Source organism: Oncorhynchus kisutch, linkage group LG18 (genome assembly GCF_002021735.2).
Source record: "Oncorhynchus kisutch isolate 150728-3 linkage group LG18, Okis_V2, whole genome shotgun sequence".
NCBI lineage: Eukaryota > Metazoa > Chordata > Actinopteri > Salmoniformes > Salmonidae > Oncorhynchus > Oncorhynchus kisutch.
In genome coordinates, this window is record NC_034191.2 from 76,183,836 (window position 1) to 76,295,580 (window position 111,745).

At 43.5% G+C, this 111,745-nt stretch overlaps 1 protein-coding gene across 1 annotated transcript; it reads right to left on the reverse strand.

The window, feature by feature from the left end:
* Positions 1–6,423: 6,423 nt before the first annotated feature.
* LOC109909619 (microtubule-associated protein 4-like) lies at positions 6,424–66,145 on the reverse strand. The gene is made up of 13 exons (XM_031795311.1): positions 65,020–66,145; positions 52,032–52,669; positions 51,222–51,494; positions 48,311–48,553; positions 44,370–44,523; positions 43,997–44,059; positions 28,784–29,058; positions 26,367–26,429; positions 18,280–18,372; positions 17,045–17,126; positions 16,662–16,774; positions 11,573–11,750; positions 6,424–10,566 (listed from the first exon to the last, which is right to left on the reverse strand). Exons 1-13 carry the CDS (start codon positions 66,143–66,145, stop codon positions 10,562–10,564), a joined length of 3,306 nt encoding a protein of 1,101 aa, XP_031651171.1. The 3' UTR covers positions 6,424–10,561.
* Positions 66,146–111,745: the final 45,600 nt, after the last annotated feature.

Genomic DNA, 111,745 nt, shown 5'->3' on the forward strand with positions numbered 1-111,745 from the left:
ATACTTGGGCTACTCTGCACATTATTACATCGTTCACGTTCTGCCTGTGGACATCTGTTCTACAATGTGCCAGCAGGGCATGATACCCTTTGTTTGCATAATTGATCTCTTTCAGGCAGAGAGTACACCTGGCATACCCCTTTTTATCCACTGTATTGAAAAAGTGAGAAGGAAGGAAAGTGTGTGGTGTTCCTGTAATGCTCCAGGTGTCGTGGGTGTGGAGTCAAATGCAGGAGACAGAGAGTTCAATGCTGTGTGTCTTTTAATAGCACCAACGCACCACAGGGTGCTCACAAAAGTTACGTTCCCAAACACAGGGAATCAAAATGTACAATGGAACAAATCACGACCAGGCACAAACACGTACCTCTACAACAGAGCCGAAGGTTACATAGAAATAATCCCGCACAACAACCAGGCGGGCCGGCTGTCTAATAAAGACAAACTAATTAACCATACACAGGTGCTACCACTAAACATACAAGGAGGGGGAGGAAAAACAATCAGTGGCAGCTGAAAATTAACCACATACTGTAGAGGGAAAACATTAGTTCACCGATAGTACTCTAGTTAGTTTGTTAACTTGTTAACATTTCACACAGATCAAGTAAGCAACTAACGCGTCATAACTTGAGGAACGGCAAGGAGTCGTATACCAGTTAATACTATAGAGAATGGTTAGGTTACTAACGTTAGCTCATCTGTTGTAACGTTAGCTGTTTGCTCATTTTCACACCATAAACTCAATTATTCGATCAGTTAAATTGGCTAATGTTGCTCAACATTTCTCTGGCTAGCTAACAGATAATTCGACCCAGCTACTGTAGCAAGATCCTTAACAATGCTAACAATACTTGTTCCACCACACTTTCTCCCTCACCTCAAACTTTCCAAATGCCATTTGTTTTTCGGTTACAGCTCATGAAGTACGCTTCCTCACTCCTGTCTCCGTGGTCAGGCTTCTCACCTACCTCTTCGTTATTGTTCAGAGGACGCGCTGCTGTAGGTGGTCAACTGCCATGCCACTCCACTCGCCGCCCTTTCAACACGCGCTGATGCTGTCTTGTTCGCATACGATCCGAAGCCCCCCCCCCCCCCCCCCCCCCCCCCCCCCAGCCCCCCAGCCTAAACTTTTCTCATCGGAGCTACACGAATCACGTAGGTCACCTATTTTGGAATCAAAACGGTGAATTTCGCTGAAAGGTGACTAGTTTCCATCCCTGATGATTACATGACCCATCAAGTTAGCCTGGTGTGTCTGGGAGTGATTAAGGCCATCTATTCTTTTTCATGATCATGTGTACATGTCTAGACAAAAGTGACCATTTCCTTCACATGACCCATACATTTACCCATACAAGTGTGTCTGGGTAAGAATCATCTAATAAAATATTTTTATCTGGACACTTTCTGTTTTTGATTCTGAATGGGTGTAGACACACAAATGCTCTCCAGTAGCTCTTCTGTGGGGTTACAAGTTAATAAACTTTTAAACCATAATTACTTTCCCATTGTTCCTCAACTGCAGTGTATGATATACCATTTTCTAGTTCTGGGTCTCTACTTTTATCGAATGTAAAAAACACTATTTCAAATTTTGCTACATAAAACCGAATGGAGGCATCTGGTCACATATGCATTCACCTGTACTGTTAATTGGGTTAGGCTACATCTTGATTTACCCAGTTTATCAATAGAGATATACCATTCATTATGTTGTTATGGCGTTAGATTGGTAAAAATTGATTGTATGATTGTACAATTGCTTCATTAACGTATACAGTGCTTTCTGAAAGTACTCAGTCCCCTTGACTATTTCCACAGTTTGTTACCTTACAGCCTCATTCTAAAATTGAATTTTTTTAAAACAAATAATCCTCATCAATCTACACACAATACCCCATAATGACAAAGCGAAAACATGTTTTTAAATGTGTCTTCCGCATTTAACCCAACCCCTCTGAATCAGAGGGGCAGAAAGACAGATTTTTACCTTGTCAACTCGTGGATTTGATTTAGCAATCTTTCGGTTAACGTTACTGGCCCAACGCTCCTATCCACCTGGGCACTATAGTCGTGCCAGTATGTTATGTAACGTTAACTAACTAACTAACCAATAACATTTAACATGAACTAGCTAGCTTTGACAATTACATTGTATTTATTATCATATTAACTAAACACATACACACATACATTTCCAGAACAATTATTCTTACCTTGGTCAGTAAGTGGCAGTTGGTGGCAACTGGCAAGCTAAAGCTAACGTTAGCTGTTTTAACTAACATTAACGTTACCAGCTCGATGAAAACTCTTGCTTGCAAACAGTTCCGAATAAAAAAAATGTCTTCCTCTGTCAACCCAGGTGGAAATATATTTTAAATCAATGTTATACATATGTAATTAAATAAAATGCAATTTTCCATGAGAAAGCTTTTGGTAATGACTGGTCTTCTCCTTCGTCAGATGTAGTTTTTTTTTTAAATAGTAACGGTCGCACTGTCAGTTAATGGGGATCCTCAATGGAGGGAGATAGCTGCCAAAAGGTTGAATGTACTTATCGTTAGGATCGTAATAAAATCCATATGTAAATTGTTAGGATCATAAGAGAAGCCATGTGAAACGTGACATGTGAATTAGATCTGTAAATGTACTATATTACGACTACGAATGAACATTTACAAGTACCATTTTTTGTAATTTAAATTTTGGGGTATATATATATATATATATATAGAGAGAGAGAGATTTTTTTCTTACTTTACCCTTTACTCGGTTATAGATATTTTTTATACCTACAAACTTTTGTAGGTAATGTGGCGTCTGCAGTGGACATGAACCAAATGTAGCTAGTTGGAGTTAGCTAGTCAATCAAGCAACTCTAGCCCATATATTAGAGTCATTTTTGCAGCTTCTGGTTTAATTTCCAAAATAAAAGTCTAGAGCTTATTTTAGAATGTTACACCAGTAGATGGCTTAGTATAGGCTTGGGTCTTCAGCAAATGACTTGTGTGAGAATGATAAAGACACAGAAGAGCCTTGTCTAGAATAGCCACCTGAGCTGCAAAATAGAAAGTAAATATGATTTAGGCTAGGCCTATTCCGCCATCTACAAATGCCATGCTGTTGTGTGTTATTTAATGGCCATATAATTGCATAATTTGATTGTTGTCTATCAACAATGACAAGCCCCCGGGGTCTGACAATCTGGATGGAAAATTACTGAGGATAATTGCAGATGACAAGTCCAGAACAGACTATGGGAAGCACACAGTACTATATAGAGCCATGACTACATGAAACTCTATTCCACATGAAGAAACCGATGCCATCAGTAAAATTAGATAAACACCCTAGGGAACAGAGGGGACAGAGGGGACAGAAGCTGCCTTTTCAGCAGCTAATGGGGATCCATAATAAATACAAATACAACTATTTTGTTTAACATTTATTTAGAGAAGATATTTAGAGGACTGTGAGCTAGGGTCTCTTTTTAAGGGGAGCCCTATAATAAAAACAGTTATAAAACACAATTACATTTAATTTGAAATTATTCCTCAAGACACCAGTCCCCAAAATGATGGTCTAAATTGCAATGCCTACAAGTTGAAGGCCTAAAGATTAAAAATGTGGATAGGCCTAAATTAAACACAGAATTATTCAAGTGATAGGCTAAAGAACTTTGGAGAGTTTAGATAATTTTGAATACACACATGGATTTAAATAAACAAATAGATAAGACTGTTCTATTGTCTTTTATTTAGTTCCTATTGCAACTCAGACAAATGACTGAATGGATGACAAACTGACTGACTGAACTGAATGAATAATGAATTAAATGTTCAAATATGTTGGAATGACGAGTTGCACGCGTCATGCATGCCCTGCACTTTATTTGACTAGTCAGCAAATAGGCCTTACATTAGGGTATAAAGACTCTATATGGCTGCATGCCTCCAGAAGGGCATCTTCTGAGGGCTGCTTTTCCGAAGATGCGCGGTGCTGCATGGAGATCACAAGCTCTTCAACTGGGCAGCAGTATCGTGATGGAGGGAAGAGCCTACACGGAGACTACCTAAGACCACTGCAACAGAGTTATTGTAAAGAGTGGGAATGAGTTTATGCCAGATTTAGCCTACGTTTAACCTCTCCCTTGTTCATTTCAAAGTCCATATGTTCATGACCCGATTCATAAAAATAATGTAAAATCCTTTTTAATTCATATTAACCTACAGGATATGCATTGGCCAGATTTTGAGGATTGAAATATCTAAATATTCTATACAAAAGTGGTCATAATTAATAGATTCACAAAACATCTATTATTATTATTCTGTTTCATTATTCCTGATAGATACTGATTATGATTCATTATTTTTTTTAAATAGGCAAGTCAGTTAAGAACAAATTCTTATTTTCAATTACGGCCTAGGAACAGTGGGTTAATGGCCTTGTTCAGGGGCAGAAGGACAGATTTTTACCTTGACAGCTCGGGGGTTTGATATTGCAACCTTTCGGTTACTAGTCCAACGCCCTACCCACTAGGCTACCTGGTAGATAATACTGGTTATGATTCATTATCAAAGGTAGATACTACTGGTTATGATTAATTATTCCTGGAAGATACTAAAAATCAAATCAAAGTGTATTTGTCACGTGCGCTGAATATAACAGGTGTAGACCTTACAGTGAAATGCTTACTTACAGGCTCTAACCAATAGCACAAAAAAGGTACTAGGTGAACAATAGGTAGGTGCTCGGCCCTCCTTTTCCTGTAGTCCACAATAATCTCCTTAGTCTTGGTTACGTTTAGGGATAGGTTGTTATTCTGGCACCACCCGGCCAGGTCTCTGACTTCCTCCCTATAGGCTGTCTCGTCATTGTCGGTGATCAGGCCTACCACTGTTGTAACATGGTGTTAGTATGTTCACAAATTTCACGTTTACGTGAAATTTGTCTTGCTCCATAGGGCTTGGGAAAATTTTAAATTGTGATTGACAGCTCACTGAAAAATATAATTACAGATATGTTATAGATTCACATGTCTCTTTCATCTCATTATGTTTAATAAGTAGCAGATATAACTCAAGGAATATGATAATAGGCTAGCTACGTAATTAACTTTCTGATCCAACTTTTGCATGCAACGCCCACTTTGTGAACCTAATGCCAAAGGTCAATAGCATTACCATCAGGTTAGAGAAGGTTATAAGATGTGACTGTGTATTTTACACACATATTTTAATGTTAATTTCTTTATGTATTTGATAAATACATTACCAAATATATTTACGTATGTTTCAATTGTATCTAAATATATTCCAATATTTTTTCCGTATGGGTTAGGCTTATACCGAAGCGAAAAACTACAAAGGACTTATTATATGTACACCAGACAGATATTTATAAAAGGAAATAGAGAGTAGACTTTTCTCATGTGAGGCCAAGTCCCATCATCCTCGTTGCCATCCAGGTTGCTCGGTGGAGGAGTGAATTAATCATTTATTGTCTCATAGGGAGATTTGCTTGTCAAAAATACAAGAGTAGGCTATATGAGACTATAGCTGAGATTTATTGGCGGATTATAGGCCAACAGTTTCCCCCCAAAGCCAATAATGTTTCTTTGCGGACACACAAAAATAAGATTGATCAGCTCCAGTCAACTCCAAATATTTCTGTCATGCACTAGCATACACTCAATGGGGATTATAAAATGCCTGTCCAATTTCTTTTTAAATAAGCAGATTTCCCCATGTCCACCCTGAATGGACAATGCTTTGACTTCTGAACAAACTATTTGACCTAATAATCATTTTGGTGGGTGAAAACATTTGTCCTATTTCACACTTGTACAAGTGTGTATTATACACATTTGAATTGGAAATGTATTTTGTTGTATATCCCAACTCCCCCTGAGACCCTCAGAGAGTGAGGTCATAGCCAGGGTCAGTAAATATCAGGAAGTGGACCAGGACGTGATGAAATGTGTGTAGCTTGTTTAAATCTACAGTTCACTGTCACTACGTGACTTGAATTGATTCCTCTTATGCATAGCCGCGGGAAGTTGCGGTGCTGAGGGCGCAGCATCCTGATTTAAAAAAAAAAAGTAATAGTGATTTGTGAACTAGGCCTTTATTAGTCCTGTATTAACATGGAAAATACTCCTCAGCACCAAGCCCCCAAATAGTTAATGTGAGATTGTCTTCCGACAGATAGGACTCACTTCTACAATACCATTTCGCTGCTCTTCACTAATTAATTGCAGTCATAATCAACAATGTTATCATGCCTCACTAAGTAATTCTCCAAAGGGAATGTGTCAAAATGTTTCCTGCTTTCTATTTGCAATGTAAATCTACATCCTGTACGTATGGCTCATCTGTGGCAGAGAGGATTACGTAATTCATCAAAAGGCAAGCACAATATCTTAAACATTTGTATTTTATTACATTTTTAATCATCACATCACTAATGAACAATTAACCACAACAAACACTTCTTTCAAAACCCAAAAAATAAATTCTAAATGAATGAAAAAACAAAAATAAAATAAAATAAATTGACATAAGTCATCCTAACACATCCCAATTGTTTCTGCTCTTGAGTAGGTGTTTTCTATCAGTACACTTTGTGTGTGCTAACAGCTAGAAGCAGATCTATGGAGCTCATTGTTGCATCACTGGAGAACTCTAAGTATAACACAAGCCAAACCTGACAGCTGCTGTTAGTCTTACACAAAGGTGTGTTAGGACGTGGAGCTTTCCATGATACTCCAGGGCAGAACTATGTTACTAAATGACCCGATACAAACTCTGATTTCTAATCCCTCTTCCACGCATTTTGTATGTTATACAGTGCAATTCATACATATTAGTTTCAATCCCTTTCATGTTACATGTATCTTGTTTCCAAATCAACGCGAGGTCGTCCACTGTATCCTACAATGTCAAAATCACATCTAAAAAGACCTTCCTGTAAATAACAGTATTTAAATTTCTTAAGACTGGGGTTGTGGGGATGGACAAAGGTTATGTGAAAGTTAACAAATTTCTTACAATTTGTGAAAGAAAGGCTGTTCAATAGACAGCAATGCACAAACTGGACCAGACCCTACTATGCCTTCCACAAGCCCTCTAACACTCCCCCACTGACACAACCACACACCAATGGGAACACAAGATAAATACACAAGATAAATACACATAGAAAAAGTGTTGTTTCTTTAGTACACTAAACCTCCAGAACATTCTTTCACTTCAGCAGCCCTTTTCTTGGAAAAAAGGTAGACTTGCTCAATAATAATAATAATTAATATTACTCATTACCATTAAATCTGTTAAAGGTAGATGAACATAAAAGCTATACTTAACATCCTTATTACACCCCCCCCCCCCCCCCCCACACACACACAATTGTTGTTTTCATATTGTTGTTGTTGCTGTGGCGAAATAGTGTGTAAACAGTCAAAATCTATATTAAAATAAAAAAAACGTGTGAGATCTCAAAGAGAACATGAAGACCAGGGGTGAAAGTGATAGTAAAAGTGGTTGTGGACAGGCACAAGGAGGACATGTCCCCATCAGAAGAGGAACGTGGCACCAGAGGCCATACTACGATCCACCTCAGCAGGCGCTCCTCTGATGCACGACAAACCTCTCAAATATCAATATCTACAAACCAAGATATTGGTTTGGTTTAAAATATTGTTGATAACAATAACATCTATTTTCTTAAAACATTTGGCTCTGGGGATTATTCCACACATCTCAAAAGATTGTTACCCTCAAACAATATTTCATGGTGGTCCTAGGTGCAAAATGGGAGGCCATCAATATGAAACACAGTTCTATGCTGTACAGGAGTGTGCTAAGCTCCTTAACAGTGTTGGTTAAGTGGCCCCTACGCATTGCAGACATATCCAGGGATAGCTTCAATCAAATACACATTTCCATCATGGTGAACCCTCTTTGATATATTCAAGCCTTTAAGGTGCTTTTAATAGTTTCCATACCTCTGATTTAAGAGGATATAAAAAATGTCAGTTGTATTATTCTTGCACATTTTGGAGTGTTGGTGCTACTTTTAGGAGGTCTACATTTTGACTTGAATTAGCGGGGCGTGGGGGGGGGGGGGGGGAACAGATCATTACTCAAAAACATTACTTGATGTACTGTCCTCATTTTGAGTCCAACACAAATAAACCCGATGAACATATAGCTGATTTATATACCAAACTGCAATAGAATTTTCAGGCAAAATGACAGCCTCTGACTCTCTTCCTGCCCACTGTCTAAAGCAAAGAACGCAATAATAAGGAAAGATAAACCACTGACTATGATTTGCCCCCCAAGGACAAATATACTGAACCACAACACTGCAAGTCTTAATGCACATAGGCTTTCTGCTCTGGGCATGATATTACCTGGCCATGCACTAAAATAAAGCAATTGGAGGCAATCGTTGGATACATTACTACATGTACAATAAGCCACATCGAATGTTCCACTGCCAATAGCCTGACAAAAGAAGTCCTTCAGCTAGTCCACTTATAACTGTCAAAACACATCTGACCAGAACCCTCAGAAAAGAGCTGAAATGGAACAACAACAAGGATTAGTTACAAAATAGAATTATTGTAAATCCTAATCAGACTGCAGAGCCACCAGGCGGCATGACGGGTCTGTTACTCTCCAGGGACAAGGGCCCATCAGCTTGAGCTTCCAGCCCGAGTTCCATCCCAGGTTCAGGTAAACAGGACAGGAGGCACGTACAAGACACACAGCTCCACCAATTTCCAAGACCCTTCCCTTCAAATAACTCATCTTCACACAAGTCCCTTGTACTGTATTCAAAATAAAAGCTTCCAAACTTTCTTCACCTTTCCCAGACTACTATTCTGACAGTGGAACATTCAAGGTTCAGAACAGTTTGTACATATTATATACGCAAACTGTTTTGAACATCGAATGTTCCACTGTCATCACATTGTTATTTTAACACACTGAAGTGGACACGTCTTTTCACTACGCCTCAGTGTTCGTTGTCTCTCTGTTCTTATCCGTCTTTATCTCCCTCCTCACATTCCCAACATGCTTCCTCGGTCTCAAAGCCCTAAACAGAGTTGCGTCTTCATGACTGTGTGCCTTTGTTTAAAAAAAAAAAAAGTCCTAACAGTAAATAGACCATCCAGCGTATTGCTTGTACGAGAAAGAAAAACGAATAAAGAAGGAAACGATGAGAAAAACCTTTACCAAAACAGATGAGGAAAATAAACCAAAGTCGAGAGAGAGAGATAGAGAGAGAGATAGAGACAGAGAGAGAGAGAGATAGAGAGAGAGAGAGAGATAGAGACAGAGAGAGAGAGAGAGAGAGAGAGAGAGAGACAGAGAGAGAGAGAGAGATAGAGAGAGAGAGAGATAGAGAGACAGAGAGAGAGAGATAGAGAGACAGAGAGAGAGAGAGAGAGAGAGAGAGAGAGAGAGAGAGAGAGAGAGAGAGAGAGAGTAAACGGAACAGAACACCACAGCTCATTGTTACAGCAGAATTCACTCAAACACACCATCACAAACACGTAGATTAAAGAGAGTTAAATAGCCTACTGTTCAAACAGTCTACTAGTTTCAAATGCTCTGATGATGGACAGTGAAGAGAGGAGGGAGGTGAACCAGTGAGTGAGTCGATGGTTAGTGAATACTGAGTGCATAATCAATGGTTATTGGGAACACACGGCAGCCCTACATGGGTGCTACACACATATTACTCTCCGTACGTAACCCACAGGTGAGTCTAGGAGGGTTTCCCATTGGGTAGTGTCTATGGGGGTGTCTGTACGAAGCAAACAGGTTTGTTCAAGGCCGCTGTTGCCTGGTAGATTACGCTCTCACTAAAACGGCACTAGTACGTACTGTAATACTGGACATGACTGGCGTCTGCTACTGTGACTGCCATGTTCTGCTCTTGTAGAGATCAGGAAACATGATCTAAAATTAGCGCTGTTGTCAGAAAGCCAGGAAGGAAAAGGTTCATATACAACACAGCCCATCGCCCCTCCCATCACCTGATCAGAGGGACCAACGGAAAACCATGATCCTAGGAAAGTCCTCCGAGCACATTAATACAAGATTAGCACAACCAGACAAATCAGAGAGAACATGGCAAGCCTCCGTTACCCTCCCATTGATATCCCACCCTGCCTGAAGCTTGGTCTACTGTATGTACAATGTCAGCTCAGCCAATGGGAACAGGACAGCGGTAGGTAGGTAGCGCAGGGTAGGCATAATAACATGATACATGAATTAGATCATAGGAAAGGTGAGGTGTTTGGAACTGGGGTGTGGGGTTGAAGGTCATGATCCGAGTCCTGCTAGTGTGCCGTTGCCCCATGCCCTGGCGGGGGGAAGAGGGAGGGGGCTGGGGGTAGCCGGCAGAGGCCAGGAAGTCATTGAGAGAGACACTGGGTTGCAGGTGTGAGGGGCTGTTGTCTGGGGCTGGCCAGGTTATGATGTCGGCGCCTTGATCCGTGCGAGAGCAGGCGTTCTAGCAGAAGTTGAGCTTGAAAGACTCAATCTGTAGCAGGAAGAAAAGGAAAGAGGAGAGAAGTTGAGAGAAGGATAGAGGAGAGAAGGAGAGAGGAGAGAAGGAGGGAAATGGAGAGGAGAGAAGGATAGAGAGGAGAAGAAGAGAGGAGAGAAGAAGAGAGGAGAGAAGAAGAGAGGAGAGGGAGAAGAGAAGGGGAGAGAAGGATAGAGAGGAGTAGAAGAGGGGAGAGAAGGAGAGAGAGGAGAGAGAGAAGGAGAGAGAGGAGAGAGAGGGGAGAAAGTGAGAAAGGAGAGAAGGAGAGAGGAGTGAGAGAAGAGAGAGAGGAGAGAAGGAGAGAGGAGAGGAGAAGAAGAGAGGAGAGAAGGAGAGAGAGAAGAGAGAGGAGAGAAGGAGAGTAGAAGAAGAGAGGAGAGAAGGAGAAGAGAGGAGAGAAGGAGAGAGAGAAGAGAGAGAGGAGGTGAGAGAGGAGAGAAGGAGAGAGGAGTGAGAGAAGAGAGAGAGGAGAGAGAGAGAGGAGAGAAGGTGAGAGAGGAGAGAAGGAGAGAGGAGAGGAGAAGAAGAGAGGAGAGAAGGTGAGAGAGGAGAGAAGATGAGAGGCGAGAAGGAGAGAGGAGAGGAGAAGAAGAGAGGAGAGAAGGAGAGAGAGAAGAGAGAGAGGAGAGAAGATGAGAGAGGAGAGAAGGAGAGAGGAGAAGAAGAGAGGAGAGAAGGAGAGAGAGGAGAGAAGGAGAGAAGGTGAGAGAGGAGAGAAGGAGAGGAGTGAGAGAAGAGAGAGAGGAGAGAAGATGAGAGGAGAGGAGAAGAAGAGAGGAGAGAAGGAGAGAGAGAAGAGAGAGAGGAGAGAAGGTGAGAGAGGAGAGAAGGAGAGAGGAGTGTGGGACAGGAGATGTTGAGATGAAGAGGGTAGAGGGATAACACAAATAATAATTAGAAGCCTGTAGAATAAGAAGTCAAAGGTAATGTGGAGGTCAGGGACTTTGTATCCCAACGTCAAAAGGCCCCTCTCCAGACCAGACATCCCCTCTCTACTTACTTGTCTCAGGGATGCTTGAGTCCAGGCCCTGGGGGTCATGGAGGCCCTGGCAGGGGGCATCCTCCTTTACCCCATTCTCCCGGGAGGGTCTGCTTGCCTGTCCTGGCACCGTGGCTGGAACTGGGGTATCACTGGGGGGAACCTCATTCCCCTCTGCTATCTCCTGGGCCCCCTCAGCCTAGAAACAAACACAGTGGCCAGGTGTCAGTTGGGGCAATGGAACTGGGGTATCACTGGGGGGAACCTCATTCCCCTCTGCTATCTCCTGGGTCCCCTCAGCCTAGAAATAAACACAGTGGCCGGGTGTCAGTTGGGGCAATGGAACAGGGGTTTCACTGGGGGGAACCTCATTCCCCTCTGCTATCTCCTGGGCCCCCTCAGCCTAGAAATAAACACAGTGGCCGGGTGTCAGTTGGGGCAATGGAACAGGGGTTTCAGTGTGTGTACAGTAGGACAAGTGGGACAATAACAAAAAGAGTACTCAAAGAAAACAGGCGCTGACGTTGTCTTCAAATGGTAAGAAACTCATTAAAGCTATTGCAGTACCAGGGTGAGTGGTTTAACGGTATCAAATCAAGTGGAAAATAAAGAGCTTATATTAAATCAAAAATGTTAGATGAGGAATATAACCTTCAGCTATATTTAACAATCAGAATAATCATAATCGGAATCTTTAGACTGGGGTTTAGGAGTACGGTATGTCAGGGTCCATAAATCATGTGTCTCTATTTCACAAAAAGACTACAATTGAAGAGATCAATGACAAAATCCAGGGGAATTTAGATCGTTTGGTAAATGTGTTTGTATTTCAATATATTTCAAACCCATTAAACCCTTGTTTTCATTCAAAGGAAATGTTCCTGCCAAAACCACAGAGAGTACCAGAACAACTGATGTAAACATGGACTGGTCAAGTGTTGTGTAAGATGATAGGTATGTGTAGGCATACTACAACATCTCTGAAACAGACCTATAGCACCTTACTGTCATTATATTCTCAACTGTATACAAGTATTGTTGAGATGAAATCCTAAAGAATGTGATGGAGGACCAACTGAGAACATGTCTCGTCGTGTGTGTTTATGATTAACTATGTACTCTCTATGCATTGTAGAAAGATCAAGTTCATTCCCAGTGCCAGAGGAGATGAATGGTGCAGCCATTGAGATGGTGGTCATGTGACTGATATTATGGACTGTGATAGGCTGAGGGGACAGGCGACATCACACTAGATAGGACTGGCTGATGCACAGACATCCCCTACCCACCTAGATGGTTGTAAAAAGATGGAGGGTCCCTAGGAGAGGAGCCATAGTAGTTCCTTCCTGTATTACCAGCCTCTCCTCTTGGTCATCCTCACTCCCCTCACACATGTCCTCTTATGGGGGAATCAGTCTGTGTCTGACCCTCATTCCCCCCTCATCTCCCCACTGTAAGGGTGCACATTCCCCTCCTCTTCTCTCTCTCTCTCCTCCACCCCAACTCCCTCCTTCCATCACCCGGTCTTTCTCTGTTGCTCAGACTAGAACTGCTATGCCTGAAGGTCCAGTCTTCCCACATCTCCAAGGAGGAGAAACTGGGGAGGAGGGAGGCAGATTCTTCAGGTGCCACATGAAGAGAGAACCATGCTGTCAACAGTCATTAGTAAAACACCTCCCAGCGTCTTCAAGTGTTGTTATGAACACAGTGAGGAAAGAGTACAGAGAAACTAAACACAATGCTTTCCCCCCCCCCCCATTGCTTATTTTTATTTCTCTCTCTCCCAATTCAATTCAATTCAATTCAAGGGGCTTTATTGGCATGGGAAACATGTGTTAACATTGCCAAAGCAATGTCTCTCTCGGTCTCTCTCTGTCTCTCTCACTTTATCTCTCTCTCTCCCTCTGTCTCTCTCTCTCTGTCTCTCTCACTTTATCTCTCTCTCTCCCTCTGTCTCTCTCTCTCTGTCTCTCTCACTTTATCTCTCTCTCTCCCTCTGTCTCTCTCTCTCTGTCTCTCTCACTTTATCTCTCTCTCTCCCTCTGTCTCTCTCTGTCTCTCTGACTTTATCTCTCTCTCTCTCTCTCTCTCTCTCTCTCTCTCTCTCTCTCTCTCTCTCTCACTTTATCTCTCTCTCTCCCTCTGTCTCTCTCTCTCTGTCTCTCTCACTTTATCTCTCTCTCTCCCTCTGTCTCTCTCTCACTTTATCTCTCTCTCTCCCTCTGTCTCTCTCTCTCTGTCTCTCTGACTTTATCTCTCTCTCTCTCTGTCTCTCTCACTTGATCTCTCTCTCTCCCTCTGTGTCTCTGTCTCTCTCTCTGTCTCTCTGACTTTATCTCTCTCTCTGTCTCTCTCACTTTATCTCTCTCTCTCCCTCTGTCTCTCTCTGTCTCTCTCTCTGTCTCTCTGACTTTATCTCTCTCTCTCTGTCTCTCTGACTTTATCTCTCTCTCTCTCTCTCTCTCTGTTTCTCTCTCTCTCCCACTTTCTCTCTCTCTGTCTCTCTTTCTCTGTTTCTCTCTCTCTCACTTTATCTCTCTCTCACTTTATCTCTCTCACTGTTTTTCTCTCTCTCCCTCTGTCTCTCTCTCTCTGTCTCTCTCACTTTATCTCTCTCTCTCCCTCTGTCTCTCTCTCACTTTATCTCTCTCTCTCTCTCTCTCTCTGTCTCTCTCACTTTATCTCTCTCTCTCCCTCTGTCTCTCTCTGTCTCTCTCTCTGTCTCTCTGACTTTATTCTCTCTCTCTCTCTCTCTCTCTCTCTCTCTCTCTCTCTCTCACTTTATCTCTCTCTCTCCCTCTGTCTCTCTCTCTCTGTCTCTCTCACTTTACTCTCTCTCTCCCTCTGTCTCTCTCTCACTTTATCTCTCTCTCTCCCTCTGTCTCTCTCTCTCTGTCTCTCTGACTTTATCTCTCTCTCTCTCTGTCTCTCTCACTTTATCTCTCTCTCTCCCTCTGTCTCTCTCTGTCTCTGTCTCTGTCTCTCTGACTTTATCTCTCTCTCTCTCTCTCTCTCTCTCTCTCTCTCTCTCTCTCTCTCTCTCTCTCTCTCTCTCTCTCTCTCTTTATCTCTCTCTCTGTTTCTCTCTCTCTCTCTCTCTCTGTCTCTCTTTGTCTCTCTCACTTTATCTCTCTCTCTCCCTCTGTCTCTCTTTGTCTCTCTCACTTTATCTCTCTCTCTCTCTCTCTCTCTCTCTCTCTCTCTCTCTCTCACTTTATCTCTCTCTCTGTTTCTCTCTCTCTCTCACTTTCTCTCTCTCTGTCTCTCTTTGTCTCTCTCTCTCTGTTTCTCTCACGTTCTCTCTCTTTCTGTCTCTCTCTCTTTGTCTCTCTGTCCCTCTCTATCACACACACACACACACACACACACACACACACACACACAAACAAGCAAAATAGTGGGGAGCGACACATTCCACAGCCGATATTGTCCACAGTGTAATAACGTGACTTGATTATCGATCAGTAAACAGGGCCAGATAGTACTTACCGTACCTGGGCCATTGGCTATCTTGACTATCTTCCCTTAAATGTTTTTCAGAATGCTATCATTGTGTTGTTATCTCGACTATGGCATTTGATACAGGCTGAACATCTGACATGCAGTAAACCTACGAGACTAAACCAGGCTGAACATATCAGACGTACGAGACTAAACCAGGCTGAACATATCAGACGTACGAGACTAAACCAGGCTGAACATATCAGACGTACGAGACTAAACCAGGCTGAACATATCAGACGTACGAGACTAAACCAGGCTGAACATATCAGACGTACGAGACTAAACCAGGCTGAACATATCAGACGTACGAGACTAAACCAGGCTGAACATATCAGACGTACGAGCCTAAACCAGGCTGAACATATCAGACGTACGAGACTAAACCAGGCTGAACATATCAGACGTACGAGACTAAACCAGGCTGAACATATCAGACGTACGAGACTAAACCAGGCTGAACATATCAGACGTACGAGACTAAACCAGGCTGAACATATCAGACGTACGAGACTAAACCAGGCTGAACATATCAGACGTACGAGACTAAACCAGGCTGAACATATCAGACGTACGAGACTAAACCAGGCTGAACATATCAGACGTACGAGACTAAACCAGGTTGAACATATCAGACGTACGAGACTAAACCAGGCTGAACATACCAGACGTACGAGACTAAACCAGGCTGAACATATCAGACGTACGAGACTAAACCAGGCTGAACATATCAGACGTACGAGACTAAACCAGGCTGAACATATCAGACGTACGAGACTAAACCAGGCTGAACATATCAGACGTACGAGACTAAACCAGGCTGAACATATCAGACGTACGAGACTAAACCAGGCTGAACATATCAGACGTACGAGACTAAACCAGGCTGAACATATCAGACGTACGAGACTAAACCAGGCTGAACATACCAGACGTACGAGACTAAACCAGGCTGAACATATCAGACGTACGAGACTAAACCAGGCTGAACATATCAGACGTACGAGACTAAACCAGGCTGAACATATCAGACGTACGAGACTAAACCAGGCTGAACATATCAGACGTACGAGACTAAACCAGGCTGAACATATCAGACGTACGAGACTAAACCAGGCTGAACATATCAGACGTACGAGACTAAACCAGGCTGAACATATCAGACGTACGAGACTAAACCAGGCTGAACATATCAGACGTACGAGACTAAACCAGGCTGAACATACCAGACGTACGAGACTAAACCAGGCTGAACATATCAGACGTACGAGACTAAACCAGGCTGAACATACCAGACGTACGAGACTAAACCAGGCTGAACATATCAGACGTACGAGACTAAACTAGGCTGAACATCTGACATGCAGCAGACTAAACCAGGCTGAACATACCAGACGTACGAGACTAAACCAGGCTGAACATATCAGACGTACGAGACTAAACTAGGCTGAACATCTGACATGCAGCAGACTAAACCAGGCTGAACATACCAGACGTACGAGACTAAACTAGGCTGAACATCTGACATGCAGCAGACTAAACTGTAATGTGTATGTAAGTAGGAGTACAAAGTTACTCAGTATGAGGCTCCTTTGTCTGGTGACCTCACCTCGATGTTGCCACCGCCAGGCCCGTGACACAGGTTGTCCATTGAACCCACTTTGGATTTAGCCTTATCCTTGAAGTTCACTTTCTGGGACTCGATCTTCACATCGCCGCCTCCTGCAGGACACACACAGTCACTGCATAGGTCTGAGGAATATATCAGTTGGTGATTATGGATTTTATGGTTTTGTTTAATCTTTATAATCATCTTTGGTAGTCATGTTTGAATGTTCCTTGATTACTTTTGGATTTCATCTATCAATACTTGTATAGAGTTGAGAATATAATGACAGTAAGGTGCTGTGGTCAATCAAACCCATAGAGATACATGAATTACTGTGTACATACAGGATGACAACTCAACAGGTCTATCCAAGAAAACCTTACCAGGCTTGTGTTTGATGTTGGCCTTGGAGCCACACTTTGATGTCACTTTGCTTAAGTCCACCTTTTTGTTGAGTATCTGAACCTGCAAACCGTACAACAGACCCAGTTACACACACCGAAGAGGTCCTTCATGAAAATCAGTCAAAGAGCCATGGCAGCCATCTTCTTCGCCGTGCAGTTGAATCTATTTACCTTTATCATCAGCCATCTGTTCTGTACGGCCCCTTCTACCAATGTGTCCATACAGTAGCAATAAGAGCACAACCAATCAAAGGAGGAAGTATGCATGGAGAGCCAATCAGAGTTGAGTGTCTGTGCAGGTCAGAGGTCAGACAGGGAAGGGTGGTGTTTGGTGTTGAGTGAGTTAGAGAGACAGAGACAGGGGAAGTCTAAGCCAAGGGCAGTAGCAGGCACTACGGAGGAGGGTTATCTAGAGCTACCATGCTGGCTGAAAAAATATATCACACAACAGCCTCTTGTCGCCAAGGTCCAAAAACAACAGAAAGAAAAAAACTGTGATTGAGTGACGTGTCTCTGGGCCTCTCGCTTGGACCAGCAGTCTAGGGTGTTACTACAGACCCGGGTGCATTCCGGGGCTGTGCCACAACCGGCCGTGGCCGGGAGTCCCGTAGGACGGAGCACAATTGGCCCAGCGTTGTTCGGGTTAGGGGAGGGTCGCCAGTTGAACGGTGTTTCCTCCGACACATTGGTGCGGCCGGCTTCTAGGTTGAGCTGGCAGATGTTAAGGGGCGTGGTTAGGCGGGTCATGTTTTGGAGGACGCATGACTCCACCTTCGCCTCTCCCGAGCCCGTTGGGGAGTTGCAGCGATGAGAAAAGATTGAAAATTGGGGCCACCAAAATATATATTAATTTAATTTTAAAAATAAATATATAATTGCGTTCAGGCAATGACGTGCCAGTGCCAAAAGGGGGGCAGCACTGTAGCATTTCCTAGACTGGAACAGAATCCTGAAAATAATTGTCATTTGCAGGACAGTGACTCAGATCATTTGAGTCAGGTTCTTGAAAAAGGTCTCCAATCGAAAAGTCTACAATAAACGGGCGGGAGTAATTCTTTTTTGTATCAGTCTAGTTCAGCCTGTCTCAAACCTGTTCCAGCGGAGGCTTCAGTAGACTAATGAATATAACCCTCCGTGGTATTTATTGGTCATGACGTGCGGTCGGTCGTATGGGGTTGGGGGCCATTGAAGCTAAGCTGCAATCCGGTACTAACCTTCCCTCCACCAGGAACATGCTTGATATTGTCCTTGGAACCCAAGCGTGAGGTGACGTGGCTGAAGTCCAGCTTTTTGGAGACTATCTGAACCTACAAACACAGCATAGCAGGCAGAGAGGAAGAGTAGGGTCACCGTGGGGGTTAGAGGGAAGGTCGGGATAGTGCTGTGACGAGGAAGGATGAGAAGTGTGCAGAAACATCGAGAGGCCACAGACAGAGAGGTGTATTAAGTCACACATGCGGGTCCCACATCCACACCTGCCCTTTGAGGACGCTCAATTGCTGCCGTATTGAAACAGGCCCCTCTTTAAATGGGATTGTATTATGATAGTGATGCTTCCTCCTGTTGTGTATTGTATGTTGTTGCTAATATACTTGTGTTGTTACGAGTGCTAATTACAAGAACTGTGGTGATATTTCTATGTATATTGCTATGTATATTGTTATGTATATTACTATGTATATTGCTATGTATATTGGTATGTACAGTATATTGCTATGCATATTGGTATGTATATTGTATATTGCTATGTATATTGCTATGTATATTACTATGTATATTGCTATGTATATTGGTATGTACAGTATATTGCTATGCATATTGGTATGTATATTGTATATTGCTATGTATATTGCTATGTATATTGCTATGTATATTACTATGTATATTACTATGTATATTACTATGTATATTGCTATGTATATTGCTATGTATATTGGTATGTACAGTATATTGCTATGCATATTGGTATGTATATTGTATATTGCTATGTATATTACTATGTATATTGCTATGTATATTGCTATGTATATTGCTATGTATATTGCTATGTATATTGGTATGTACAGTATATTGCTATGCATATTGGTATGTATATTGTATATTGCTATGTATATTACTATGTATATTGCTATGTATATTACTATGTATATTGCTATGTATATTTCTATGTATATTGCTATGTATATTGCTATGTATATTACTATGTATATTGCTATGTATATTGCTATGTATATTGCTATGTATATTGCTATGTATATTGCTATGTACAGTATATTGCTATGCATATTGGTATGTATATTGTATATTGCTATGTATATTACTATGTATATTGCTATGTATATTGCTATGTATATTGCTATGTATATTGTATATTGCTATGTATATTACTATGTATATTGCTATGTATATTGCTATGTATATTGCTATGTATATTGCTATGTATATTGCTATGTATATTGCTATGTATATTGCTATGTATATTGCTATGTATATAGGTATGTATATTGGTATGTACAGTATATTGCTATGCATATTGGTATGTATATTGCTATGTATATTGCTATGTATATTGCTATGTATATTGGTATGTATATTGGTATGTACAGTATATTGCTATGCATATTGGTATGTATATTGGTATGTATATTGCTATGTATATTGCTATGTATATTACTATGTATATTGCATATTGCTATGTATATTGCTATGTATATTGCTATGTATATTGGTATGTACAGTATATTGCTATGCATATTGGTATGTATATTGGTATGTATATTGCTATGTATATTGCTATGTATATTGCATATTGCTATGTATATTGCATATTGCTATGTATATTGCTATGTATATTGCATATTCCTATGTATATTACTATGTATATTGCTATGTATATTGCTATGTATATTACTATGTATATTGCATATTCCTATGTACATTGCTATGTATATTACTATGTATATTCCTATGTATATTACTATGTATATTACTATGCATATTGCTATGTATATTGCTATGTATATTACTATGTATATTGCTATGCATATTGGTATGTATATTGCTATGTATATTGCTATGTATATTGCTATGTATATTGCATATTGCTATGTATATTGCATATTGCTATGTATATTGCTATGTATATTGCATATTCCTATGTATATTACTATGTATATTGCTATGTATATTGCTATGTATATTACTATGTATATTGCATATTCCTATGTACATTGCTATGTATATTACTATGTATATTCCTATGTATATTACTATGTATATTACTATGCATATTGCTATGTATATTGCTATGTATATTACTATGTATATTGCTATGCATATTGCTATGTATATTGCTATGCATATTGCTATGTATATTGCTATGTATATTGCTATGTATATTGCTATGTATATTGCTATGTATATTACTATGTATATTGCTATGTATATTGGTATGTACAGTATATTGCTATGCATATTGGTATGTATATTGCTATGTATATTGCTATGTATATTGCTATGTATATTACTATGTATATTGCTATGTATATTGCTATGTATATTGCTATGTATATTGTATATTGCTATGTATATTACTATGTATATTACTATGTATATTGCTATGTATATTGCTATGTATATTGCTATGTATATTGATATGTATATTACTATGTATATTGCTATGTATATTGCTATGTATATTGCTATGTATATTGGTATGTATATAGGTATGTATATTGGTATGTACAGTATATTGCTATGCATATTGGTATGTATATTGCTATGTATATTGCTATGTATATTGCTATGTATATTGGTATGTATATTGGTATGTACAGTATATTGCTATGCATATTGGTATGTATATTGGTATGTATATTGCTATGTATATTGCTATGTATATTGCTATGTATATTACTATGTATATTGCATATTGCTATGTATATTGCTATGTATATTGCTATGTATATTGCTATGTATATTACTATGTATATTGCATATTGCTATGTATATTGCTATGTATATTGGTATGTACAGTATATTGCTATGCATATTGGTATGTATATTGGTATGTATATTGCTATGTATATTGCATATTGCTATGTATATTGCATATTGCTATGTATATTGCTATGTATATTGCATATTCCTATGTATATTACTATGTATATTGCTATGTATATTGCTATGTATATTGCTATGTATATTGCATATTGCTATGTATATTGCATATTGCTATGTATATTGCTATGTATATTGCATATTCCTATGTATATTACTATGTATATTGCTATGTATATTGCTATGTATATTACTATGTATATTGCATATTCCTATGTATATTGCTATGTATATTACTATGTATATTCCTATGTATATTACTATGCATATTGCTATGTATATTGCTATGCATATTGCTATGTATATTGCTATGCATATTGCTATGTATATTGCTATGTATATTGCTATGTATATTGCTATGTATATTGCTATGTATATTACTATGTATATTGCTATGTATATTGCTATGTACAGTATATTGCTATGCATATTGGTATGTATATTGCTATGTATATTGCTATGTATATTGCTATGTATATTACTATGTATATTGCTATGTATATTGGTATGTACAGTATATTGCTATGTATATTGCTATGTATATTGCTATGTACAGTATATTGCTATGCATATTGGTATGTATATTGTATATTGCTATGTATATTGCTATGTATATTACTATGTATATTGCTATGTATATTTCTATGTATATTGCATATTGCTATGTATATTGCTATGTGTATTGCTATGTATATTGCTATGTATATTGCTATGTATATTACTATGTATATTTCTATGTAAATTGTATATTGCTATGTATATTTCTATGTAAATTGTATATTGCTATGTATATTTCTATGTAAATTGTATATTGCTATGTATATTTCTATGTAAATTGTATATTGCTATGTATATTGCTATGTATATTTCTATGTAAATTGTATATTGCTATGTATATTGCTATGTATATTTCTATGTAAATTGTATATTGCTATGTATATTGCTATGTATATTGCATATTGCTATGTATATTGCTATGTATATTGCTATGTATATTTCTATGTATATTGTATATTGCTATGTATATTTCTATGTAAATTGTATATTGCTATGCATATTGCTATATATATTGCTATGTATATTTCTATGTATATTGCTATGTATATTGTATATTGCTATGTATATTGCTATGTATATTGCTATGTATATTGCTATGTATATTGCTATGTATATTGCTATGCACCGCATTGTTGGTTAAGGACTTGTACGTATGCGTTTCACAGTAAGGTCAAGTCATATTTTATTGGTCACATACACGTGATTGGCAGATGTTATTGCAGGTGTAGTGAAATGCTTGTCTACACCTGTTGTATTCGGCGTATGTGACAAATACAATTCCATTTGATTTGATATGCTTTTTTAATGGTCTTAAGTGGATGGCATAAGTCACTGTTAGTTTAATAGTCACTCTGATGATATCCAGCCATATTGAGACATTCGTACTTGTTAGCACATAGACCGATAATCACATTGTGACAATATGAAATTAGTGCTACGAACCCACAAACCCACTACTTGGATTTAGACAGGAACGTAACAAAACGTCATACTGTTCACTAGACATTTTTGTTAGAAATCACTGCAACCACCCTTGTGCTGACAGTTAAGTAAAGGAAACACACACACACACACCACACACACACACACACACACACACACACACACACACACACACACACACACACACACACACACACACACACACACACACACACACACACACACACACACACACACACACACACACACACACACACACACAGCTATCCTTGTGGGAACCAAATAATTGATTCCCATCCAAAATCCTATTTTCCCTAACCCTAAATCTAACCCGAACCTTAATTGTAAGCCTAAGCCTAAAATTGCTTTTTTTTTTGCCTCGTGGGGACCGTATGCATATTGCTATGTATATTGCTATGCATATTGCTATGTATATTGCTATGCATATTGCTATGTATATTGCTATGTATATTGCTATGTATATTGCTATGTATATTACTATGTATATTGCTATGTATATTGGTATGTACAGTATATTGCTATGCATATTGGTATGTATATTGCTATGTATATTGGTATGTACAGTATATTGCTATGTATATTGGTATGTACAGTATATTGCTATGTATATTGCTATGTATATTGGTATGTACAGTATATTGCTATGCATATTGGTATGTATATTGTATATTGCTATGTATATTGCTATGTATATTACTATGTATATTGCTATGTATATTTCTATGTATATTGCATATTGCTATGTATATTGCTATGTGTATTGCTATGTATATTGCTATGTATATTGCTATGTATATTACTATGTATATTTCTATGTAAATTGTATATTGCTATGTATATTTCTATGTAAATTGTATATTGCTATGTATATTTCTATGTAAATTGTATATTGCTATGTATATTGCTATGTATATTTCTATGTAAATTGTATATTGCTATGTATATTGCTATGTATATTTCTATGTAAATTGTATATTGCTATGTATATTGCTATGTATATTTCTATGTAAATTGTATATTGCTATGTATATTGCTATGTATATTGCATATTGCTATGTATATTGCTATGTATATTGCTATGTATATTTCTATGTATATTGTATATTGCTATGTATATTTCTATGTAAATTGTATATTGCTATGCATATTGCTATATATATTGCTATGTATATTTCTATGTATATTGCTATGTATATTGTATATTGCTATGTATATTGCTATGTATATTGCTATGTATATTGCTATGTATATTGCTATGTATATTGCTATGTATATTGCTATGTATATTGCTATGTATATTGCTATGCACCGCATTGTTGGTTAAGGACTTGTACGTATGCGTTTCACAGTAAGGTCAAGTCATATTTTATTGGTCACATACACGTGATTGGCAGATGTTATTGCAGGTGTAGTGAAATGCTTGTCTACACCTGTTGTATTCGGCGTATGTGACAAATACAATTCCATTTGATTTGATATGCTTTTTTAATGGTCTTAAGTGGATGGCATAAGTCACTGTTAGTTTAATAGTCACTCTGATGATATCCAGCCATATTGAGACATTCGTACTTGTTAGCACATAGACCGATAATCACATTGTGACAATATGAAATTAGTGCTACGAACCCACAAACCCACTACTTGGATTTAGACAGGAACGTAACAAAACGTCATACTGTTCACTAGACATTTTTGTTAGAAATCACTGCAACCACCCTTGTGCTGACAGTTAAGTAAAGGAAACACACACACACACACACCACACACACACACACACACACACACACACACACACACACACACACACACACACACACACACACACACACACACACACACACACACACACACACACACACACACACACACACACACACACACACACAGCTATCCTTGTGGGAACCAAATAATTGATTCCCATCCAAAATCCTATTTTCCCTAACCCTAAATCTAACCCGAACCTTAATTGTAAGCCTAAGCCTAAAATTGCTTTTTTTTTTGCCTCGTGGGGACCGTAAAAATGTCCCCACTTGTCCAAATGTTTCTTGTTTTACTATTCTAGTGAGGAATTCTGGTCCGTAACAAAGGTAGTTAAACAAAAACACACACTAAGCAGTAGGAGGTTTAAGCTCAGATCCTTGACAGCCATTTAGTAGAGTGTGACTGAGCAGAACTCAGAAACACATAATGACTGAGAACAGCCCTCAGCAATGACTCTGTCTCAGGGCATTTAACACTATGCAGTAAGGCAGGCAGGCCCATGTTAAAACCATTTTATTTTACCTTTATTTAACTAGGCAAATCAGTTAAGAACAAATTCTTATTTTCAATGACGGCCCAGGAACAGTGGGTTAACTGCCTGTTCAGGGGCAGAACGACAGATTTGTACCTTGTCAGCTCGGGGATTTGAACTTGCAACCTTCCGGTTACTAGTCCAACGCTGCCACGAAATCTCACATTGATGATAAACTCCAGAGAGATGAGAGCTGTCTGATTGTAAACACACTGGTGTGTCGTCCACTGTGAGGGCTGTCTGGCTGTAAACACACTGGTGTACAGTCCACTGTGAGAGCTGTCTGACTGTAAACACACTGGTGTACAGTCCACTGTGAGAGCTGTCTGGCTGTAAACACACTGGTGTACAGTCCACTGTGAGAGCTGTCTGACTGTAAACACACTGGTGTACAGTCCACTGTGAGGTCACACCAGTGAATCATGACTCTCTTTTCAGGCTTCATTCTCACAATGGAAAAGTCAGGAACAGTGTCAGTCGGTCGGTCAGTCACTTGTTCATCTACTTTTAGACAGCAGTCCGTCAGTCCATGCAGTGAATGAGGGACAATCAGAGAATGAGTGAGTGCATGTGTTTCCGTGTGTAAAGAATGAAATGTGGCACAAAATTAAACTGTAAAACCGCAATGTTTTCATTAACAAACAGAAGGCGGAGATATAAACAGTTTGGGGAAGAATGGAGGAGATATAAACAGCTTGGGGAAGAATGGAGGAGATATAAACAGTTTGGGGAAGAATGGAGGAGATATAAACAGTTTGGGTAAGAATGGAGGAGATATAAACAGTTTGGGTAAGAATGGAGGAGATATAAACAGCTTGGGGAAGAATGGAGGAGATATAAAGAGACACTTTAGAAGACAATGACAAGAGGATAGAGACAAATAAAGAGAGAGAGTAGTAAACAGAGGGTAGTAAACAGAGAGTAGTAAACAGAGGGTAGTAAACAGAGGGTAGTAAACAGAGGGTAGTAAACAGAGGATAAGAGAAAGAGTAGTAAACAGAGAGGAGTAAACAGAGGATAAGAGAGAGAGTAGTAAACAGAGAGTAGTAAACAGAGGGTAGTAAACAGAGGGTAAGAGAGAGAGAGTAGTAAACAGAGAGTAGTCGTAAACAGAGAGTCGTAGTAAACAGAGAGTAGTCGTAAACAGAGAGTCGTAGTAAACAGAGAGGCGTAGTAAACAGAGAGTAGTAAATAGAAAGTAAGAGAGAGTAGTAAACAGAGAGTAGTAAATAGAGAGTAAGAGAGAGAGTAGTAAAAAGAAAGTAGTAAATAGAGAGTAAGAGAGAGAGTAGTAAACAGAGAGTAGTAAATAGAGAGTCATAAACAGAGGGTAAGAGAGATGGGGGTGAGAGATGGGGGTGAACTCACTTTGGCCTGTCTGGTCTCTTTGGAGGAGGAGCCTTGGCCCAGTGCGTCGCTCCTGCCAGAGACCTGGGGAGACAAGGCCCACCTTGGGTCAATACTACACACAGGAAAACCAACGGAGGGGTGGAGAGAGGAAGGGAGGGAGGGAGGAGAGGGGGCTGCAGGACTACCTCCTCTAATTTGAGGATGTATCCAAAACAGCAGGGCTATGTTTATTTCAGAGAACGTGCATGCCTGTGTTACTGGGCACATGCAGTTTGGGGTCCATAGCTCAACATGTGGAACCATATTTCTATCAACGTTGGTTATTGGTTAGTCCAACATTGGACCTGGTCATTCCATCATGTGACACTTGACAGTAGAAGTGTAAGGTATAGTATAAGGGGACAGACAGGAAAAAGAAAGTGAGAGGTGAAGTTGTACAGAGGTTAGATTCAGAGAATGGGGTGAGATGTCAGGATGGATGCAAGATGGTCAATGGAATCAAATGGAGATTTATGGCGGAAGTCACAGAGTTAACTGAGGTTAACTGGGAAACATTTTGAATTAAAATAGAAGACAAGCTTGAACCAGTTACTAGCTGGAACCAGTTACTAGATGGGACCAGTTACTAGATGGGACCAGTTACTAGATGGGACCAGTTACTAGATGGGACCAGTTACTAGATGGGACCAGTTACTAGATGGGACCAGTTACTAGATGGGACCAGTTACTAGATGGGACCAGTTACTAGATGGGACCAGTTCCTAGATGGGACCAGTTACTAGATGGGACCAGATACTAGATGGGACCAGTTACTAGCTGGGACCAGTTCCTAGATGGGACCAGTTACTAGATGGGACCAGTTACTAGATGGGACCAGTTACTAGATGGGACCAGTTACTAGCTGGGACCAGTTACTAGATGGGACCAGTTCCTAGATGGGACCAGTTGCTAGCTGGGACCAGTTACTAGATGGGACCAGTTACTAGATGGGACCAGTTACTAGCTGGGACCAGTTACTAGATGGGACCAGTTCCTAGATGGGACCAGTTACTAGCTGGGACCAGTTACTAGATGGGACCAGTTACTAGATGGGACCAGTTACTAGCTGGGACCAGTTACTAGATGGGACCAGTTACTAGATGGGACCAGTTACTAGATGGGACCAGTTACTAGATGGGACCAGTTACTAGATGGGACCAGTTACTAGCTGGGACCAGTTACTAGATGGGACCAGTTACTAGATGGGACCAGTTACTAAATGGGACCAGATACTAGATGGGACCAGTTACTAGATGGGACCAGTTACTAGATGGGACCAGTTCCTAGATGGGACCAGTTACTAGATGGGACCAGTTACTAGATGGGACCAGTTACTAAATGGGACCAGTTACTAGATGGGACCAGTTACTAAATGGGACCAGTTACTAGATGGGACCAGTTACTAAGTGGGACCAGATACTAGATGGGACCAGTTACTAAATGGGACCAGTTACTAAGTGGGACCAGTTACTAGATGGGACCAGTTACTAGATGGGACCAGTTACTAGCTGGGACCAGTTACTAGATGGGACCAGTTACTAGCTGGAACCAGTTACTAGATGGGACCAGTTACTAGATGGGACCAGTTACTAGCTGGGACCAGTTACTAGATGGGACCAGTTACTAAGTGGGACCAGTTACTAGCTGGGACCAGTTACTAGATGGGACCAGTTACTAAGTGGGACCAGTTACTAGCTGGGACCAGTTACTAGATGGGACCAGTTACTAAATGGGACCAGTTACTAGATGGGACCAGTTACTAAGTGGGACCAGATACTAGATGGGACCAGTTACTAAATGGGACCAGTTACTAAGTGGGACCAGTTACTAGATGGGACCAGTTACTAGATGGGACCAGTTACTAGCTGGGACCAGTTACTAGATGGGACCAGTTACTAAGTGGGACCAGATACTAGATGGGACCAGTTACTAGGTGGGACCAGTTACTAGATGGGACCAGTTACTAGATGGGACCAGTTACTAGATGGGACCAGTTACTAGGTGGGACCAGTTACTAGGTGAGACCAGTTACTAGGTGGGACCAGTTACTAGGTGGGACCGACCAGTTACTAGCTGGGAGAAGAAACCAGCAGGAGGTGGTTGTTAACTGGGAAAGCTCTGATGTGGGACGTGGCGTTAGGAGCAGTGTACTATGTGAAAATAGCGTGTTAACTGGGGCATCATCTACTGAACATAACCTGTCTGTAGGAGGTAAAGCCATTACATGGTCAACACTGAGACTCAACATGGAGAACCCTACAGAATATTAGAACAACAGTGTCTGTAAAGCAAGGCCATCTGTGAAACAGAATACCTAATGTATAAAACCCAACCTGGCTCATCAACATGGTATCCCCCCCCATCACCCCCTCCATCACTGATGCACCACTCCCTACCTTCCCCCCTCCGGGCTGGTACTTCATGTTGTCCGTGGAGCCGATCTTGGAGCGCACGTTGCGGATGTCAGGTGCGGGGGTTGTGCTTGGGTGGGAGGTGGTCCCCGAGGCGCTGACATTGCCCCAGGTGGTGTTAGAGGTGGGACGGGGGACACGGGGCCCAGGGGGCTTCTTCTCTGGTACTGTGGAGGAGGGGGCGGGGGCTGGTTTGGTGGTGGTGGGGCGGACACGGGGGGTGGCATTGGTGGTGCTGGTCCGGGGCCGGGTGGAGTCAGCTAGAGGATGAGGAAGAGGAGGAGGAGGAAGAGGAGGGAGGAGGAGGAGAGAGAGGAGGAATAGGAGGAGGAGGAGCAGGAGGAGGAAGAGGAGGAGCAGGAGGAGGAGAGAAAGGAGGAAGAGGAGGGAGGAGGAGGAGAGAGAGGAGGAAGAGGAGGGAGGAGGAGGAGAGAGAGGAGGAATAGGAGGAGGAGGAGCAGGAGGAGGAAGAGGAGGAGCAGGAGGAGGAGAGAAAGGAGGAAGAGGAGGGAGGAGGAGGAGAGAGAGGAGGAAGAGGAGGGAGGAGGAGGAGGAGGAGCAGGAGGAGGAGAGAAAGGAGGAAGAGGAGGGAGGAGGGGAGAGAGAGGAGGAAGAGGAGGGAGGAGGAGAAGAGAGAGGAGGAGGAAGAGGAGGGAGAGGAGGTGAGAGAGGAAGAGGAGGAGGGAGAGGAGGAGGAAGAGGGGAAAGTAAACAGATAAATGATATACAGTGCCCTCCGTAATCATTGGAACAGCGACACGTTTGCTGTTTTGGCTCTGTACTTCAGCACTTTTTACAGTTTTTACAGACACACAAATATCATACCCCCAAGACATGCTAACCTCTCGCCATTACAATAACTGGGGAGGTTAGAATTTTATATCATACCCCCAAGACATGCTAACCTCTCACCATTACAATAACTGGGGAGGTTAGCATTTTATATCATACCCCCAAGACATGCTAACCTCTCACCATTACAATAACTGGGGAGGTTAGCATTTTATATCATACCCCCAAGACATGCTAACCTCTCACCATTACAATAACAGGGGAGGTTAGCATTTTATATCATACCCCCAAGACATGCTAACCTCTCACCATTACAATAACAGGGGAGGTTAGCATTTTATATCGTACCCCCAAGACATGCTAACCTCTCACCATTACAATAACTGGGGAGGTTAGCATTTTATATCATACCCCCAAGACATGCCAACCTCTCACCATTACAATAACAGGGGAGGTTAGCATTTTATATCATACCCCCAAGACATGCTAACCTCTCACCATTACAATAACTGGGGAGGTTAGCATTTTATATCATACCCCCAAGACATGCTAACCTCTCACCATTACAATACCTGGGAGGTTAGCATTACTGGGGGGTCTGATATTGGTGCGTCTGTAACTTTCTCACTCATAATTATTCCCTATTCATCCAGGACTATACGTAATCATGGTAGAATCCACATTAATGTGTTTAGAAACATATTATATTCTTATTTACAATAACAGTGACTGCAAAATGACACAATACATTATTTACCATTCATTTCTATTGGGCACAAAATAATCTGAAACACAACCCAAAACAAACTGCAAATGAATCCAACAAGTTTGTAGTCACAAGCTTGATGTAATCATTGCGTGCTAGGAATATGGGACCAATTACTAAACTTTTGACTACTTTAATACACATAAGTGAATTTGACCCAAAACTTCTTCGCGTAAAATGGGTGTACAATGTACAAAAAAATAAGTTGAATTTCTAAACGGCTCACCTGACATGGATGAAAATACAAATGAAAGCTGACCGTCTGCACTTTAACCTCATAGTCATTGTATCATTTGAAAACCAGAAAACATGTGTCACTGTCAGCCCAATAATTACAGAGGGCACTGTAGGTCAGCTCAGAGTATAAACCAGACAGGACCACCATAAACTCCAGTATAAATCAGACAGGACCACCATAAACTCCAGTATAAATCAGGAAGGACCACCATAAACTCCAGTATAAACCAGACAGGACCACCATAAACTCCAGTATAAATCAGGAAGGACCACCATAAACTCCAGTATAAATCAGACAGGACCACTGTAAACCCCAGTATAAATCAGGCAGGACCACCATAAATTCCAGTATAAATCTGGCAGGACCACCATAAACTCCAGTATAAATCAGACAGGACCACCATAAACGCCAGTATAAATCAGACAGGACCACCATACACCCCAGTATAAATCAGACAGGACCACTGTAAACCCCAGTATAAATCAGGCAGGACCACCATAAACTCCAGTATAAATCAGACAGGACCACTGTAAACCCCAGTATAAATCAGGCAGGACCACCTTAAACCCCAGTATAAATCAGACAGGACCACTGTAAACCCCAGTATAAATCAGGCAGGACCACCTTAAACCCCAGTATAAATCAGACAGGACTACTGTAAACACCAGTATAAATCAGGTAGGACCACCTTAAACCCCAGTATAAATCAGACAGGACCACTGTAAACCCCAGTATAAATCAGGCAGGACCACCTTAAACCCCAGTATAAATCAGACAGGACCACTGTAAACCCCAGTATAAATCAGGCAAGACCACCTTAAACCCCAGTATAAATCAGACAGGACCACTGTAAACCCCAGTATAAATCAGGCAAGACCACCTTAAACCCCAGTATAAATCAGACAGGACCACTGTAAACCCCAGTATAAATCAGGCAGGACCACTGTAAAACCCAGTATAAATCAGGCAGGACCACCGTAAACCCCAGTATAAATCAGACAGGACCACCTTAAACCCCAGTATAAATCAGGCAGGACCACTGTAAACCCCAGTATAAATCTGTCAGGACCACCTTAAACCCCAGTATAAATCGAGCAGGACCACCGTAAACCCCAGTATAAATCAGGCAGGACCACCTTAAACCCCAGTATAAATCAGACAGGACCACTGTAAACCCCAGTATAAATCAGGCAGGACCACTGTAAACCCCAGTATAAATCAGGCAGGACCACCGTAAACCCCAGTATAAATCAGACAGGACCACCTTAAACCCCAGTATAAATCAGGCAGGACCACTGTAAACCCCAGTATAAATCTGTCAGGACCACCTTAAACCCCAGTATAAATCGGGCAGGACCACTGTAAACCCCAGTATGAACTGCTACATGTATTATCCCACTTCATATCTAACTGTTATCGCATGATGAACTACATGTGCCCTACCTGCCGAGACTTAAACCTTACATCCTCCCTGAAAGAGTCTTTTTTCTGAGCAGAAAAACATGCTCGGTTAATAAAAATCATCACTCTTTACGCGTATGGAAACGGCTTCTGCCTACGTTGCTGGTTATGCAACGTTGAGATGTAGTGTCAGTGTCAGCAGGGGAAAGTAATCCCTAGAGTGTTGAGATGTAGTGTCAGCAGGGGAAAGTAATCCCTAGAGTGTTGAGATGTAGTGTCAGCAGGGGAAAGTAATCCCTAGAGTGTTGAGATGTAGTGTCAGCAGGGGAAAGTAATCCCTAGAGTGTTGAGATGTAGTGTCAGCAGGGGAAAGTAATCCCTAGAGTGTTGAGATGTAGTGTCAGCAGGGGAAAGTAATCCCTAGAGTGTTGAGATGTAGTGTCAGCAGGGGAAAGTAATCCCTAGAGTGTTGAGATGTAGTGTCAGCAGGAGAAAGTAATCCCTAGAGTGTTGAGATGTAGTGTCAGCAGGGGAAAGTAATCCCTAGAGTGTTGAGATGTAGTGTCAGCAGGGGAAAGTAATCCCTAGAGTGTTGAGATGTAGTGTCAGCAGGGGAAAGTAATCCCTAGAGTGTTGAGATGTAGTGTCAGCAGGGGAAAGTAATCCCTAGAGTGTTGAGATGTAGTGTCAGCAGGGGAAAGTAATCCCTAGAGTGTTGAGATGTAGTGTCAGCAGAGGAAAGTAATCCCTAGAGTGTTGAGATGTAGTGTCAGAAGGGGAAAGTAATCCCTAGAGTGTTGAGATGTAGTGTCAGCAGGGGAAAGTAATCCCTAGAGTGTTGCGATGTAGTGTCAGCAGGGGAAAGTAATCCCTAGAGTGTTGAGATGTAGTGTCAGCAGGAGAAAGTAATCCCTAGAGTGTTGAGATGTAGTGTCAGCAGGAGAAAGTAATCTCTAGAGTGTTGAGATGTAGTGTCAGCAGGAGAAAGTAATCTCTAGAGTGTTGAGATGTAGTGTCAGCAGGAGAAAGTAATCTCTAGAGTGTTGAGATGTAGTGTCAGCAGGAGAAAGTAATCTCTAGAGTGTTGAGATGTAGTGTCAGCAGGAGAAAGTAATCTCTAGAGTGTTGAGATGTAGTGTCAGCAGGAGAAAGTAATCTCTAGAGTGTTGAGATGTAGTGTCAGCAGGAGAAAGTAACCTCTAGAGTGTTGAGATGTAGTGTCAGCAGGAGAAAGTAATCCCTAGAGTGTTGAGATGTAGTGTCAGCAGGAGAAAGTAATCTCTAGAGTGTTGAGATGTAGTGTCAGCAGGAGAAAGTAATCTCTAGAGTGTTGAGATGTAGTGTCAGCAGGAGAAAGTAATCTCTAGAGTGTTGAGATGTAGTGTCAGCAGGAGAAAGTAATCTCTAGAGTGTTGAGATGTAGTGTCAGCAGGAGAAAGTAATCTCTAGAGTGTTGAGATGTAGTGTCAGCAGGAGAAAGTAATCTCTAGAGTGTTGAGATGTAGTGTCAGCAGGAGAAAGTAATCCCTAGAGTGTTGAGATGTAGTGTCAGCAGGAGAAAGTAATCTCTAGAGTGTTGAGATGTAGTGTCAGCAGGAGAAAGTAATCTCTAGAGTGTTGAGATGTAGTGTCAGCAGGAGAAAGTAATCTCTAGAGTGTTGAGATGTAGTGTCAGCAGGAGAAAGTAATCTCTAGAGTGTTGAGATGTAGTGTCAGCAGGAGAAAGTAATCTCTAGAGTGTTGAGATGTAGTGTCAGCAGGAGAAAGTAATCTCTAGAGTGTTGAGATGTAGTGTCAGCAGGAGAAAGTAATCTCTAGAGTGTTGCGATGTAGTGTCAGCAGGAGAAAGTAATCCCTAGAGTGTTGAGATGTAGTGTCAGCAGGAGAAAGTAATCTCTAGAGTGTTGAGATGTAGTGTCAGCAGGAGAAAGTAATCTCTAGAGTGTTGAGATGTAGTGTCAGCAGGAGAAAGTAATCTCTAGAGTGTTGAGATGTAGTGTCAGCAGGAGAAAGTAATCTCTAGAGTGTTGAGATGTAGTGTCAGCAGGAGAAAGTAATCTCTAGAGTGTTGAGATGTAGTGTCAGCAGGAGAAAGTAATCTCTAGAGTGTTGAGATGTAGTGTCAGCAGGAGAAAGTAATCTCTAGAGTGTTGAGATGTAGTGTCAGCAGGAGAAAGTAATCTCTAGAGTGTTGAGATGTAGTGTCAGCAGGAGAAAGTAATCTCTAGAGTGTTGAGATGTAGTGTCAGCAGGAGAAAGTAATCCCTAGAGTGTTGAGATGTAGTGTCAGCAGGAGAAAGTAATCTCTAGAGTGTTGAGATGTAGTGTCAGCAGGAGAAAGTAATCTCTAGAGTGTTGAGATGTAGTGTCAGCAGGAGAAAGTAATCTCTAGAGTGTTGAGATGTAGTGTCAGCAGGAGAAAGTAATCTCTAGAGTGTTGAGATGTAGTGTCAGCAGGAGAAAGTAATCTCTAGAGTGTTGAGATGTAGTGTCAGCAGGAGAAAGTAATCTCTAGAGTGTTGAGATGTAGTGTCAGCAGGAGAAAGTAATCTCTAGAGTGTTGAGATGTAGTGTCAGCAGGGGAAAGTAATCTCTAGAGTGCTGAGATGTGGTGTCAGCAGGAGAAAGTAATCTCTAGAGTGCTGAGATGTAGTGTCAGCAGGAGAAAGTAATCTCTAGAGTGTTGAGATGTAGTGTCAGCAGGAGAAAGTAATCCCTAGAGTGTTGAGATGTAGTGTCAGTAGGAGAAAGTAATATCTAGAGTGTTGAGATGTAGTGTCAGCAGGGGAAAGTAATCTCTAGAGTGTTGAGATGTAGTGTCAGCAGGAGAAAGTAATCTCTAGAGTGTTGAGATGTAGTGTCAGCAGGAGAAAGTAATCTCTAGAGTGTTGAGATGTAGTGTCAGCAGGAGAAAGTAATCTCTAGAGTGTTGGGATGTAGTGTCAGCAGGAGAAAGTAATCTCTAGAGTGTTGAGATGTAGTGTCAGCAGGAGAAAGTAATCTCTAGAGTGTTGAGATGTAGTGTCAGCAGGAGAAAGTAATCTCTAGAGTGTTGAGATGTAGTGTCAGCAGGAGAAAGTAATCTCTAGAGTGTTGAGATGTAGTGTCAGCAGGAGAAAGTAATCTCTAGAGTGTTGAGATGTAGTGTCAGCAGGAGAAAGTAATCCCTAGAGTGTTGAGATGTAGTGTCAGCAGGAGAAAGTAATCCCTAGAGTGTTGAGATGTAGTGTCAGCAGGAGAAAGTAATCCCTAGAGTGTTGAGATGTAGTGTCAGCAGGAGAAAGTAATCCCTAGAGTGTTGAGATGTAGTGTCAGCAGGAGAAAGTAATCCCTAGAGTGTTGAGATGTAGTGTCAGCAGGAGAAAGTAATCCCTAGAGTGTTGAGATGTAGTGTCAGCAGGAGAAAGTAATCCCTAGAGTGTTGAGATGTAGTGTCAGCAGGAGAAAGTAATCCCTAGAGTGTTGAGATGTAGTGTCAGCAGGAGAAAGTAATCCCTAGAGTGTTGAGATGTAGTGTCAGCAGGAGAAAGTAATCCCTAGAGTGTTGAGATGTAGTGTCAGCAGGAGAAAGTAATCTCTAGAGTGTTGAGATGTAGTGTCAGCAGGAGAAAGTAATCTCTAGAGTGTTGAGATGTAGTGTCAGCAGGAGAAAGTAATCTCTAGAGTGTTGAGATGTAGTGTCAGCAGGAGAAAGTAATCCCTAGAGTGTTGAGATGTAGTGTCAGCAGGAGAAAGTAATCTCTAGAGTGTTGAGATGTAGTGTCAGCAGGAGAAAGTAATCTCTAGAGTGTTGAGATGTAGTGTCAGCAGGAGAAAGTAATCTCTAGAGTGTTGAGATGTAGTGTCAGCAGGAGAAAGTAATCTCTAGAGTGTTGAGATGTAGTGTCAGCAGGAGAAAGTAATCTCTAGAGTGTTGAGATGTAGTGTCAGCAGGGGAAAGTATCTCTAGAGTGTTGAGATGTAGTGTCAGCAGGAGAAAGTAATCTCTAGAGTGTTGAGATGTAGTGTCAGCAGGAGAAAGTAATCTCTAGAGTGCTGAGATGTAGTGTCAGCAGGAGAAAGTAATCTCTAGAGTGTTGAGATGTAGTGTCAGCAGGAGAAAGTAATCTCTAGAGTGTTGAGATGTAGTGTCAGCAGGAGAAAGTAATCTCTAGAGTGCTGAGATGTAGTGTCAGCAGGAGAAAGTAATCTCTAGAGTGTTGAGATGTAGTGTCAGCAGGAGAAAGTAATCTCTAGAGTGTTGAGATGTAGTGTCAGCAGGAGAAAGTAATCTCTAGAGTGTTGAGATGTAGTGTCAGCAGGGGAAAGTAATCTCTAGAGTGCTGAGATGTGGTGTCAGCAGGAGAAAGTAATCTCTAGAGTGCTGAGATGTAGTGTCAGCAGGAGAAAGTAATCTCTAGAGTGTTGAGATGTAGTGTCAGCAGGAGAAAGTAATCCCTAGAGTGTTGAGATGTAGTGTCAGTAGGAGAAAGTAATATCTAGAGTGTTGAGATGTAGTGTCAGCAGGGGAAAGTAATCTCTAGAGTGTTGAGATGTAGTGTCAGCAGGAGAAAGTAATCTCTAGAGTGTTGAGATGTAGTGTCAGCAGGAGAAAGTAATCTCTAGAGTGTTGAGATGTAGTGTCAGCAGGAGAAAGTAATCTCTAGAGTGTTGGGATGTAGTGTCAGCAGGAGAAAGTAATCTCTAGAGTGTTGAGATGTAGTGTCAGCAGGAGAAAGTAATCTCTAGAGTGTTGAGATGTAGTGTCAGCAGGAGAAAGTAATCTCTAGAGTGTTGAGATGTAGTGTCAGCAGGAGAAAGTAATCTCTAGAGTGTTGAGATGTAGTGTCAGCAGGAGAAAGTAATCTCTAGAGTGTTGAGATGTAGTGTCAGCAGGAGAAAGTAATCCCTAGAGTGTTGAGATGTAGTGTCAGCAGGAGAAAGTAATCCCTAGAGTGTTGAGATGTAGTGTCAGCAGGAGAAAGTAATCCCTAGAGTGTTGAGATGTAGTGTCAGCAGGAGAAAGTAATCCCTAGAGTGTTGAGATGTAGTGTCAGCAGGAGAAAGTAATCCCTAGAGTGTTGAGATGTAGTGTCAGCAGGAGAAAGTAATCCCTAGAGTGTTGAGATGTAGTGTCAGCAGGAGAAAGTAATCCCTAGAGTGTTGAGATGTAGTGTCAGCAGGAGAAGTAATCCCTAGAGTGTTGAGATGTAGTGTCAGCAGGAGAAAGTAATCCCTAGAGTGTTGAGATGTAGTGTCAGCAGGAGAAAGTAATCCCTAGAGTGTTGAGATGTAGTGTCAGCAGGAGAAAGTAATCTCTAGAGTGTTGAGATGTAGTGTCAGCAGGAGAAAGTAATCTCTAGAGTGTTGAGATGTAGTGTCAGCAGGAGAAAGTAATCTCTAGAGTGTTGAGATGTAGTGTCAGCAGGAGAAAGTAATCCCTAGAGTGTTGAGATGTAGTGTCAGCAGGAGAAAGTAATCTCTAGAGTGTTGAGATGTAGTGTCAGCAGGAGAAAGTAATCTCTAGAGTGTTGAGATGTAGTGTCAGCAGGAGAAAGTAATCTCTAGAGTGTTGAGATGTAGTGTCAGCAGGAGAAAGTAATCTCTAGAGTGTTGAGATGTAGTGTCAGCAGGAGAAAGTAATCTCTAGAGTGTTGAGATGTAGTGTCAGCAGGGGAAAGTAATCTCTAGAGTGTTGAGATGTAGTGTCAGCAGGAGAAAGTAATCTCTAGAGTGTTGAGATGTAGTGTCAGCAGGAGAAAGTAATCTCTAGAGTGCTGAGATGTAGTGTCAGCAGGAGAAAGTAATCTCTAGAGTGTTGAGATGTAGTGTCAGCAGGAGAAAGTAATCTCTAGAGTGTTGAGATGTAGTGTCAGCAGGAGAAAGTAATCTCTAGAGTGCTGAGATGTAGTGTCAGCAGGAGAAAGTAATCTCTAGAGTGCTGAGATGTAGTGTCAGCAGGGGAAAGTAATCCCTAGAGTGCTGAGATGTAGTGTCAGCAGGGGAAAGTAATCCCTAGAGTGCTGAGATGTAGTGTCAGCAGGGGAAAGTAATCTCTAGAGTGCTGAGATGTAGTGTCAGCAGGAGAAAGTAATCTCTAGAGTGTTGAGATGTAGTGTCAGCAGGGGAAAGTAATCTCTAGAGTGTTGAGATGTAGTGTCAGCAGGGGAAAGTAATCCCTAGAGTGCTGAGATGTAGTGTCAGCAGGAGAAAGTAATCCCTAGAGTGTTGAGATGTAGTGTCAGCAGGAGAAAGTAATCTCTAGAGTGTTGAGATGTAGTGTCAGCAGGAGAAAGTAATCTCTAGAGTGTTGAGATGTAGTGTCAGCAGGAGAAAGTAATCTCTAGAGTGTTGAGATGTAGTGTCAGCAGGAGAAAGTAATCCCTAGAGTGTTGAGATGTAGTGTCAGCAGGAGAAAGTAATCTCTAGAGTGTTGAGATGTAGTGTCAGCAGGAGAAAGTAATCTCTAGAGTGTTGAGATGTAGTGTCAGCAGGAGAAAGTAATCTCTAGAGTGTTGAGATGTAGTGTCAGCAGGAGAAAGTAATCTCTAGAGTGTTGAGATGTAGTGTCAGCAGGAGAAAGTAATCTCTAGAGTGTTGAGATGTAGTGTCAGCAGGAGAAAGTAATCTCTAGAGTGTTGAGATGTAGTGTCAGCAGGAGAAAGTAATCTCTAGAGTGTTGAGATGTAGTGTCAGCAGGGGAAAGTAATCTCTAGAGTGCTGAGATGTAGTGTCAGCAGGAGAAAGTAATCTCTAGAGTGCTGAGATGTAGTGTCAGCAGGAGAAAGTAATCTCTAGAGTGTTGAGATGTAGTGTCAGCAGGAGAAAGTAATCCCTAGAGTGTTGAGATGTAGTGTCAGTAGGAGAAAGTAATATCTAGAGTGTTGAGATGTAGTGTCAGCAGGGGAAAGTAATCTCTAGAGTGTTGAGATGTAGTGTCAGCAGGAGAAAGTAATCTCTAGAGTGTTGAGATGTAGTGTCAGCAGGAGAAAGTAATCTCTAGAGTGTTGAGATGTAGTGTCAGCAGGAGAAAGTAATCTCTAGAGTGTTGGGATGTAGTGTCAGCAGGAGAAAGTAATCTCTAGAGTGTTGAGATGTAGTGTCAGCAGGAGAAAGTAATCTCTAGAGTGTTGAGATGTAGTGTCAGCAGGAGAAAGTAATCTCTAGAGTGTTGAGATGTAGTGTCAGCAGGAGAAAGTAATCTCTAGAGTGTTGAGATGTAGTGTCAGCAGGAGAAAGTAATCTCTAGAGTGTTGAGATGTAGTGTCAGCAGGAGAAAGTAATCCCTAGAGTGTTGAGATGTAGTGTCAGCAGGAGAAAGTAATCCCTAGAGTGTTGAGATGTAGTGTCAGCAGGAGAAAGTAATCCCTAGAGTGTTGAGATGTAGTGTCAGCAGGAGAAAGTAATCCCTAGAGTGTTGAGATGTAGTGTCAGCAGGAGAAAGTAATCCCTAGAGTGTTGAGATGTAGTGTCAGCAGGAGAAAGTAATCCCTAGAGTGTTGAGATGTAGTGTCAGCAGGAGAAAGTAATCCCTAGAGTGTTGAGATGTAGTGTCAGCAGGAGAAAGTAATCCCTAGAGTGTTGAGATGTAGTGTCAGCAGGAGAAAGTAATCCCTAGAGTGTTGAGATGTAGTGTCAGCAGGAGAAAGTAATCCCTAGAGTGTTGAGATGTAGTGTCAGCAGGAGAAAGTAATCTCTAGAGTGTTGAGATGTAGTGTCAGCAGGAGAAAGTAATCTCTAGAGTGTTGAGATGTAGTGTCAGCAGGAGAAAGTAATCTCTAGAGTGTTGAGATGTAGTGTCAGCAGGAGAAAGTAATCCCTAGAGTGTTGAGATGTAGTGTCAGCAGGAGAAAGTAATCTCTAGAGTGTTGAGATGTAGTGTCAGCAGGAGAAAGTAATCTCTAGAGTGTTGAGATGTAGTGTCAGCAGGAGAAAGTAATCTCTAGAGTGTTGAGATGTAGTGTCAGCAGGAGAAAGTAATCTCTAGAGTGTTGAGATGTAGTGTCAGCAGGAGAAAGTAATCTCTAGAGTGTTGAGATGTAGTGTCAGCAGGGGAAAGTAATCTCTAGAGTGTTGAGATGTAGTGTCAGCAGGAGAAAGTAATCTCTAGAGTGTTGAGATGTAGTGTCAGCAGGAGAAAGTAATCTCTAGAGTGCTGAGATGTAGTGTCAGCAGGAGAAAGTAATCTCTAGAGTGTTGAGATGTAGTGTCAGCAGGAGAAAGTAATCTCTAGAGTGTTGAGATGTAGTGTCAGCAGGAGAAAGTAATCTCTAGAGTGCTGAGATGTAGTGTCAGCAGGAGAAAGTAATCTCTAGAGTGCTGAGATGTAGTGTCAGCAGGGGAAAGTAATCCCTAGAGTGCTGAGATGTAGTGTCAGCAGGGGAAAGTAATCCCTAGAGTGCTGAGATGTAGTGTCAGCAGGGGAAAGTAATCTCTAGAGTGCTGAGATGTAGTGTCAGCAGGAGAAAGTAATCTCTAGAGTGTTGAGATGTAGTGTCAGCAGGGGAAAGTAATCTCTAGAGTGTTGAGATGTAGTGTCAGCAGGGGAAAGTAATCCCTAGAGTGCTGAGATGTAGTGTCAGCAGGGGAAAGTAATCTCTAGAGTGCTGAGATGTAGTGTCAGCAGGAGAAAGTAATCTCTAGAGTGTTGAGATGTAGTGTCAGCAGGGGAAAGTAATCTCTAGAGTGTTGAGATGTAGTGTCAGCAGGAGAAAGTAATCTCTAGAGTGTTGAGATGTAGTGTCAGCAGGAGAAAGTAATCTCTAGAGTGTTGAGATGTAGTGTCAGCAGGAGAAAGTAATCCCTAGAGTGTTGAGATGTAGTGTCAGCAGGAGAAAGTAATCTCTAGAGTGTTGAGATGTAGTGTCAGCAGGAGAAAGTAATCTCTAGAGTGTTGAGATGTAGTGTCAGCAGGAGAAAGTAATCTCTAGAGTGCTGAGATGTAGTGTCAGCAGGAGAAAGTAATCTCTAGAGTGCTGAGATGTAGTGTCAGCAGGAGAAAGTAATCTCTAGAGTGTTGAGATGTAGTGTCAGCAGGAGAAAGTAATCTCTAGAGTGCTGAGATGTAGTGTCAGCAGGAGAAAGTAATCTCTAGAGTGTTGAGATGTAGTGTCAGCAGGAGAAAGTAATCCCTAGAGTGTTGAGATGTAGTGTCAGCAGGAGAAAGTAATCTCTAGACTGTTGAGATGTAGTGTCAGCAGGAGAAAGTAATCTCTAGAGTGTTGAGATGTAGTGTCAGCAGGAGAAAGTAATCTCTAGAGTGTTGAGATGTAGTGTCAGCAGGAGAAAGTAATCTCTAGAGTGTTGAGATGTAGTGTCAGCAGGAGAAAGTAATCCCTAGAGTGTTGAGATGTAGTGTCAGCAGGAGAAAGTAATCTCTAGAGTGTTGAGATGTAGTGTCAGCAGGAGAAAGTAATCTCTAGAGTGTTGAGATGTAGTGTCAGCAGGAGAAAGTAATCTCTAGAGTGTTGAGATGTAGTGTCAGCAGGAGAAAGTAATCCCTAGAGTGTTGAGATGTAGTGTCAGCAGGAGAAAGTAATCTCTAGAGTGTTGAGATGTAGTGTCAGCAGGAGAAAGTAATCTCTAGAGTGCTGAGATGTAGTGTCAGCAGGAGAAAGTAATCCCTAGAGTGTTGAGATGTAGTGTCAGCAGGAGAAAGTAATCTCTAGAGTGTTGAGATGTAGTGTCAGCAGGAGAAAGTAATCCCTAGAGTGTTGAGATGTAGTGTCAGTAGGGGAAAGTAATCTCTAGAGTGTTGAGATGTAGTGTCAGCAGGGGAAAGTAATCTCTAGAGTGTTGAGATGTAGTGTCAGCAGGAGAAAGTAATCTCTAGAGTGCTGAGATGTAGTGTCAGCAGGAGAAAGTAATCTCTAGAGTGTTGAGATGTAGTGTCAGCAGGAGAAAGTAATGTCTAGAGTGTTGAGATGTAGTGTCAGCAGGAGAAAGTAATCCCTAGAGTGTTGAGATGTAGTGTCAGCAGGAGAAAGTAATCCCTAGAGTGCTGAGATGTAGTGTCAGCAGGAGAAAGTAATCTCTAGAGTGTTGAGATGTAGTGTCAGCAGGAGAAAGTAATCTCTAGAGTGTTGAGATGTAGTGTCAGCAGGAGAAAGTAATCCCTAGAGTGTTGAGATGTAGTGTCAGCAGGAGAAAGTAATCTCTAGAGTGTTGAGATGTAGTGTCAGCAGGAGAAAGTAATCTCTAGAGTGTTGAGATGTAGTGTCAGCAGGAGAAAGTAATCTCTAGAGTGTTGAGATGTAGTGTCAGCAGGAGAAAGTAATCTCTAGAGTGTTGAGATGTAGTGTCAGCAGGAGAAAGTAATCCCTAGAGTGTTGAGATGTAGTGTCAGCAGGAGAAAGTAATCTCTAGAGTGTTGAGATGTAGTGTCAGCAGGAGAAAGTAATCTCTAGAGTGTTGAGATGTAGTGTCAGCAGGAGAAAGTAATCTCTAGAGTGTTGAGATGTAGTGTCAGCAGGAGAAAGTAATCTCTAGAGTGTTGAGATGTAGTGTCAGCAGGAGAAAGTAATCCCTAGAGTGTTGAGATGTAGTGTCAGCAGGAGAAAGTAATCCCTAGAGTGTTGAGATGTAGTGTCAGCAGGAGAAAGTAATCCCTAGAGTGCTGAGATGTAGTGTCAGCAGGAGAAAGTAATCTCTAGAGTGTTGAGATGTAGTGTCAGCAGGAGAAAGTAATCCCTAGAGTGCTGAGATGTAGTGTCAGCAGGAGAAAGTAATCCCTAGAGTGTTGAGATGTAGTGTCAGCAGGAGAAAGTAATCTCTAGAGTGTTGAGATGTAGTGTCAGCAGGAGAAAGTAATCTCTAGAGTGTTGAGATGTAGTGTCAGCAGGAGAAAGTAATCCCTAGAGTGCTGAGATGTAGTGTCAGCAGGAGAAAGTAATCCCTAGAGTGTTGAGATGTAGTGTCAGCAGGAGAAAGTAATCCCTAGAGTGCTGAGATGTAGTGTCAGCAGGAGAAAGTAATCCCTAGAGTGCTGAGATGTAGTGTCAGCAGGAGAAAGTAATCCCTAGAGTGTTGAGATGTAGTGTCAGCAGGAGAAAGTAATCTCTAGAGTGTTGAGATGTAGTGTCAGCAGGAGAAAGTAATCTCTAGAGTGTTGAGATGTAGTGTCAGCAGGAGAAAGTAATCCCTAGAGTGCTGAGATGTAGTGTCAGCAGGAGAAAGTAATCCCTAGAGTGTTGAGATGTAGTGTCAGCAGGAGAAAGTAATCCCTAGAGTGCTGAGATGTAGTGTCAGCAGGAGAAAGTAATCCCTAGAGTGCTGAGATGTAGTGTCAGCAGGAGAAAGTAATCCCTAGAGTGTTGAGATGTAGTGTCAGCAGGAGAAAGTAATCCCTAGAGTGCTGAGATGTAGTGTCAGCAGGAGAAAGTAATCCCTAGAGTGCTGAGATGTAGTGTCAGCAGGAGAAAGTAATCCCTAGAGTGTTGAGATGTAGTGTCAGCAGGAGAAAGTAATCCCTAGAGTGTTGAGATGTAGTGTCAGTAGGAGAAAGTAATCTCTAGAGTGTTGAGATGTAGTGTCAGCAGGAGAAAGTAATCTCTAGAGTGTTGAGATGTAGTGTCAGCAGGAGAAAGTAATCTCTAGAGTGTTGAGATGTAGTGTCAGCAGGGGAAAGTAATCCCTAGAGTGTTGAGATGTAGTGTCAGCAGGAGAAAGTAATCTCTAGAGTGTTGAGATGTAGTGTCAGCAGGAGAAAGTAATCCCTAGAGTGTTGAGATGTAGTGTCAGCAGGAGAAAGTAATCCCTAGAGTGCTGTGTCGAGGTTTTACTGCTTTTAGAAATACTTTTTCCTTTTTTTTCTCTGAGACTTCACCACCTCTTTGTCACGGCCTGCATGCGTCATCTATGTGTTCCTGCGTGACCACTGTGTCACTCTTCATTTCTGTCCCACTCTGTGCAACAGCCGCCTCTAATCCCCCAGCTGGAGTTACAGCACTGTCTGGCTGAGGGACCTCGTGCTGCCTTTAAAAGGAGGAGAGAGAGAGAGTGGAAGAGAGGAGTGTTTCTGTACCTGTTGTTGACTTCAGAGTGCTGGGCTTGATTTCCTCTCCTGGCTTGCTGTCAGTCTTTGATGCTGAGAGGCAAAACAGAAGAGATCGTTCATGATCAGAGCTCAGCCTGTTCCTGTTCCTCCAAACAAACTTGCCAAAGTTTGTTTGGCAAAGCAGTGAAGTCAGGTTGTGGAATGCAGAAACAGTTTTGTACCCTGCTGGCGCGACATCAGACACTTTGAGTCACCAAGTAATTGGTGGCAGTGTGTGTGTGCACGCGGGTGTGTGTATGCGTGTGTGTGTGTGTGTGTGGGTGTGCGCGGATGTGTGTGTGCGTGGGTGTGTACTGTATGCGTGTTCAAAGATGTGTAAGTGTGTGGTATAGAGACTCACCCAGGGGGCGTCTGGTTGCGGGTGTGCTTGTGGCGGTGCGGGGCGCCATGGCTGGTTTACTGGTTGCCGTGGTAGCAGAGACGTTTTTGGGGGCAGCAATTTGAGCCGTGGAGGTGGTGGTCGCCTTTGGTACTAGAGGACGTCTCTCTGTGGTCTGGAGGGAGAGAGAGACAGGGAATGTGTGGTAAACAGAGAGGAAGGAAGGAAGAAAGGAAAAAGAAAGGAAGGAAAGGAAAGAAGGAAGGAAGGAAGGAAGGAAGGAAGGAAGGAAGGAAGGAAGGAAGGAAGGAAGGAAGGAAGGAAGGAAGGAAGGAAGGAAGGAAGGAAGGAAGGAAGGAAGGAAGGAAGGAAGGAAGGAAGGAAGGAAGAAAGAAAGAAAGAAAGACGGAAGGAAGGAAGGAAGGAAGGAAGGAAGGAAGGAAGGAAGGAAGGAAGGAAGGAAGGAAGGAAGGAAGGAAGGAAGGAAGGAAGGAAGGAAGGAAGGAAGGAAGGAACTCCACTCTTCAGTCACAAATAATAGAGTACTAGAATTCAATACAAATAAAAGGTATTACGTAGCACTCTAAAAAACTTAAGCTGTGGGAGAGAACCTCCTCGTGGCATCATGTTACATTCAGAAAAACCATTGGATAATGACATATTCGTAAAAAAACACTTACCATAAATATGTACTATTTGATGTACAACAAGAATATCAACAAAATCCTTATAATGTAATTGCACCTTGTAGGATTATTCATGATATCACTCTTATTGCCATCTGTCCTCTGCAATCAGAGCAGAGCAGAACCAGGGCCAGGTCCCATGGTGTTTTTTGAAGCATTTTCATAATGCACTGCTCTATGGGCCATCATACACAGCAGTAGCGGGCGCTATCATCCAGCGAGGGCTGGTGTTTGTCCAGACCTTCGCTCCAACCAAGCAGTAACACACGTGATTCATTTAACTAATCAAAAGTCAAACTAAATCAGGTGTGCTTTGGCTTGTCTGGAACAACAGCCTGGACTCACACTGGCCTGCTGTCGAGAAGATTGGACACTTCTTTTACTGAATACGGTCTACGGTAACAGATGGCCCTGCTTTACACCATCTATCACCTCAGAGAGCACAGGTCAGATTAATATGATCAAGATTTCAGGAAAGAAGTGCTCATTTATGTCCTATTCCTCTCCAGACAATCTTGTCACAGAAGCATCTGGAATGTGTCGCATCGGAACTGGGAGGAATCGAATGGCATATGCGACGGAATCCTCAATACACAGGAGAGGCAGGTGTCTGGTTTCACAATAGGATGTGTGTTGCCTTGGCGCTGATGTAAGGATTGCACTGGGAACCAGGGATATTAAAAGAAGGCCAATGCCTGTCTGATTTCCCCACGCGTGGACACACCGCCCGAGGGAGGCTTTACATGGAAACCGGCCTTGTTTTCCCCACAGCCTCCTCATTCATTCCTCTGTCATTCCTGTCTGATTTCCCCACGCGTGGACACACCGCCCGAGGGAGGCTTTACATAGAAACCGGCCTTGTTTTCCCCACAGCCTCCTCATTCATTCCTCTGTCATTCCTGTCTGATTTCCCCACGCGTGGACACACCGCCCGAGGGAGGCTTTACATAGAAACCGGCCTTGTTTTCCCCACAGCCTCCTCATTAATTCCTCTGTCATTCTTCAGTCTTGCGATACTTTGAGCTGCCGGACCTTTTGCCTTAGACCTTTTGCCATTACCATATTACAATAAACATTAGTGTCATACATACAGTACCAATCAAACGTTTGGACACACCTACTCATTCAAGGCTCTTTATTTCATTTAGACTATTTTCTACATTGTAGAATAATAGTGAAGACATCAAAACTATGAAATAACACAATATGGAATCATGTAGTAACCAAAAACTTGGTAAACAAATATATATATAATATATTTTAGATTATTCAAAGTAGCCACCCTTTTGCCTTGATGACAGCTTTGCACACTCTTGGCATTCTCTCAACCAGCTTCACCTGGAATGCTATTCCAACAGTCTTGAAGGAGTTCCCACATATGCTGCTTTTCCTTCACTCTGCAGTCCAACTCATCCCAAACCAATCAATTGGGTTGAGGTCTGGTGATTGTGGAGGCCATGTCATCTGATGCAGCACTCCATCACTCTTCTTCTTGGTCAAATAGCCCTTACACAGCCTGAAGGTGTTGAAAAACAAATGATTGTCCCACTAAGCGCAAACCAGATGGGATGGCGTAACTCTGCAGAATTCTGTGGTAGCCATGCTGTTTAAGTGTGCTTTGAATTATAAATAAATCACTGACAGTGTCACCAGCAAAGCACCCCCACACATCATACCTCCTCCTCCATGCTTCAGTGTGGAAACCACACATGTGGAGATAATCTGTTCACCTACTTTGCATCACACAAAGACACAGCGGTTGGAACCAAATATCTCAAATTTGGACTCATCAGACCAAAGGACAGATTTCCACTGATCTAATGTCCATTGCTTGTGTTTCTTGGCCCAAGCAAGTGAGTCTTCTTCTTATTGGTGTCCTTTAGTAGTGGTTTCTTTGCAGCAATTCGACCATGAAGGCCTGATTCACGCAGTCTCCTCTGAACAGTTGATGTTGAGATGTGTCTGTTACTTGAACTCTGTGAAGCATTTATTTGGGCTGCAATTTCTGAGGCTGGTAATTCTAATGAACTTATCCTCTGCAGCAGAGGTAACTCTGGGTCTTCCTTTCCTGTGGCTGTCCTCATGAGAGACAGGTAACTCTAATGAACTTATCTTCTGCAGCAGAGGTAACTCTGGGTCTTCCATTCCTGTGGCGGTCCTCATGAGAGACAGTTTCATCATAGCACTTGATGGTTTTTGCGACTGCACTTGAAGAAACTTTCAAAGTTCTTTAAATTTTCCAGATTGACTGACCTTCATATCTTAAAGTAATGATGGACGGTCATTTATCTTTTCTTATTTGAGCTGTTCTTAACATAATATGGACTTGGTCTTTTACCAAATAGGGATGTCTTCTTTATACCACCCCTACCTTGACACAACTGATTGGCTCAAATGCATTAAGAAGGAAATAAATTCCACAAATTAACTTTTAACAAGACACACCTGTTAACTGAAATGCTTTACAGGTGACTACCTCATGAAGCTGGATGAGAGAATGCCAAGAGGATGGCTACTTTGAAGAATGTAAAATATATTTTGATTTGTTGGACATACCAGTAGGTATGTCCAAACTTTTGACTGGTACTGTAGTTAAAGGCAAATATGTTACACCAGCTGTTTAGAGAAGTGGCTGTACATCATGTAGTGTATATCTGATACACTTAACTGTTGAAGGTGAGAGACTTAGGTGTGGTGAGGGAAGCCTTGAGCAACTGATGGTTGTGACTGATGGTTGTCCTTAGGTCTCTCTAGTAAATGCCAGGGAAGGAATGATGAATGCAGGCTGCCCTTGTGGCCTCTCCTCTGGCCCCTCACCTCTGGCCCCTCTTCTCTGACCCCTCACCTCTGGCCCCCTCCCTTCTGGCCCCCTCCCCTCTATGAACCCTGCTCTGAGTAATCCTGTGTACGGCCACTCAGCACTCGGGACTTACTGGGAGCCTACGGGGCTTACTGGGAGCCAAGTTTAAAAAGGTGGATACCTTACAGGCAGATTATGCTCTGAGCACCACAGAAGTCAGTGTCTAATTTACAACTCCTGTAAAAATTAACATAGTAGCTAACTAAGCTAACACTTCTGCTAAAAATAACTGAACATGCCCATTCTTCTGATCAACAAGATGATGAGAAGGAGATTGAAAGACAGGCTAGGAGAGTAGAAGTAGGTAGTAGTTTTGTCTAGACAGACCGACACCACACAGTGGTAAGGTATGGAGGTGCCGATATCTGAGGTGGGGGGGACTGCGGCTGTCCCTAAAGCAGGGCAGGGGCACTCACCTTAGACTTGACCTCACGGGGCGCAGGGGTGGAGATGGCGGCGGCAGATGTGGAGAGGTTGGCTGCGGACAAGGGTCGCTTGTGGGCAGTGGTGGGGGTGGGGGCCTTGGGCATGGGCGTTTTTTTGCTGAGTGTGGCTGAGGTGGAGGAATGGGTGGGGCGTTTGGGGGCGGCAGCACTGACGGATGCTGCCGAGATCGGCCGCGGCTTAGCAGTGCTCGGTTTGGTTGCCCCAGCAACAGGCTGCGCGATGGACGGCACACCAGACAAATGGAGAGCAAAAGAAAGAACAAAAGAAAGCGAGAAAGAAAATAACAAAAAACACATGATAACAGAAACAGGATAACAGCAACAGGATAACAGCAACAGGATAACAGCAACAGGATAACAGCAGCAGGATAACATAAACAGGATAACAGCAACAGGATAACAGCAGCAGGTTAACAGCAGCAGGTTAACAGCAACAGGATAACAGCAACAGGCTAACAGTAGCAGGATAACAGCAACATGTTAACAGCAGGAGGATAACAGCAGCAGGATAACAGCAACAGGTTAACAGCAACAGGATAAAAGCAACAGGATAACAGCAGCAGGTTAACAGTAGCATAATAACAGCAGCAGGATACCAGAAACAGGATAACAGCAACAGGATACCAGCAGCGGGTTAACAGTAGTAGGTTAACAGCAGCAGGATAACAGAAACAGGATAACAGCAGCAGGATAACAGCAACAGGATAACAGAAACAGGATAACAGCAGCAGGAAAACAGCAACAGGATAACAGCAACAGGATAACAGCAACAGGATAACATCAGCAGGTTAACAGCAGCAGGATAACAGCAGGAGAAAGCAACATAATCAGGATAACAGCAGCAGGATAATAGAAACAGGATAACAGCAACAAGATAACAGCAGCAGGATAACAGAAACAGGATAACAGCAGCAGGATAACAGGATAACAGCAACAGGATAACAGCAGCAGGTTAACAGCAGCAGGATAACAGCAGGAGAAAGCAACATAATCAGGATAACAGCAGCAGGATAATAGAAACAGGATACCAGCAGCAGGTTAACAGCAGCAGGATAACAGAAACAGGATAACAGCAGCAGGATAACAGGATAACATAAACAGGATAACAGAAACAGGATACCAGCAGCAGGTTAACAGCAGCAGGATAACAGAAACAGGATAACAGCAGCAGGATAACAGAAACAGGATACCAGCAGCAGGTTAACAGCAGCAGGATAACAGAAACAGGATAACAGCAGCAGGATAACAGGATAACAGAAACAGGATAACAGAAACAGGATAACAGCAGCAGGTTAACAGCAGCAGGATAACAGAAACAGGATAACAGCAGCAGGATAACAGGATAACAGAAAAAGGATAACAGAAACAGGATACCAGCAGCAGGTTAACAGCAGCAGGATAACAGGATAACAGAAACAGGATAACAGCAGCAGGATAACAGCAGCAGGATAACAGAAACAGAATAACAGCAACAGGATAACAGCAGCAGGATAACAGCAGCAGGATAACAGCAGCAGGATAACATAAACAGGATAACAGGATACCAGCAGCAGGTTATCAGCAGCAGGATAACAGGATAACAGCAACAGGATAACAGCAGCAGGTTAACAGCAACAGGATAACAGCAACAGGATAACAGCAACAGGCTAACAGTAGCAGGATAACAGCAACATGTTAACAGCAGGAGGATAACAGCAGCAGGATAACAGCAACAGGTTAACAGCAACCGGATAAAAGCAACAGGATAACAGCAGCAGGTTAACAGTAGCATAATAACAGCAGCAGGATACCAGAAACAGGATAACAGCAACAGGATACCAGCAGCGGGTTAACAGTAGTAGGTTAACAGCAGCAGGATAACAGAAACAGGATAACAGCAGCAGGATAACAGCAGCAGGTTAACAGCAACAGGATAACAGAAACAGGATAACAGCAGCAGGATAACAGCAACAGGATAACAGCAACAGGATAACAGCAACAGGATAACAGCAGCAGGTTAACAGCAGCAGGATAACAGCAGGAGAAAGCAACATAATCAGGATAACAGCAGCAGGATAATAGAAACAGGATAACAGCAACAAGATAACAGCAGCAGGTTAACAGCAGCATGTTAACAGCAACAGGATAACAGCAGCAGGATAACAGCAGCAGGATAACAGCAGCAGGATAACAGGATAACAGCAACAGGATAACAGCAGCAAGTTAACAGCAGCAGGATAACAGCAACAGGATAACAGCAACAGGATAACAGCAACAGGATAACAGCAACAGGATAACAGCAGCAGGATAACAGCAGCAGGATAACAGCGGCAGGATAGCAGCAGCAGGATAACAGCAACAGGATAACAGCAGCAGGATAACAGCAACAGGATAGCAGCAACAGGATAACAGCAGCAGGATAACAGCAACAGGATAACAGCAACAGGATAACAGCAACAGGATAACAGCAGCAGGATAACAGCAGCAGGATAACAGCAGCAGGATAACAGGATAACAGCAACAGGATAACAGCAGCAGGTTAACAGCAACAGGATAACAGCAGCAGGATAACAGCAGCAGGATAACAGCAGCAGAAGCAGCCCTAACCATAATCAACAGAATACCAACAAATGGAACTGTGTGCCCTGACAAAAACAACCACTCAATGAAGAAGTTACATGGAGTTCAAATCTGCACTAAAACAACAAGGACCAACATCTTTGTATTGTTCTGATAATAATGTTCTGACTGATATTACTTAAATGAAAGTGAGTACCATGGACTACTTTTAGTCTTATCCCACTACTATATGGACAAATAAAGAAGAAGAAGCAGCAGCGTTAGCAGCAAGAATGATGTAAGTTTTGATAATGTTCCACTTTAAACCTTGACTCTGGCCTACCTTGTTCTTCTTGTCTGGACTTGGCAGGTCCCGGCTTGGTGCAGCACCGCTCCCATTGGTTGAAGGTTTACTTGCAGTTTTTTTGGCCTTATCAGCTGTCTCTGCTATCTTGTCCGTTTTCCTCTCAGGACTTTTAAGCTCTTTTTTCTCTGATTTTTCATCCTCCTCCATGTCTGTTTTATCTGTCTTCTTCTCCTCCTCCACCTTGTCTGTTTTCTCTGTCTTTTTCTTCTTCTCCTCCTCCTCCCTGTCTGTTTTATCTGTCTTCTTCTCCTCCTCCTCCATGTCTGTTTTATCTGTCTTCTTCTCCTCCTCCACCCTGTCTGTTTTCTCTGTCTTCTTCTCCTCCTCCTCCATGTCTGTTTTATCTGTCTTCTTCTCCTCCTCCACCCTGTCTGTTTTCTCTGTATTTTTCTTCTTCTCCTCCTCCTCCACCTTGTCTGTTTTCTCTGTCTTCTTCTCCTCCTCCTCCATGTCTGTTTTATCTGTCTTCTTCTCCTCCTCCACCCTGTCTGTTTTCTCTGTCTTTTTCTTCTTCTCCTCCTCCACCACCTTGTCTGTTTTCTCTGTCTTCTTCTTCTCCTCCTCCTCCAGCTTGTCTGTTTTCTCTGTCTTCTTCTCCTCCTCCACCCTGTCTGTTATCTCTGTCTTTTTCTTCCTCTCCTCCTCCCCCACCTTGTCTATTTTCTCTGTCTCCTTCTTCTCCTCCTCCTCCCCCACCTTGTCTGTTTTCTCTGACTTCTTCTTCTCCTCCTCCTCCCACACCCTGTCTGTTTTCTCTGTCTTCTTCTTCTTCTCCTCCTCCCACACCTTGTCTGTTTTCCCTGTCTTCTCCTCCTCCACTTTGTCTGTGGGCTTCTCTGCTCTGTCTGTTTGTTTCTCAGCTGTTACTGTTACCTTTCCAACATGGGCTGTCTTCTCCTTGTCAGACTGTGTTTCCATCTTGTCAAATGTGTTCAACTTCACCGATGTCTCCTGTTTTTCTGGGGTCTTCTCCACTTTTTCAATACTCTGTTCTTTCTGTTCTGTCTTCTCAGGTGTTTCCACCTTATCCATCTTCTCTACCATGTCAGTCTTCTCATCCTTATCCATCTTCTCAGTTTTTTCTTCTTTGTCGGTCTTTTGCACCATGTCCATCTTCTCTACCTTGTCAGTCTTCTTGTCCTTGTCCATTTTATCCATCTTCTCTGATTTTTCTTCTTCATCTGTGTTTTCTGCCTTATCTGTTGGCTCCAGCTTTTCTGTTTTCTCTGCCTTGTCCATTTTATCTATCTTCTCTTCTTTGTCCAGTGGGACTGCGTACTCCACCTTCACTGACGCTTCAGTCTTCGCAGTCGTATCCTTCTTCTCCACTTTGTCTAGTTTATCGAGCATCTTAAATTGGTCCAACTTCTCAAAGTTGTCCATCTTCTCCTCTTTCTCTGGTTTGTCCATCTTATTGGAGTTTACTGTGTGAGAGAGAGAGAGAGAAAACACAACATATTTTAGAACCATACCGATCATGTGAATGAAGTGTAATGACTCTCTCTCCTTGCTGAGGATTAAAGGTGCCAGATCAACTATGCACATGGCTGACATATAGCTTTGATAACGAACACCCCAAGACAGAAGAAGGCTACAACTAAGAAGGACATTGTGACCTCTGGTAGACAACCATAGACTTATATCGAACCACTTCCCATAGATGCATAGAGTAGTTTCAACAGAGACGACAGAGAAAGACATCTATGTGTAAATACATATTGCATTTCTAATTCGAATGAGCGGTTGTTAGGGTGTAAGTATTCTGTTACGGTGAGCGTAGTTTCCAAATGTATGTACGATAAGTTGACTCTTTGTCTCTCCCTCTCCTTACATACCCCTCCCTTTCCATTGCGTAACCAAACGGTCATGCTTTTGTTAGTCCACTAGGGACCTGTTTTCATTGTATTCTGTGTGATGATTTAGTTAGTTTGTAAATAAATAATTAAGCCAATTTGTGTATTGCTGATTCACCACTTAGGTTAGGGTTTGTGCAGATATATTCAACAATTACGCAACGTTCAGAATGAGACTGATGAGGTAATAATTAATCATTGACTGTTATTGATGTAAGAGATCTGTATATCTTTAGAGTTTAAGCCGGGAGACAGTAACTCGTTAAACAACTTTTCCCGTGGTGCCCCAAATTCCTAATGAGTTGATTGTTACATGATTAATTAAATCGAGTGATAATTAAAAGTAGTAGGTAATTATTTGACAAATAGCAGTCATCACATTAATGACAGTCACGTCACGACAGAAGTCATCATCAAATGCCTTGCTGACCTCAAAGATTAACCTCAAGTACCACCACAGAACAGGGCAGATGACCAAACCGGATGACAAACATTTTAAGTGATTAACCACAATACACACACACACAATATCCTTTAGTCAGGACTCAATCATGGACACTCTTACTGACAGTTGTGGCTGCTTCACGTGATGTATTGTTGTCTCTACCTTCTTGCCTTTGTGCTGTTACTTTGCCACCATGTTGTTGTCATGTGGTGTTGTTACCATGCTGTGTTGTCATGTGTTGCTGCCATGCTATGTCGTTGTCTTAGGTCTCTCTTTATGTAGTGTTGTGGTGTCTCTCCTGTCGTGATTGTGTGTTTTGTCCTACATTTTTATTTTTAATCCCAGGCCCCCGTCCCCGCAGGAGACCTTTTCCCTTTTGGTAGGCCGTCATTATAAATAACAATTTGTTCTTAACTGACTTGCCTATTGCCTAGTTAAATAAAATAGATATGATAAATAGTCCCAAAGGGCCTGGTCAAAGGCTTTCAAAAAACAAACTCTAATGAAGTTGGAACAAGTGAATATTTAATAATGCAACTATCAGATGAATCAACAGTAGGCTAAATTAAAATGTGGTGACTGGAATTATCCTGTGGGCTCAGCTCGATTTAGAGATGGCCTTTGACCCTGGCAATCAAACCAATCAGCAGAGCTGAGGCAAAACCACAACCAAAATTACCATGACCATCTCTTAAGGTCCATCTCTCAATATTGTCATGGACAGAGAGACAGACGTCCCAGACAGACAGAAAAATTCACACACAATTATTGTGTTCCTAAAACATGTATGTATGTATGTATGTATGTATGTATGTATGTATGTATGTATGTATGTATGTATGTATGTATGTATGTATGTATGTATGTATGTATGTATGTATGTATGTATGTATGTATGTATGTATGTATGTATGTATGTATGTATGTATGTATGTATGTATGTATGTATGTATGTATGTATGTATGTATGTATGTATGTATGTATGTATGTATGTATGTATGTATGTATGTATGTATGTATGTATGTATGTATGTATGTATGTATGTATGTATGTATGTATGTATGTATGTATGTATGTATGCACCAACACAAACCTACGCAGTTACACATATACCAGCCTACACGAAGACACACAACTACTTCCATTTCATTTAGGCTACATATTGCACTAGTACAGTACATAGTGTCACCTTCATTCTACAAACCATACAGTATCTTGAAGTGTTCTGAGTAAAGAACAAAATATAGTCAAATATGGCTTGTCTAATTAAGTATGGTCTTCTAGTAAAATATGACTTGTCTAATTAAGTATGGTCTTCTAGTAAAATATGGCTTGTCTAATTAAGTATGGTCTTCTAGTAAAATATGGCTTGTCTAATTAAGGATGGTCTTCTAGTAAAATATGGCTTGTCTAATTAAGTATGGTCTTCTAGCAAAATATGGCTTGTCTAATTAAGTATGGTCTTCTAGTAAAATATGGCCGTGAGCGTGTGGCAGGCAGGCCGGTCTGTCTGTCTGTCCTTCTGCATTAGACCCAGGGCTGGACACACTGAGATATGGCGGCACAGTCACCCAGAGAAAGCCTAATTAGCATTGTCACATCAGCTGAAACAAGCTCTGCAGCCTTGACACTTTCAATGGAGGGACAAGACCCGACTAAGCCTTGGGTAGAATATGGGTGAAATAGGTCATCAAGAGGACACACAATCACCATAACCCAAATCTAACAAACTCAACAGAATGTTCTAGCAATGTGCAGTATGTGAAACACACAAACTCACATTTACCACTCTTTTTTCTTGGACATATCCCTGAAGCTCTGCCCCCTTCCATCCCCCTGACTGGCAACGTCCCCCTCTCCAGAAGTGGGTCTCATCCCTCACCCACCCTCATTACAGGGCAGGCCATCTGGGGTACTGGCCTGCTCCACACCAGAGGAGAAATTAGTGGCCTCAGGCCTTAACGTTTCCACAACGCCTCGGGCCCTAAACCCTAACATTCCAGAGATTTCCCACAACACCTCAGGCCCTGAACACTAATGTTCCCACAACGTCTCAGGCCCTGAACCCTAACGTTCCCTAATGTTCCCACAATGTGTCAGGCCCTAACGTTCCCTAATGTTCCCACTACGCCTCAGGCCCTGAACCCTAACGTTCCCTAATGTTCCCACAACGCCTCAGGCCCTGAACCCTAACAGTCCCTAATGTTCCCACAATGCCTCAAGCTCTGATCCCTAACCTTCCCTAATGTTCCCACAATGCCTCAGGCTCTAGCTGTAGGACTAACAATAGTTACTGCCAGTAGGTGACAGAAAGGCCATGTGTTAGTGCATCTTATGTTTACTATACTGACATGAGGATACAGAGCTAAAGGGCTGATGACATTACACAGGACTAACAATAGTTACTGCCAGTAGGTGACAGAAAGGCCATGTGTTAGTGCATCTTATGTTTACTATACTGACATGAGGATACAGAGCTAAAGGGCTGATGACATTACACAGCTGGACAGGAGAATGACCTAATGGAACCAATACACCAAGAAATCTAAAATGCAAAGAGCAAATAGCTCAGCCATGTTTAAATAGACCCGTATCTTCATGGCTAAATAACCAACTAAATCAATATGATTCCAGGGGTTTGTGGAGTAATACAGAAATCCATACTATTTCAGCCGTGCAGTGTGTCAGCTACAACCCAGTAAAACAGCTCATCCACTACACACCATGGATGAGATATCGTTGACTGTCATATTTCCATCCTATAACCCCCCCCATTCGCTTAAAAGTCTATCAGCTCCATACACTGTTATGAGATCTGAAATGAGCCATTTTGAAAAGGCTCAGTATAATCATCCAGAGCAAAGCCCAACTGATTTGTGTGAGAGGAGGCAGGACGGTCCACTTACCACCTGACCCTACTTCAATTACTGCACACCTGAAACCCCTACCTTTGGTAATACGTCTCCAATTGTTTTGGTTGAAGCACCCAAATGAGCAATTAGAGAGCAACAGGCTGCCTGAAGTGGGGGATCGTGGAGCAGGGGGGGATAGAGAGGGGGGAGGAGACCCATGTTGAGTCAACAGAAAAACCTATTGCTAGCGGAGACGCCTTACATGACCATATATGGTGCTCCACAAACTTCAGAAGAGGAGAACAGAGGAAAAACAGAGAAACCAATAGGTGGAATAATTCATTAAGACCCAAATCCAGTCAGACTACACAATATAGTAATTTGGCGGGTGCTTAAATTTGTCCTACTTCACACATGTACCAGTGTGTATTATATATATACATGTGTGGATTGGAAATGTGGCACATCGACAGATCTTTTTCACCTTGGGGTTTCGAACTAGCAACCTTTAGATAACTGTCCCAACACACTGCTAGGCTACCTGCCACCCACGACAAGACAAAGAGAATTGAAGTAGACAAGGCAGGACGACTTGAGGCTTCATCTCTATAGTCCACAGCACAAACAATGATGAGCTTTAATGAAAATGTCTGAATAAATCACATATAAACTTGATATCTTACTCAGCGAAGATATTTGATATCCAATGTGCTCCTTTCACCCCCACCTCTCTAAATAACCTCATCAACTGTGCTCCATTTTCATGTCATATTCACCAGGTAATGGATGAATACCAACAGAGGTGATCTGTGGAGTACTACGAGAACTTTGGGACCTAGAAATGCGCTGAAGCCAACACACTCCTCGACAGCCAGCTCTGTGTCTCAGTCTCCCCATTCACTGAACAGCAAGGGTAAAAAGGTAAAACAGGCAGCCATTTTGAAACCCTTCAGTAGAAGGACGTTAATAAATCATGAATAGAGCATCTGATTAGAATCATCCATCACTCCTAGGGTCTATGAGGCTGATATCATTGTGAGGGAAGTCATTATCTGGAGATGTGATGACATTGTGGCGGTCACGTGTGAAGCCATTATATACAGTACCAGTCAAAAGGGTTGCTCTATATTTTTTACTATTTTATACATTGTAGAATAATAGTGGAAACATCAACACTATGAAATAACACATATGGAATCATGTAGTAACCCCAAAAAAGAATTAAACAAATCAAAATATATTTTAGATTTGAGATTCTTCAAAGTAGCCACCCTTTACCTTGATGACAGCTTTGCACACTCTTGGCATTCTCTCAACAAGCTTCACCTGGAATGCTATTCCAACAGTCTTGAAGGAGTTCCCACATATGCTGAGCACTTGTTGGTTGCTTTTCCTTCACTCTGTGGTCTAACTCATCCCAAACCATCTCAATTGGGTTGAGGTCGGGTGATTGTGGAAGCCAGGTCATCTGATGCAGCACTCCATCACTCTCCTTATTGGTCAAATAGCCCTTAGACACACCTCAAGCTCTATTAAGGTGGCTAAACAGCATTGAATCCATTTTCTGACCCTTGCATTTTTTTTAATGAGAGGTGATAAAAAAAAACATGACAGAGATACTAACATCTTCACGTGGATGTTGAGCCCATTGGCTTCTTCATTGCTTCAGATGATGAAACCCCACTTGCCACCAGAAAATGTCAACGTTAACTATGAGGAAACCCAAAACTGGGATCCTTGACTACCCGCTACAACACTAACACTCAAAACTACCAATGAATATCCTGACTACTTTCTTGGCTATTTCTTTCTGGTTCCTCAGATGACTAGATCGATCCTCAAGGCAAACATAGTCTCATTAAAAGACAGTCATTACACCTCCAGCTCACCTGGAAAGCCTTCCAAAGGAATGATCCCCCTCAGCCACACATCAAGGAAGCTGCTGGCCATCCATAGAATGTCTGGAGTGATTTAGTGAGAGTGGACGCCATGGAGTTTCATTACATTCAGCTGTCAAAGAAAGGAGGCATTCTTCTTCATGCTAAAAGCTGCTCATTTGGTGTGTGACTCAAGTGTGGATCTGATCACCACAAAGGCTTATATTCAACAAGGCAACTTCAAAAAGGCAGAAATAAATGAAAAACCCAGGCAATTAATCAAAAGTAATTCCATATGGTGTCAGGCTGGACAGTCAGCTTTTGTAAGGACTTAGGCATCATCTACTGAATACTGTATACTGGCATGAAACTAGACATACACACACAAGGATGATCCACATTCATCATGGCAATGCTTACTGCAGGCGTCATCAACTAAATTCAGATTTTTCTTCTGGAGCGGTCAGGGGCCCGGGAACATAATTACAAAATAAATTGACTGCAACAATGAACAAACAGATAAAATGTTTCACTGAAACATCATCCTTCCAAAACTGGCTTCCATTTTTATACGAACACATCTCTCTATTAGACGTGGGAATACTTTGGGAACACATTTCCAAGATTAAAATCACATGGAGCTGATTGGCTGGTGTATTTATATATATTTTTTTTATTTCCAATAAAAAATATAAAACATTTGCTCAGAAAACTTAGGGGGCAAAATAAAATCACCCAAGGTCCAAATACAACTAGTGGGCCGCCAGTTGGGGAACACTGACTTACTGGGTCCGCTGCCCTCTGGATTGGAGTTATTTATCTCTCTGACACACACACACGCGCACGCACACACGCACACAGACACACGCGCACGCACACACACACGCACGCACGCGCACACACACACACGCGCACGCACACACACACGCACGCACGCACGCGCACACACACACACACACACACACACACACACACACACACACACACACACACACACACACACACACACACACACACACACACACACACAATGCACCGCATCCTTGATGGCAAGAGAGGTCATAGCATAGGACTTTTCTAATCTACGATGTGACAGAAAAAGTGAAGGGGTCTGAATACTCTCCGAATGCACTGTAAGCGTTGATAACATATGAACCTAAAGTCTCTATTCCATCCAGACCTCCATCAGATCAAATCAAGCTTCATAGAGCACATTTCAGGCATGAATGTGGCGGCAACGTAGCCTAGTGGTTAGAGCATTGGACTAGTAACCAGAAGGTTGCGAGTTCAAACCCCCAAGCTGACAAGGTACAAATCTGTCGTTCTGCCCCTGAACAGGCAGTTAACCCACTGTTCCCAGGCCGTCATTGAAAATAAGAATGTGTTCTTAACTGACTTGCCTGGTTAAATAAAGGTAAAATTAAAAAAAAAATTAATAACACGCTTCACAGTTACAAGCCTAGTGAAATAAAGGTCAGATAAAACATGTAAAAAATAAAACATGGTTGGTTCTTTGGCTCCAACAACAAGTACTTGTCTTGATTTAGCTGGAGGAAGTTGTGAGCCATCCAAGTATTTAAATTACTAATACAGTCTAATCATTTGCCTGTGGAGCTAAAAAAGGGATTCGATCTTGCAACCTTTCAGTTACTAGTCCAACGCTCTAACCACTAGGCTACCTGCCACCCTCATATAGTAGTACACTGTGGCCTTGGTAACAGCATATAGACCATATACGCCAGCAGCATATCACCCTGCATACCACTGCTGGCTTGCTTCTGAAGCTAAGCAGGTCAGTTCCTGGATGGGAGACCAGATGCTGCTGGAAGTGGTGTTGGAGGGCCAGTAGGAGGCACTCTTTCCTCTGGTCTAAAACATATCCCAGTGCCCTGTGTAGGGTGCCGTCTTTTGGATGGGACGTTAAACGGGTGTCCTGACTCTCTGAGGTCATTAAAGATCCCATGGCACTTATCTTAAGAGTAGTGGTGTCAACCCCGGTGTCCTGGCTAAATTCTCAAACCATCATGGTCACCTTATAATCCCCGCTTTACAATTGGCTCATTCATCCCCTGTAACTATTCCCCAGGTCGTTGCTGCAAATGAGAACGTGTTCTCAGTCAACTTACCTGGTCAAATAATAAATAAAATAAATATAGAGAGGCTCAACTTAAGCGTGACCAAGCACGGGGAGGAAAACCATTTGAGCTGTGCTGATGAGATCGGGAGGGTTCTACAGCTCTATGTCCCCCTGGGCAACAGGATTCTTACGCATAAGCATCCACACCGTTCACTCACTCAGACACATAGACATGCGCACACATAGGGACACAGTGAAACACACACCAGCATTCATTTTGGCACTCTTTAAAAAAAATGTGTCTAGAGAGAGAATGAGAGAGTGAGACAGAGACAGAGTGAGAGCGAGACGGAGAGACAGAGAGAGAGAGCGAGACGGAGAGACACACAGAGAGAGAGAGAGAGAGACAGCGAGAGACTGAGAGAGAGGGAGACAGAAAGAGGCACAAAGTCTTTGTTATCAACATTCCATAGACACCACTTTGATGTCCAGAAGTTTTACAATAATAACTTTGAATGGGAGCTGATGGCTGTTCTGCCCAGTGATGTAGTCAAGTCACGAAACCTTGAGTCAAAAGTCCCCTGTGCTCGAGTCCGAGTAATCAATAGTCGAGTCACGAGTCCATATGGCTGAAGTCCGAGCCCCTGTGCTCGAGTCGTGGTCCAAGTGCTCTGAGACACTGGGAACATATTAACTCAAAATAAAGTCAGATATAGTGTAATGACAAGAGGATTTATTTACCCAGTCAGATATAGAGGCGTTATTAACCCAGTCAGATATAGAGGCGTTATTAACCCAGTCAGATATAGAGGAGTTATTAACCCAGTCAGATATAGAGGCGTTATTAACCCAGTCAGATATAGAGGCGTTATTAACCCAGTCAGATATAGAGGAGTTATTTACCCAGTCAGATATAGAGGCGTTATTAACCCAGTCAGATATAGAGGCGTTATTAACCCAGTCAGATATAGAGGCGTTATTAACCCAGTCAGATATAGAGGAGTTATTTACCCAGTCAGATATAGAGGAGTTATTAACCCAGTCAGATATAGAGGCGTTATTAACCCAGTCAGATATAGAGGAGTTATTTACCCAGTCAGATATAGAGGCGTTATTAACCCAGTCAGATATAGAGGCGTTATTTACCCAGTCAGATATAGAGGAGTTATTAACCCAGTCAGATATAGAGGCGTTATTAACCCAGTCAGATATAGAGGCGTTATTTACCCAGTCAGATATAGAGGAGTTATTAACCCAGTCAGATATAGAGGAGTTATTAACCCAGTCAGATATAGAGGCGTTATTAACCCAGTCAGATATAGAGGAGTTATTAACCCAGTCAGATATAGAGGCGTTATTAACCCAGTCAGATATAGAGGAGTTATTTACCCAGTCAGATATAGAGGAGTTATTCACCCAGTCAGATATAGAGGCGTTATTCACCCAGTCAGATATAGAGGGGTTATTCACCCAGTCAGATATAGAGGAGTTATTCACCCAGTCAGATATAGAAGAGTTATTCACCCAGTCAGAGGAGTTATTAACCCAGTCAGATATAGAGGAGTTATTCACCCAGTCAGAGGAGTTATTAACCCAGTCAGATATAGAGGGGTTATTTACCCAGTCAGATATAGAGGAGTTATTCACCCAGTCAGATATAGAGGAGTTATTAACCCAGTCAGATACAGAGGAGTTATTCACCCAGTCAGAGGGGTTATTTACACAATCAGATATAGAGGAGTTATTCACCCAGTCAGATATAGAGGAGTTATTCACCCAGTCAGATATAGAGGAGTTATTTCCCCAGTCAGATATAGAGGGGTTATTCACCCAGTCAGATATAGAGGAGTTATTCACCCAGTCAGATATAGAGGAGTTATTAACCCAGTCAGATACAGAGGAGTTATTCACCCAGTCAGAGGGGTTATTTACCCAGTCAGATATAGAGGAGTTATTCACCCAATCAGATATAGAAGAGTTATTTACCCAGTCAGATATAGAGGAGTTATTCACCCAGTCAGATATAGAAGAGTTATTCACCCAGTCAGATATAGAGGAGTTATTCACCCAGTCAGATATAGAGGAGTTATTAACCCAGTCAGATATAGAGGAGTTATTTACCCAGTCAGATATAGAGGAGTTATTCACCCAGTCAGATATAGAGGAGTTATTCACCCAGTCAGATATAGTGTAATGGCAAGAGGGATTTAGTCAATAAATTGTTTACTATCCATTTTCCTTTCTTTATGTGCCAGCAAGTGTTTGCATATAGACCATTGGTAATGTTACCATGGCTACGTGCAGTTGAAAAACGTTCTAGAACGTTGCAGATAGAAATGCCCTGAAGAGAGCCAAAGTTGTTCCTTATTCAACATGTTAGAGAGGCATGTTTGTTCTACATAGCATATTTCTATCAGAACATTCCAAAACATTGATTCCTGCTGAATGCACCCCAAGGTTGTTAGCTACAGTCAGCGAACGAGGTAACATGACTGAACAAGGATTATCCTAAACAAACTGTTAATGGTCCGGTCCGATGTCAAATGTGGCCACCAATGCATGATAGAAAGTAAAAACGGTATATTATCAACGATTTCTCTGAGGAAAAGAGGGAGACTTGGCTAGTACATTGGCTACAGAACCTGGCTATGAAATGTAGTGGAGAAAAGTGCGAGGGTTGAACGAGACTACAAATTCATAAACTTTTCTATACTCAAGGGAGAGAAAAATATAGCTACAGTAGACTGTTGTTTTACTATTAAACTCAATTCCGTTATTGTTTTTAATTTCGTAAAGCAGCTTGTGTTTCTTAACCAGGTGAATGGTATCTAACTAGAAGACTGGTGGGAACTGGTTAGCTACGAGGAAGCAAGAGAGTCGCCTGCGTGATGTGTAATCGGAGGTGGAGCCGGAGCAGAGCCTTTCTGCCCTCACTCATCGCTTGCTCCCCCGCAGCTCACAAGCTGATGTAGGCTGGGCGTTCCGGGTGTGGCGTGTCCTTCCCACTGCTGAACAGAACATCTGTGCATCTAATATTAATTGTGCTTATCACTGAAAAGCTCTCAATCTTTTCAAAACTCTTGGTCAGTCCACTTAGTAGTCCGATTTTAGTCACAGAGATAATATAGTCTCGTCTCCGTCAACTGAAATTAATAATCATTTTCCTTATTAAGTTACAGTTTTTTTTCGGGGTCTATTTAGTCAGCCATAGTCTCGTCAATTGCCACTGAAAAATAGGTGTGACTAATATTTGAGTCACTATTTTTGTTGACGAAAGGAACACTGGCACACACACACACAAGACCAGAAATAAACAAACAGAAGCGTTATCAAAAACACATCTACACGAAAAAGCACATTTACTACAGAGCACTCCCTAAAACACAGTCATTATTCTGTTTAGTAGAAGATAATGAGTGGAACATTGTATGACAATTATCTGCTTCGTTCTGGGGGTAAACATCCCAGTATGACTCCAAGTCATGAAGAAAGACACTGAAGTAATTCAAAATGACAGCAGCATGTAAAATGACTGGAGCTTGTTTGTGTTTAAGTTCCTTTGTCTCTCCTCCAGCCTCATCTCCTAATCGCTCTCTCCAAACAGGGAGAGGGAGAGGGAGAGGGAGAGGGAACCAAGGGAGCCAGTACAAATACATCTAGGCAGATGCTTAGACTGGGCCAGACACATGTTTCACTCTCCATAGGACCATGGGCATGACGCGCCGCTCCCCCCACTCCACCATGAAGCGCTCAATGACGGTGGCGGACGACCAGGCGCCCCCCACCCTGTCCGCTGCAGGTGCCACCCGCTCCGACCTGAGGCAGGACCAAGAACCTGTAACCATAGACAGGGCAAATCTGCTAATTGATATTCCCCACACTGCCGTTGGGGAGCCATGGTGAATACCTGAACATTCGCCACATGAATACCCTATGTGTGCAAACTGCCTTTGCAAGGTCCTTGTCAAGCCAGCGCACACTCAAACAAGATAACACGCACACACTGAATCAGTCAGACTGGTGGTATCAGCTCAGTTGTGAATCAGACAGACTGGTGGTATCAGCTCAGTTGTGAATCAGACAGACTGGTGGTATCAGCTCAGCTGTGAATCAGACAGACTGGTGGTATCAGCTCAGCTGTGAATCAGACAGACTGGTGGTATCAGCTCAGTTGTGAATCAGACAGACTGGTGGTATCAGCTCAGTTGTGAATCAGACAGACTGGTGGTATCAGCTCAGTTGTGAATCAGACAGACTGGTGGTATCAGCTCAGCTGTGAATCAGACAGACTGGTGGTATCAGCTCAGTTGTGAATCAGACAGACTGGTGGTATCAGCTCAGTTGTGAATCAGGCACGGTTGACAAGTACACAACCTACTGCATGCAGTGAAACGCAGTAAATTGCAGTTCGTAATGCCACCACTAGATGTCAGCGTCAACATTTGAGTAGATTCGATACAGTGCTTAACAACAGTCAAAGGTCATGTAAACAGACATATTTATGATTCTATGTATATAATATCGCCGATTTATCTGTGGAATAAAGACCGATACAAATATTTCTGTGAAAGACTAATATTGGCTGATAATAATGGTCAACCGATTTATCGGTCACACAATCTGGGCCATCTGCAATCTGCAGTGCCAGACAGCATCACCAATACCTACCCTCCAGTGTGGTGAAAGGGTTGGTACCCATGCTTTCACCAAAGCCGGTGCCAAGGTTGGTGCTCTTACCCGCCCCAAAGCCAATGCCCAGGTTTGTGCCCATGCCCAGGCCTGTCCCGTTCAAGGCCTGACTGCTGAAGGGTACAGGCAGCAGCACGTCCTGCTCCTTGTCTGCCCCCATCCCCTCCATGATGCCCTCTAGAGGCGAAGTGCCCCCACAGTCTTTCATTGGGGGGAAGGGCAAGAGGTTTAAGGTGGGGTCTTGGTCCTGCCTCAGGTCGGAGCGGGTGGCACCTGCAGCGGACAGGGTGGGGGGCACCTGGTCGTCCGCCACCGTCATTGAGCGCTTCATGGTGGAGTGGGGGGAGCGGCGCGCGGCGCCCATGGACGATGTCAACTCGTCCAGCCCAGCACCAGGGTAATGGTCAGGCAGCTCCAGGCTAGAAGGTACTGAGAGGTGGGAACACTCAGACATGGTCCGACGCATGGCCTTCCGCTGCTGTTCAGCACGTCCCATGAAACACGGCTCAAGTTTCACCTCCTCCTCTTCTTCCTCATTCTCCTCCGAGGAGCCCTCGGCCATTTGACGGCCACCTGGTGCTGACATGCTGTCCTCGTCCTGCCTCTCCAGGTAGTTGTCATTGACAACCCCGATGACACAATAATTAGTGGCACCAGTATTCTGGGGTGGAAGGGTCTCGGAGTTCCACGCTCCGGTGCTGTCTGGGCCTGGTTTTAGCGAGCTAGAGGACGAGGGTATGTCCATGCGTCTGGCTGGGGAACCAGGTACGGGGGGCAGTAGGACACCGTTGTTCCCATAGCCCATGGGGGAGGGGGAGGAAGACACTGGGCTTTCTGGACTCTCCCCGGCACTGTCTAACCCAGGAAAGCCCCCCCTGCCGGGTACCTTACGATTCGCATCCATGCCACCGCCTGCTGGAGCGTCAAAGAAGCACAGCTTGTCCTCATCTGTGAGTCCTGTGGCCCCTCCGAAACTCCTGGGGGGCCCCATGTCTCCATGCTGCCAGTCCCAGGCCTGGGTGGCAGGGGCCACGGAGGGGACCTTACACAGTTCGCTGTACTCCGAAAACGGAGAACCAGGCTGCTGGTTGGAGAGAGAAGACATGCTTTCCCTCCTTTCTCACTCTCACTCTTGATTTTTTCCTCAGGGTACGATTCTTTGTCCTCTCTTTGTTCCCTTTCCTCTGTGGCTCTGTTGTTCCTGCTGGTTAGATGCACAGGTGGGTTCTGTCTCGGCTGCAATAAGGGCAGTGATGAGAGCGAGCGTGTGTGTGTGGTGGAGCCTCTCTGTGTGTGCTTCTTCGCTCTCAATCGACCAGGAGGAAGAGGAGACTGAGACTGTAAACTGGATGTGCTGCCCTTTCTCTCTCTCCTCCCTCACTCTCTCTCTCTCTTTCCCTCCTCAATCTCCATCTCGCTCGCCCTCCACCCTTTCCATCTCTCTACCTCCTCTCCCTCCTCTCTCTCTCCTCCCTCACTCTCTCTCTCTCTTTCCCTCCTCAATCTCCATCTCGCTCGCCCTCCACCCTTTCCATCTCTCTCCCTCCTCTCCCTCCTCTCTCTCCTCTCTCTCTCTCTCTCTCTCTCTCTCTCTCTCTCTCTCTCTCTCTCTCTCTCTCTCTCACTTCCAGTCTTTTGCATGGCTATTGGTCATGTGACTAGTGTGGGTGCTCATTGGCTGCTGCTGACTCACAGCTCCCTGCCCCTGTAGTGGAGCATTCATCCCCCTCCTCTCTTTTTTCTCTCTTTCTTTCCCTTTCTACCCCCCACTCCACCTCTCTCCCCCTCTTCCATACTCCTCCCTAGGCAACCTGCGCTTACAGTGATAGTGAGGGGTATGGCACACACACCTAGGGAGCTGTGGGTGAGGTCTGGGGCGGCTGCTTTAGGGGAGTATGAGCCTCGAACAGCAAAGTGACCCATATCTGGGTAACATCTATTTGACCTCTTTCTGTGTCTTTCCACCTCACTTTCCCGCTTTGAAACCTCACTGTGTATCTCTGAGCCAGACAGACAGTAGTGTACCCTGACAGAGGCCTCTGTTGAGCAGTGCCAAAGTCTAGAGTGAAAGAGAGAGGGAGAGAGATTTATGAATGTACGTGTGTGTAGGCGTGTTTAGGTATGTGTGTGGTTAATTCTGGTTCAATCTCAGTCTGCGGCATTACTAAAGGCAAAATGAGAAACTGGAGTACGGTACACAACCTCAGTCCACTTCCTGATTTAACACATACCATTATGTGTTTGTATACTCATAAACATTTGATACCTGTCGGTTAAGGTTAGGTCAGTAGCGCCACAGAGTGACAGTTACAGCCAAAATGACAGTTCTGACTGGAACAAATTTCCGTCCATGGATTGTGTGAAGCTTCTGTGGCTTCGAACAAAATAGACAGATTGTCCACAGAGAGAGACTGTTTCTGTACAGCCTTCATCTTTCGTTTAAGAGACGACCCTGATGGCATCTCGGTCGCCATAGCGACCGTCGCCCCCGGTTACCAAAGGAACAAGTCCCTCCCACCAAACATGTGTTCGCTGCTCACCATAAAAACACCAACAAACAGAAACACACACACGAACACACAGGGCTCTACCAGTCATCCAGTGCCCCAGCCGTAATGAGGCCGTGTTCCATTAGCTTCAGTACGGTGCTCTGACAGGAGAGACAGGAACACAATGAGACAGATCAGATCAGTGGGAAACAAAACAATTCAGATGCTAATCACAAGCCGAGTAGCTACCATAAACAAAATGGCTGCCTACTCAATCGCATGGTGATTGAAGCAAACTACACTGAACAAAAATAGAAACGCAACATGGAAAGTGTTGGTCCCATGTTTCATGAGATGAAATAAAAAGAACCCAGAAATATTCAATGGGCACAAAAAGCTTGTTTCTCCACAAATTTGTTTCTCATCCCTTTGTTATTATTTTTCATTTTCCAAGATAATCCATCCACCTGACAGGTGTGGCATATCCAGAAGATGTTTAAACAGAATGATCATTACACAGGAGCACTCATCAACGGGGTTGTAGTGGAGCAGGTTGAGAGCTTCAAGTTCCTTGGTGTCCACATCACCAACAATCTAGAATGGTCCAAATACACCAAGACAGTCGTGAAGAGGGCACTACAAAACCTATCCTCCCTCAGGAGACTGAAAAGATTTGACATGGGTCCTCAGATCCTCAAAAGGTTCTACAGCTGCAACATCGAGAGCATCCTGACCGGTTGCATCACTGCCTGGTATGGCAATTGCTCGGCCTCCGACCGCAAGGCACTAAAGAGGGTAGTGCGTACGGCCCAGTACATCACTGGGGCTAAGCTGCCTGCCATCCAGGACCTCTACACCAGGCGGTATCAGAGGAAGGCCCTAAAAATTGTCAATGACCACAGCCACCACAGTCATAGACTGTTCTCTCTACTATCGCATGGCAAGCGGTACCGGAGTGCCAAGTCTAAGACCAAAAGGCTTCTCAACAGGTTTTACCCCCAAGCCATAAGACTCCTGCTACTGCTACTCTCTGTTTATCATATATGCATAGTCACTTTAACCATATCTACATGTACATACTACCTCAATCAGCCTGACTAAACGGTGTCTGCATGTAGCCTCTCTACTGTATATAACCTCTCTACTGTATATAGCCTCTCTACTGTATATAACCTCTCTACTGTATATAGCCTCTCTACTGTATATAGCCTCTCTACTGTATATAGCCTCTCTACTGTATATAGCCTCTCTACTTGTATAGCCTTTCTACTGTATATAGCCTCACTACTGTATATAGCCCCTCTACTGTATATAGCCTTTCTACTGTATATAGCCTCACTACTGTATATAGCCCCTCTACTGTATATAGCCTTTCTACTGTATATAGCCTGTCTACTGTATATAGCCTCTCTACTGTATATAGCCTCTCTACTGTATATAGCCTCTCTACTGTATGTAGCCTCTCTACTGTATATAACCTCTCTACTGTATATAGCCTCTCTACTGTATATAGCCTCTCTACTGTATATAGCCTCGCTACTGTATATAGCCTCTCTACTGTATATAGCCTCTCTACTGTATGTAGCCTCTCTACTGTATATAGCCTCTCTACTGTATAAAGCCTCACTATTGTATATAGCCTTACTACTGTATATAGCCTTGCTACTGTATATAGCCTGTCTATTGTATATAGCCTCTCTACTGTATATAGCCTGTCTACTGTATGTAGCCTGTCTACTGTATATAGCCTCACTACTGTATATAGCCTCTCTACTGTATGTAGCCTGTCTACTGTATATAGCCTCGCTACTGTATATAGCCTCTCTACTGTATATAGCCTCTCTACTGTATATAGCCTCTCTATTGTATATAGCCTCACTACTGTATATAGCCTATCTACTGTATATAGCCTCTCTACTGTATATAGCCTGTCTACTGTATGTACCCTGTTTACTGTATATAGCCTCTCTACTGCAGGTAGCCTCTCTACTTTTATAGCCTCACTACTGTATATAGCCTCTCTACTGTATATAGCCTCACTACTGTATATAGCCTCTTTACTGTATATAGCCTCTCTACTGTATATAGCCTGTCTTTTTACCGTTGTTTTATTTCTTTACCTACCTATTGTTCATCTAATACCTTTTTTGCACTATTGGTTAGAGCCTGTAAGTAAGCATTTCACTGTAAGGTTTTAAGCTAGAGTTCATATAAGGAAATCAGGAAATCACCTGTTGTATTTGGCGCACATGACAAATAAACTTTGATTTGATTTGTGCTGGGGACAATAAAAGGCCACTTTAAAATGTGCAGTTTTGTCACACAACACAATGCCACAGATATCTCAAGTTTTCAGGGAGCGTGCAATTGGCATGCTGTCTGCAGGAATGTCCACCAGAGCGGTTGCCAGAGTATTGAATGTTAATTTCTCTACCATAAGCCGCCTCCAATGTTTTTCTAGAGAATTTGGCAGTACATCCAACCAGCCTCACAATCGCAGACCACACATAACATGCCAGCCCAGGACTTCCACATCCCATCCATTCTTCACCTGCAGGATTGTCTGACAGATATATCTGGGCTATTTCTGTCTGTAATAAAGTCCTTTTGTGGGGAAAAACTCATTCTGATTGGCTGGGCCTGGCTTCCTATTAGGTGGGGCCTGGCTGCCAAGTGGGTGGGTCTATACCCTCCCAGGCCCACCCATGGCTGCACCCCTGCTCAGTCATGTGAAATCCATAGATTAGGGCCTAATTAATTCATTTACATTCACTGATTTCCTTATATGAACTCTAGCCTAAAATCTTTGAAATTGTTGCATGTTGCGTTTATATTTTTGTTCAGTATATATACACTTGCTATGTGAAAAAACAAGACTGTTTTTGGATACAGTACTTTGCATGATTCATCAATATGTTTAACAAGCATTATCAACCATTCATGATCACATCAGAGTTGCTCACTGTACGTTGTAGTGGTGTCCTGTACCTGCGTGCATCAACAGCTGAGCCTGGTATACATTAGTATAGTAGAGTATTGTAGTGTAGTATTGTATAGTGCAGTATTGTGGAGTGGAAATATAGTATAGTACAGTGTGGTATTTTGGAGCGGAGTATAGTGTAGTATTGTATAGTGTAGTGTAGTATTGTGGAGTATAGTGTCTTGTAGCATATTGTATAGTGCGGTATTGTGGGGTGGAGTATTAGCATTGTATAGTGTAGTGGAGTATAGTATAGTGTAGTATAATATAGTATAGTACAGTATAGTGTGGTCTAGTGTAGTATTGTGGAGTACAGTATTGTATAGTAGAGTATAGTGGAGTGTAGTATAGTATAGCGGTGTGCAGTATAGTACAGTGGAGTATAGTATAGTGGACTAGTGTGGTATTGTGGAGTAAAGTATAGTGTAGTATTGTGGAGTATAGTATGGTATAGTGGAGTATAGTATTGTGGAGTATAGTATTGTGGAGTATGCTCAGCAAACAGTGGAATAGTAATTTGGATATCTGGGCCATGTCAACTCTGCCGATTCATGCCATGTCAACTCTGCCGATTCATGCCATGTCAACTCTGCCGATTCATGCCATGTCAACTCTGCCGATTCATGCCATTTCAACTCTGCCGATTCATGCCATGTCAACTCTGCCGACTCATGCCATGTCGAGCCTGCTGACTCATGTCATGTTGACCCTGCCACATCGCAGCCCTCTCTCTCCTAAAGGCGTGACATCTGAGCCCCTCAGGGACAGGGACACAGAGCGCTCCCTTTCCAGTGATGACCTCACTCTGCCTGGCCCGGCTGGCTGGGTGGCTGGACGCACACACACACACACACACACACACACACACACACACACACACACACACACACACACACACACACACACACACACACACACACACACACACACACACACACACACACACACACACACACACACACAAAAACGCCAACTTACATAATCCCGCTGCGCTACTGAGGCATCGTGCCTAATCGACCAATAACAAGGACGGAGAAAAGAAGACATTAAGTAAAGCAAACCATCCCATCATTTCATTTAGCAGTGGACTTTTGGAGAAAATGTGATCGGTGTGTTAAATCAAATCACATCTCACCTCCTGTTGCACATGTTTGTCTCAGCTTCATCTCTAACCATAGAAGTCATTGTGAGGTGAAAACGACAGCATGGAAATAGATCGGGTATTTCCAGATTAATCATATCAATGACATATCCTGCAATGTTCCATACCAACAATGGCTACCCTATGCACCGGAGCCTTGTTGTCTTTCACCGGTGAACTACTGTATATACTGAGCTGCAGAGAGGTTGGATAGGTGGCCATTAACTGAGAGAACTGATGAGACTAAAAAAGGGCGTTTATCAAACCTGGTGCCCTACGGAGTATGCAAATAGGCCAATCGGTCAAGCTATTAAACTAGCAAACACTCCCTGGTACATTATTCAGAAGGATTGTTATACACGGAGGTGCAATACTTAAAATGTGAGCTGTGAAAGGCTACAGCTGTAAATAAGAGAGAGAGAGAGACAGAGACAGAGAGACAGTGAGAGACAGAGAGAGACAATGAGAGACAGAGAGAGCGAGAGCGAGAGTCAGAGAGAAAGAGTCAGAGAGAGCGAGAGTCAGAGAGAGAGAGACAGAGAGAGCGAGAGTCAGAGATAGCGAGAGTCAGAGAGCGAGAGTCAGAGAGAGCGAGAGTCAGAGAGAGTGAGAGTCAGAGAGAGAGAGACAGAGAGAGAGAGAGACAGAGAGAGCGAGAGTCAGAGAGCGAGTCAGAGAGAGCGAGAGTCAGAGAGAGAGAGACAGAGAGAGCGAGACAGAGAGAGCGAGAGTCAGAGAGAGAGAGACAGAGAGAGCGAGAGTCAGAGAGCGAGTCAGAGAGAGCGAGAGTCAGAGAGAGTGAGAGTCAGACTACATGGGAGTCAGTGTTATTAATGCATTCACTTCTGAGAGAGAAAAAGAAAGGAAAGAAAGGTGTGGAGGGAGAGATCAGAAGACAGAGAAGGACAAAACAATTGAGGGGGGAGAGAAAGTGAGCCAGTCTTTAGTTGTTTTATTTTTATCTTAATCAGTACACCCCTCCCCCTTCCCCCTGCTGTCACACCCCATTGTTTCCTTGGTATCCCCCTCTTCCCAATGTCTCCAAAGCAATTGCCTCCCGTTTCCATGGCAACAGAATCCTTGCCACGGGGTGGCAAACAAGTGGCGGGGGAGGGGGGGGGGGTCATCTCGCCAACACAGGGAGCCAGTGGAAGATATGAAGAGAGGAGGGAAGGGGAGAGAGAGCGAGAGAGGTGAGATGGTGGAAGAGGAAGGAGGTGAGATGGTGTGAGGGGGGAAGGGGAGAGGGAGGGATGAAGGGAGAGAGGTTGGAGGGCGAGAGGGAGGGAGAGAGGTGAGAGGGGGAGGGAGAGAGATGAAGGGAGAGAGGTTGGAGAGAGGTGAGAGGGGGAGGGAGAGAAGGGGAGGGCGTGAGTTGAGAGGGGGAGGGAGAGAGGTGGGAAGGCAAGAGGGAAGTAAGGGGGGGTTGAAATCAACTGGGGGCATATTAAAATATTCAGCATATTAGGCCGTCCTAGTAAATAAGAATATGTTCTTAATAAAATAAATATGATTATCTGCTGAGCTATGAGCTAAGGAGCACACTGCTCAAGTCAATGGTATCTTTCAATGAATCAGTCAGTCTGCTACAGTCTCTGCTGCTAATGTCTATGCAAGTCTGTTAATCCAGCAATGTCTGTGACATGCTGATAGACTAGCCTCCAGCATTTCAGATGTAAATAGCTTAGTTTTAGGCTTAGCACAACAGTCTCCTCAACCCAAACAGAGGGAGAAGATTGAGTTTGATCAAGCTGAAAACGTGGTGCTGTGGAGTGTGACAGTCACACACTGTGGCCATATCGTTTAAGCCTCAGATCCTCCACTTCCACCATGAACTACTTGCCTGCCTTGGATCAGTGCTCTACATCACACCAGCTTCAAAATCTGAGAGAGAGAGCCTTGCTTTGTGTACATTGTGTTTGAGACACCTCCGTTTCCAGACATGAAGGCACACATTACCAGACATGTTACGTGGTAAGGTTGCAGAGAAGGTGCAGAGAAGAGAACAGATGTAGAATCAGTGGTTAAGGGGGGAGGGGGCGAAGCCGAACTGACCAACAAACGGTGACAGTCCAGTGGACGAGTTTGGCAGTGTGTTGTGAGCATACTCCGCCCACGAGAGGAACTTGCTCCAGTTGCTCCTGGTTGTCCTGCTCCGTTTTCCCATTCGACTGTGGGTGGAATCCCGAGGAGAGACTCACCGACGCTCCCAACAGGGAGCAGAAGGCTTTCCAATACCGTGTGACGAACTGGGGGCCACGATCCGAGACAATGTCCTGGAGAAGTCTATGTAGTTGAAAAACATGGGTAATCATGAGATCAGCGGTAAGGTAAGGCAATGAAATAGGCTGCCTTGGAGAACCGATCAACGACCACCGGGATAGTGGTAATCCTGTGTTAAAGTTTACGGACAGGTGGGACCAGGGCCGGCTGGGGATGGGCAGAGGTTGGAGCAACCCAGCCAGTCGCTGTCGTGAGGACTTGCTTTGTGCACAGATGGAACAGGCCACAACAAAGTATCAAATCAAATCAAATCAAAATCAAACAAAGTATCTCATATAGTCCATCATGTTGGACCACCAGAATTTCCACCTCAGGAACTCCAGTGTCTGATTAACCCCTGGATGCCCAGTTAATTTAGAGGAGTGTCCCCATTGTAGATCCCGGGAACTGGCTGATCGTGGAATGTAAAGTCTGTTGGTGGGTCCCCCGCCGGGATCAGGTTCTCGGGTCTGGGCTTGTCGGACCGTGGCCTCAATACTCCATATCAGAGAGGCCACAATGCGGGGGCTGGGGATGATGGGTTTGGAGTCCCTCTCCTCATCAGAGGCATCATGTTGGCGGTCGTCTGCTTTCTGACTCTTGGATCCCGGGCGATTGGCTAGTCATCCTGATTGCCAGCGTTATCAGGGTCTCGAGGTCCTCTCCCAGTTCCCGAGAGGCCAGTTAATCCTTGATGGAGTTAGACAAACCCTGGTGGAAAGAGGTGACCAGGGCCTCCATATTCCACCCACTCTTGGCGGCAAGGGTGCGGAACTCAATGGCGAAGTCAGACACTGGTCTGGCCCCTTGGCCATGTTGAACAGTCGGCTGGCCGCTTAACGTCCACCGACTGGGTGGTCGAAGACTCGCCGTAGCTCGGCGATGAAGTCCAATATGGAGCTGCAGGATGGTGGCTGCTGTTCCCATACCGCCTTTGCCCACACCAGGGCCTTACCCAAGAGTAGAGAGATGATGTAGGCTATCATGGCCCGATCGGTCTGGAACGAGGAGGACAGTAGCTCGAACACCAGAGAACACTGAGTGAGGAACCCCTTGCATCCTCCCGGGTGGCCGTCATACCGCTCGGGGGCTGGGATCTTGGGTTCCCGGTGCAGGTTCCCTGGAGGAACTACGTCAACGTCTGTAGCACTGGGCGATGAGACTTGGACATTGGCTCCTCCTGGGTTGAGGTTGGACTGTGGTTGGAGGGAGTCGGTAAGTGCCCGGAGGGTATCTGATATTTGGGAGACTTGTTCTTGCCCCAGCAGTGCTCCTTGGTGGGTGACAACATTTTTGATCTGGGTGATCTCTGCTGGGTTCATGTTTGTGCAGAAGCTTGTTGTGACGTGGTGAGGTTGGACCCAGGTGCAGAGAGAGACCAGATGAGGAATCAGTGGTTAAGGATCAACATAATACTTTACTGAGAAACGGTAGCCGCAGGATCACACTACACTAGAAAAAACAACAAACACTAAGTCTTAAAAACTCACTCAGGAAACGACCGCACACACACGACCGAAAACAATTCAAGCTTCTGCCAAGGACAACAGAAAACACATGTCTTATAACAGGGAAATCATAATGAGTAAATTGGACACACCTGAGTGTCGTTAATGTCTCGATGGTCTCTGCCGCTCTCTGGTGACAGGTGGAACCACGACAAGACAGACTGCTTAAAATAGTGTGCTGTTAAAAATAACATGACAATGTGCTTTGATTGCTTACCAGGAATGGATATTGAAAGGATTTATGTAATGATGTAGTTGATGCTTCAGCGGGCTACTGCCTTGTAGTCAATGGGAAAGTTTGAATCTCTCCTCAGGGTCTATTTCTGAACATTGACATACAGTGTAGGTGTACGTAGAGCCATATATTTGGATTTGAAATACTTGGCTCTGGGTGTACACATTAAGATCTGTATTATTTCCACCCATTGAGTAGCTATGGTCTGACGAGAAAATGCCTACTGCCTTCTGTAGCAGCACATTGACATTGTAATGGTCCTGCAGCATACACTGGTGCCCCTACTACAGTGTTGTAAGTGGTCTGAGATCCGTCACACCATCTATCAACTTGAAATATATTTTCAATCTTGTCTGTCTTTTGTGGTAAAGTCGAAACATCCAAAAACCGCCTCACCGTTTTAGTCATGTTGTAGCAGACGTGCTCGGAACTCTCATCCATTTCTATTCATTATGGATGTGCTGTTGATTGGCCAATCCGCTCTGCCGACTTCACAGTCATTCCCATTCTGGGCACACATGGTCCTTGATCCATCCAACAAGCTCCCCAAATTCCCTTAATTTCAATAAATATGGACGCTAAATCAAGTGGGCTGATTTTTGGAGGATAAATATATGTATTCATGAGTTCATGTCCAATCGATAGGACATCTTAGTAGATGGCTGCATTTCGAGGCTTAGGTTTATGAGGAGATTGATTGGGAATTTTATTTGGTTTGCCATGTAATGCCAGCATGTGGTTGTCAAAGCCTTTGACCCTAAAGTGATGAGACATTTCTCAATAATATCCCTCCGTAATCCAGCACCATAGTAAGAACACTGCCATTTAAATACAGTGGATGAGAGATGAGTATATAGTGTGAACCACTGCACTAAGAAGAAGAAAAACGAATTTCTCCTTTAACCACATCAGCTCTATTCAACCATCAAATACAGTACGAGAGGGCGAGAATGAACTATTTCTGCCAATGAGAAGAAACTGGAACCAGGACAAGCTCAGAGTAAAACACTGTCAGGTTGTTCCAGTTACGGAATCTAAAATTAATTATAGAATGTCTCCGGTTAAGCAAACAGTGTTAGCCCCAGGGTTTGATGTTCCAATGTAGACATTTTGATTCCATCATGTCAGGTCTGTGTCAGGGGAGTGAGTGGAAGGGTAGAGGTAGAATAGCATCTCTGCTGCTCTCCTTTGCCCTGTCTGGGTAGAGATTATATGATTCGTTGACGGCAGACAGCTCCCTTCCTCATTCCCCATGCAGACAGCCGCCCGCCGGTTCAGGAAATCACCCGATCCCAGAGCCCGTTATAGAAACAGAAACCTTTCCAGGGATGCTTCATTTACATGTTTCGCATAATTAAGAGACTGATACACAGTGACTGGTGCTGTAATATAGCTACAGTGACCCCCCTTTTAGACTGATACACAGTGACTGGTGCTGTAATATAGCTACAGTGACCCCCCTTTTTAGACTGATACACAGTGACTGGTGCTGTAATATAGCTACAGTGACCCCCCTTTTTAGACTGATACAGAGTGACTGGTGCTGTCATATAGCTACAGTGACCCCCCCTTTTTGCGTTGTTGTTTCTGTGTACGTGATTAGTTTCCTTCCAATGAGGTTGCATGTGAAAAAATGCATGCATGTATATGTGCTGTGACCTGTTTGTGAGTTAGTTAGTGTGATGTTTCTGTGAGTTGGTGTGTGTGTGTGTGTGTTTGTGTGTTGGGGTGTGTGTGTGTGTGTGTGTGTTTGTGTGTGTTGGGGTGTGTCACTGATAAAGTGCTTTTAGCCTCAGCCTACTTTCTCAGTATCAGTCGCCATCCCCATGGCAACATAAACTGCTGCTCAGTCACCATGGCAACTAGCCAGACCCTCCCCCCTCACCAAAGGTGCATGTAGGACTGTCTATCACTGTAAATGTATCCCAATGTAACTGTCTATCACTGTAACTGTCTCCCACTGTAACTGTCTAACACTGAAACTGTCTCCTACTGTAACTGTCTCCCACTGTAACTGTATATCACTGTAACTGTCTACTAATGTAACTGTCTACTAATGTAACTGTCTATCACTGTAACTGTCTACTAATGTAACTGTCTATCACTGTAACTGTCTACTAATGTAACTGTCTATCACTGTAACTCTCAATCACTGTAACTGTCTATCACTGTAACTGTCTACTAATGTAACTGTCTATCACTGTAACTGTCTACTAATGTAACTGTCTATCACTGTAACTCTCAATCACTGTAACTGTCTATCACTGTAACTGTCTACTAATGTAACTGTCTATCACTGTAACTCTCAATCACTGTAACTGTCTATCACTGTAACTGTCTACTAATGTAACTGTCTATCACTGTAACTGTCTACTAATGTAACTGTCTATCACTGTAACTGTCTACTACTGTAACTGTCTACCACTGTCTACCACTGTCTACCACTGTAACTGTCTATCACTGTAACTGTCTATCACTGTCTATCACTGTGACTGCCTATCACTGTAACTGTCTATCACTGTAACTGTCTACCACTGTAACTGTCTATCACTGTAACTGCCTACCACTGTAACTGTCTACCACTGTAACGGTTACCACTGCAACTGTCTACTACTGTAACTGTAACTGTCTACCACTATAACTGTCTATCAATGTAACTGTCTCCCACTATAACTGTTGACTAATGTAACTGTCTATCAATGTCTACTACTGTAACTGTCTATCACTGTCTACTACTGTAACTGTTTATCACTGTCTACGACTGTAACTGTCTACGACTGTAACTGTCTATCACTATCTAATACTGTAACTGTCTACTACTGTAACTGTCTATCACTGTCTATCACTGTAACTGTCTACTACTGTAACTGTCTACTAATGTAACTGTCTATCACTATCTACTACTGTAACTGTCTACTACTGTAACTGTCTACCACTGTAACTGTCTACCACTGTAACTGTCCATCACTATAACTGTCTACTACTGTACCTGTCTATCACTGTCTACCACTGTAACTGTCTATCACTGTAACCATCTATCACTGTAACTGTCTATCACTGTAACTGTATATCACTGTCTACTACTGTAACTGTCTACTACTGTAACTGTCTATCACTATCTACCACTGTAACTGTCTACTACTGTAACTGTCTACTACTGTAACTGTCTATCACTGTCTACCACTGTAACTGTGTACTACTGTACCTGTATATCACTGTAACTGTCTACTACTGTACCTGTATATCACTGTAACGGTCTTCCACTGAAACTGTCTACCAACTGTAACTGTCTACCACTGTCTACCACTGTAACTGTCTATCACTGTAACTGTCTACTACTGTAACTGTCTATCACTGTCTATCACTGTAACTGTCTACTACTGTAACTGTCTATCACTGTCTACCACTGTAACTGTGTACTACTGTAACTGCCTATCACTGTAACTGTCTATCACTGTAACTGTCTACTAATGTAACTGTCTATCACTGTAACTCTCAATCACTGTAACTGTCTACTAATGTAACTGTCTATCACTGTAACTCTCAATCACTGTAACTGTCTACTACTGTACCTGTATATCACTGTAACGGTCTTCCACTGAAACCGTCTACCAACTGTAACTGTCTACCACTGTCTACCACTGTAACTGTCTATCACTGTAACTGTCTATCACTGTCTATCACTGTGACTGCCTATCACTGTAACTGTCTATCACTGTAACTGTCTACCACTGTAACTGTCTATCACTGTAACTGCCTACCACTGTAACTGTCTACCACTGTAACGGTTACCACTGCAACTGTCTACTACTGTAACTGTAACTGTCTACCACTATAACTGTCTATCAATGAAACTGTCTCCCACTATAACTGTTGACTAATGTAACTGTCTATCACTGTCTACTACTGTAACTGTCTATCACTGTCTACTACTGTAACTGTTTATCACTGTCTACGACTGTAACTGTCTACTACTGTAACTGTCTATCACTATCTAATACTGTAACTGTCTACCACTGTAACTGTCTAACACTGTCTATCACTGTAACTGTCTACTACTGTAACTGTCTACTAATGTAACTGTCTATCACTATCTACTACTGTAACTGTCTACTACTGTAACTGTCTACCACTGTAACTGTCTACCACTGTAACTGTCCATCACTATAACTGTCTACTACTGTACCTGTCTATCACTGTAACTGTCTATCACTGTCTACCACTGTAACTGTCTATCACTGTCTATCACTGTAACTGTATATCACTGTAACTGTCTACTACTGTAACTGTCTATCACTGTCTACCACTGTAACTGTGTACTACTGTAACTGCCTATCACTGTAACTGTCTATCACTGTAACTGTCTACTAATGTAACTGTCTATCACTGTAACTCTCAATCACTGTAACTGTCTACTAATGTAACTGTCTATCACTGTAACTGTCTACTACTGTACCTGTATATCACTGTAACGGTCTTCCACTGAAACCGTCTACCAACTGTAACTGTCTATCACTGTAACCATCTATCACTGTAACCATCTATCACTGTAACTGTCTACCACTGTAACTGTCTACCACTGTAACTGTAACTCTACTACTGTAACTGTCTATCAATGTAACTGTCTATCAATGTAACTGTCTACTATTGTAACTGTCTATCACTGTCTACTACTGTAACTGTCTACCACTGTAACTGTCTACCACTGTAACTGTCCATCACTGTAACTGTCTACTACTGTAACTGTCTATCAATGTAACTGTCGACTATTGTAACTGTCTATCACTGTCTACTACTGTAACTGTCTACCACTGTAACTGTCTACTACTGTAACTGTCTACCACTGTCTACCACTGTAACTGTCTATCACTGTAACTGTCTATCACTGTCTATGACTGTGACTGCCTATCACTGTAACTGTCTATCACTGTAACTGTCTACTTCTGTAACTGTCTACCACTGTAACTGTCTATCACTGTAACTGTCTACCACTGTAACGGTTACCACTGCAACTGTCTACTACTGTAACTGTCTATCACTGTCTACCACTGTAACTGTCTACTACTGTAACTGTCTATCACTGTCTATCACTGTAACTGTCTACGACTGTAACTGTCTACTAATGTAATTGTCTATCACTATCTACTACTGTAACTGTCTTCCACTGTAACTGTCTATCACTGTAACTGTCTATCACTGTAACTGTCTATCACTGTAACTCTCAACTACTGTAACTGTATATCACTGTAACGGTCTTCCACTGAAACCGTCTACCAACTGTAACTGTCTATCACTGTAACCATCTATCACTGTAACCATCTATCACTGTAACCATCTGTCACTGTAACTGTCTATCACTGTAACTGTAACTGTCCACCACTGAAACTGTCTATGAATGTAACTGTCTATCACTGTAACTGTAACTGTCCACCACTGAAACTGTCTATCACTGTAACTGTCTATCACTGTAACTGTAACTGTCCACCACTGAAACGGTCTATCACTGTAACTGTCCACCACTGTAACTGTCTATCACTGTAACTGTCTACTAATGTAACTGTAACTGTCTATCACTGTAACTGTCTATCACTGTAACTGTCTAACACTGTAACTGTCTATTAATGTAACTGTCTACTACTGTACCTCTCAACTACTGTAACTGTAGCTGTCTACTACTGTAACTGTCTACTACTGTAACTGTCTATCACTGTAACTGTCAATCACTGTAACTCTCAACTACTGTAACTGTCTATCACTGTAACTGTCTACTTCTGTAACTGTCTACTACTGTAACTGTCTATCACTGTAACTGTCAATCACTGTAACTCTCAACTACTGTAACTGTCTACCACTGAAACTGTCTACGAATGTAACGGTGAACTACTGTAGCTGTCTACTACTGTAACTGTCTACTACTGTAACTGTCTACTACTGTAACTGTCTTCCACTGTAACGGTCTACCACTGTAACGGACTACCACTGTAACTGTCTTCCACTGTAACGGTCTACCACTGTAACGGACTACCACTGTAATGGTCTACTACAGTAATTTTAACTGTCCACAACTGTAACGGTCTACTTATGTAACTGTCTACCATTGTAACTGTCTAATAATGTAACTCTCTAGCACAGTAACTGTCTACTACTGTAATGGTCTACCACTGTAACTGCCTACCACTGAAACTGTCAACTACTGTCACTGTCTATCACTATCTAATACTGTAACTGTCTACTACTGTAACTGTATATCACTGTCTACCACTGTAACTGTCTACTACTGTAACTGTCTACTAATGTAACTGTCTATCACTATCTACTACTGTAACTGTCTACTACTGTAACTGTCTACAACTGTAACTGTCTACAACTGTAACTGTCTATCACTGTAACTGTAACTGTCAATCACTGTAACTGTCAATCACTGTAACTGTCTATCACTGTCTAACACTGTAACTGTCTATCACTGTAACTGTTTATTACTGTAGCTGTCTACTACTGTAACTGTCTATCACTGTAACTGTCTATCACTGTGACTGCCTATCACTGTAACTGTCTATCACTGTAACTGTCTACTAATGTAACTGTCTACTACTGTAACTCTCAACTACTGTAACTGTAGCTGTCTACTACTGTAACTGTCTACTACTGTAACTGTCTACTACTGTAACTGTCTATCACTGTAACTCTCAACTACTGTAACTGTCCATCACTGTAACTGTCTACTTCTGTAACTGTCTACCACTGTAACTGTCTACTAATGTAACTGTCTATCACTGTGACTGCCTACCACTGAAACTGTCTACGAATGTAACTGTCTACCACTGTAGCTGTCTACTACTGTAGCTGTCTACTACTGTAACTGTCTACTACTGTAGCTGTCTACTACTGTAGCTGTCTACTACTGTAACTGTTTATTACTGTTACTGTCTACTACTGTACATGTCTACTACTGTAACTGTCTTCCACTGTAATGGTCTACCACTGTAACGGACTACCACTGTAACGGTCTACCACTGTAACTATCTACTACTGTAACTAACTGTCTACCACTGTAACTGTCTACCCCTGTAATGATCTACTACAGTAACTTTAACTGTCCACAACTGTAACGGTCTACTAATGTAACTGTATATTAACTTAACTGTCTACCATTGTAACTGTCTAATAATGTAACTCTCTACCACAGTAACTGTCTACCATTGTAACTGTCTAATAATGTAACTCTCTACCACAGTAACGGTCTACTACTGTAACTGTCTACCACTGTAACTGTCTATCACTGTAACTGTCTATCACTGTAACTGTCTACCACTGTAACTGTCTATCACTGTAACTGTCTACCACTGTAACTGTCTACCACTGTAACTGTCTACCACTGTAACTGTCTACTACTGTAACTGTCTACCACTGTAACTGTCTATCACTGTAACTGTCTACCACTGTAACTGTCTACCACTGTAACTGTCTACCACTGTAACTGTCTATCACTGTAACTGTCTATTTACTGTAACTGTAACTGTCTATCACTGTAACTGTCTACTACTGTAACTGTCTATCACTGTAACTGTCTACTACTGTAACTGTCTATCACTATCTACTACTGTAACTGTCTACTACTGTAACTGTCTACTACTGTAACTGTCTACTACTGTAACTGTCTATCACTATCTACTACTGTAACTGTCTACTACTGTAACTGTCTACTACTGTAACTGTCTATCACTATCTACTACTGTAACTGTCTACTACTGTAACTGTCTACTACTGTAACTGTCTATCACTATCTACTACTGTAACTGTCTACTACTGTAACTGTCTACTACTGTAACTGTCTATCACTATCTACTACTGTAACTGTCTACTACTGTAACGGTCTACCACTGTAACTGTCTACTAATGTAACTGTCTATCACTATCTACTACTGTAACTGTCTACTACTGTAACTGTCTACTACTGTAACAGTCTAGCACTGTCTACTACTGTAACTGTAACTGTCTATCACTGTAACTGTCTATCACTGTCTACTACTGTAACTGTCTACTACTGTAACTGTCTATCACTGTCTACCACTGTAACTGTCTACTACTGTAACTGTCTACTAATGTAACTGTCTATCACTATCTACTACTGTAACTGTCTACTACTGTAACTGTCTACTACTGTAACAGTCTAGCACTGTCTACTACTGTAAATGTAACTGTCTATCACTGTAACTGTCAATCACTGTAACTGTCTATCACTGTCTAACACTGTAACTGTCTACCACGGGAACTGTCAACCACTGGAACAGGAACTGTCTACTACTGTAACTGTCTATCACTGTAACTGTGACTGTCTACCACTGTAACTGTCTACCACGGGAACTGTCAACCACTGGAACTGTCTACCACTGGAACTGTCTACTACTGTAACTGTCTATCACTGTCTAACACTGTAACTGTCTACCACTCCCACTGTAACTGTCTACCATGGGAACTGTCTACCATTGGAACTGTCTACCACGGGAACTGTCTACCATTGGAACTGTCAGCAATCTGACCTTTCCTACCATTTTCACTACATTCATATTTTTGCAGTTATACAATATTACATAATTCCATTTGAATTCAAGTCCATATTAATTCGTATGCCATTCATAAACACTCTCATGTTGCTTTTTCAAGCCTTATATAGCCAATGTAAGCCTTATATAGCCAATGCAAGCCTTAGACAACCAACGTAGGCCTTATAAAGCCAATGTAAGCCCACAGGGATTTCATTATTCACATATCATTGTCTAGTTCACAGAAAACAACAATTGTCTGTCACACTGTGTTGGAGGGTGGAGACCAAGTCCCCTTAAGACAGCTCACACACACACACACACACACACACACACACACACACACACACACACACACACACACACACACACACACACACACACACACACACACACACACACACACACACACACACACACACACATTCTCTCAGAGGAAGAGAGAAATCAAGGCCTCGCTGTGCTTTGCAATGCTGCTGAGGGCCAGCGGAGCAGCCCTGTTGTGGATAGATTTGTCTGTCTCTACGGGGGCTGTGTCAGAAGCCTTTTTTATAACCCCAGGGCCTGAGCCCACACCTGAGCGCCCAGCTCTCATCAACACGCCACATCAGCTAGTCGCTGAAAATATCTCATTTAAATAAATATTCACACCCCTGAGTCAACAATCACCTTTAGGAGTGATTACAGGTGTAAGTCTTTATGGGTAAGTCTATAAGACATTTGCACACCTGGATCGTACATTATTTGTCCTTTATTCTTTAAAAAAAATTCAAGCTCAGTCAAATGGGCGTTGGGCATTGCTAGACATCCATTCTAAAAGTCTTGCCATAGATTTTCAAGACGATTTAAGACAAACTCTAACTAGGCCACTCAGGAACATTCAGTGTCATCTTGGTAAGCAACTCCAGTGTATATTTGTAGGTTATTGTCGTGTTGGAATTTGTCTCCCAGTGTCTTTTGGAAAGCTGACTGAAGCAAGTTTTCCTCTAGGATTTTGTCTGTGCTTAGCTATATTCAATTTATCCTAAAAAACTCCTTAGTCCTTGCCGATGACAAGCATACCCATAACATGATGCAGCCACCACCATGCTTGAAAATATAAAGAGTGGTACTCAGTGATGTGCTGTGTTGGATTTGCCCCAAACATAACACTTTGTATGCAGGACATAAATGTAATTTATTTGCCCAATTTTTGGCAGTTTTACTTTAGTGGATTATTGCAAACAGGATGAATGTTTTGAAATATTTTCACTCTGTCATTTAGGTTAGTATTGTGGAGTAACTACACTGTTGCTGATCCATCCTCCATGCTCTCCTATCACAGCCATTAAACCGTGTAACTGTTTTAATGTCACCGTTGGCCTCATTGCAAAATCCCTGAGCGGTTTCTTTCCTCTCCAGCAACTGAGTTAAGAAGGACGCCTGTACCTTTGTAGTGACTGGGTGTATTGATAAACCATCCAAAGTGTACTGAATAACTTCACCATGCTCAAAGGGATATTCAATGTCTGCTTTTTTGTATTTAAATTTTTTATCAACTAATATGTGCCCTTTTTGCGAGACCTTGGAAAAGCCCCCTGGTCTTTGTGGTTGAAACTGTGTTTGAAATTCACTGCTCGACTGAGGGACCTTACAGATAATTGTATGTGTGGGGTAGAGAAAATACTATTATTACGCACAGTCCATGCAACTTATTATGTAATTTTTAAAGCACATTTTTACTCCTGAACTTATTTAGGCTTGCCATAACAAAGGGATTGAATACTTATTGACTCAAGACACTTCAGCTTTTCATTTTTAATTCATTTGTAAAAATTCCCCCCAAAATTATGACACTTTTACATTATACGATATTGTATGTAGGCCAGTGACACAACATCTCAATTGAATACATTTTAAATTCAGGATGTAACACAACCCATCCTTAGCAGTGTTATAATAAGTGATTTAAAAGAAAAAACCTTGCACTTTCTGTATAACCAAATTCACCAAATTGTTTCTATAAAAGTCAGTTGAGTGAGATACAATCGTCATATTTAATGTATAAAAAAAACAACTAAGGCATTTCAAACCAAAAGGATAAAATACTAGATGTTTTTTGAGAATCACAACGTTTGTAATGAAAACGTGTAGAATAGAGATACGGATCTTGATGTACGACTAGGCCCTGGGGGTATTCCGTATCACCTCTAATCCACTGTGTTCAACACCCCGCTAATCTACTGTGTTCTTCACCCCTCTAATCTACTGTGTTCTTCACCCCTCTAATCTAATGAGTTCTTCACCCCTCTAATCTACTGTGTTCTTCATCACTCTAATCTACTGTGTTCTTCACCCCTCTAATCTACTGTGTTCTTCACCCCTCTAATCTACTGTGTTTTTCACCCCTCTAATCTACTGTGTTCTTCACCCCTCTAATCTACTGTGTTCTTCACCCCTCTAATCTACTGTGTTTTTCACCCCTCTAATCTACTGTGTTCTTCATCACTCTAATCTACTGTGTTCATCACCCCTCTAATCTACTGTGTTCATCACCCCTCTAATCTACTGTGTTCTTCACCCCTCTAATCTACTGTGTTCTTCACCCCTCTAATCTAATGTGTTCTTCACCCCTCTAATCTACTGTGTTCTTCACCCCTCTAATCTAATGTGTTCTTCACCCATCTAATCTACTGTGTTCTTCACCCCTCTAATCTAATGTGTTCTTCACCCGTCTAATCTACTGTGTTCTTCACCCCTCTAATCTACTGTGTTCTTCACCCCTCTAATCTACTGTGTTCTTCACCCCTCTAATCTACTGTGTTCCTCACAACTTTAATCTACTGTGTTCTTCACCCCTCTAATCTAATGTGTTCTTCACTCCTCTAATCTACTGTGTTCTTCACCCCTCTAATCTACTGTGTTCCTCACAACTTTAATCTACTGTGTTCTTCACCCCTCTAATCTAATGTGTTCTTCACCCCTCTAATCTACTGTGTTCTTCACCCCTCTAATCTACTGTGTTCTTCACCCCTCTAATCCACTGTGTTCAACACCCCTCTAATCTAATGTGTTCTTCACCCGTCTAATCTACTGTGTTCTTCACCCCTCTAATCTACTGTGTTCTTCACCCCTCTAATCCACTGTGTTCAACACCCCTCTAATCTAATGTGTTCTTCACCCCTCTAATCTACTGTGTTCCTCACAACTTTAATCTACTGTGTTCTTCACCCCTCTAATCTAATGTGTTCTTCACCCCTCTAATCTACTGTGTTCTTCACCCCTCTAATCTACTGTGTTCTTCACCCCTCTAATCTACTGTGTTCTTCACCCCTCTAATCTACTGTGTTCATCACCCCTCTAATCTACTGTGTTCTTCACCCCTCTAATCTACTGTGTTCTTCATCACTCTAATCTACTGTGTTCTTCACCCCTCTAATCTACTGTGTTCTTCACCCCTCTAATCTACTGTGTTCTTCACCCCTCTAATCTACTGTGTTCCTCACAACTTTAATCTACTGTGTTCTTCATCACTCTAATCTACTGTGTTCTTCACCCCTCTAATCTACTGTGTTCTTCACCCCTCTAATCTACTGTGTTCTTCATCACTCTAATCTACTGTGTTCTTCACCCCTCTAATCTACGGTGTTCTTCACCCCTCTAATCTACTGTGTACTTCACCCCTCTAATCTAATGTGTTCTTCACCCCTCTAATCTACTGTGTACTTCACCCCTCTAATCTACTGTGTTCTTCACCCCTCTAATCTACTGTGTTCTTCACCCCTCTAATCTACTGTGTTCTTCACCCCTCTAATCTACTGTGTTCTTCACCCCTCTAATCTACTGTGTTCTTCACCCGTCTAATCTACTGTGTTCTTCACCCCTCTAATCTACTGTGTTCTTCACCCCTCTAATCTACTGTGTTCTTCACCCCTCTAATCTACTGTGTTCTTCACCCCTCTAATCTACTGTGTTCTTCACCCGTCTAATCTACTGTGTTCTTCACCCCTCTAATCTACTGTGTTCTTCACCCCTCTAATCTAATGTGTTCTTCACCCCTCTAATCTACTGTGTTCTTCACCCCTCTAATCTAATGTGTTCTTCACCCCTCTAATCTACTGTGTTCTTCATCACTCTAATCTACTGTGCTCTTCACCCCTCTAATCTACTGTGTTCTTCACCCCTCTAATCTACTGTGTTCTTCACCCCTCTAATCTAATGTGTTCTTCACCCCTCTAATCTACTGTGTTCTTCACCCCTCTAATCTACTGTGTTCTTCACCCCTCTAATCTACTGTGTTCTTCATCACTCTAATCTACTGTGCTCTTCACCCCTCTAATCTACTGTGTTCTTCACCCCTCTAATCTACTGTGTTCTTCACCCCTCTAATCTACTGTGTTCCTCACAGCTTTAATCTACTGTGTTCTTCATCACTCTAATCTACTGTGTTCTTCACCCCTCTAATCTACTGTGTTCTTCACCCTTCTAATCTACTGTGTTCTTCACCCCTCTAATCTACTGTGTACTTCACCCCTCTAATCTACTGTGTTCCTCAAAACTTTAATCTACTGTGTTCTTCATCACTCTAATCTACTGTGTTCTTCACCCCTCTAATCTACTGTGTTCATCACCCCTCTAATCTACTGTGTTCTTCACCCCTCTAATCTACTGTGTTCTTCACCCCTCTAATCTACTGTGTTCCTCAAAACTTTAATCTACTGTGTTCTTCATCACTCTAATCTACTGTGTTCTTCACCCCTCTAATCTACTGTGTTCATCACCCCTCTAATCTACTGTGTTCTTCACCACTCTTCACCACTCTAACGCCTAGAAACTTGTCCCTCCTAGGATCCTGTCCGTCAACAGCCCATTGTCAACAGCCCATTGAAAGAATCCGCCCCCCCAGGAACACTGAAAAACACTATAGATAAAAATAGGTGGCTGAAATATTTATGCCGCTTCATGTTTTGGGTTGCCGGCCTAAAATAACCCCAGTGACTCAGCTTTGAGGGCCTTTATGTTGCTGTGTGCAGCCAAAGTGACATGAGGACAACGTGGGGGCACATTGGTGGCACGTGGGCACCGTTATCCAGGATGACACCTCTGTTTTGGGGCTGTCCTCCTCCCGCCGCCCTCCAAAAGGCAGAGTTATCAGACTGACTGCCTCAACTCAAAGCCACAATGCTGGATGAAAACAATCCCAGCACTGTTTGACTTATGTAAACCACAGAAATCACACCAATATTACATTACCCCACAGGTGGTAGGGTGGGGGTGGAGGGTTGTGTATGGGAGTGGAGGGGGGCAAGGATATGTTCCTTATTGGTTGGTCTATAAATATGCTAATGATATGCCAATTCAGCATCAGTTGATAGAACATTCCAAAATACCATGGAAATGATTGCATCATAATACCAATTGCCAGGGTTGGAGCTTCCAAGCCTGTTCTACTTATTCTAATTCTATGGATGACACACACAGACAACACACACAGACTGCTGTTGGGCTCATCCCGCCCCTCATCCCCAAAGAAATAGCATGCTGGGTGAGGGACGGGAGACAGCGGCCCAGTCTCCTGTCTCCTACAGGGCCTAAATAGCACCGTCAGTGACACAGCTCCACCCCGGCACACTGACAAAGAGGACAAATTACAGAGGGGCAACAGAGACAGCTGTGTCTGTTCCAAAAACGCACACGCACACAAGCAAATCAAGCTATTAATCTCAAAGAACAGAACGCAACTGTTAAAAGTCTGTTATTTCGGCCCCCCCCCCCACACACAATTTGTGTTACCCTTGTAGATGAACAATGGACCCTGTTGCAATGGCTGACTCAAAGTGCCAGATGAAATGAAGCACTTTTTTTCCCTCAGGAAATTGATCAAAAACAACTTCATTGTCAGTTGACACACTCTCCACAGGTCAATAACGGCCTCACGTCTCATCACAATGAATCTCTGTCTGCAACGAGCCCATTGAGGATGCCACAGACAGGAAATGATGCAGGATTAGACGGTAAACTGAATCTCCTGTCCAATTCTTCATTAAGCATAGCGGTTCCCACTGAGCCTCGTTTTAACGTGTCAACGACATCTATTTATATACCGGCAGCTCATTGGTCGCCCGCATAAACATAAATATTTCACAAGCTACTCGATGGACAGTTTCTCCAAAGTGAATCAGAAGGTGTCGCGACTTTTATAACTCTTCATTCCCGAGGAACCCTGAGGCCAAAATATACAAATAAATGGGTGTAGTTTGGGAAGTAGGCACCTGATGGTGAAGTTGGCGTCTAATTGGCTGTATCTTGAGGGGCATGTACTGTACACTGTACACATGGCAAAAGTCTCTACACTTAGAATAAACCTGTGCTAAAGAACTGACTGCAATGCTTGTTTATCACTTGCTCCTGTGAGCGTCTAGTTCTTCATCTGATGTCAGTACCACCGACTGAAAGGAAAGGGGGGATACCTAGTCAGTTGTACAACAGAAAGGGGGATACCTAGTCAGTTGTACAACAGAAAGGGGGATACTTAGTCAGTTGTACAACAGAAAGGGGGATACCTAGTCAGTTGTACAACAGAAAGGGGGGTACCTAGTCAGTTGTACAACAGAAAGGGGGATACCTAGTCAGTTGTACAACAGAAAGGGGGATACCTAGTCAGTTGTACAACAGAAAGGGGGGTACCTAGTCAGTTGTACAACAGAAAGGGGGGTACCTAGTCAGTTGTACAACAGAACTGTGTCTTCCGCATTTAACCCAACCCCTCTGAGGTGAGGTGAGGGGGGCTACCTAGTCAGTTGTACAACTGAACTGTGTCTTCCGCATTTAACCCAACCCCTCTGAATCGGAGAGGTGAGGGGGGCTACCTAGTCAGTTGTACAACTGAACTGTGTCTTCCGCATTTAACCCAACCCTTCTGAATCGGAGAGGTGAGGGGGGCTACCTAGTCAGTTGTACAACTGAACTGTGTCTTCCGCATTTAACCCAACCCCTCTGAATCGGAGAGGTGAGGGGGGCTACCTAGTCAGTTGTACAACTGAACTGTGTCTTCCGCATTTAACCCAACCCCTCTGAATCGGAGAGGTGAGGGGGGCTACCTAGTCAGTTGTACAACTGAACTGTGTCTTCCGCATTTAACCCAACCCCTCTGAATCGGAGAGGTGAGGGGGGCTACCTAGTCAGTGGTACAACTAAACTGTGTCTTCCGCATTTAACCCAACCCTTCTGAATCGGAGAGGTGAGGGGGGATATCTAGTCAGTTGTACAACCTTCACTCAGCCCTCCCAGCCCTCAGAGAGAGCACACAGAACACCCCAGGAGACTCAAGGGATTCTAGCCTACATCTGGATTCTTTAATTTTTTACCTGGTAAATTGATTGAGAACACATTCTCATTTACAGTAACAACCTGGGGATAGTTACAGGGGAGCATGAATGAGACAATTGTAGGATGGGGATGATTAGGTGACCATGATGGTATGAGGGCCAGATCGGGAATTTAGCCAGGACACCGGGGTTAAAACCCCTACTCTTACAATGAGTACCATGGGATCTTTAGTGACCACAGAGAGTCAGGAGACCTGTTTAATATCCCATTTGAAAGACAGCACCCTACACAGGGCAACATCCCCAATCACTGCCCTGGGCCATTTTTTTTTTAGACCAGAGGAAATAGTGCCTCCTACTGGCCCTCCAACACCACTTCCAACAGCATCTGGTCCTAAAACAACATCTCTCTCAATACTATTCTATATTCCACTTTCATGTCCTAGTGTCCCTCGCCTGTCACTGAATACAGTATATATCTACCCTGGCCTGGACATAGTCACAGCACCTGCAATCCCTGACAGACTTATCACATTGATTTATCCGTGGATTCAGCCTCAAGCCATTTGTTTTCAGCCCTGTCTCGCCCTGTCTTGAAGGGGTTTGTGTCACTGTGACGCATTGCAACGCAAGACTTTCCTACAATCTATTTAAACAATGTTCCACAATCTATTTCCCACAATCTACGCCCATAGAGATCCCGTAGATTTCCTGACTCACCTGTTGTGGTGGCCGTCGTGGAGGCAGAAGGGAATCGGCAGGACATGGAACGAAAGAAAGAGGTAATAACAATCAACATGTGACCTGATTTGAGTGTATATTCATTCAGAATTGTTTTTGGTTAGTGAGCGGTCATGCTTTGCAGTGGTTTGGACAAAACACCAACAGAGAACTGTTTAGAGGCTCCTCTCTGAACGAAATGTTAGCTACAGAAGAGACAGCATGGAGGGATTTAAAAAAAAATTCAACAGAGAGGATAAGAAGACATGAAGAAGTCATGGACCTTCAACATACTAGACTAAGAGAGACACCGGGACACAGCAGAAAGGAAGACAGAGAGAGAGAGAGGTTTGATGATGAAAGAAAATGCCAGTGAAACTGGTGACACCGCAATGTGGTGAGTGTGTGTGGTAGTTAGTAGCACACCCTGGACCAGACAGGGTTAATGAGAACACTCCAGCACTGCCCAGACGCAGCAGTGCCTTGTGGATAACAGGAAACTCCCCCAAAAAGCCAAACCATGCCCCTCGGACAGAGTGTATCTTAGTTAGTCAGTCAGGCTGTCTAGACTGGGCTATTGGGTCGGTCCCAGCCCAGCCGTAGAGCTACATGCAAGGTATTGGTGGACTCCTCTAATCCTCCTGGTGAACATCACACGCCACTGCAACAAACCTTCAGACATTGGGGCCACCACCACGGTGAGGGGCTCTGTGGGGTTGGCGAAGCAGGGGAAGAAGGACTGGGCGGTGGGGTTCAGACTGAAACCTGGTGAGGTGGGGCTTTTGGTGGAAGAGGAGGAGGAGGAGCGGGACTTCTTGGGTATCTTCTGTGATGGGGATTTGGCCTTTTTGCCCCCCCTGGGGTAGAATTCAGGCACGGTTTTGGGGGAGCGGAGCGGGACTGGGCTGGGTGTGTCGAAGGCCAGGCCCACAGGTAGGGAGTGCCCTGGAGTGATGTCACTGAACTCAAAGCAGTTGTTTTTGAAGTGGTAGTCGTTGATGAGCCAGGAGCTGTCGGAGGGGGAGAAAGGGGGTGCGGTCGCTGTGAGCTCACTAGGCTTCTCCAATGGTGATAGGCCACTATCTGGTTGGTGGGTGGGGCTAAAACTCACGGCATCTTCAATATGGACATCCTGCATTGAGGTGTCACGATCAAACATCACTTTGACCCCTGACTCATGAACTAGGGAATCTAGGGAAAAAGTTGGGGAGAAAGCCTCTTTGTCATTACCCAGGCTGGCAGTCTCTGTATCCATAAGCAGGTCTTGGTAGCTGGCGGTGAATGGGTCTCCAGGACACGTGGGGAAGGAGCCTCTGGGCGAGATGTCTCCCTGACTGGTGGGGATGGAGACGGGGGTGGTAGGCAGGAGATCGCAGCCCATGGCAGGTGGAGGGGAGGTTGTGGCCATGAGAGGGAGCAGATTCTGGGTGAGAGATGAAGGGAAGAGGTCTTCACTGGCAGGGATCAGCCCCATGTCACCCAAGCTAGAGCAGGGGTTCTCCAGGCGCCGGGAGTGGACGATGGGGGGCGCTAGTTGGTCTAACACCCCCTCAGGGAGGTGAGTGGCAGAGGAGGGCACGAAGGGCTCGGCTGTAAACCCCCACTCTTCTGGAAGCTTCTTCCTGCTCTTGCCCCTCTTTCCCCTGCCTCCACTCCTCCCTGGCTCTTCCCGCTCCCAGCCCCCCACCATCCTGTCCCTGTCCTTGCGGGGGGTGACCCCGTGGTGGCCCTCTGACGGGATTGTGTTCTCAGCCTGAGTCTCCGGTTGGCCCCTGTCGTACACCTCGTCTCGGGGCCTCCTCTTCTTCTTCTTCTTCTGCTGTTGTTGTTGTTTGCAGTCATTTCCCTCGTTGCTCTCCATCTCCTCCCCCATGGCCAAGGCCTCTTGGTGGGGCCAGCCACAGTCAGGAAGGTCCTCGGGGCTGGCCGCCAGGTGGCTTGCATGGTGACTGATCATTGTGGAGAAGCTTGGGGTGAACGGCAGGTCGGTGGGAATGCAAACCTTGTCTGTCCAGCCATCGCCCAGGGCACCTTGTTTGTGAAGAGGGAAGAGAGTTTAAAGCAGGCATATACAGTGCATAAGTATTCAGACGCCTGGACTTTTTCCACATTTTGTTACGTTAAAGCCTTATTCTAAAATGTATGAAATTGTGTTTTTTTCTCATCAATCTACACACAATACCCCAAAATGACAAAGCAAAAACTGGTTTTTAGAAATGTTTGCAAATTTATAACAAAAAAATATATATATTACATTTACATAAGTATTAAGACCCTTTACTCAGTACTTTGTTGAAGCACATTTGGCAGCGATTACAGCCTCGAGTCTTCTTAGGTATGACGCTATAAGCTTGACACACCTGTATTTGGGGAGTTTCTCCCATTCTTCTCTGGAGATCTCCTCAAGCTCTGTCAAGTTGGACGGGGAGCATCGCTGCACAGCTATTTTCAGGTCTCTCTAAACATGTTCGATCGGGTTCAAGTAAGGGCTCTGGTAGGACCACTCAAGGACATTCAGAGACTTGTTCCGAAGCCACTCCTGCGTTGTCTTGGCTGTGTGCTTAGGGTCATTGTCCTGTTAGAAGGTGAACCTTCTCCCCAGTCTGAGGTCCTGAGCACTCTGGGGCAATTTTTCATCAAGGATCTCTCTGTACTTTGCTCCATTCATTTCCCCTCGATCCTGACTAGTCTCCCAGTCCTTGCCACTGAAAAACATCCCCCCCATCTTGATGCTGCCACCACCATGCTTTACCGTAGGGATGGTGACAGGTTTCCTCCAGACGTGACGCTTGGCATTCAGGGCAAAGAGTTCAATCTTGGTTTCATCGGACCAGAGAATCTTGTTTCTAACGGTCTGAGAGTCTTTAGGTGCCTTCAGGCAAACTCCAAGTGGACTGTCATGTGCATTTTACTGAAAAGTGGTTTCCATCTGGCCACTCTACCATAAAGGCCTGATTGGTGGAGGGCTGCAGAGATGGTTGTCCTTCTGGAAGGTTCTCCCATCTCCACAGAGGAACTCTAGAGCTCTGTCAGAGTGACCATCGGGTTCTTGGTCACTTCCCTGACCAAAGTCGTTCATCCCCTGATTGTTCAGTTTGGCCGGGCGGTCAGCTCTAGTAAGAGTCTCGGTGGTTCTAAACTTCTTCCATTTAAGAATGATGGAGGCCACTGTGTTCTTGGGGACCTTCAATGCTGGAGACATGTTTTGGTACCCAGATCTGTGCCTCAAGACAATCCTGTCTCTGACAATTCCTTCAACCTCATGGCTTGGTGTTGGCTTTGACATGCACAGTCAACTGTGGGACCTTATATAGACAGGTGCGTGCCTTTCCAAATCATGTCCAATCAATTGAATTTACCACAGGTGGACTCCAATCAAGTTGTAGTAACATCTCAAGGATGATCAATGGAAACAGGATGCACTTGAGCTCAATTTATAGTCTCATAGCAAAGGGTCTGAATACGTATGTAAATGTGGTATTTCTGTTTACATTTTTGTATAAAAAAAATAACTATTTTCGCTTTGTCATTATGGGGTACTGTGTGTAGATTGCTGAGGATTTTTTTTGTTGATATCCATTTTAGAATAAGGCTGTAATGTTACAAAATGTGGAAAAAGTCGAAGGGGTCTGAATACTTTCCAAAAGGCGCTGTACTCAATCTTTCACTCCCTCTCGCAAAGCATTTCACATCCAGACAAAAGCGTGCACTTCAAAGGGCTCAAAACCATATTCAACAGTGCAGTCTAAGACATGAGAGTAGTAACAGTCACAGTGTGCAGCTGTGGACGCTCATTGGAGTTCCATTCAACGTAACTGAACTGGCTCTGTACGGGTGTCGCTGCAACTTGTCACTGAACACTCAAAATGCACCATGGGTTTAAATCAGGTATTCTAATTGGCCCATTGCCTTTGTTCTCCTGTGTGAATGAATAGTCACAGGGAGGGATTTAAGGGTGATACTGTGACTCAGTGTTACCCTAGGGACATGCTGGAGTACTGAATAGGATTTTAGGAGGGGGAGAAAGATGTGTTTATTTCATAGTGTGTGGGTGATTGAATGCAAGAAATACAAACATAAACACAGGTATTGGTCAAGTACACAGAAACAGGCACAGTACAATACACAGTACAATACACAGTACCATGCACAAACATGAAAACAGCTTTGAAAAGCAGGAAACACAAAATATCTTTGTACATTTCGAGAACAACATTGTGCAGTAAATCAGACGTAGAGTTTTATTTAAACAATAAGGCCAGAGGGGGTGTGGTATATGGTCAATATACCACGGTCAATGTGGCGTGCCTGGACACAGCCCTTAGCCGTGGTATATTGACCATATACCACAACCCCCTGAGGTGCCTTATTGCCATTATAAACTGTTTACCAATGTAATTAGAGCAGTAAAAATACATGTTTTGTCTTACCTGTGGTATCCGGTCTGATATACCATGGCTGTCAGCCAATCAGCATTCAGGACCCGAACCACCCAGTTTATAATGTACAGTATAGCCATCCATTAAGGTCAATCATATCTTGATTGATACAGGATTTATTTTTTTTCCAGACTGTTTGGAATGATGAGGTAGCTAGTTAAATTCTAGAACCCCGTGCTGCCAAGTTGCTCAGTAAAGCTGTGCTCGTTCTGAGGAGAGGAGGAATGGAGGGATAGAGGGATGGAGGAATGGAGCGATGGAGGGGGATGGGATTTAGAGGAATGATTACCCAAGGCTGGATCAATGTGCCTCGGTTGTCTCTCTGATTGGTGGAACTCTAACGGAGCATCTCTTTGTGGTGCCCTATAGCGTTTCTCTCTCTCTAGTCGTATTTTTACATGAATCAACCACACACACACACACACACACACACACACACACACACACACACACACACACACACACACACACACACACACACACACACACACACACACACACACACACACACACACACACACACACACACACGACAAGACTGACATAATATGTTAGAGCAGAGAAGGGTGACAGTAAAGCAGCACTTAGAGCCGTTACCCTCGAAGCTCTGGAGAGCTGTTAATGTGGTGAACAGCAACAGGAAGGTGGACGTCGTGGTTCTCTCTATGTACAGAACCATGGTTTGATGTGGTACAGCATCCCTGGCTCCATGACAAATGCAGCGGAAGGATGTCATTTGGCATGTACTGGGAGTCACTGAAACATTTCTGTTCCACTGGGTTCCTAGTACTTCTCGCTCAGCGCACACACTAACGGTAACATTGGGAAACATAAGGCAACTCACCATAACCATGACTAAGACGTGACACATTTAATACGCAATGACTTCTGCAGCAGATTGCTAATTGTTGTGGTTGTTATGGTTCCCATGAGTTAGAGTGTCTCTGACGAGGGAGGGGTGTGCTGCATTGTTGAGTCATAACAGCCAGGACACTTTTTTCCCCCTCACTAGCAAGAAGGGTCTTTCAGGGATAAACACGAACGCAATATGCATTCAGATATTGTACTGATCAAATTAGTTTTGCCATATCGAGTTCCCGAATGAATTATTCTCTACTTCACAGCCAAGCTCTGGAGTCTGGATTCATTCCAGAGGCAGGATGCCTGCAAAGTTTATCTTTCACCCTCAGGCTTTCAATCTGTTTGCATCCTGCAACTCTTTCACACAAACAGGCTAGTGGGACACGGTACAGACCACTTCCTGTGTAGTAACCTAACACTGTGACACGGTACAGACCACTTCCTGCGTAGTAACCTAACACTGGGACACGGTACAGACCATTTCCTGTGTAGTAACCTAACACTGGGACACGGTACAGACCATTTCCTGTGTAGTAACCTAACACTGTGACACGGTACAGACCACTTCCTGTGTAGTAACCTAACACTGTGACACGATACAGACCACTTCCTGTGTAGTAACCTAACACTGGGACACGGTACAGACCACTTCCGGTGTAGTAACCTAACACTGGAACACGGTACAGACCAATTCCTGTGTAGTAACCTAACACTGGGACACGGTACAGACCACTTCCGGTGTAGTAACCTAACACTGTGACACGGTACAGACCACTTCCTGTGTAGTAACCTAACACTGGGTCTTAGTTGTGCTATAGCCATGCGAACCCTGGGGTATTAGGAGAATGCTGAGTGACAATAGCCACAATATTATGACATACAGTATTCTATATCATCGGAAGGTCTATGGTGTAAGGTATTCCCAGCAGGGGTTTCCCCCGGTGAGTGGCGTGAGATAACCACAGCTCTAGCTATAGCGCCTCTCAGTGGACAAGAGAGGGTATTAGCAAAGAAGTTCCATTTATTTTTTTATTTTTTTACCTTTATTTTACTAGGCAAGTCAGTTAAGAACAAATTCTTATTTTCAATGACGGCCTAGGAACAGTGGGTTAACTGCCTGTTCAGGGGCAGAACGACAGATTTGTACCTTGTCAGCTCGGGATTTGAACGAGTCCAACGCTCTAACCACTAGGCTACCCTGCCGTTGGTGCCCTGTGTGAGTACGCTCTAGTCTAGTCTACATGGGAGTGGAGTTGGGGTTGGACTGGGAGATGAACCCCACAGGAGGGGGTATTCCTGATGCTCTAAGCCCATAAAGCCATCAGCCAAAACCCAGACCTCATCAACTGAACTGGGCATGAGGTATGGATGAGGGGTAGGGGCTGGATGCCGCTGGGAATACCGGCACCGGTATGATGAGACATTCAGATAGATAAGTCGGGTGAGGGGATGGACCGGGCTGATGGCAACGGCTATTCTGGATTTGTGGCACACCCTCTAGTTTGCATATTGACTTTTACAAATGCCATACATGCATGCCCAATAGGAAACAGAGACAGACAGACAGACAGAGAGGGAGAGAGAGAGAGAGAGAGAGAGAGAGAGAGAGAGAGAGAGAGAGAGAGAGAGAGAGAGACAGACAGACAGACAGACAGACAGACACACAGAGAGAGAGAGAGAGAGAGAGAGACAGACAGACAGACAGACAGACAGACAGACAGACAGACAGACAGACAGACAGACAGACAGACAGACAGACAGACAGACAGACAGACAGACAGACAGACAGACAGAGAGAGAGAGAGAGAGAGAGAGAGAGAGAGAGAGAGACAGACAGACAGACAGACAGACAGACAGACAGACAGACAGACAGACAGACAGACAGACAGACAGACAGACAGACAGACAGACAGACAGACAGACAGACAGACAGACAGACAGACAGACAGACAGACACACACACAGAGAGAGAGAGAGAGAGAGAGAGAGAGAGAGAGAGAGAGAGAGAGAGAGAGAGACAGACAGACAGACAGACAGACAGACAGACAGACAGAGAGAGAGAGAGAGAGAGAGAGAGAGAGAGACAGACAGACAGAGAGAGAGAGAGAGAGAGAGAGAGACAGACAGACAGACAGACAGACAGACAGACAGACAGACAGACAGACAGACAGACAGACAGACAGACAGACAGAGGCTGACAGAGGCAGACAGAGGCAGACATACTGAAAGACATACACATAGGCCCTAAGAGCTGGCTTAAGATGTTGGTAGGTACTGAGAGGTACGTAACTTGGCACTGAGGTAGGTACTGTTATTGATATGTGTGTGTCTTAGTGTGTATTTCCCTCTACCTGTAGACATGTCCTTGGGCGTCTGGTGCTCAGCGATGCTGGGAGGCCTCTCTGCTGACAGTAGAGCCATCCCCATGTCCATATTCACCCCCATGATATGCTGGGAGAAACCTGCCACACAGAGATGCAATCAGCATCCGTACTCGCCAAGGGTCTCAGAGTAGTATGATCTAGGATCAGCCCTACCTCTGTCCATGTAATCCTATTCATTGTGATCTATAAGACAAAACTGATTCTAGATCAGCACTTCTAGTCTGAGATGCGTTGTGAATACAGGCCTAAAGCCGCTTTGAACTGATCCCGATACAGACTCAGGCAAATGTCACACAGACCAGGACCAATCAGAGCTTAGATCAACCTCTGAGAGACCAATGAACAGGTGGAACATCAGTCAACGCACAGGCAGACAGAACGAGAAGTTATCAATCTGAAGAGCTCATTGAGGAAAGTTCAAAAGATGATTCATGTAGAACAAGGTCTTTCAGATGCAGAAACGAGGGACAGAGACGTGAGTTCTATTCATCAATAAGTGTCCCTGAGTCAGGACTGCCTAGCAACACTTTCTGAGGCAAGTGCAGTCCGAAATGTCACAGACAGCGAGAAAGTGACACAGTAAATGCAGCGTTTCCCAAACTCTGTCCTGGGGTCCCTAAGGGGGGCACGTTATAGTTGTTGCTCTTAACACTACACACAGCTGATTCAAATAATCAAAGTTTGATGGTCAGTTGGTTATTTGAATCAGCTGTGTAGTGCTAGGCCAAAAACCAAAACGTGCCCCCCTTGGAGTCCCCAGGACCTAGTTTGGGAAACGCAGCAGTAATGAGAATTCCGTGCGTGTGTTCCCTTTTGTGTGTTTATGTGTCTGTGTGTGTGTCTTTGAGTGACTAGCCCTACAGCAGTGATTCAGTCGTACCGAGATGACAAATGCCATTAGGCTGTGGTGGGGTATCTGCTGCAGCTGGCATCGTAGATGCACAACTCAACTCAGCCCATAACTCTCAGACCAGCACAAATTAGGCCAGTCACAACTCCTAAGCCACCAATGTGGCAAAACAGAGCATGGTCAGCTCAAGGGGCACTAAGTAAATACTCTGTAGTATGGCAACCAGTTTATAATAGCAATAAGGCCCGAGGGGATGTGGTATATGGCCAAAATACCACAGCTGTTCTTATGGACTACAAGACGTAGAGTGCCTGGATACAGCCCTTAGCCGTGGTATACTGGCCATATACCACAACCCCCCCCAGAGGTGCCTTATTACTATTATAAACAGGTTACCAATGTAATCAGAACAGTAAAAATACATGTTTTGTCATTCCCGTGGTATAAGGTCTGATATACCACGGCTGTCAGCCAATCAGCATTCAGGGCTCAAATCACCCAGTTTATAAATACATGTTTTACATTCATTGCATAGTCTTTGTAATGTATTACACTCAGTTTACAATCTTTTTTTAGCCAGCACGTATTCTTATCATGTGATTGTATACGTCATTTGACGTTAAAATTGAATGAAAATCTGCATAACCAATTATGACGTGTGCAAAACAAATCCTACATAATCCATTTAATATAATATAATATATAATATATAATATAATATCACGTAGTGAAGTGTTTCTGATGGATGGCATCGTATTATTCTGGCAAAAACATGTAGGATGTGTGTAGCTCAAGTATTGACAATTGAATCAAAGACTCTACCTGAGGAATCTCTTATCAGTCCACTATCCATCATCTGGGGCGGGATGTTGGGCTGGGAGCTCCACTGATCAGGGACGCCCGCCATGGAGCCTGGACAGAGAGAGAGGGAGAGAGATAGAGGGAGGGAAGGGAAGGGAGGGGGGGGGCAGAGGAAAGGACATGAATAACAGGATCAGAGAGGGGAAATAGAGGGAGAGAGATAAAGAGAAAGAGAAAGGGAAGGAAAGAGGGAGCGAGAGAAAGAGCGAGAGAGAGAGAGAGAGGTGGGTGTGACTAAGCATGAGACCTTCCACTCCAAACTGAACAGTACAGTACTCTCTTTAAGGGTGAACAACACCTATCTTTAAGGGTGAACAACACCTATCTTTAAGGGTGAACAACACATCTCTTTAAGGGTGAACAACACATCTCTTTAAGGGTGAACAACACCTATCTTTAAGGGTGAACAACACCTCTCTTTAAGGGTGAACAACACATCTCTTTAAGGGTGAACAACACATCTCTTTAAGGGTGAACAACACATCTCTTTAAGGGTGAACAACACATCTCTTTAAGGGTGAACAACACCTATCTTTAAGGGTGAACAACACCTCTCTTTAAGGGTGAACAACACATCTCTTCAGTCACACCTGTAGGAGTTGAGTTCAAATCTCAACTAGCTTTCCAAATCAATATATAAGATATGGTTCAGGATAAACCTGATTTAATGTACAATAGTGCAGTATCAGGTGTCTTACCTGAGAGGAAATCTGTTGCTGCAAAGACCTGGTGCTCTGCCGAGTTGGGACGCACTTCCCCCTGTGGTTCTGGCCGCGAAGCTGATCTCTGTCCACCCGGTGTCACATTAGAACCTGAAGTGTCGGGAACACAGATCACCTCACATTAGTTCCACTCTCTGGCAACACACCGCAAACCCCCCCACAGAACAAACACAAAAACCTCACTCACTCACCTGTATTTTCCACTCTACATAAATATATAACAAGCCTGTTAAATCTAAAACAGCATTTGATATTGGTAATGGTCTAGCCCCTCTCTCTCTTTCCAGTGCAGTCTCAGCTGTATCTCTGTGTAAGCAGTAGCTCTGTGATGATCAGTGGCTGCAGTAGCCTGGGCCGTGGTGACGTCTCCCTGTCTGTGACTGGTTCTGTCCCCCCTCCCGCCCCACACCGCCCCCATCCCAGGGCTTTGGATCCTAACTCCACTATCTAGGCCCTCCGCCTGATCGCCAGATCTGATGTGGCTGTTATTTGGCCGTTGTGAGAGAGAGCACCCCCCCCCCCGTATCCCTGCAGTTACAGAGAGGGTGACAGTGAAGCGGGTGGACAGGACGACACCCAAAGTCATAAACACAGCCCCGCCGCATCCAAAAGCCAGACAGGGGGGCAGGCGGGGGGAATTTGGACTTCCCAGACGGGCCACGGGACTTTTCGTCGGTCAGAGAGGGCACTGATTAATTCGAAAGCACCGGTGTGTCCTCACATGTTTCTGTGTGTGTGGGTGTGTGTGTGTGTGTGTGAGTGTGGCTCAGAGTTCGATAATACATTAACCTATTCAGAGAGACAAGAGAAGACACAAAGAGTTGAACCAGATAGGTTGTTTGTATTTGTTAATTTATTATTGATCCCCATTAGTTCCTGCCAAGGCAGCAGCTACTCTTCCTGGGGTTTATTATTGATCCCAATTAGTTCCCGCTATGGTAGCAGCTACTCCTCCTGGGGTTTATTATGGATCCCCATTAGTTCCTGCCAAGGCAGCAGCTACTCTTCCTGGGGTTTATTATGGATACCCATTAGTTCCTGCTATGGCAGCAGCTACTCTTCCTGGGGTTTATTATGGATACCCATTAGTTCCTGCCAAGGCAGCAGCTACTCCTCCTGGGGTTTATTATGGATCCCCATTAGTTCCTGCCAAGACAGCAGCTATTCTTCCTGGGGTTTATTATGGATCCCCATTAGTGCCTGCTATGGCAGTAGCTACTCTTCCTGTGGTTTATTATGGATACCCATTAGTTCCTGTCAAGGCAGCAGCTACTCTTCCTGGGGTTTATTAAGGACCCCCATTAGTTCCTGCCAAGGCAGCAGCTACTCTTCCTGGGGTTTATTATGGAGCCGCATTAGTTCCTGCCAAGACAACAGCTACTCTTCCTGGGGTTTATTATGGATCCCCATTAGTTCCTGCCAAGACAGCAGCTACTCTTCCTGGGGTTTATTATGGATCCCCATTAGTTCCTGCCAAGGCAGCAGCTACTCTTCCTGGGGTTTATTATGGAGCCGCATTAGTTCCTGCCAAGACAACAGCTACTCTTCCTGGGGTTTATTAAGGATCCCCATTAGTTCCTGTCAAGACAGCAGCTACTCTTCCTGGGGTTTATTAAGGATCCCCATTAGTTCCTGTCAAGGCAGCAGCTACTCTTCCTGGGGTTTATTATGGATCCCCATTAGTTCCTGCTATGGCAGCAGCTACTCTTCCTGTGGTTTATTATGGATCCCCATTAGTTCCTGCTATGGCAGCAGCTACTCTTCCTGGGGTTTATTATGGATCCCAATTAGTTCCTGTCAAGACAGCAGCTACTCTTCCTGGTGTCCAGCTACATTAAGGCATTTATATACAATTAAAACAACATTACAATTCACAACACAAGTGTGTTCCCTCAGGCCACATGTGTGTGTGTGTCTCTTCACAGTCCCCGCTGTTCCATAAGGTGTATTTTTATCTTGACATTATTATTTTTTTTACATCTGATTCTACTGCTTGCATCAGTTACTTGATGTGGAATAGAGTTCATTGTAGTAATGGCTCTATGTAGTAATCAAATCCAAGATGGCGTAGCAGTCAGACGTCTTTGTCCTGTCGTGTCCCTTGTATATATCGTTTTACATCTTTTTCTTCGCATATCTTTTAAAATATTTTGCTAAACCTCAACTTCTAAATACTCTCCTGCAACCCGCCTCACCCAATGTGGCGTGGATCTGCTTTTTTTTCTAAAGTATTTATATTTACAAACTGAACATTTTCAACTGGATCTTCACAACTAGCTAACCGCAATCCCGGATGACTACACCTGGCTAGCATTTCCATCCCAGAGCAAGCACCAATTAGCTTGAAGCTAGCCCGGCCAGGGCTCCTGTGCTACCATTGAAGCCCACTCCTGGGCTACAATATCCGGACCCCTTCTACAGCCGGTACGGGGCACGGAACCCCGCAGATCCCCTACGACTGGAATACCGACATAATCTGCCCGAGGACTCCAACAGGCCCCTCAGGCGCGAAGCCCGCTGAAGGCCCATTCTGCAAACCAGCTAGGCCTGCTAGCTACCTAGAGCTACTTGGAACCCTACTAATTCCACGACTGGTCTATCGACGTTACCGCACGATGAGGCAAAAACAGACTTACCCCCATCGCGACTTCCCCCAAAGGCTAACTTGCTAGCCCCTGCTATCTGCTTGCTAACCCGGTCTGCTAACTGCTAGCTTGCCTGCCCGGTCTGCTAACTGCTAGCCCCTGCTAACTGCTTGCTTGCTAACCCGGTCTGCTAACTGCTAGCCCCTGCTAACTGCTTGCTTGCTAACCCGGCCTGCTAACTGCTAGCTTGTTAGCATCGGCCTGCTAACTGTCTGAATGGCCAATATGCCTTAACCAACCATGTTGTTCCACCTCCTACATATGCGATGACATCACCTGGTTTAAACATCTCTAGAGACAATATCTCTCTCATCATTACTCAATGCCTAGGTTTACCTCCAATGTACTCACATCCTACCTTAACTTTGTCTGTACACTATGCCTTGAATCTAAGTTATCATGCTCAGAAACTTGCTCGTTTTACTCTCTGTTCCGAACGTGCTAGACGGCCAGTTCGAATAGCCTTTAGCAGTACCCTTATCTTACTTCTCCTCTGTTCCTCTGATGATGTGGAGGTTAATCCAGGTCCTGCAGTGCCTAGCTCCACTCCCACTCCCCAGGTGCTCTCATTTGTTGACTTCTGTGACCGTAAAAGCCTTGGTTTCATGCATGTTAACATTAGAAGCCTACTCCCTAAGTTTGTTTTACTCACTGCTTTAGCACACTCTGCTAACCCAGATGTCTTAGCCGTGTCTGAATCCTGGCTTAGAAAAACCACCAAAATCTCCATCGTTAACTATAATGTTTTCCGCCAAGATACAACTGCCAAAGGGGGCGGTGTCGCAATCTACTGCAAAGATAGTAATACAGAACGCTGCAGGCTATCTAAGTCTGTGCCCAAACAATTTGAGTTTCTACTTCTAAAAATTCACCTTTCCAGAAACAAGTCTCTCACTGTTGCCGCTTGCTATCGACCTCCCTCTGCACCCAGCTGTGCCCTCATCCTAACTAACTTGCCCTCCAAATACACCTCTGCTGTTTTCAATCAAGATCTCAGCGATCACTGCCTCATTGCCTGCATCCGTAATGGGTCTACGACCAAATGACCACCCCTCATCACTGTCAAACGCTCCCTGAAACACTTCTGCGAGCAGGCCTTTCTAATCGACCTGGCTGGGGTATCTTGGAATGACATTGACCTCATCCCGTCAGTAGATGATGCCTGGCTATTCTTTAAAAGTGCCTTCCTCACCATCTTAAATAAGCATGCCCCTCTCAAAAAATGTAGAACTAGGAATAGATATAGTCCTTGGTTCACTCCAGACCTGTCTGCCCTTGACCAGCACAAAAATATCCTGTGGCTTTCTGCATTAGCATCGAATAGCCCCCGTGATATGCAACTTTTCAGGGAAGTTAGGAACAAATATACACAGACAGTTAGAAAAGCTAAGGCAAGCTTTTTCAAACAGAAATTTGCATCCTGTAGTACTAACTCAAAAAAGTTATAAGCGAATAAGAGCACCTCCTCCCAGCTGCCCACTGCTCTGAGGCTTGGAAACACTGTCACCACCGATAAATCCACTATAATTGAGAATTTCAATAAGCATTTCTCTACGGCTGGCCATGCTTTCCAAATGGCTACCCCTACCCCGGTCAACTGCCCGGCACCCTCCATAGCATCTCGCCAAAGCCCCCACCATTCTCCTTTACTCAAATCCAGATAGCTGATGTTCTGAAAGAGCTGCAAAATCTGGACCCCAACAAATCAGCCGGGCTAGACAATCTGGACCCTCTCTTTCTAAAATGATCTGCCGAAATTGTTGCAACACCTATTACTAACCTGTTCAACCTCTCTTTCGTATCGTCTGCGATTCCCAAAGATTGGAAAGCTGCCGCGGTCATCCCCCTCTTCAAAGGGGGTGACACTCTAGACCCAAACTGCTACAGACCTATATCTATCCTACCCTGTCTTTCTAAGGTCTTCGAAAGCCAAGTTAACAAACAGATTACTGACCATTTTGAATCCCTCCATACCTTCTCCGCTATGCAATCTGGTTTCAGAGCTGGTCATGGGTGCACCTCAGCCACGCTCAAGGTTCTAAACGATATCATAACCGCCATCGATAAGAGACATTACTGTGCAGCCGTATTCATCGACCTGGCCAAGGCTTTCGACTCTGTCAATCACAACATTCTTATTGGCAGACTCGACAGCCTTGGTTTCTCAAATGATTGCCTCGCCTGGTTTACCAACTACTTCTCTGATTGAGTTCAGTGTGTCAAATCGGAGGGCCTGTTGTCCGGACCTCTGGCAGTCTCTATGGGGGTGCCACAAGGTTAAATTCTAGGGCCGACTCTCTTTTCTGTATACATCAATGATGCTGCTCTTGCTGCTGGTGATTCTCTGATCCAACTCTACGCAGACGACACCATTCTGTATACTTCTGGCCCCTCTTTGGACACTGTGTTAACTAACCTCCAGGCAAGCTTCAATGCCATACAACTCTCCTTCTGTGGCCTCCAACTGCTCTTAAACGCAAGCAAAACTAAATGCATGCTATTCAATCGATCACTGCCCACACCTGCTCGCACGCACCTGCTCGCCCGTCCAGCATCACTACTCTGGACGGCTCTGACTTAGAATACGTGGCAACTACAAATACCTGGGTGTCTGGTTAGACTGTAAACTCTCATTCCAGACTCACATTAAGCATCTCCAATCCAAAATTAAATCTAGAATTGGCTTCCTATATCGCAACAAATCATCCTTCACTCATGCTGCCAAACATACCCTCGTAAAACTGACCATCCTACCGATCCTCGACTTCGGTGATGTCATCTATAAAATAGCCTCCAACACTCTACTCAACAAACTGGATGCAGTCTATCACAGTGCCATCCGTTTTGTCACCAAAGCCCCATACACTACCCCATACACTACCATTGCGACCTGTATGCTCTCGTTGGTTGGCCCTCGCTTCATACTCGTCGCCAAACCCACTGGCTACAGGTTATCTACAAGTCTCTGCTCGCTAAAGCCCCGCCTTACCTCAGCTCACTGGTCACCATAGCAGCACCCACCCGTAGCACGCGCTCCAGCAGGTATATCTCACTGGTCACCCCCAAAGCCAATTCCTCCAATTCCTCTCTGAAGCTGGAGACTCACATCTCCCTCACTAGCTTTAAGCACCAGCTGTCAGAGCAGCTCACAGATCACTGCACCTGTACATAGCCCATCTGTAAACAGCCCATCTATCTACCTACCTCATCCCCATACTGGTATTTATTTATTTATTTTGCTCCTTTGCACCCCAGTATCTCTACTTGCACATTCATCTTCTGCCGATCTACCATTACCTCATTTGCACTCACTGTATATAGACTTTTTATTTTGTTTTGTTCTACTGTATTATTGACTGTATGTTTTGTTTATTCCATGTGTAACTCTGTGTTGTTGTATGTGTCGAATTGCTATGCTTTATCTTGGCCAGGTCGCAGTTGAAAATGAGAACTTGTTCTCAACTAGCCTACCTGGTTAAATAAAGGTGAAAAAAAATGTGTACCTCCCCCGTCTGTTCTGGACATGGGGACTGTGAAGAGACCTCTGGTGGCATGTCTTGTGGGGTATGCATGGGTGTCTGACCTGTGACCTTTAAACAGACAGCTTGGTGCATTCAACATATCAATACTTCTCACAAATACAAGTAGTGATGTAATGGCGCCGGAGGGGATGGCTGCCGTTTTACAGGCTCCTAACCAACTGTGTTTTTTCGCGTTGTTTGTAACTTATTTTGTACATAATGTTGCTGCTATCGTCTATTATGATCGAAAAGAGCTTCTTGATATCAGAACAGCGATTACTTACTTTGAACTGGACAAAGATTTTTTCTTTAATGAGTCCGGGGGTGAAGGAAATACTGCTTTTTTGAGATCAGGCCCAAATCCCTGTCATTCATGTGAAGAAAAGACAGAGAAAAAGGGGGAGGAGGGCGGGGTGCCTTGTGAGAATTTGCAGACGAGTAGATAAACCACCACTACCCTCCGTATTATTGTCCAACGTGCAATCATTGGAAAACAAACTGAACGATCTACGATTAAGACTATCCTACCATTAAAAACGGTAATATCTTATGTTTCACCAAGACGTGGCTAAATGACGACACAGATCAAATAAAGCTGGCTGGCTTCTCCGTGCATCGGCAGAACAGAGCATCTACATCTGGTAAGACAAGGGGCGGGGGTGTGTGTCAATTTGTCAATAACAGCTGGTGCCCGATATCTAATATTAAAGAAGTATCGAAGTATTGCTCGCCTGAGGTAGAAACCCTCATGATAAGATGTGGACTGCACTATCTACCAAGAGAGTTCTCATCTGTATTATTCGTAGCTGTCTATTTACCACCACAAAACGAAGCTGGCACTCAGACCGCACTCAACCAACTCTATAAGGCCATAAGAAGAAAATTATCACCCAGAAGCGGCGCTCCTAGTGGCCGGGAACTTTAATGCAGGCAAACTTAAATCAGTTTTACAAAATGTGTACCAGCACGTCACATGTGCAACCAGAGGGGAAAAGAACTCTAGACCACCTTTACTCAACACATAGAGATGCCTACACAGCTCTCCCTCGTCCTTCATTTGGCAAATCTGACCATAATTCCATCCTCCTGATTCTTGCTTACAAGCTAAAACTAAAGCAGGAACTACAAGTAACTCGCTCAATTCGGAAGTGGTCAGATGACACGGATGCTACGCTACAGGACTGTTTTGCTAGCACAGACTGGAATATGTTCAGGAATTCATCCAATGGCACGGAGGGGTATACCACCTCGGTCACCAGATTCATCTGTAAGTGCAACATCCGGATCGAGCTAAAGGCTAGAGCTGCCGCTTTCAAGACATTCCACTATGCCTTCAGACAAACTAATAAACAAGCAAAACGTCAATACAGAATTAAGATTGAATCCTACTACACCGGCTCTGACGCTCGTCGGATGTGGCAGGGCTTGAAAACTATTACGGACTACAAAGGGAAACCCAGCCACAAGCTGCCCATTGACACAAGCTTACCAGACGAGCTAAATGCCTTTTATGCTCACTTCGAGGCAAGCAACACTGAAGCATGTATGAGAGCACCAGTTGTTCCGGACGACTGTGCGATCACGCTCTACACAGCCGATGTGAGTAAGACCTATAAACAGGACCACATTCACAAGCCGCGGGGCCAGACAGATTACCAGAACGTGTAGTCAAAGAATGCTCAGCCCAACAGGCAAGTGTCTTCACTGACATTTTCAACCTCTCCCTGACTGAGTCTGTAATACCTACATGTTTCAAACAGACCACCATATTCCCTGTGCCCAAGAAAGCAAAGGTAACCTGCCTAAATGATTACCGCCCCATAGCACTCACATCGTTAGCCATGAAGTGCTTTGAAAGGTCATGGCTCACATTAACACCCTCATGCCGGAAACCCATTCCAATTTTCATACCGATCCCCAACAGATCCACGGATGACGCAATCTCAATCGCACTCCACACTGCCCTTTCCCACCTGTACAAAAAGGACACCTATGTGAGAATGCTGTTCAGTGTTCAACACCATAGTACACACAAAGCTCATCACTAAGCTAAGGACCCTGGGACTAAACAACTCTCTCTGCAACTGGATCCTGGACTTAGTAACGGGCTGTCCCCAGGTGGTAAGGGTATGTAACAACACATCTGCCACGCTGATCCTCAACACTGGGGTCCCTCAGGGGTGCGTGCTTAGTCCCATCCTGTACTCCCTGTTCACCCACGACTGCATGGCTTGAAAGTTTCACGGTAAGGTCTGCATCTGTTGAATGTTACGCTCCCCATTTCACGGTAAGGTCTGCATCTGTTGGATGTTACGCTCCCCATTTCACGGTAAGGTCTGCATCTGTTGAATGTTACGCTCCCCATTTCACGGTAAGGTCTACATCTGTTGAATGTTACGCTCCCCATTTCACGGTAAGGTCTACATCTGTTGAATGTTACGCTCCCCATTTCACGGTAAGGTCTGCATCTGTTGAATGTTACGCTCCCCATTTCACGGTAAGGTCTACATCTGTTGAATGTTACGCTCCCCATTTCACGGTAAGGTCTGCATCTGTTGAATGTTACGCTCCCCATTTCACGGTAAGGTCTGCATCTGTTGAATGTTACGCTCCCCATTTCACGGTAAGGTCTGCATCTGTTGGATGTTACGCTCCCCATTTCACGGTAAGGTCTACATCTGTTGAATGTTACGCTCCCCATTTCACGGTAAGGTCTGCATCTGTTGAATGTTACGCTCCCCATTTCACGGTAAGGTCTACATCTGTTGGATGTTACGCTCCCCATTTCACGGTAAGGTCTACATCTGTTGAATGTTACGCTCCCCATTTCACGGTAAGGTCTACATCTGTTGGATGTTACGCTCCCCATTTCACGGTAAGGTCTACATCTGTTGAATGTTACGCTCCCCATTTCACGGTAAGGTCTGCATCTGTTGGATGTTACGCTCCCCATTTCACGGTAAGGTCTACATCTGTTGAATGTTACGCTCCCCATTTCACGGTAAGGTCTGCATCTGTTGAATGTTACGCTCCCCATTTCACGGTAAGGTCTGCATCTGTTGAATGTTACGCTCCCCATTTCACGGTAAGGTCTGCATCTGTTGAATGTTACGCTCCCCATTTCACGGTAAGGTCTGCATCTGTTGAATGTTACGCTCCCCATTTCACGGTAAGTTCTACACTTGTATTCACCAGTTGTATTTGATTTGATTTGATAAAGTGAATCTCTCCTCTACA

What these genes read in the sequence shown, in the direction of transcription:
- LOC109909619 (XM_031795311.1), bottom strand. Translation starts at nt 66,145, where the DNA reads ATGTCTTCTCTCTCCAACCAGCAGCCTGGTTCTCCGTTTTCGGAGTAC. An exon ending in CGCAACCAGACGCCCCCTGG is followed by an intron (nt 44,060 to 44,369) that starts GTGAGTCTCTAT and finishes TTTGCCTCTCAG; the next exon opens with CATCAAAGACTGACAGCAAG. An exon ending in CTGGCGGTGGCAACATCGAG is followed by an intron (nt 11,751 to 16,661) that starts GTGAGGTCACCA and finishes GTTTGTTTCTAG; the next exon opens with GCTGAGGGGGCCCAGGAGAT.